Here is a 144,179-nt window from a genome sequence, read left to right as displayed (position 1 = left end):
CTCCGACAAACGTTTAATAACCAGAATCCACAGAGAACTCAAACGCACTAGCAAGAAAAGAGCAAGGGATCCCATCGCAGGCTGGGCAAGGGACTTGAAGAGAAACTTCTATGAAGAAGACAGGCACATGGCCTTCAGACATATGAAAAAATGCTCATCATCTTTGATCATCAGAGAAATGCAAATCAAAACTACTTTGAGATATCACCTAACTCCAGTGAGATTAGCCTACATCACAAAATCCCAAAACCAGAGATGTTGGCATGGATGTGGAGAAAAGGGAACACTGCTGGTGGTAATGCAAATTAATACATTCTTTTTGGAAAGAGATATGGAGAACACTTAGAGATCTAAAAATAGATCTGCCATTCAATCCTGTAATCCCTCTATTGGGCATATACCCAGAAGACCAAAAATCACATCATAACAAAGATATTTGTATCAGAATATTTATTGCAGCCCTATTCATAATTGCTAAGTCATGGAAAAAGCCTAAGTGCCCATCGATCCAGGAATGGATTAATAAATTGTGGTATATGTGCACCATGGAATATTATGCAGCCTTAAAAAAAGATGGAGACTTTACCTCTTTCATGTTTACATGGATGGAGCTGGAACATGTTCTTCTTAGTAAAGTGTCTCAAGAATGGAAGAAAAAGTACCCAATGTACTCACCCTTATTATGAAACTAATGTAGGACCTCCACATGAAAGCTATAACCCAGTTACAACCTAAGATTAGGGAGAAGGGGGAAAAGGGGGGAGAGAGGGGGAGAGAGGTGGAGGGAGGGGGATTAATGGGATTACATCTGCGGTGCATCTTACAAGGGTATATGTGAATCCTAGTAAATGTGGAATGTAAAGGTCTTAGCAAAATAACTAAGAAAATGCCAGGAAAGCTATGTTAACTAGTGTGATGAAAATGTGTCAAACGGTCTATGAACCAAGTGTATGGTGCCCCATGATCATACTAATGTACACAGCTATGATTTAATAAAAAAAAAAAAAATAGTGGGGCATTGTGGCGGGTGCCTGTAGTCCCAGCTAATCAGAAGGCTGAGGTAAGAGAATCACTAAGCCCAAGAGTTAGAGGTTGCTGTGAGCTGTGACGTCACAGCACTCTACTGAGGACAACATAATGAGACTCTGTCTCAAAAAAAAAAAAAAAAAAAGATTATGGTAGATCCATGTATATGTACTGATTTTTCTTTAGCTTTCAATATGCCAGCCAATGTTCTAAGCCTTTTCCATATATTAATTCATTTAATCAGAAGAAAAAAAGTCTGATAACAAGAAGAAGACTTTGTTAATTACAGATTCCCTTTTCAGTAAGGCCAACTTGTTCACATGCAAAATGTTTATAAATTCACCTTTGCGAATATTATGCCTTACATGGACTACATTAGACATACTGAAGCCCTACGTTTGTCCCAAATTCTTCTTAAACCATGACTTACTTTAGGACAAATTTCATTATATTAGGTTTTGTCCTACACAAAATCATTCTCTCTCCTCTTAATGTTCTTCACCACCTGTGTTTCTTCATGTTCATTTTTTCTTCACATCTCTCTCCTACATACTAGTTCCTTCTTGCCTTAATTTTTCTCTTTTGACAGAAAATGTTATCCCACTTAATTCTTTCATTTCTAAAGGCCTAAAACAGGAGGCCTATGGATTTAAAGAATTTAGGTCTCTAACCTAAAATTAAGACTTCATCCAAACAATGGGGTAGGGTAGTTGAAAAGCACTAAAAGGGATAAACAGAAACATCATCAGCCAGTGATGGACTTTAGAGCACACGAGGGGGTTGTATTTTACCTTCTGTTCTTATTACAGACATAGGAGAGGGACACAGAGGCCCTGAGTATCCAGGGAGAGCAGGAGTGGCTCTAATGTTACGAACATCACTTCATTTACTGTGACAGATGCAGACAGCTCCCCCCAAATCAGCCACCCCAGAATCAGAAAGTAGACCTGTACTGAAGCTAGAGCATATCCATCAGACTGAAAGAGCTCCAGATGGTAAATGCTGGTTCAGGGATTTCACAGGGTCTGGAAGAAGAGTGTGATCCCCTGTCTCCAGGAGAGGGCAATGTCACTACCAGTGCATCTCTCTAGTAGTGAGGGCATGGTCCCAGCAGAGTCCCCTTCCTGAGCCATTTTGTGCTCCAGGAATCCACATAGTGAGGGAGGGCTTAGGCCTGGTGTCTTCTCACCTGAGCCTCTAGAGGAACTCTGTCCCTGACAACCTTTTTCCCTAGTGGTGGCAACCATTTCAAAACTTCCTTGTGCTCTTGGAGCCTGCTGCTGGCCTGGCTTTCTCTCACTGACTCTTCTTCCCAATTCTGGTTAACAAGACCTTAAAAATATGGTTGAACATTCTGGTTGTGGAGCCTGAAGCACCTTTTTATGCTTTTGAATATCAGGCCTAAGAGATGGGATGAAGTGCATTGTGGAGATGAAGACAAAAAGAGATGAAGCAGGGGTAGGTAAGGAGCTACATTACCTGGAAAGCAAAGACAGTGTGAGACCTGTAGGTGTAATAAGTCATATGAGCAGACAGAGTGAATTAACAGTGTTTATTGTTCTATTAACTTATCTTGCTGAAGATGTCTATTTTCCTCTCAAATTTTGGCACCAAAATGTCACATGGGGGACTGGAAGTCAGGTATATGTTCCCTGTTTTTTTCGTTCCAGGGGCCAAAGAATGGTTACTGGTACCAAGACAGTGGAATAAATGAGCAGAATAAGGAGATACGTGTATGCAAAAGATCAAAGTTTATTAGAGGACAGTACACTCCACAGAACAAACACATCTTTCAAGTGGAGAAAACTGTGGGTTTAGTAAGATGCTTTGCCTTTACATAGATTTTTCAATTCTATGTTAAGTGGTATGGGAGTAAATATTCATGATTTTTCCTAGACGTAGGGAAAACTTCCAGAATGGAGTGTCTTCCCATTTTCTATCCCTGTAAGGCAATTTCCAGTTGTTATCATTGTATTTGTGTAGTGTGATAGAACTGGTACAAATTGTACTATGTTAATGAAAATAAATCACTTGAACTTACAGTCACATTACTTGAACCCATGACCCAAACATCCCTTTTTGGGGCCTTGGCTGTATGTCCACATTGTGGCCTCTATACCTCTGAGACTCATTTTTGTAGAGCAAACATCAGTTCACTTTTTGGAAACCTTCATAAAATGCAGCTTGTCTTTCGTGGAAGCCCCCTCTGCTCATTTTATTCCTCTTATGATGGACAAAGGATCTTCTAGTATCATCTGACTCTGTCTCTCCTCAGCCCTACCTAACAGACAAACAGAACTTTAAGGCTTTGAGACATGTTTGACATTTGTAGGGTATTTCATTCATATGAATTGTGATTAGAAAAGCATGAGAAACATTTAAAGACATTGTCACATTCTTCAGATATATACAATTTCTTTATGAATTTTGCTATGTACTAAAATGTGTGAGTAGTGATTACAGAATTCAAAACTTTCTTCACATTTGTAGGGGATTTCTCTGTTATAAAGTTTTATTTATACAATGGTTTGAGCACAAGTTAAACATCTGTCAAGTTCTTCACATTTGTAGAGTTTCTCTTCCACGTGAATTCTATTGTGTACAGAAAACTTGAGTACTGGCATTAGGCTTTGCCTCGTCTTCATATTGTTAAACTTTTTGTTTGGGATGACTTCTCTTATGTCTAATAAGGGCTGAAGACCAGCAGAAACTTTTGCCACATTATTCACATCTGTAAGATTTCTCTACAGTATGAATTTTGTTATGTGCAGTAAGGTTTGAATTCCAGTTAAGGGAATTGACACACTGTTCACAGTTGTGGGATTTCTCACCAGTGTGAATTCTTTTATGCCTAGCAAGTTTCAACACCAGGTAAAAGTACTACAACATCTTCATATTCTGAGGATTTCTCTCCTGTATGATTTATTTTATGTGCAGTGAGGTTTGAATGTGAGTTAAAGGGTTTGCCACACTGTTCATATTTATAAGGTTTCTCTCCAGAATGAATTATTTTATGTGCAGAAAGGTTCATATACTGATTAAAGGCTTTGCCACACTGTTATTTATATGGTTTCTCTCAAGAATGAATATTTCATGTACAAGAAAGGCCTGAGTATTGGTTAAAGGCTTTACCACATTCTTGGCATTTGTAGGGTTTGTCTCAAGAAAGAATTACTTCATGTACAGAAAGGTTTGAGTAGGGCGGCGCCTGTGGCTCAGTGAGTAGGACTCTGGCCCCATATGCCGAGGGTGGCGGGTTCAAACCCAGCCCCGGCCAATCTGCAACAAAAAAAGAAAAAAAGAAAGGTTTGAGTACTAGTTAAAGGGTTTGCCACATTGTTGACATTTGTATGGTTTCTCTCCAGAATGAATTCTTTGATGTTCAGAAAGGCACAAGTACTGAGGAAAGAATATGGCACCTTCTTAACCTTTCTAGGGTTTCCCTCCAGAATGAAGTTTTTGATGTCTAGTAAGGGTTGAATTAACATGAAAGGCTTTGCCTCATTGTTGACATACCCAGGGCTTCTCTCCACAATGAACTCTTTTATGTACAGAAAGGCCTGAGTACTGGTTAAAGACTTTGCCACATCATTGACACTTGTAGGGTTTCTCTCCAAAATGATTTCTTTTATGTTTAGTAAAGGCTGAATTATCATTAATGGCTTTGCCACATTGGTGACATTTGTAGGGTTTCTCTCCAGAATGAATTATTTTATGTCCAGAAAGGTGTGAGTATTGCTTGGTAAGTTTGTCACAGTCTTCATAGTTGTAGGGTTTTCCTCCACTATCAATACTCTTTTTATTACAATATTTTGATCTGTGGCTAAGACCTTTGCCCTAATTTTCACACTTGTACAGTTTCTCTCCAGTATGACGTCTTTTATGTTTAGATAGGCTTGAACAAGATCTGAAGATTTTGCTACCTTCTTTACATTTATACTGTTTTTCTTCAATATGAATTATCTCATGTTCAGTAACATGTGAGCATGGGTTAGAGGCTTTTCCATACTTTATACAGGAAACATTTTCCCTACGGTATATATCATCTTATATGTTTTTTATTTGACAATTATATGAAGGCTTTCAAGCATTTACTACACTGGAAGATTTTGGAATGGGTAGCTGTTAAACAGTGGTCAGGTCCACTATTACATACTTTCTGGTGCTTACACTCAGACACCCTTGCCCAGTGTTTTGTTAAGTTTAAATTGTCAGGTACACAGCTTTGATATCTCCTCAGGATTATCTCTAGAAATAAAATATTTGTGTTCAGATCTTGCAAATGGTCTTGCTCAGGATGGTTAGATATGGCTGAAAGAAATTAAAACAATAGCAATTTTAGGCACTGACTTTTTATCAGAATTGAGTAAATACACTTTACACATTTTATCTGCAAATTCATGCCAAGAAAATTAGGAAGATGACATAATACAGTACACAGGCACAAATTATCTTAAAGGTAAATAAATATTGCATGTAGGAACTTGCAGCACAGCAGGTGAACCGAAGTTATAGAGACACCACAGAGCCTGGGGGCATTGGCTCATATTTGTAATCCTAGAATTCTGGGAGACTGAGGTGAGTGGATCAATAGAGCACAGGTTTTCAAGATCAAACTAAGCAAGAGTGGACCCCATTTCTCCCATAAATAGTAGTTAGGCATGGTGGAATATGCCTGTAATCCGAGCAATTCATGAGGCTGAGGCAAGAAGATCTCTTGAGCCCAGAATATTGAGGATACTGTGAGTGATGACAACATAGCACTCTACCCATGGTGACAGAAAGTCAGTTCCAAATAAATGAATAGACAGATAAATAAATTTGTATGTGTGCACATACATAATATAAAATATAAAAAAGAAAAAATTAGTAAATATTAATAATAACATAGCCAGGCATTGTGGTGAGCACCGTAGTTCCAGCTACTCAGGAGACTGAGGCAAGAGAATCACATAAGCCTAGGAGTTGGAAGGTTACCGTGAGCTCTAACACCATGGCAGTCTACCGAGGGGGACAAAGTAAGACTCTGTCTCTAAAAAAAAAATAATAAAATATATATGATATATTATATATATTATATATATAATATATTGTATTATTATATATATAATATGTATAAATAATAACAAAAGAGGCAAAGAGAATAGAAAGAAGTTTGTCATATTTACCCACAACAGATTTTATACCCCTTTGTAACAGAGCATGGTGAAAATGGAAGTAAACTACCAAATCCCAGCTTTATCCTCAAAAGAAAAAGAATGACACCAGTGTTAATCCTTCCTGTTCGCAACGCCTTTGCAGAGAAAATTTGTCATCTCCCATGATCGAGGATGCTGAAAGGAATGGTGCTATAGTCTATAAGAGTAACTGGAGGTACTGAAACCAAAGGTAACATAGTTTTAGAGCAGCAGAGAGACTCCAAGAAAACAGACAGATTTAGGTCTAGCAAGTGATCATAAGCTCTTAAGAGGAAATGTGGAAAAATGCTTCAACTGAACAATAACCAAACACTTCCACAGGCAGAACACTGTCAGAATGTAATGGTCCTTGCTGTCTTAGTACGTGTGTCAGAATCTTGCAGGATAAAACCATATCACAAAGTTTGTGGAAGGTGGCTTTTCTCATCCTCAAAAATCAGTGAAAGACTATAACATGTACAAAATTTTAGGGTGATATAACTCAAGGAAACAAAAGAAATAATCTGGAATCAACCATAAAATATAAAGATGTCAAAATTACCTTAACATTATCTGAATAATGCTAAATGGGCCACATGGGAATGATTCAGACAACCAAGTAACATCACAAAAATGAAGATATCGAAGGAAATAAAAGCATAAATAAAAAGAAATTCTGAAGATGAAGAACACAGTGAAAATGACCGAGCAGTCTCAAATGTAAGAAAAAAGATATAAAATATCACAAAGCTCACCATACTCTAGCTAGGAGAAACAGAGAAAGTCCCCTAACAACACAGATGAAGATCAAGGATTGAAACTCACACACCAGAAGAGAATCTTGAAAGCAGCAAGAGAAAATCCATGTGTCATCTCTAAGCATGCTCCTGTGAGATTACTAGTTGAGTAATCAACACAAACCTTCCCTGTCAAAAAGAACTTGGGTGATAGAGTCAAAGTACTGAAAGAACAAACACTTCAAAGCGCATATACAATATTTGGCAAAACTGCTATTCTAAACAAAGAAAAAATAAATATTTATCATGATAAACAGATGCTAAAAGCTGCCACATGAGAAATGTCAAAGGAATGCCCTTTCATTGACAATGAAATGATGCTAGACAACAATGCTAAATGATGTAAAAACAAATAACTCTGGGAAAGATAACGAAGTACACCTCCGTGAAATTCTGTATTGTTATAATGATGGTCATGAAAGCCTTTAATCATACTTGAGAGTTCAAAGACAAAAACAGAAAGGTAGCACTAAAGCTCTGCTAATGGGTCTACATGTACAATATGACAAGATGTAATTGCTGAGGTCAATAAAATATTTGAGTACAGATGTAAAAAGAATCATTTAAAAATAAAAAGCAGTAACTGTTGTTACCAGTTTAAAACATATTTTGAAAATGTGTAATTGCCATGGTAACTACAATAAAAATACCTGCAATCACACACTCAAATAATAAAAAAACAAAGAATGTTACTACACAAATCAATGACACACAAATGAAGACAAGGGGAAAAACAGATGCAAGAGTCAAAGAAAACTGTTAATAAGTTGTCAAGAGTAAAACCTCTCTTTCAAAAATTATGTAAATATTCATGGAATAAAAGTCACGATCAAATGGCAGACACTAAATAAAGATAGGTATTCAAAACATAGAAAAAAATCAAGATCCATCTATATAGTATCCAAATGATACTCATCTTAAACATAATGATAAAAATGGAATAAAAAATTGTAGAACAGAGACTCAGAACCTGTAGCTCAGCGCCTAGTAAGATGGTTACATACACCAGGGTTGGTGCGTTCAAACCTGGCCCGGGGCTGGCAAACAACAATGACAACTACAACAAAAAAATAGCCCGGAGCTGTGGCAGGTTCCTGTAGTACCAACTAATTGGGAGGCTGAGGCAAGAGAATTGCTTAAGCCCAAGAGTTTGAGGTTGCTGTGAGTTATGATGCCATGGCACTCTACCAAGGGCAACATAGTGAGATTCTGTTTCAAAAGGAAAAAATAATTGCAGCACAGAAAGATATTTAATTGAAATAGTCATCAAATGAGAGCAAGGGAGATTATAATAATAAGATATGTATATGTATTTGTATACGTACATATGTGTGTGTGTGTGTCTGTATGTGTATATACACACACATGTGTTGAGACAGAGTCTCACCCTGTTGCCCAGGCTACAGTGCCATGGCATCAGACTAACTCAAAGCAACCTGAAACTCCTGGGTTCAAGCAATCCTCCTGAATCAGCCTTCTGAGAAGCAGGGACTAATGGTGTCTATAATGATAGTCAGCTAACTCTATCTTCTATTTTTAGTAGAGATGGGGTGTTGCTCTTACTCAGGCTGGTCTCCAACTCCTGAGCTGAAGACATCCTCTCATCTCAGCCTCCAAGATTACTGTCAGTATAGACATATGCCTCTGTGCCCAGCCAGAGCACAATATATTTTGAGGCAAAACCTGTCTTATTTCATAAAATATACTTTAAGTCAAAATTTCCAGGAAAGGCAAAGAATACAAAATAATAATATAAGGGCTTATTTGTTAGAAGCATATAATTCCTTTTTAATATTTTGCATATATATAATACATAATGAAACAAAATGTAGGACAGATTTACAACCCTCATGTACACAGTCAAATGAAGAGCTATTTGCACACATTTATTGCAGCATTATTCACATAGTTCACTAGGTGAAAGAAATCCACATCTGCCTCAAAATGAAAATGGGGAAATATAATTTAGTATATATAAATAATAGAGTATTACTCAGCTTCTAACAATCAGGAAATCTTCTAACATCTCTAATAAAAATAAATCTTCACATTTTGATAAATGAAATAATACAGGTTCTCCCCCAAAACAGATACATTTGAATAAAATTTTATATAAAATAACGAAAGTAAGGCCAGGCTCAGTGGCGTATGCTTCTAATCCTACCACTCTAGGATTAGAAGGAATCTGTGGATTGTGTGACCTCAGGAGTTCACGATCAGCCTAAGCAAGAGTGAGACCGTGTCTCTCAAAATAGCCAGGTGTTCTGATGGGCGCCTAGTTCCAGGTACTTGGGAGGTTGAGAAAGAGGATTGCTTGAGCCCAAGAAACTGAGATTGCTGTGAGCTATGATGCCACAGCAAAATATGAAGGGTGACAAAGTGAAATGCTGTCTCAAAAATAATATAAAATAGGCCATGCCTATGGCTCACTGAGTTGGGTGCCAGCCACATACACCCAGAGTGACAGGTTATAAAAACCAGTATAGAGTGCCCTTATGTAAGAACAAAAGAAAGAAACCCAGGATTCTCAGAAATCATTCCCAATTAATCTGAGCTTCCCTAATCATATTATATAGTGTGTTTTCCTCCTTGAACTTTGGACCTCTGACCACTGTTACCTGCTGCATTCACTCCAACCTACCTGGGGGCTTGACTACTGTCTAGTGTGTCTTCACCTTCCAGGGTTCTTTGCTTTGCTCCAGACAGGTGATGAGGTTGTGCTTAGACAGAGTAAGACTTGTTTTATCAGAAAAAAGAAACATGACTCTTCTTGAAATTCTTCAGTGGTCATCTATTACCATGCTAAAGTAGACAAAAGAACACTTTAGAACATCCTGAAAGAATAATCGCCATATAGACATTCCTTACAGAAATTTTAGAATCTTTAAAAATTTGTTGTTTAAAGTATTTAAAGTTGGAGGATTTTTAACTCCACCACCCAGTACTACTGAAATAAAAATTGGTGCTAGAAATCAGACTTAAAGGTGTGGGTAACAATCTATACCACTAAATTTCTGAAATTACCATTAATCTAGTCAAGAATATAAATTGGCCAGAAAAAGGGTAAGATTAATGTCACTATAAGTCATCTTCAATATTTTCTTTTCTACACCATGACATACTTAAATTTTCCTTAAAAAGAAGAAACTGGGCTTGGTGCCTGTGGCTCAAGCTGCTAAGGCGCCAGTCACATACACTTGACCTGGCAGGTTTGAATCCAGCCCAGGGCCGCCAAACAACAATGATGGCTGCAACCAAAAAATATCCAGGCATTCTGGCGGTAGCCTGTATTCCCAGCTACTTGGGAGGTGGAGGCAGGAGACTCATTTGAGCCCAGGAGTAGGAGGTTGTTATGAGATGTGACGCCAAGGCACTCTACCCTGGGTGAAAGCTTGAGGCTCTGTCTCAAAAAAAAAAGAAAGAAAGAAACTGGGGTGGTGCCTATGGCTCAAGGATTAGGACTCAAGCCCCGTATACCAGGGGTGGCAGGTTCAAGCCTGGCCACGGCCAAAACTGCAAAAAAAAAAAAAAAAAAACTGCATGAAACTGATACTCATGCAGCCAAAGAAAAAACTCAATAAAACCCTTCTACAAAGAGAGAATATGAATTATGTAGTATAGACCAGGAACTGTGCATTTCAGTTATTCTCTCCTAGGAAGACCAGGTGTCTGTAGTTCTCCAACATGACGTCCCAATACAAAGTCTGCTGAGCAGTGTCCAGGCAGGCCCACCCATCCATAGAGAACTCTATAGACATGTTCTTCAATGTCAACAAGTCCTGAAAAACAAACATATTTACCAAGAAGCCAGGGGGAAAACTGAATTACACTTTTAGTTACATGAGTGAAGAGAACTTATTCTGACTTATATGAAAGACTGGAGTCACCTAATAAGGTAAGTATAGAAGAGACATATTCCCTCATGTGTTGTCTAACACGGATGAAGGGGGATGGCATAACACCCACCAAACCAGTGGACACACTACACTTTTTTGGTTGACACAATAGAAATGAAAAGCCACTAAAACTGGCATGTATACTTTTGTGCATTATTTACCTCATACAGTATAAGTTGTGTAAGTTTTGTATGTGAAAATGTCATGGTGAGGCTCGGCACCTGTAGCTCAGCAGCTAGGGCACTGGCCACATACACAGGGGCTGGAGGGTTTGAACCTGGCCCAGGTCTGCCAAACAACAATGACAACTATAAGAAAAATAGCCGGGACTTGATTGCAGCACAATGGTTACGGTGCCATGTACATACACTGAGGCTGGTGGAACCAAGCCCAGGCCAGCTAAACAACCATGATAACTGCAACAAAATAACAGCCAGGCATTGTGGCGGGTACCTGTAGTCTCAGCTACTTGAGAGGCTGAGGCAAGAGAATCACTTGAGCCCAAGAGTTTCAGGTTTCTGTGAGCTGTGATGCCACAGCACCCTACTGGGGTACCATAGTGAGACTGTCTCAAAAAAAAAAAAAGTCATGGTGAGTTAAATGATACCTCTAAAATTTAAACGTGTGCAATAAAGAACTGGAGATCTTGAAGAAATGTAGAAATTTATTCAGAAGATGCGGGGTGAAGATTCAATTTCTAAATTTTCAGCAAGCTCAACAGGAATGCCAATGATTCCGTCCCATGATAATATTTTGGCAAACATGCAATGAACTGTAGACAGTGGATTTATTCCAGTTGATTTCTGAATAAACAAGATGACACACATTCACAAGTGCCAACAATATCATTGCTGTGATAGGGCAGAAAATGTAAATCATAATCTGATAAAAAAACTAGTTTAAAAAACAAAAAACTAGTTTTTGGCAAAGTTCCAGGTACAAATACCTGGCATATTTTCTAGTCTCCAATCGTGACTTTAAATATGTCCTTTTTAGCATTCTGGAAAGCCAGGCTTTTCTAATAATTCTGGTGCCCAGAACATTGAGTTACTTTAGGCAGTTAATGCCGTCTTCTGTACAAGTGCATGTGCTTCATCTTATTCCATGTAGAACTGATGGAACTTCCAGGTGGAAGCTAAACTGCACATTTTCCCCTTCTTTGCTAATATCCAATGACCCAGCCTTATCCACAATGGGAACCTTGGGCATTCACATTTTCCCATTTTCAGCAGACAGAAAGGGAACATGTTCACCATTTCAGGATATAAATTTAAGGTAGAATTTTTTAGAGCGTATGAGAAGCTTGGATGAGGAGAATAGAAAGAAGTCCCTGACATATATGTAGAGGAGAAGAATTTTTGGAATCCCTTGACTATTATAAGAAATAAACTTCTATTTGAAATGAACTCATTAGGCAGGAAGATCACAAGAGACGTAAAGGTTTGCGAATTCTAAGAACAAGATACTGTAGGAGAAAAAGTGGGCACAGCACTAGACCTTGGACACATTTACCCGAGGAGCAATCATTTCTTTCTCTTTCTCCTCCTTGCCTTGACTTCCTTCTCAGGGGAGATTATCTGGACATATTAATCCTGCATCTTGATAATATGCCTTTAAAGGCATCACCCTAAACCCTTCACTACTACCACCTACCATATCCACAGGCAGAGGGACTCTGAAGAAAGAATTTCACCCGTTTCTGTTCTTTATCACAGGAGTCAGGGAGAAGGAGATTCCACATAAAGACCAAAGTATGCATTTCTTATTTCTTGGCCTCCAGTGCCCTCACCTGCCAGCAATTTCTGCTATGGAAATGAAAATATGGGCCCTGTGACCTTTTTCTGGAATAAAATAAATAAACTCCACTCTCTTAAATGTATCTGGAAACCCTCATGCTTGAGACTTGCATAACCTTAGCAGCACATGTGGACACTTAATGAAAACCATAGGATGACACAACCCAGACGCATAGAATGTGTGGGAAGACAGAGTCACAGACGAGGTGCTTCTTCTGGCCATGAAATCCTGACTGGAAGCCTGGGCTGAGGACCACTTAGTTAAGCATCACCTCTCAAGGTTTAATATGCATGCAAGTTATTTCCCATTATGTCCATCCGATTCTGCAACAACAGCACCTACTCTATTTTCAAGCAAATAATCACTTTAACTTTATATACACAATTCCTATTTATGTACTTGCTTACAAATTTCAGGAAGAAGGCAGGGCCCATGGCTCACACCTATCGTCCCAGCACTCTGGAGTTCCCGACCTGCCTGAGCAAGAGTGAGACCCTGTCTCTAAAAATAAGCAGGTGTTTTGGTGGGCACCTCTATTATCAGCTACTCATGAGGCTGAGGCAAGAAGCTGGCTTGAGCCCAGGAGTTTGCTGTGAGCTGTGATGCCACACCATGCTACCAAGGGTAACAAAGTGAGACTCTGTCTCAAAAAATGAAAAATTTCACCAATCATTTTGAGCCACTAACTATAGAACGAAGATTGTAGAATCCCTATAGAAATTTTATTTATTTATTTATTTATTTTTTGAGACAGTCTTACAATGTCACCCTTGGAAGAGTGCCAAGGCATCACAGGTCACAGTAACCTCTAATTCTTGGGCTTAAGCAATGCTCTTGCCTCAGCCTCTCAAGTAGCTGGGACTAAAGGAGACTGCCACAATGCCCGGCTATTTTTTGTTGCAGTTGTGATTGTTGCTTAGCTGGCCCCGGCTGGGTTCAAACCCTCCAGGCTCAGTGAATGTGGCTGGTGCCATGATTACTGTGCTATAGGTGTCAAGCCTCCCACAGGAATTAAGAAAAGAAAATAGTGAACTGTTAACCCCTATTTCAGGTTTGGTCTAACTCAACCAGCCAGATTTCCAGATGGCAAGAGACCATTTCTATGAGACATCTAGACCTACACATAGAAATCTCCCACACATCGTTTCCCAAGCTCCTTTTGCCTTTCACCACCTTCTGCTCAGCTGAGGAACATCAGGTGGTCTTTCCAACATTATTCAGCCATCTCCCCATGTTGCTGTTGAATAAACTGCTTTTCTTCCACCAACTCTTATATTGTGACTTTGACTTTTCAGGAAGAAATAGTCAATCTTGGGTTTAGTTAAAATTTTGCAGGTTTTGAGTGAGTCTATGAAGTGCCTTGTTTAACAATTCCTCCAGTGGCTGCTGTTATTCCTTTTAGACTGTAGCAGCACTCAGTCCCCTCCGCTCAACACTTTCTAACAATACAAATATCTCTGGTGCAAAGAAGACCACCAATCACAATCTTGATGCATGGCATAGTTTGCTGGCACTTTAAATTCTCCAAAGGTGAGAGAAGGCAGCCGTGTCTAAGGACCTGGACTCAGAATTTGGACCTGCAGATTTGGGTCTGGCACATCCAGGGTTGCAGCCAGTGCCCTGTGTACATGTATGAGAATTAAAGAAACAGAAAAACAGGAATGAGGACAGTCTCAGGTATACTCAATGCACATCTGTCACCCAGGTTGAGCTTCTGGCCTCAGACTCTCTGGCACAGTTTTAGGTCTAAAGATATCAGGATAATTGAAAGACAGAGACAGAATGGCTGATTGCTGCCAAATAAAAGTAGTTTCTAAAACTCTACAGGTTATCTCCAAAGTCACCATACACAGGAAAAATGGAAAACTATAGCTAAATATACCTTTGCTAAATGCTCATTACAGACTTTTACAAAGAGATGGCAATGCATAGAGAATAGTTTGTAAATGTTTTATAAGATTTTGTTGGAGGTGGTGCCTGTAGCTCAGTTGGCAAGGGCGCCAGTCACAATACACATAGGGTGGCAGTTTGAATCCAGCCTGGGATCTGCTAAGCAATGATGACAACTGCAACCAAAAAATAGCCTGGTATAGTCCCAGCTACTTGGAAGGCTGAGGCAAGAGAATCACTTTAGCCCAAGAGTTGAAGGTTGCTGTGAGCTGTGATGCTGGGGCACTCTACCCAGGGTGACAGCTTGAGCCTCTGTCTCAATAATAATAATAATTATAATAATAATTTTGTTATAAATAAAAGTACACAGAACTACGATTTCCCTTTTTCCCTGTGTATGGTGACTGTAGGGACACCATGTACTATAACTCCTCATGAAGGGAGATTGGAAATTGGCAGAGACCATTGCAGCTTCATTATTTGGGACAGCATGCACTTTGTTGTGCAATTATGCTTTGTGACTGGAAGGATGAGATGGAAAGCATCCTCTGGAGTCACACTCAGTGGGCATCATCTATCTATCTATCTATCTCTCTATCTATCTATCTATCTATCTATCTATATGTATATATATATATATTTTTTTTTTTTTTTGAGAGACAGTCTCACTTTGTCACCCTCAGTAGAATGTTGTGGCCTCATAACTCACAGCAACCTCACACTCTTGGGCTCAAAGCGATTCTCTTGCCTCTGCCTCCCAAGTAGCTGGGACTACAGGTGCCTGCCACAACACCCAGCTATCTTTTGGTTGTAGTTGTCATTGTTGTTTGGCAGGCCCAGGCTGGGTTCAAACCCTGCAGCTCTGGTGTATGTGGCTGGCACACTAGACACTGAGCTACAGGCGCCGAGCCAAGGGTTGGAACTTTTTGACTGAACTTTTGAGACAGGGGTTCAGAGAGCAGCCTCGAGTGCTGAAGGTGTCAGGTTTTTTAAGGCTTGGTCTGCATCCTGGTTGGCACACAAGATGCCCATGTTATCCAAGTAGGTTACCAAGCGTTGTACAGAAACAGAATTTTACAGTTAGTCAGTCATACTTCTTTGTTTCAGTACTTTCCCCAGCTGGTATTTCTTAAAGGTCAGTCGGGGGACAGTTGGTTCCTCCCGGTTCAACTGTCCTCCTGGAGATAAAAAGGGAAATACAAAACAAGTTGGAGTGCGGCCATTTAAATTCTTCTACGCTGTAAGTGCCTCCAGCTGAAAGACAAGCCTTTTTCTTCTTAAATACAGGGTTTGGGTGCTCTTTCTCTCCATTGGGTCTCATCTTCCTGCAACATTATCAATGGGGAATCTGAACGCAAAGACATTCTGTCAAGGAGTATGTGCCTAGGCAAGATAGAAGGAGCAAAGGCACAAAGATTTTGACCACAGAGTGTCCTGCGATTATTGTCTGCTTTCATTTTATGAGACATGTTCAGAAACTTATAAAAAACAAAAATTTAGAAAGCAATCACCCACTGTTATATAAAGAAACAACAAATAACAAAAATACTGCATCTTTTGAAAAGAGAAGTAAAGAAAAAGAAAACAACTGATAATGTAAGTTGGATGGAAAGTTGGCATTTGGAAAAAAGAGAAAAAAAAACACAAATTTAGGATTTTACTGCAAGACCTTGTTGTGGCCAGGAGTTCCACAAAGACCACACTGCAAAGAAGCTGAATTCACAGCAGAGTGAAGAGCTGGCCTTTACTGAGGAGCATGAAGGCCACTGCCTTGAACCCAACACAGGGGTTCAGAGAGCAGCCCTGAATGAGTAAGGGGTCGGGTTTTTAAGGCTTGGTCTGCATCCTGGTTAGCACACAATCTGCCCAGGTACATTCAGGTAGGTTAGCAAGCATTGTACGAAGCAGAATTTTGTGGTTAGTCATACTTCTTTGTTTCAGTACTTTCCCCACCTGGTATTTCCTTTTCTTTCTTTCTTTCTTTCCTTCCTTCCTTCCTTCCTTCCTTCCTTCCTTCCTTCCTTCCTTCCTTCCTTCCTTCCTTCCTTCCTTCTTTCTTTCTTTTTTTTTTTTTTTGAGACAGAATCTCAAGCTATCATCCTAGATAGAGTGCCATGGCATGACAGCTCACAGCAACCTCCAACTCTTGGACTTAAGGGATTTTCTTGCCTCAGCTTCCCAAGTAGCTGCGACTATAGGTGTTTGCTACAATGTCTGGCTATTTTTTGGTTGTAGCTGTCATTGTTGTTTGGTGGGCCTGGGCTGTATTCAAACCTGCCAGCCAGCTCTAGTGTATGTGGCTGGTGCCCTAGCCACTTAAGCTATGGGCACTGAACCCCCACTGATATTTCTTAAAGGTCAGTCTGGAGACAGTTGGTTCCTCTCGGTCCATTTCTCAGGAAGTTATTCAAGCAAGAAGTCACTGAGTACTTTCCCATCTATCTTGGGAGTTAACTAAACTTACTCCATTTTTTTGAGGGCTTGTGGTTCAGAAATTTTCCAGGAGTTAACTGGTATTTTTCCACCTTAGTCTAGGCCTAACAACCTATAATAAGTTAGGCTGAGGAAAGAAGAGTCATGCATTTAGATTCAGTGTGCCATACTTTTGGAAAATGTGGGGAAAATGAAAGTCTCCCTGTAGAGTGTTAAAATATACAGGAGGCAACTGGGCTAAAGGGTTTTAGAACTTTTAATTCCTAAGTTAGGAGACCAAAATCCAACTCAAATTTATTGTTATAAATTACTAATTGAAGCCTCGGCGCCTGTGGCTCAAGTGGCTAAGGAGCGAGTCACATAAACCTGAGCTGGCGGTTTGGAATCCATTCTGCCTCAGCCAAACAATGACGGTTTCAACCAAAAAATAGCTAGGCATTGTGGCAGGCACCTGTAGTCCCAGCTACTTGGGAAGTGGAGGTAGGAGAATCACTTGAGTCCAGGAGTTGGAGGTTCCTGTGAGCTGTGATGCCACAGCACCCTACCTAGGGGGACACAGTGAGACTCTGTCTCAACAATAACAAAAAAGCTATAATCATGAGGGCTACGTGGTCAGTAACTTACATCACTAACAATTTTAGCTAAAGGCATTTACAATTACTATGGGGAGGGCAAACAAGGGGAACCAGTTTTGAAGGTAAAAGGGAGTAAATAGTTATTCTTCTTACATTTCAATATCATATGTGGATGGTATGAAGACCACCTTAACATAATCATGACGATTGTTGTCATAAGGGTAGTTAGGGACTTTCTACACCAGGGGTCCTCAAACTTTTAAAATAGGGGGCCAGTTCACTGTCCCTCAGACCATTGGAGGGCCGAACTATAGTTTTTTAAAAAAAACGATGAACAAATTCCTATGCACACTGCACATATCTTATTTTGAAGTAAAAAACAAAACAGGGGAGCAGTGTGAAGAAGAGGAGGCGAGAACGACCCCCTGACCGACCAAAGCTCGCGCGTCGCTGCATCCCTGCGTACAGCGCCTACGTCCCCCCGCGGTTGCCACCATGCCCAAGAGAAAGGCTGAAGGATGCTAAAGGAGATAAAGCCAAGGCAAAGGACGAACCACAGAGAAGATCCGCAAGGTTGTCTGCTAAACCTGCTCCTCCAAAGCCAGAGCCCAAGCCTAAAAAGGCCCCTGCAAAGAAGGGAGAGAAGGTACCCAAAGGGAAAAAGGGAAAAGCTGACGCTGGCAAGGAGGGGAATAACCCTGCAGAAAACGGAGATGCCAAAACAGACCAGGCACAGAAAGCTGAAGGTGCTGGAGATGCCAAGTGAAGTGTGTGCATTTTTGATAACTGTGTACTTCTGGTGACTGTACAGTTTGAAATACTATTTTTTATCAAGTTTTATAAAAATGCAGAATTTTGTTTTACTTTTTTTTTTTTTTTTAATCTATGTTGTTAGCACACAGAACACTTCATTGTTTTTTGGGGAAGGGGCATATGTCACTAATAGAATGTCTCCAAAGCTAGATTGATATGAGGGAAAATGTTTTTCCCTCTAGTTTTGAGAGACTTCCTCTTGGCTCCCAAGAGGAGGGATTCCCTGATGTTGACACACAGCTACCTTGGCACAAATGCCTTGTGGTATGGAAAAACTAATTTGTTTTTATGTCCTATTCTCCCTCAGTCTTCAGCATAGTCTTAACTCCCTTAAACCCAGTCACCTCTTGTGACCTGACCCCCAATAATTGGTTACCAGTATATCAAGGAATCTGGTCTTTTTCAATAATACCACTGAGATGGCATCCCTCAAAAGAGCAGCGGTTCCATTTGTAGATTGTTGGATCTTCAGATAAATTCTACCATTTTCATTTCATTTCCTGAAAGTTAGGGTCGGCTTATGAAAAGTTGTTAAACAACATGCTAAATGTGAAATGTCAACCCTCACTCTAAACTTCCCTGTTCAGAGCATCAAATGAAGACTTCATTGGGTTTTATAGTGGCTTTCTGATTTTTGGTAGAACATTGAAGAAGGGAGTTTGAAAGTTGTTGTATACTGTTACCGATCGTCTGCCCATGTCCTGCCTGAAATACCATGATTGTTTATGAAAAGTATCTTTAATAAAGCTGGATACAGTTTGGCTTGGAATACTGCCTTCTGATCTCTTCCCACAAGTCAGGGAACCTGGTTTCTCCAAGTCTCTTGGGACAGGATGTGTTTTGCTTTGAGCTTACCTAGGTTCCATCTATAGTTGAATGATCTTTAATTGATGTATATGCAGTCTCCAAAGCATAGCAATGCTAGGTGGAGTTAGGAAAGATTCCCAGAACAGACTGGCTGGTAGTGTGAGAGACCGAGAGCAGAAGTGATCTCTGTACTTGGTTTTATAGCATTGCCTGAAGTGTTTGTGGGGGGTTATGGGTTTTGTTCTTCTGCTCTACTATGAAGTACATTTTTAAATGCTGATCTTTGATAGATTTAATGTGTTACATTGGGAGCTCCCAGCAAGAGCCTCTCCACTTAATCAGCATTTACAACCCCTGTAAAATTAGCAAATTAATAAATTTGAAGGTAGGCTTGTGTCAGTAAGTGCTCTGTGTTTATAGACAGTTGGCTGTAAGATATGTGAAGCCGATGGCCTAAGTAGACTTGCAAACCACGAGGTAATGGGGGCTTTTCTGATTGCTTTAATTTAGAGATGTTGCAGAGAGCCTATTTCCTCTAGCAAAATACCAAGAAGTTACCTGTTAGAATATAGAACTTGTACCTAATTTGTTTTTGTAGTTTGAATTTGCTTTCACAGATGATCTGGTTGTATTGTTTGAGAGGAATAAAGTAAATTAGAGACTAAAAAAAAAAACAAAACAGGAACAAATGCAATCACACTGTCCCATGTAGCCCATGGGACATAGTTTGAGGACCCCTATAATCTACACAATACTAATAATTCTAACAGTTCTAACCAGAACTCATAATAAAATATCATGCAATGGGCAGGGAGGCAAGTGGAACTGGGTTTTTTTTAAGGCAGTAAAATATAATAAAACGGAATGGAATCAGGCCTGCTTTCCCTGGCTATTTTTCTGTTTCAGTTGTCATTGTTGCTTAGCTGGCCTGGGCCGGATTCAAACCTGCCAGCCTCAGTGTATGTGGCTGGCACTTGGAACTACTGTGCTATGGGTGCCAAACTGTGATGATAGCTTTTTATGATCAGTTCTTTTATAACCCTTACTTATAAGCATTTCCCTTAGGACACTGTGCTTTGTATCTGTTTTGTAAGAAAAAAAAAAATCACTAATCGCTCTCATGATCATAGTATTGTGTAAAATGACTAACCGTCTTATCCTTGTGATCCCCCCTACACCTTTAACTGCTGTTTTCACTTCTGTAATAACATTTACTTGCCCCCTGGAAAAGTTTTGCCTTATAAAAACCAAACCCACAGGCAACCCAGGGCTACTCTTAGAAACTCCATGCTGGGACACTGAGGCAGTCGCTGGCCAGCTCTTTAATAAAAGGGACTCCTCTTTAAATTCGACTTGTCTGGCACTGTGGTCTTTGAGAGGCTCATGGCAAAACACTACAAAGGGGAATTCACCACACAAACACAAACAATGTAAGATCATCATTTCTACCCTCATAGTAGCCTGAAATTTACAACAAAAGTGGAGATGCAAAAATAAAACGATAAGTATTTTTATTGTTTAAATATATATTTTGAAGCCACTGTCTCACTCCATTAACCCAGAATAGAGTGCAGGAATGGCATAGCTCACAGCAACCTCAAACTCCTGGGCTCAAGCAATCCTCATGCTTCAGCCTTCTAACTACAGGCCTCCTACTACAGGCCTGCCCCAACACCACCACAATACCATGTGTCTTATCTATTCTCAGTAGAGACAGGATCTTGCTCTTACTCAGGCTGATCTCCAACTCCTGAGCACAAGCAATCCACCCACCACAGCCTCCCAGAGTGCAGGGGCAGGGATGGTAGACATGAGCCTTGGCACTCAGCCTCTTTGAATGTATATTATCATTTTCAATTCTCCACAAGTGTGTGTACATATATAGACATATATATGCATATAAATTCATAGTTTTTCAGTAAGGACTAAAATCTCTCAGTCTGTCTCCTTTCTCTTGCCTCCATCTCCCTCACCTTGTTGCAGGAAGACGAGGCCCAATAGAGAGAAAGAGCACCCAAGCACCACGTTTATAAAAGGAAGGGCTTTATTCACCAGCCAGAAGCTTATGGCATAGAATTCCAAATGGCTGTGCTCCCTGACTGGCTTGATCTTTCCCTTTTTATCGACAATCAAAAAGTTCCACCCCACAGGTACCCTTCTCATTGGCCAGTTTGAATCAAGCAGGAGATGCTATTCCCGCCACTACAGAACTACAGGATTTCACAGAACTTGGAAATTTCCAAGTTCTAGGATGTTAAGTTTACAAATTCCTAAGAGCTGAGTCACCGTGAAGAGGACCCTGCATGTGTATCCTTGTGGTCTCCTTGAGAAGACCTGTTATTCTAGACCTCACCCTTTTGGGGTATCCTCTCTCATTCCCCTCTTTTGAGACTCCAATATATTTTAATTTGGTGCCAATATTAATTAATTTTCAGCACTGTGGTTTCAGGGACTGTGACTCTTCTTGGGTTCTCTACTCAGGCCTTAATAGTACCATGGTGGCGGGCTAATATACATACGAGTTTTTACTTTTTCCTGTGACATTTCCCCCCTTTTCCCAAAGTTCAAAGTCCAATTAAGACAAGTCCCTCCAGGAGTTTCCTCAGGCTTCAGCCATGCATTGACCAGCCAGCTCCCAGGATGTGGCTGGAGCAGGGCATGTTGATTGTTTTAAAAGTTACCTTTACTTTCCAAGGGGCAGTGAAGCCCTTTTCAGCCAGCTGTGATGACTCCAGGTAAGGATTCTTTCTATCATCACTGCTGCGTTTGGTCAGAATGATGGTGTAAAGTCCTTTCTACCTTGGTTTCAGGGGGACAAGGTTCTGATTCCAGACCTAGACTTGGTCCCCTTGATCTTCCAGAGAGAAAAGATGTACAGACACAAAAGACTAAACAGAACACAGTTAATTACCCCAGTGGAGATTTTCCTTGTTACTCTTTCTAGGGTTTTTATCTATTCAGTTCAGTCTTTCCCAGTTCTTTTAGGAGTTCCTGTTAAATTACAGAGAATTGACAGAGGCCTCTTTGAACAACACCAGTGACAAGGCCTACATCCAGTTAAGCTTTGCTTCCTGGCAGAGTTTACCAGTTTCTGCTCTTATGGTCCTGTTTATGCACTTTACCCTGTCTAAGCTTCGAGGCCTATACATTATTCAAAGCTTTAGCTTATTATTTGCACTAGTTCTGTTATGAAGGCTAGTCCATTGTCAAATTTAAAACAGAGTGGCAACCTAAACCATGGACGCTTTCTCTTGGCAATATTTTTACTATTTTGGGAGTCTTTTTTATCCCGGTGGAGAAGGCTTTTATCTATTTCAAGTCTGATAGACCATCACCAGCCAGTACTTGTTCCCTCTAAACCTGGACATTTTAGTAAAGTCTACCTGGAAGTCCTTGAAGGGCGTTGCTCCATACGACTGGATTCCTGGGGGTACCGCTGGTTCTTGACAGGTGTTGAACTGACTGCCGGTGACACAATGTAGACTGACAATTTTGGCCAGGGCTGCCAGGTGGGAGATGTAGAAGTACTGGCCCAGCAACTTCATCAAATATTCCTGTCACCATGGTGGTTCCTAGAATCTGGGGCACTGCTACTTGTCTGTCTGTCATCTTTATTCATCCTCCCTCTGCTTCTTGGTTTTCTTCCACTGCCAACCATTCCTTCTCCTCCCAAGAGTAGATAGGGGTGAGCTCCAGGAGCCATGGGATGAGGGGAGCCACTTGTTACACCTGCTATGGCTGGGAGGCAGCCCTCTTTGAATCAGTGTCAGCTCTGGTGTTCCCCTTAGTGATGGTGGAAGCATCTCCTTGATGTTCACGACAGTGCATAACTGCCACTTTTCAGGGTTTCCATACTGCCTGTAGTAACTGAAGTTATCTCCTGCTGATACTTAATGTCTTTTCTTCCAGAGTTTAAAAGTCCCTTTTCCTTGTATAATGCCCCATGCACTTGGAGAGTGAGAAAAGCATTTTTTTCCTTGGCTTAATTCTAAGGCTCGGGTCAAGGCAATTAACTCAGCCTTCTGAGCAGATGTGCCTTGAGATAGGGGCTTAGCCTCCACAGTGTCTGTTAAGGTGACCGCTGCATACCCAGCCTGCCACTCACCTTCTGCCATCATGTAACTGCTTCCATCTACATACAAGTCCCAGTCTGCATTTGTCCAGGGCTGGTCACACAAGTCAGGTCTTCTAGAGTACACATTATCTATGACTTCCATACAGTCATGCTCAGTCTCTCTTCCACTGACTGGAAGGAGTGTGGCTTGGTTCAGAGTATTGCATTAGAGAGCCAAAAATGTCCTTTAGTGTCTATTAAATTGACCACAGAGTGCGGGACTTTCACTCTGAGATCCTGCCCTAGTGTCAGCTTATTAGCTTCTTGCACAAGGAGAGCAGTAGTGGCTACAGCCTGTAAGCAGGGTTGCCATCCTTTTGCCATTCCATCCAACTGCTTAGAGGTAAGCCACAGGCCTTGGCCAGGACTCAACCAGCTGGGTTAACACTTCCACAACCATTTTAACTCCCTCTGAGACATACAGAATAAAGGGCTTGGCCAAGTCTGGCAGTCCCAATGCAGGTGCAGCCACCAGCCTCATCTTTAGCTGGGAGAAGGCACGTTCCTGTTCCCCTCCCCACTCCAAGGGCTGTCCCTCCTCTCCTTTAGTTGCCTCATACAAGGGCTTAGTTAAGACAGCAAAGTTGGGGATTCAAAGATGACCGAAACCGACCGGGCCTAAGAATTTCCAAACCTGCTTTTGGCTCATGGGGCTGAGGAGCCAATTAATGACCTACCTCCATTTCATGCCTACCCTGTTTCCCCAAAAATAAGACAGTGTCTTATTTTAAGGTGTGCTCCCAAAGATGCGCTAGGTCTTATTTTCAGGGGACGTCTTATCTTTCCTGTAAGTAGGTCTTATTTTCAGAGGATGTCTTATTTTCGGGGAAACAGGGTAGATACCTCTACGCCTGCTGGATAGTAAATCTTAGATAATGTACTTGCTGCTGGCAAATCTGTGCCTTCCGTTTGGATACTTTATAGCCACATATAGTCATAAAAGGCATAAAAGGCAGTCCATGCCTCGCGTGCAGCCCTCTGGGTAGGTCCATGGAGGTAGGCCATTAATTGCCTGAAAGGGGGTCCTCAACATATTGGAACATCATACATTCTAATTCCTCAGCCGGGAATTTCTGGAGGTCACAAGCCAGCACTTCTCCAAAAATCGTGGGTGTTTTAAACCCCTGTGGCAACCTGGTCCATGTGTAATGTTTCCATGTCTGGTCCCTCCCACTAGAAAGCAAACAGCCTCTGGCTTCCCAGAGCCAGCCTTATACTGAAAAGGCTTCTGCTGGCAGCAGATTCAGCAGAGTAGGATGCAGTGTTATAGTTACACCATTTACTGGGAAATTCTAGATAACATTTAATACTGCACAAGTTTTCAAGTGTAGCCAACAGGTGACCTTTGTGGAGTCTTAAGGCTTTAGAGTAAATATAACTACTGCATATAATTCTATACTCTTTGGCCAGTATCTTAGTCCCATTCAATAGATCAATTTAGTAAAACAGTTATGTCTCATTTTATTAGTTGATAGTACAGACAAGGCTGGGATCTAAATACAGGTGGAACACAGCCTCTTTTTCCTCCTTTTAAACTATTTTTCTCTCTACAATTTCTCTCTTTACAAAAGGCAAATTATAGTAGAACTAACTTATTTGCCAAGGTAAACTGTACCTTCAGTATACGGGGTCTGATTATTTGCATAAAGTGCAGTAAGAATAATTAATTATTAGCCATCTAGGCTCTTCTTTCCTTTAAAATTGGCTTTGCTGGAACCTTTTATAAGAAATCTCAGGCTGGACTTTTTGAAAGGCGTTCAGAGCCCAGGTTTCCTCTGTGCCATTAGATACCTGTATGCATTGGGTAAATCCCTCTCCTCTTGAGGTCCCCAAGCACATTTCGATTCCTGGACCCGTCAGCAAGTGACCTTTGTTACTTACCACAGATCAGGAAATGTTACTGATGGGTATCTGGCCAGTTTTCCAAAGGGCTTTTTTATTGGTCTTATAAAGTTCACCTTAATTCCTTAACGCAGTCTGGACACCTCTGGAAATGCTATTCTAGCCAAATCCTTGGTAAACTAACCAGTGCCTTCATCATGTCCTATAGAACAAAACAGATTCTTATTGAATTTATGCAAATAACTGTATTGTCAGAAATTAAGAATACTTACAAATGGCTTTTAAATTCTGGAGAAATCAAGGAGAGAGAAAAATACATCTTTCAAACTCTGCTCATAAGTACATACATTGCTTGAAAAGCTACAAATAGCTCAAAAGACAGAAAATTATTTTCTTGACTTCTTGAAAACAGAACACAGAAAGAATCAACAATATTTTGAACAAAAAGCCATTACAATACTCATAAACATGTTAACTTTCCAGTGAAAGTTCTAAAAATCTGCTTTTTAGTCCAAAGGTATTTAATTTCCCAAGACATCAGGAATTTGAATTCGAGAGAACTCATGAGCCTCATTTAATATTTCTTTTTCTTTTTTAGGATAAATTTTGGACTTAGCCAGTTACATAAAAAATACTTTCTTTTTTAGATGAATTAAAATTTTTACTGACAATATATGTCAGGACAGACCAATGTTTTATATGTTAGGGCAGACCAATGCTTTATAATATTGGAACATATATATAACCATAACCTACACAAAATTAATCACCATTTCATGACAATGTTTCCTATATATTTTGAATAAATCAAATAAGTTTAATTTGTTTTCCCATGACTTTCCAGTGGTCTTAACATTTCAAGAAGACCAAATTTAGAATTGTGTTTTTTTTTTTTTGTTTTTTTCTGGCCTGGGCCAAGTTTGAACCCGCCAGTGTCAGTGCATATGGCCAGCGTTGCAACCTCCACCCTACAGGCACCAAGCCCCAGATTTAGAGTTTTTATTTTGGAAGGTTTGTCAAATATCAAAGGCCTAAAACATTTGTTTAAACAAAATTACAAGCCAAAAGATTTTAAAGGAGATACATAGTCAACTGGATCACATGTAAATTCTTTCACAAATTCTCTTTTATAAGCTTCATTTAACCTGCACACACCATCTACAAACATCCTAACCTTTCTTTAACTTTTCCCCTGCCTTTCACTTTCTTACACAATCATTCTGTTTCAGGACAAAATTTATCACACAAGATTCTTTCTTTACACAATGCCATTCTCCTTTGTCTACTTTCTCTTACTCTCAAAAACTTAATTTCCACAAAACAGGACCCCAGTTTACCATGAAGTCACCCATTAGAAGGTTTAAAAGGCAAGAATCTTATTTCTTTGACAAAGATTCAGTTTCCCTGACAATTTAAGCAACCAAATTATTACATTTTATAAATGAGAGACATTTTATGAGATGTAACACTGATACAGGATTTTCCCTCTCAGGGCTGGACAGGAAACCCCCATTTCTCTGGCTCAGGTGAGCTCAGACATCAGACTCCCATTTCCAGGCACAAAACCTCTGAGCCCCAGCAAGGTCATGGACAAAGCCGGAAACCATTTGGATGGCTCCACCCTGACTAAGAAGTACACACCCTAATCCCCTCCAGAGACAAAAACTGCAGCAAAGGCCTAATAACCTTGTCCAAGATGAGGCCTGCATTCATTCATTTGTAAAGGTATTTTTACAAATATCTCTCAGGGCCAATTATTTACCCTAGACAAAGGACTTACACAGGAAACCTCCAATCTGGGCCTCCTCCTCCCTTCCAGAGGCTATTTCATCTTGGAGATCTGTTGCTTATATGGATACAGCCTTGTCCAGCATGAGATTTACACTCTCTTCCCCAGATTTTCAAGGGCCATCCAGAGCTCACTGGACTGTCTAAACGGCAACACTTTTCAAGGCACTACCCCTCTGTCAATAGCTCTGGCACTCTCCACTCTTTGTGCATGCCCCTCAATCTAAACAAATGCCATTTTATCACTGATCTATGGCCCGTGGGCTTAATTCTCAAATTCCTGAGACCAAACACTCACTGAAGAAATTCCAGTAGCAAAACTACCCACAACATTCTTTGTAATGTCTTTTTATTTTCTCCCAAGTCCCACATGGCCATGTGGCTGCCACCAAAGACAAAAAGCAGAAAACCTAGAACTTCCAGTTTCTCTCAGAATAGCCAGGGGGCAAAGTTGGAGCAGGGAAGAAGGGCACACTCACACATTCCTTTCACCCAATGAATGGGGGGGCGGGCACCAAACCCCACCCATTGTTACCCATCTCAGTCATTCTCAAAGCACTCACATGCACATAATTCCAACTCACTTCTTAACCCTCGGGGTATGTGGCTGATGCCCTACCCACTGAGCTAATGGGCCGCCTGCTGTGCATTTTTTTATCTAGACATCATGATGTATGCTGAAAACACCTTCACAGCAGAGTCTAACTTCTAACTTAAACAGGAGGTGCCCAAGCCTAGCACAGACTAAACACTCAGTAAAGAGATTTTTCATGGTAGCGCCTGTGGCTCAAAGGAATACTGCACCGACCCCATATTCCAGAGTTTGATGGTTCAAACCCAGCCCTGGCCAAAAACAAACAGAAAAAAAAAAAAAAAAAAACAGAGAGATTTCATTCCTTTAGTTAAAATTTGGGAAACAGGGTACTCAACGGCAAGGAGTGGCCCTGGAATATTGAGAGGAATTAATAAAAAAAAAAAAAAAAGAGTGCTGTGATGAAGAGATGTTAACATTCTGGCCGTATTCAGTCTCTTGTTAGATGGCAGTGCTGTCACTCAAGAACAGAGAGGTGGGGCCTGAGACCCTATCCAGTCAGGGATGATTGGACTGTCCAATCAGATGCACAGCCAGAAAGGAAGAGGTGGCTCCAGGATCCGCCTGGAGTTTGTCTCTTCCCCGAGCTCAACTGATATCCCCTCTTCACCTATTGCAATTCCAGGACGATCCAGATGACTGGGCAACAACCTCTGTCACCCTGTGAGCTGCAGGTACTCAGATCTGTAGGGACAACACCGGGCCCTCCCAGAAGCTGTGAAATGGTGAGTCTAGGAGACTGGGTGTCCTGAGAGGGGGAGGGGCATGGTTGAAGCCAGAAGTGGCTGTGGCAGGACTGGCAATTTCACTTCAATTTTACCATCTTCAGAGTGAAGTTTGCCACTGGCACCTCTTGGCCCTCAGACCCTGTGAGTAAAAGGTGGAGAGGGGCAGGCAGCGGGGACTCTGTTGCTGCGGCCCCTTCCCGGAGCATTAATCAGACCACCGCCCAGAGCTCTATCTGAGCAGCTGTGCCTGGAGCTCCCGGGGTCCCTCCAGGTGATGACAATGGAAAGGTCCTGAGGTAGAATCCCAGCTGGGTGTGTGGGGCTTGTTCACGGGAGGGGCTGTAGTCCCCCCCCCCCAGTCCCTCCATTTTCCTTTTAAACGTGAACTTAGGGCCAGGCGCGGTGGCTCACGGTGTTGGTGAACAGAAAGAGGCTCTGTTGCCTGTTGTAGTTAAACACGGAGACAGGAAGATGATTCTTGAAAAGACTTCATTATCGGAAAGGCCAGCAATTTCGGAGAACAGCGGGAGCAATTTTTTTCTTTTATAGACAAGAGTCTCACTTTGTCCTCTTCGGTAGAGCGCCGTGGCGTCACAGCTCACAGCAACCTCCAACTCCTGGGCTTAGGCGATTCTCTTGCCTCAACCTCCCGAGTAGCTGGGACTACAGGCACCCACCACAATGCCGACTATTTTTTGTTGCAGTTTGGCCGGGCCGGTTCGAACCGCCACCCTCGGTATATGGGCTCCCCGCCCTACTCACTGAGCCACAGGCGCCTCCCCCAGATTAATTTTTTGAATGTTGTTTTGTCTATGTAACAAATTTTTTTTTTTTTTTTTTTTATTTTTGGCCGGGGCTGGGCTTGAACCCGCCACCTCCGGCATATGGGACCGGCGCCCTACCCGTTGAGCCACAGGCGCCGCCCAATATGTAACAAATTTTAATAATTTATATAGTGGATAATTTTAAAAGTATACTAAAAATAGGCGGCGCCTGTGGCTCAGTGAGTAGGGCGCCCGCCCCATATGCCGAGGGTGGCGGGTTCAAACCCAGCCCCGGCCAAACTGCAACAAACAAATAGCCGGGCGTTGTGGCGGGCGCCTGTAGTCCCAGCTACTCGGGAGGCTGAGGCAAGAGAATCGCATAAGCCCAAGAGTTGGAGGTTGCTGTGAGCTGTGTGACGCCACGGCACTCTACCCGAGGGCGGTACAGTGAGACTCTGTCTCCAAAAAAAAAAAAGTATACTAAAAATATATTTTACTTATCTGATTAACAGCATGTAGGCAAGTTAATTACATATAACAATTAAACCTGCGGCGCCTGTGGCTTAAAGGAGTAGGGCACGGGCCCCATATGACACATATGACAGAGGTGGCGGATTCAAGCCCAGCCTTGGCCAAAAACTGCAAAAAAATAAAACAAACAAAAAAAACAATTAAAAAACCAATCACAGGCTTGCCGCCTGTGGCTCAAGTGGCTAAGGCGCCAGCCACATACACCAGAGCTGGCAGGTTCGAATCCCGCCTGAGCCTGCCAAACAATAATGACGGCTCCAACCAAAAAATAGCCCGGCATTGTGGCAAATGCCTGTAGTCCCAGCTACTTGGGAGGCTGAGGCAGGAGAATCCTTGAGTCCAGGATTTGGAGGTTGCTGTGAGCTGTGATGGCACAGCACTCTACCCAGGGTGACAGCTTGAGGCTCTGTCTCAAAAGAAAAAAAAAAAAAGAAAATCACTGAAAATCATCAAAACAACATCATTAAACCTGCTATTAAGTTGTTCTCTAGTGAGTCATTACTTCCTTGTTTTTTTTTTTCAAGATTATTATTTTTATTCTCTATTTCTGGTTTAGCTTGTTTTTACTGACTTACTGTTCCTATGGTTTCAAGTGCATTCTCAGTTCAGGAATAGCTAAGAAAGGTTGTGGGGGTGTCTGCGTCTACCCACATTCTCTACTTTTATTTATTTTATTTTCATATCTATTAAATTGATTTCAAATGGAAATAATTGTATGGTTAAATTGACATGAGGGCTGTACTGATTTTGTTTTCTGAAATTTGTGCAACATGGGTACATTATGAATGGCATATTTGGTATATATATTGGACAATAACTTAAGGTTTGGATTTAGGTAATTATGACAATGCGTTAGGAAGTGTTGGATATTCTGATAAATCTTGTTCGTTGTTTTATTTGGACTATATCTTTTATACATTTAACTTGTTTTTAATGGGTTGGGAACTGGTAGATAAATTGAAGCAGTATATATTTTTTAACTTTTTACATCTGTGATTGTGTTTTAATAATTAATGGCTGCTTGATTTTTTTTTTTGGATAGCTTCTCGAACTTGTTTTAATTGAATGCTCAGTGCGTTTACGGCTTGAGAAGTTGTATTAAGGGTCTTGACGATGGCACGGACAATGGACTAATTTTCAGATTGAGTCCAATAGTTAGTGTTGATATGACACAAATGGCTAAAGTGGTGTATTTATCAGGGTTAAAAACATGTAGTTGGCTATGATAGTTTTCAGGGAGTCTAATATCTTAAATTACTTTAGACCGGATGGAATTACATTTTTGTACCCAGGGTAGAAAAGGGTTTAATCTTGGGCGGCGCCTGTGGCTCAGTGAGTAGGGCGCCGGCCGCATATGCCGAGGGTGGCGGATTCAAACCCAGCCCCGGCCAAACTGCAACAAAAAAATAGCCGGGCGTTGTAGCGGGCGCCTGTAGTCCCAGCTGCTTGGGAGGCTGAGGCAAGAGAACCGCTTAAGCCCAAGAGTTAGAGGTTGCTGTGAGCCCTGTGACGCCACGGAACTCTACCCCAGGGCGGTACAGTGAGACTCTGTGTCTACAAAAAAAAAAAAAAAAAAAAAAGAAAAGAAAACGGTTTAATCTTAGTGAAGAAGTTTTCCCTGTGTTGTAGCAGGGATGTATGAAAAGTCTTGGGTGCCTTATAATAACTATCTTCCGGGTACCTTGGTGTGTCTATTGGCATAAAGTACAAAGGCAGTTAAGTTACATTTAAGTAAGGAATTATTAAGGATGGTGTATCAGAATGGGCACCTTTTAAACTTAATATATTTATGACTCTTAGTTACACTTTTTAGTTATATGGCAAATAATATCCTTTTTTCTTGACAGTAGTGATTGTTTTATAAGTATAAATATCTGAGTGGGGGATAATCTTGTGGATATATGGGAAATGTATGACATTTCTCATAAGTTCTAGCGGGTGCACATCTCCATTAGACATGAAGGAAATGCCTGTTTTACATGACGACTTATAGTAAGACAGAAGTTAGACATATATATTTGAGACAGAGTCTCACTATGTCAACCTTGGTAGGGTGCTGTGGCCTCACAGCTCACAGCAAACTCAAACTCTTGGGCTTAAGCAATTCTCTTGCCTCAGTCTCTCACGTAGCTGGGACTACAGGCACCCGCCACAAAGCCCGGGTCTTTTCTTGTTGCAGTTGTGATTGTTGTTTAGGTGGCCCCTGCAGGCTTGAACCCTCCAGCCTCCGTGCATGTTGCTGGTGCCATAACCACTGTTCTACAGGCAATGAGCCAGAAATCAGACATATTTATGACATTTTGGGCTAAATCAATCTCTACATTTTTATTTCATCAAAATTGGATGAGATCGTGGGTGAGAACACAACCGTGTGTAGTCTCAAGAGAAAGATGACTGGGGATTGTATTTCTTCATTCCATCTTGTTACTGCCTTCAGGAGAGGCCATCTACTGTTTGTGGGCCAAAGCTGCTTCTAGGGTGAGGTACAGCTTGAATGGAGTGTGGTGGGCCCAGGCTTCTAGTCCTGCGAGTTTCACTGCCGTGGTGTCCCCAGCAGAACATCTTCTGGACTAGTCTACTTTTCTTTCAGCTGTTTTTCTCAGGCCTGTCTTTCCAGGGTTTGAGCTGGACTTGATTACTAGGATAAAAGGGATATAAATTTTCTGTAGGGATTGACTGGGGTCTGGGAAGAGAGAACTTGTGAATAGGGGATACCACTTGCTGCATTTGTTGTACATACTTTTTTACTTTATGATTATATTCGGCTTGGCTGGGCATTTGAATTGAGACTGCCTGGAAGGGTTTCTTATAAATAACTTTGTAAACATTTAATTTGAGCCTGCTTTTAGGGGCTACATTTATTCACAACAATTGGAGGGGCAATAATAATCCATTAATGTAAATGGATCTCTTGGCGTAGTTGGGCAATATATTTTTTAGTGTGTGGTTTATTTTCTTTTTATATTTTCCAGATGATTAAAGTCTACAGCCTACATGCAATTTCTATTGAATTTTGAAAAGTTTGCTTACCTGGGGTGTAAGTTCTGCCATAAAAGACAGACTATTATTATAACTTTGAAGGCTTCTGGGGAGCTCATAATAGGGGATAATGCTTTTCAGAAGGACATTTATTACTTCCGTAGTTTTCTTTGTTTGCATGGGAAAAGCTTTTGCTTATCTTTTTTCTTTTCTTTTCTCTTTTTTTTGGGGGGGGCGGGGGGACAGAGCCTCAAGCTGTTGCCCCGGGTATTGTGCTGTGGCATCACAGCTCACAGCAACCTCCAACTCCTGGACTTAAGCGATTCTCTTGCCTCAGCCTCCCAAGTAGCTGGGACTACAGACGTCTGCCATAATGCCTGGCTATTTGTTTGGTTGTAGTTGTCATTGTTGTTTGCCAGGCCTAGGCTGTATTTGAACCCACCAGCTCAGTTGTATGTGGCTGGCACCTTAGCTGCTTGACCTATAGGCCCTGAGCCTGCTTATCCTTTTTTTTTCTTTTTAGAGACAGTCTCAGTTTTTTGCCCTCGGTGGAGTGTGGTGGCAGCACGACTCACAGTAACCTCCAACTCTAGGGCTTATCTTGCCTCAGTCTCCCAAGTAGCTGGGACTACAGGCACCCACCACAATGCTCAGCTATTTTCTTTTTTTTTTTTGTAGAGACAGAGTCTCACATACCACCCTCAGGTAGAGTGCCGTGGCATCACACAGCTCACAGCAACCTCTAACTCTTGGGCTTACGCGATTCTCTTGCCTCAGCCTCCCGAGCAGCTGGGACTACAGGCGCCCGCCACAACGCCCGGCTATTTTTTTGTTGCAATTTGGCTGGGGCTGGGTTTGAACCCGCCACCCTCGGCATATGCGGCCGGCGCCCTACTCACTGAGCCACAGGCGCCGCCCATCAGCTATTTTCTTGTTGTAATTGTCATTGTCGTTTAGCTGGCCCAGGCTGGGCTTGAACCTGCTAGACTCAGTGCATGTGTCTGGTGCCGTAACCACAGTGCTATGGGTGCTAAGCCTTTTTTTCCTATTTTTTAATAGGCTACCTTGTCTAGGCTCTAGCTGAAAAGCAAGAAATTTCACTTTCTGCATACACATTTGATCTTTTTGATACCCAATAACCCCATTTACCTAATGGTTTAGTGTTATGTTATGTTGTTTAGGCATTGCCAAAAGTCCAGACTAGTGATAACAATTCATTTCAAAGCATTTTCAAGGGCATTTTAAGTTCACATATAGCTAAAAAAGATGGGGTGTCTGTCTCTACCACAATGCCTGTAATCCTAGCAACCTGGAAGGCCAAGGTGGGTGGATTTCTTGGGCTCAGAAGTTGGAGACCAGCCTGAGTAAGAGGAAAAACCATCTGTAGTTAAGAATAGTGGGAGGTCATGGAGGACACCTGTAATCCAAACTGTTTGGGAGGCTAAGAGAGGAGAATTGCTTGAACCCAGGAGTTTGAAATTGCTGGGAGCTATGGCACCCATGGCACTCTAACTGGGCAACAGAGTGACACTCTGTCTCCCCCCCAAATAAAAAGAAAATTTGCTACTAAGATTTTCTGTTTTTAGGAGAGACAGGGTCGTGCCTTTGCAAGTTTGAGAACCTCTTCCTGTCTCTGCATACTGGCTAACAGTGACAGTCAGCCAGACCATGTTCCTTCAATAACAGTCTCTCTCACTTAATGCAGAGGCCAAGGGAAAACCTTCCACTTAATTCTTTGAAGGTTTCCTGGATACCAACTCACGCATGGCAAATTAATAAGAGAAAGGCATACAAAATTGTTAATGTACTACATATGAAGGGAAATCATAGGGCGATTATCCCAACCTCCCACTGGGGCTGGTCTCCAACTTGTGAGCTCAATCAGTGTGCTCCCCTCGACCTCCCAGAGTGCTGGGATTACAGGCATGAGCAGCTGAACCTGGCTGATGATTGAAATTTCTAATAAAAATGAACAATAATGATGCAGAAGTCATTTATTTTTCTTCTCTTTCAAACAATACCCATTGATTTTAGAATCACCATTCCAAGTCCATTAAATTCCAGTTAATGAAGATGAAGCAAAGCCTGAATATTAAGTCTCTTAAAACGTCTTGCTCCCCTCACCAAAGGAGTAAAGGTGGACTCTCTAAAATGTCTGTGTAACAAACAAACAGCAATTCATGGATTCTCAGCCATAAGTTGTAGTTTGGAGATTCCAAGGTAGGTTGAGTTGGGGGGTGATTGAAGGAAAAGCTCTCACAAGGTACATAAAAAAGCAAACTTGGCCAGGCATAGTGGCTCAGGCCTATAATCCCAGCATTCTGGAAGGCTGAGTTGGGTGGATCATTTTAGCTCAGGAGTTGGAGACCAGCCTGAACCAAAAAAAAAAAAAAAGAAAGAAAATAGTTGGGCATAGTGGCAGTGGCAGGCGTCTGTAGTCCCATTTACTTGGGAGGCTGAAGCAAGAGGATCCCATGAGCTCAAGAGTTTGAGGTTGCTGTGAACTGTGACACCATGACACTTTATTGAGGGTGACAAAAGTGAAACTCTTTCTCAAAAAAAGAAAAAAAAGGTGACACAAAACCAAATTCAAGAACTGGTTGGTTACAATTATGCATTTACCTTCTTTGGACTATCTAGGTGAAAATCTCCTGGTTTAGTAATCAGAAGAGAATTGGCAGTTTGTGATTGGTTAAGCCTCAACTTTGTTTCCTGCTAAGTTAATGTTGGAGAGCAGAAAATAATTCTTCCAGAAATGGTAGTTTAAGCATTGTGAGTGCTTTTGAAAATGGAAAGATTTTTGGAAATAAGCCTGAATATTAATTAACTCCCTTATAACCTAGTCTTTCTCCCCTCCCCACAAGAGGAGGGATTGAGAGGTTAAGGATCTGAAGATGAAAGATTATGCTTTGGTGTGAGATGAAAGGACAATGGAGGCCCAGTGTATGTGGTCAACATGGCTTTTATTCCACCTGGATGCAGGTGGGGTGAAGTCAGGAAAGGAATTCCACACGTGGTTTGGTGATGGGGATTTAAAGGATCAGGAGGGCAGCAATTGGCAGCATTCCTATTTCCTGGGAGGGACTTGGGTAAGTCACACCTGGCTGGGGCAGGTGTATTTGGGTGGGTACATCTGATTCTATCAGGGATGGACTGTCTAAAATGTCCTTATTTACAAAGAAAGTGTCTTCCCAAAATAAAAACAGTTGCCTTCTATTGTTTTCCTATTACTTCCTTATCTGCTGCAGTTCGAAAATCCACCCGCTCTTGGAGAATGGCTTTTTCCTCAGCATAATTTCTGCCTCAGCTTCATTCAGATTTGTCTTTCAAGAAAATGGTCTGTATTCCCATGTCTTTCTTCTTTTATGAAAAAGTATTTAAGCTTCTGTACTCCAGTGGGAGGTTGGGGTAATCTCTCTATGATTCCCCACATATGTAGTACATTAATAAGTTTGTATGCTTTTCTATTATTAATTTTCCATGTGTGAGTCGGTATCCTGGAAACCTTCAAAGAATTAAGTGGAAGGTTTTCCCTTGGCCTCTGCATTAGTGAGAGAGACTGTTATAGGAGGAAGAGGGTCTGGCTGCCTGTCACTGTTAGCCAGTATGCAGAGATAGGGAGAGGTTCTCAAACTTTGTCAGAAGTCCAGTGATTCTGGAGAACAGTGAGAATAGCCTCTCCAAGACTGTTCTCTTCTAAGATTTCCAAAATTAGAGATTTATGCATAATGGTTCACAGCAGAGGGCACATTAACTAACTTTCAATAATAAACACCACACAACTAGTGACAATCTCTAACATTTCCAATTCAAAGTTAAATCTTTAAATCCTCCCAAAGCAAAGACCACAATAATCCTTATTTAAAATAAGAAACTGCACAACTCAGTGACAATCACCGACATTTTTAATTCAAAAGTTAATTTCCCAAAGATTCAAGATGGGCATCTTCAGGGTGGGAGCTAAATTTACAAAAGAATAAGCATGGGAGACAGGTGGGAAGGTCTTGTAGGACCTAAACCACCAGACCAGCTGTGTCATGTAGGCCCTGGCCTGGCTGACTCCATCGTCTTCTCACTACAGGTGATTTCAAGTGGTGTGGAAAAGCTCAGTTGCTCAGTTCATCCTACACACAGTGTGAGAAAAGACTTTCTTTAGGTCTAGATTAGGCTATAAATGTGTGGGTTTATTTTATATTAGAGAGTGGGTGGAAGCCATGAGAGAGAGCAGGGAGTGAGTAAAGGGAATATAGTGAGAGAGGAGACCCAGGAAGGGTGAGGTCTAGGAGAACAAGTCTTTTCAAGAAGAGGGCAAGGATACACCTGCAGGGTCCTCTCTGTGGTGACTCAGCTCTTAGGAATTTGTAGAGTTACCTTCCTGGAACTTAGAAATTTGCACTTCTGTGAAATCCTGTAGTTCTTTGGGGGCTGGAATAGCATCTCCCATTTGATTCAAACTGGCCAATGAAAAAGGTACCTATGAGTTGCAACTTTTTGACTGTAGATAAAAAGGGAAACACCAAGCCAGTTGGGGAGCACGGCCATTTGGAATTCTTCTATGCCTTAAGCTCCAGGCCCGTGAATGAAGCCCTTCCTCTTATAAACATGGTGTTTGGGTGCTCTTTCTGTCCATTGGGCCTCGTCTTCCTGCAACAATAGCAGTGTGTTTTGTTGCAGTTTGTTTTTTGTTTTTTGTTGCAGTTTGGCCAGGGCCAGACTCGAACCCGGTACCCTTGGTACATGGGGCTGGCGCCCTACTCACTGAGCCACATGTACCGCCCTGATTTGTTGGGTTGTTTAATGGTTCTCGAAAAGAGAAAATCTACTGAGGTGAGGGAGCTGGAGGCAAGAGAAAGGAGGCAGGCTGAGAGATTTTACTGAAATACTATGAATTTATATGCATATATATGTCTATATATATGTACACACACTTGTGGAGAATTGAAAATGATAACATATATTCACAGGGGCCGAGTGCCAAGGCTCATGTCTATGATCCCTGCACTGTGGGAGGCTGAGGTGGATGGATTGCTTGAGCTCAGGAGTTGGAGATCAGCCTGAGTAAGAACAAGATCCTGTCTCTACTGAGAATAGATAAGTTAGCATGGTATTGTGGTGGTGGCGGGCCTGTAGTCCCAGCCATTGGGAGGCTGAGGCATGAGGATTGCTTGAGCCCAGGATTTAGAGGTTGCTGTGAGCTATGACATTCCTGCACTCTGGGTTAATGGAACAAGACACTGGCTGCAAAATATATATTTAAACCCTAAAAATATTTATCATCCTTTTATTTTTGCAACTCCACTTTTTTTGTAAATTTCAGATTAATATGAGTGTAGAAATGATTAGCTAATATTGTTTGTGTTTGTTTGGTGAATCTCCCTTAGGTTCCCTTAGGAGAGCACACCAATCTCTCTCTCAACTCCCCTCTAATTTTTTTTTTTTTTGTAGAGACAGAGTCCCACCTCATGGCCCTCGGTAGAGTGCCGTGGCCTCACACAGCACACAGCAACCTCCAACTCCTGGGCTTAAGGCGATTCTCTTGCCTCAGCCTCCCCAGCAGCTGGGACTACGGGCACCTGCCACAACGCCGGGCTATTTTTTGGTTGCAGTTTGGCCGGGGCCAGGCTTGAACCCACCACCCTTGGTATGTGGGGCCGGCGCCCTACCCACTGAGCCACAGGCGCCGCCCTTTTTTTTTTTTTTTTTCTGAGACAGAGTCTCACTTGTCACCCTGGGTAGATTGCCATGCCATCTTAGGTCACAGCCACCTCAAATTTTTGGGTTCAAGCTATCCTCTTGCCTCAGCCTTCCAAGTAGCTGAGATTACAGGCGCCGGACACAAAGCCCAGTTATTTAGAATTTTTTTTTCACGACAGTGTCTTGCTCCTGCTCAGGCTGGTCTTGAACTCCTAAGTTCAGGCAGCCCACCCGTTTCGGCATCCCAAGTGCTGGTATTATAGGTGTGAGTCACTGCACATGCCCATCCCCTCTAATTTTTGTATTATTTCACTGTAAAGACCAACCATTCTTGCAATTAGTAATTTATAACATAAATTTGAGTTGGATTTTGGTTTTCTAACTTAGGAACTAACTAGAACCCTTTCAGCCTAATTCCATCTTGTATATTTTAATACTCAATAGGGAGACTAGCATTTCCCCCACATTTTCCAAAAGTGTGGCACACTGAGTCTAAATGCACCACTTTTGTTTCCTCGGCCTAACTCTTCTACATTGTTAGGCCTAGACTAAGGTGGATAAATTCCAGTTAATTCCTGACAAATTTCTGGGCCACAGTCCCTCGTCAAAATGGAGTAAGTCTGGTTCACTTCCAAGATAGATGGAAAAATACTTACTGACTTCTTGGTTGACTAAACTACCTAAAAAACGGACTGTGAGGTACCAAATGTCCCTAGACTGACCTTTAAGAAATACCAGGTGGAGGGTCTTGCCCATGACTCAGTGGGTAGGGTGCCAGCCACATGCACCCAGGCTGGTGGTTTTGAACCCTGCCTGGGCCAGCTAAACTACAATGACAACTGCAACAACAAAACCAAAAAAAAGCTGGTCATTGTGGTGGGCACCTGTAAGTCCTAGCTACTAGGGAGGCTGAGGCAAGAAACTCGCTTGAGCCCAGGAGTTCGAGATTGCTGTGAGCTATGAAGGCACTTCACTCTATCAAGGATAACAAAGTGAGACTCTGTCTCAACCAAAAATAAAAGCCCTGCAACACAGTTCACACTTGATATGCATTGAAAGCTAGGGTGCAGTTTCTCCTGGGAGGGTGACCATTGAGCAATTCTGTGAGCAGGCTGAGGGTGAGGGTGGGAGGATGTCTCAAGGGACAGATAGGGTGACCTTACTTGACTGAGGCATGTCTGTATTTCAGTCACCAGTGAACCTTGAAAAGCTTTGTTTCTTTATTTCAGCTTTAATTTTTCATTAAGTGTAAAATGCAATATATCAGGCTCGGCACCTGTAGCTCAAGCAGCAAAGGTGCCAGCCACATACACCAGAACTGGCAAGTTCGAATCCAGCCTGAGTCTTCCAAACAACAATGACAGCTACAACCAAAAAATTGCTGGGTGTTGTGGCAGGCACCTATAGTCCCAGCTACTTGGGAGGCTGAGGCAAGAGAATCACTTAGGCCTAAGAATTTGAGGTTGCTGTGAGCTGTGATGCCACATCACTATACCCAGGGTGACAGCTTGAGGCTCTGTCTCGGAAAAGAAAAAAAAAAAAAAAAAAAAACGAAGAAAGAAAACAAAAATGCAATATATGAATAGAACTTAAAAAAATCAGAAAATTTTCTTGAAAATGCAAGACAGGGGCGGCGCCTGTGGCTCAGTGAGTAGGGCGCTGGCCCCATATGCCGAGGGTGGCGGGTTCAAACCCAGCCCCGGCCAAACTGCAACAAAAAAATAGCCGGGCGTTGTGGCGGGCGCCTGTAGTCCCAGCTGCTCGGGAGGCTGAGGCAAGAGAATCGCGTAAGCCCAAGAGTTAGAGGTTGCTGTGAGCTGTGTGACGCCACGGCACTCTACCCGAGGGCGGTACAGTGAGACTCTGTCTCTACAAAAAAAAAAAAAAAAAGAAAATGCAAGACAGAACTAGAGTTCAGGAAAGGGAATTAAATATGTAGTGATATTATTCCATTTCATTAAAGAAATTGTTTTTATCTTTTTTCTTTGAGTGGGTATACTGAAGGAGCTAAGTAAATTTCACCCCAAAATATGATTCCTTGGTATAAAGAATATTTTCAGGGGTGGTGCCTCTGACTCAATGGAGTAGGGTGCTGGCCCCATACGCTAGAGGTGGTGGGTTCAAACCCAGCCCTGGCCAAAAACTGCAAAAAAATATATATATTTAAATATATAATATATTTATATATATATATATTTTTTTTTTTTTTCAGTCAAAAGGTCATTTTTGATGAGGAAGCACTTGCTTTTTCTCTCTAAAACCTGAGTAACCTGATTTAGAATCAGAAAACGGGGGCGGCGCCTGTGGCTCAGTGAGTAGGGCGCCGGCCCCATATGCCGAGGGTGGCGGGTTCAAACCCGGCCCCGGCCAAACTGCAACAACAACAACAAAAAAAAATAGCCGGGCGTTGTGGCGGGCGCCTGTAGTCCCAGCTACTCGGGAGGCTGAGGCAAGAGAATCGCGTAAGCCCAAGAGCTAGAGGTTGCTGTGAGCCGTCTGACCCCACGGCACTCTACCAAGGGCGGTACAGTGAGACTCTGTCTCTTAAAAAAAAAAAAAAAGAATCAGAAAACGGGCTATTGGAATCCTTCTCACATAGACCTGGCCCTAAGGTCATTTGAAGTTCAAGATGTGTCTTTCAGTCTGTTTCCACCCATCAACACACATTGCCCCTAGCAACCAAATGCTGCACCTATACTTCACCCCACTCTTCCCCTCCCTTCTAAAAGGCATCTTTAACAGCCACCGAGTATCACTGAGACTTTGGCAAGTCATTCTTGTGGTTCCCCCCATGGGTATGGTATTTCGAAATAAACCATTCTCTTATTACTCTATCGTAACTATTAGTTGATCTTTTCAGTGAAGCAACCTAAGGGAAAAGGTTCAGTAGTAAGGTTTTGAGATATGTCACTGTCTGAGCATGATTTCAAATGGAAGCCCAGGGCTTAGTTTTGCAATGATATCAAGAAGAAGAAAACAAAGTGTGGATTGCTTCATGGCTGCATATAAATTTCCACGTGAAAGTGTGGTAGATCAATTGGTGAATTATGAATATATACAAATGTCAGTTCCTCTGTTACACAGACTGGACAATCTGTGACAGTAGGTAACTTTGTTCTGTTTTGTATCATCTGGAAGTTGGAATTTAATGCTAAAGTCTATGGAAGGGGACCTGTAAACTTGCAGAGATGGTCTCAGATGATTGTTTACTAAATGATTTGTTTTCATGGAATTAAAAATTAAATGACATCAGTATTGTCTCACAAATAGGTAATTTTGCTTTTTTTTTTTTTTAAGTTTTGGCTGGGGCCAGGTTTGAACCCACCATCCCTCGTATATGGGGCTGGAGCCCTGTTCCTTGAGCCATAGGCACCACCCAGTAATTTTGCTTTTCATGTTGACATCAGATATGAAAAGTGCCTTACAATTTCCTTCTATCATATAAACATCTACACTGAGTTTGCAGAATTTTGGTGGATTTCTCAAACACTTAATATTTTCTCATCTACAAGTGAACAAACTTCACTGGGAACCAAAGGTCTGAGTCTAGCGACTAACTAAGACAAGGTAGTTCTTGTTGCTCCAAAAGATGATCACTGAGTGCCCAGGAATTCTTCTCTGAAAGTTTTCAGGCTGTTCACTCTGGGTATGGAAGAGCCCTTTGTAGGGACAGATGGGTAGAGCCCTGAAAGCTGGGGACCCACAAGCTGATGTGGTTGATGGAAGTGGAGGGTGATGTTACGTGCTTTCTGAGGTGTAATTGGTATTGTTCTAGTGGTGTTTCTAGACATTGTGCAATAGAATAAAATTGAAATTCCGTCTCATTGTCCAATAAAATGAATTCTTCATTATTGTAGGAAGTATTGCTTGGGGAAAGCATGAAGTATAAATGATCTGCAACCATCACACACAAGGGCTTTCTTTGACAGAGAGGAGCGCACAAGTGTAGAAAGAAGGTGGGAGATGAAGGCGGAATGGAGGGTGGGGAAACAATCTGCCAGGTCAGAAGATGTTTCATCCTTCAGTAAGATACTTCTTAGGAGGAGCATTAAAAGGGGCTAGATATTGAAGTCAGACTTTGAATTGGTCAAAGGTCAACTTCTGGGGGAAGAATAACTTCAGCAAAATTTGAAGAAGTATTTTGTTCTGACTGGTGAAGAAAAGAACTGTTCAGGTAATTGATTATGAGCAAGAAATGGGAATTTGCGGAGCCTGTGCCTGGCCTTGTCATAGGTAAAATAGAGAGTATCACCTAAGTCACCATGGGAAGTTTTGTTTTTTGCAATGAACTGCTCTTGAGAACACAGAGCCTGGAAAATTTTTGTAATCAGAGCTCCTTCCCAGGTTGAATTACTCACCCCAATCTCTCTCACCATTATCTTCAGGTGCCATACTTGTTTTCTTTCTGTTTTTGTCTTTTGTTTTCTTTTATTATTTTTTTCTTTATGAGACAGAGTCTCACTCTGTCACCCTGGGTTTTACTATTTTAAGTTGCACACAAACTTTATGGACACCCTGTATAACCAGTGGTGCTGTCAGGTCTTATTGAGGACTAATTATGGTGATTTAATTCATCTTTGCAATCTCTTAGGTTGTTTGAGATGAGCATCACATTCTGGTTTAATATGACAGTTCTTTTTCTGTCTACAATTATAGTGGGTTCTTCTGGAGTTTGAAATGACTCTGATTTTAATTATATAGTATTTTTGCACACCATCCAGAATTACCAGATATGACAAACATAGATGATGCCGAGGCAGGCGTGGTGACTCACGCCTGTAATCCTACACTTTGGGGGGCTGAGCCAGGTGGATTGCCTGAGCTCATGGGTTCAAGACCAGCCTCAGCCAGAGCGAGGCCCCATCTCTAAAAATAGTTGGGCATTGTGGTGGGTGCCCATAGTCCCAGCTACTTGGGAAGCTGAGGGAAGAGAATTGCTTTGAGCCCAAGTGTTTGAGGTTACTATGAGCTATGAGGACGCAACACCACACTGAGGGCAACAAAGTGAGACTCTGTCTCCTCAAAAAAAAAAAAGGAAGAAAGAAAAGAAAAAGATGATACCCACTGAGTGGGTAATACTCCAGAGGTCATTGTCCATCTCAACTTTCCAGTCACAATGCATGATTGTAGAGCAAATTGCATTTTGTCCCAAATAACGAAGCTATAATGGTTTCTGCCAATTTCCAATCTCCCTTCTTGAGCAGTTATAGTACATAGTGTCCCTAAAATTGGCCCTACAGTCACCATACACAGGGAAAAGGGGAAATCATAGCTCTATGTACTTTTCTTTTTTTTTAAGCAGTACAGTGATACAAAGAAGTTTATTTAATTCATACAAGTAATTTAACAGATCTATACAGTAAAAAGCTAGCCTGACCTAAGAGAAAAAAGAAAAGATCCTTACATTGCTAGCAAATATCTCCTACTTCCCCCAAATCATCTGCAATCACTTGCTAGGTCACACAGATTTTAAAATGCTATTTATATTGACTTTTTTCCAAAATGAGCAAAACAATGCAACCTTTTACTATTTCGTACATTTGAAAATTTCACTTATATTAAAGTTCCTTCTGACCCCAATCCATCCCATTACCAAACAGAAATGAGATAAGGGGTGAGAAATAGATCCTTGATTGCTTCTCATTTTCCTTATTTTTCCTTGGAATAAACCAAGAATTTATTAAAGATTTTTGTAAGTCATAAGCATAACAAAAGCCTCAATTTTTTTCTTCAAATAAAAAAATGAAGTAAATAGGCATTCAAATGTCAGTAACCTAACAGGCTCTGATACACCTTTAAGACAGAGAAGTGTTAGAACAGAAAAGAAGCTTCCCAAGAAGCACTCATTTTGAAAATAAACTATAGGTTAAATAATTACTATATAGATTACAGTGGGCAAAGGCAGAATTAATTTTTCCTCCTCTCATAAACCTTGTAAGGCCAGTGCGCAGTGGCTTACAAATGTCAGATAATGGACTATAAATCATCCACCATATTGATCAATCATGTTTATTCAATTTTTCATTACGTTAGACATTTTTAATAGGAGTAGAAAAATTAGTTAACAACCATTTCATTTTTTTCTCTCCTCGTATTCTAGCCACCTGCGCCAGTTGTAATAGATGATACAGATTTCTGCTGAAATTTGTAAAATATTCTAAGAGCTGCCACAGTCCCAAGCACTAGAGAAAACTGCCATCCACAAATAAAACTACCAAAGTAAATGTAAACACAGTGTGGTTCTAATTTTTTTTCATATAGTCTCAGACAATCCTAAGTAACTTTATAAATACCTTATTTTAAAAAGCAATTTAAAAACCTACCAAAACTATTTAAAATATTTAAATGCAGAGCTCTCAAATGTCCTTCAATCAGGCCAGAAATCATTAAAAAAAAAATATTCTAAGAGCTGCCACAGCCCCAAGTACTAGAGAAAACTGCCATCCACAAATAAAACTACCAAAGTAAATGTAAATACAGTGTGGTTCTGATTTTTTTTTCACACAATCTCAGACAACCCTAAATAACTTTTAAAATGCCTTATTTTAAAAAGCAATTTGAAAACCTACCAAAACTATTTAAAATATTTAAATGCAGAGCTCTCAAGTGGAATGTTTAAGTTTAAGACAACCAAAAAAGCCCCATGTAACTTTTTTTAATATAATCATTTACTCAATGTAAATAGGAATGGTTATAACACAGGAAGCAAAAATAAGCTTGCAAGTGAAATTTCTAGAAGCTCATGAAAACAATACCATCCCATATTGCAGATGCAAAAGGAAAAACAGTTCTAATGGGGGTAAGAGTACTCTGGTCATCTTCATTTGTTTGGTCTTGCAAGGTGTTAACTATTTTCACTTCCAATATCATAAAGTTAATCCACAGGAGGATCTGGTGGGTCTTGCCCATTGTTAGCACTGGTTGGCTTTCCAGATAGGTTGGATCCTCTTAGATTAGGAGGTCTCAGTAAGAGTAAGATCACTGCAATAACCATCCAGGCCATCAAGATCATAGTAACACTGATGCCATTATCACCAGAGGGTCCTGGCAATTCCTGAAGACATTCGGTGTCTGTGCAATAGACTGGGACTGCTGCAACAGATCGATCAGCCTTCTCATTGCATGTTCATGAGAGCAAACACATTCACAGGGATCGTATCCACCTTCTGCCATGATTACCTGGCTTGATTTTACCTGACTGTTTAAATCCGCTCAGACAACAACTGATGGGGCGGGGAGGGTAGGGGCCACGACCAAGTATGGGCAGAAAGACCTCCTGGAGCTCCGGAGCACTGATGCTGCTCCGCAGCTACCTCCACTGCTTCTGGCCGCCGGCTTCCTTCCCCCTCCTCTGTCTTGACTCAATTCTATGTACATTTATTTTCAATGACATTTTTTCTTTTTAGAGACGGAGTATCACTTTGTCGCCCTGGGTAACGTGCCATGGCATCACAGCTCACAGCAACCTCCAGCTGTTTGGCTTAGGTGATTTTCTTGCCTCAGCTTCCCAAGTAGCTGGGAATACAGGCGCCGGCCACAACCCCCGGCTAATTTTTGTTGTAGTTTGGCTGGGGCCGGGTTTGAACCCCCACCCTTGGTATATGGGGCCGGTGCCCTACTCACTGAGCCACAGGCACTGCGCTATTTACAACAAAATTTTATAAAACATTTACTAACTATTCTCTATGCATTGCCATCTCTTTGTAAAAGTTTGTAATGAGCATTTAGTAAAGGTATATTTAGCTACAATTTTCAATTTTTTGTATGTATGGTGACTTTGGGGATAACCTGTAGAGTTTTACAAACTACTTTTACAGGGCAGCAATCAGCCATTACCTGTCTCTGTCTTTTAATTATCATGATATCTTTAGACCTAAAACTGTCCCAGAGACTCTGAGGCCAGAAGCTCAACCTGGGTGACAGATGTGCATCAAGTATACCTGAGACTATCCTCATTCCTATTTTTGTGTTTCCGTAACTCTCATGCATGTACACAGGGCACTGGCTGCACCCCTGGATGTGCCAGACCCAAATCTGCGGGTCCAAATTCTGAGTCCCCAAATCTGCGGGTCCAAATTCTGAGTCCAGGTCCTTAGAGAAGGCTGCCTTCTCTCACCTTTGGAGAATTTAAAGTGCCAGCAAACTATGCCATGCATCAAGATTGTGATCGGTGGTCTTCTTTGCACCAGAGATATTTGTGTTGTAACAAAGTTTGGGCAGAGGGGACTCTGTGCTGTGTTTGCTTTCTCCACCTGAGTGCTGCTATAGTCTAAAAGCAGTAACAGCAGCAACAGGGGGAATTGTTAAACAAGCCACTTCATAGACTCACTCAAAACCTGCAAAATTTTAACTGAACCCGAGATTGACTATTCCTTCATGGAAAGTCATAGTCACAATGCAAGAACTGGTGGACGAAAAAGCAGTTTATTCAACAGCAACATGAGGAGATGGCTGACTAATGTTGGAAAGACCACCTGATGGTCCTCAGCTGACCAGAGATGGTGAAAGGGATAAGGAGCTTAGGAAACTGTGTGTAAGAGCTTTTTAGGTGTAGGTCTAGATGTCTCATTGAAACGGTTTTGGCAGTCTAGCTGATATGAGCTAGAACAAAACTGAAATGGGGATTAACTGCTCCCTATTTTCCGTCCTTACCTTAATTCCTATGGAGGGTTCGACACCAGTAGCACAGTGGTTATGGCGCCAGTTACATGCACTGAGGCTGGCAGTTTGAACTCAGTCCGGGCCAGCAAAACAACAATGACAACTGCAACAAAAAATAGTCGAGCATTCTTGTGGGTGCTTGTAGTCCCAGCTACTTGGGATGCTGAGGCAAGAGAATCACTGTAGCCCCAGAGTTGGAGGTTGCTGTGATCTGTGATGCCATAGCACTCTACCGAGGGCGATATTGTGAAACTCTGTCTGAAAAAAAAAAAAAAATCCTATGGGGATTCTGCAATCATCGTTCTATAGTTAATGGCTCAAAACAATTGGTGAAATTTTTGTTTCTTTTTTTGAGACAGAGTCTCACTTTGTCACCCTCTGTAGCATGGTGTGGCATCACAGCTCACAGCAACTTCAAACTCCTGCGCTCAGGCCACCTTCTTGCCTCAGTCTCATGAGTAGCTGATAATACAGGTGCCCACCAAAACACCTGCTTAGTTTTAGAGACAGGGTCTCAGTCTTGCTCAGGCAGGTCTGGAACCCCTGAGCTCAGGGATCCACGTGCCTTAGCCTCCGACAGTGCTGGGACTATAAGTGTAAGCCATGGGCCCAGCCTTCTTCCCACAATTCTTAAGCAAGGACATAAATAGGCATTGTTCATAGAAAGTGATTATTTGCTTGGAAGTAGAGTCGGTGCTGCTGTTGCAGAATCAGGTACTTAGAGTGGGCATAATGGAAAATAGCTAGTATGCATGTTAAACCTTGAGAGGTGATGCTTAACTAAGTAGTCCTCAGCCCAGGCCTCCAGTTAACATTTCATGGCCAGTATGAAGAAGCACCTCATCTGTGACTCTGCCTTCCCAAAGATTCTATGAGTCTGGGTTGTGTCATCCTGTGGTTTTCATTACGTGTCTGCATGTGATGCTAAGGTTAGGCAAGTATCAACATGAGGGTTTCCAGGTACATTTGAGAGAGTGGAGTTTATTTATTTTTTTCCAGAAAGGTCACAGGGCCCATATTTTCATTTCCATAGCAGAAATTGCTGGCAAGGTAGGGGACTAGAGGGTAGGAAATAAGAAACGTATACTTTGGTCTTTATGTGGAATCTCCTTCTCCCTGACTCCTTTCATAAAGAATAGGAAAGGGTGAAATATTTTCTGTACTTCAAGGTCCCTCTACCTGTGGCTAGGGTAGGTGGTAGTAGTGAAGGGGTTAGGGTGATGCCTTTAAATTCATATTATCAAGCTGCAGGATTAATTTGTCCAGATAATCTCCCCTGAGAAGGAAGTCAAGGCAAGGAGGAGAAAGAGAAAGGAATGATTGCTCCTCGGGTAAATGTGTCCAAGGTCCAGGGCTATGCCCACTTTTTCTCCTGCAGTATCTTGTTCTTAAAATTTGGAAACCTTTACATCTCTTGTGATGTTCCTGCCTAATGAATTTGTTTCACATACAAGTTTACTTCTTACACTAGTCAAGGGGGTCCAAAAAATCCTGCTCCTGTACATGTATGGCAGAGTCTTCTTTCTATTCTCTTCATCCAGGTTTCTCATATGCCCTAAAAAATTCTCACCTTAAGTTAGTATCCTGAAATAGTGAAAATGTTTCCTTTCTGTCTGTTGAAAGTAGAAAAATGTGGATGCCCAAGAGTCCCATTGGGGATGAGGTTGGGTCATTGGATATTAGCAAAGAAGGGGAATGTGTGCAGTTTAGCTTCCATCTGGAAGTTCCATCAGTTCTACATAGAATAAGATGAAGCACATGCACTTGTACAGAAGACGGCATTAACTGCCTAAAGTAACTCAATGTTCTGGGCACCAGAATAATTAGAAAAGCCTGGCTTTCTAGAATGCTAAAAAGGACATATTTAAAGACATGATTAGAGACTAGAAAATGTGCCAGGTATCTGTACCTTGAACTTTGCTAAAAACTAGGTTTTTATTTATTTATTTATTTATTTTTTATTTTTTGGCCGGGGCTGGGTTTGAACCCGCCACCTCCGGCATATGGGACCGGCGCCCTACCTGCTGAGCCACAGGCACCGCCCTAGGTTTTTATTTTTTATATGGTTTTTATCAGATTATGATTGACTTTTTCTGCCCTATCACAGCAGTAATATTGCTTGCACTTGTGAATCGGTGTCATCTTTGTTTATTGGTTCAGAAATCAACTGGGATAAATCCAGTGCTACAGTTCACTGCATGTTTGACAAAATACTGTCATGGGACAGAAGCATTGGCATTCCTGTTGAGCTTGTTGGAAATTTAGTAATTGAGGCTTGGCATCTGTAGCTCAAGCAGCTAAAGCGCCAATCACATACAAAGGGCTTGGCAGGTTGAAATCCATCCCGGGCCTGCTAAACAACAATGACAGCTCCAACCAAAAAATAGCTGGGCCTTGTGGCAGGTGCCTGTAATACCTGCTACTTGGCAGGCTGAGTCAAGAGAATCAAATCGCTTAAGCCCAAGAGTTTGAGGTTGCTGTGAGCTGTGAAGCTACGGCACTACAGGGTGACAGCTTGAGACTCTGACTCAAAAAAAAAAAAAAAAAAAGTTTTAGAAATTAATTTTTCACCCCATATCTTCTGAATAAATTTCTACATTTTTTTTCAAGATCTCCAGTTCTTTACTGTACACATTAAAACTTTAGAGGTACCATTTAACTCACCATGACATTTTTTTTTTTTTTTTTTGGAGACAGAGTCTCACTATGTGGCTCTCAATAGAGTACAGTGGCATCACAGCTCGCAGCAACCTCAAACTCTTAGGCTCAAGTGATTCTCTTCCCAAGTAGCTGAGACTACAGGTACTCACCACAATGCCTGGCTATTTTTTGTTGTACGTGTCATTTTTGTTTAGCTGGCCCTGGTTAGAACCAGCTAGCCTCTGTATATGTGACTGGCACCGTAACCAGGGTGCTATGGGCACCGAGTCCCGGCTTTTTTTATGTTGTAGTTGTTACTGTTGTTTGGCAGGTCCGGGCCAGGTTCTAACCCTCTAGCCCTGGTGTATGTGGCCGGTGTCCTAGCCGCTGAGCTACAGGTGCTGAGCCTCATCGTGACATTGTCATATTAAAAATGTACACGACTTACACTACATGATGTAAATAAGGCACAAAAGTATACATGCCAGTATTAGTGGCCTTTCGTTTCTATTGTGTCAACTAAAACAAGTGTAGTGTGTCCACTCATTTGATGGGTGTTATGCCGTCCCCTTTCATCCGTGTTAGACAACACATGAGGAATATGTCTCTTCTATACTTACCTTATTAGGTGATCCAATCTTTCATTTAAGTCAGAATAAGTTCTCTTCACTCATGTAACTAAAAGTGAAATTCAATCCCCCCCTGGCTTCTTGGTAAACATGTTTGTTTTTCAGGAACTGTTGACATTCAAGGATGTGTCTATAGAGTTCTCTATGGATGAGTGGGCCTACCTGAACCCTGCTCAGCAGACTTTGTATCGGGACGTCATGTTGGAGAACTACGGACACCTGGTCTTCCTAGGTGAGGATAATTGAAATACACAGTTCCTGGTCTACACTACACAATTCATATTCTCTCTTTGTAAAAGGCTTTTATTCAGTTTCTTCTTTGACTGCATGAGTATCAGTTTCTTATTTCTAAGGACAATTTAGGGATATCATGGCATAGAAAAGAAAATACCAGAGAGGGTTTACTTTTGGCGTTAATCTTAGCCTTTTTTGGCTGATTTATATCCTTCACTAGATTAATGTTAATTTCAGAAATTTAGTGGCATAGATTGTTACCCACACCTATAAGTTTGATTTTTAGCACCGAATTTTATTTCAGTACTACTGAGTGGTGGAGTTAAGAATCCTCCAACTTTAAATACTTTTTAAAGATTCTAACCTTTCTGTAAGGAACAGCTATTTGGGGATTATTCTTTCAGGATGTTCTAAAGTGTTCTTTCTCTACGTTAGCAAGATAATAGATGACCACTTGAAGAATTCCAACAAGAGTCAGTTTCCTTTTTTCTAATACAACAGGTCTTACTCTGTCTAAGCCCGAGGTCATTACCTGTCTGGAGCAAAGGAAAGAGCCCTGGAAGGTGAAGACACACCAGACAGTAGTCAAGCCCCCAGGTAGGTTGGAGTGAATGCAACAGGTAACATTGGTCGTTGGTTCAAAGGTCAAGGAGGAAACCACACTATAGAATATGATTAGGGAATCTCAGATTAAATTTGGAAAGATTTCTGAGAATCCTGGGTTTCTTTCTCTTTCTTGTTCTTACACAACAGCACTTCTATACTGTTGTTTTTTTTTTAATTTAGTTTTATTTCCTTATTGAAACAGCGTCTCACTTGCTTGCTCACACTAAAGTGACCTGGCATCAGCCTTGCACAGAGCAACCTGAAGATGCTGGGTTCAAGTGATTTTTCTCTCTCAACGTCCCAAATACCTGGGATTACAGGTTTCTCTACAATGCCTTGCTAATGGACTTTCTATTTTGTAGTAGAGAGGGGGTCTCACAATTCCTCAGGCTGCTCTTGAACTTGTGAGCTGAAGCAATCCTCCCAGGTTGGCTTCCCTGGGTGCTAGGTTTACCGTTGTGAGCCACTATGCCTGTCTAATTAGTACTTAATTTCCAGAAGGACTTTACTGTTCGGTGATACTCCTTCTAGATTATAGTGAGAATAAAAGAACTTTCTATAGCTGGAATGTGACTGCTCTTCTATTGCTTTTAAGGACATAAAATATTTGCGTATTTTTAAGTGTCTCTAAAAAAATGTTTTTAATATTCTTTAGGCTGGGTGTGGTGACTCACATCTGGAATCCTAACACTCTGGGACCCAAGGTAGGATGATGGCTTGAGCTCAGGCATGTGAGACCAGTGTAAACAAGAGTGAGACCCTGTCTCTACTAAAAAATAGAAAAATTAGCTGTGCATTGGAGTGGTGGCTTTGGTTCCCCCAGCTGGGTTTGGGTAGGCGGGGATGAGGCTGAAAAAGTGCTTGAACCCAGGACTTTGAGGTTGCTGTGATGTAGGCTGATCCTATGACACCGTAGCCTGGGCAACAGGTTAGCCTGTGTCTGAAAAAAAAGCTTGTTTTTCTTTAGCATCATATCCAGAATAAGTACATGAAGTGGTGATATTAGTGTTTGGTTCAGAAATTACAGGAACAGCACAAGTTGTATGTTTTCTGCTTTCAGAGAAGGTTCTGCACAAATTATAGTCAGTAATTTTATCAGGACACTAAGAATCTCCCTAAATGTAAGAAAATCTAATGTTATTTAACTTCAAACTTTTCTTTTTATATGGACTGTCATGAATAATTTAATTTCTTTGTGTTTAATTGCCAACCTTAATACAGTTATAGGTATCTATTCCCTATATTTCCTTTTTTGTCTCTTTTTTAGAGACAGAGTCATATGCCATGACAGTATAGCTCAACCAGCCCTAAACTCTTGGGTTCAAGCAATCCTCTTGCTTCAGCATCCCAAGTAGCTGGGACTACAGGCTGCCTCCACTTCCCTTGGCCAGTTTTGCAATTTTCAGTACAGTTGGTACCTCCCTCTTACTTAGTCTGGTCTTGAACTCCTGAGCTCAATCAGTCTACCTGCCTTGGCCTCCCTGGGTGTTAGGTTAGAAGCCCCACATCCAGTAGTTGCATTTCTTAAATATACTATGTCATTAGGGAGTTTAGAGAATTCCTGAGAATATATTAATGTCTCTATTGTTACCTCTGGATTAGGATATGCTTATTCATACAGACACATATACACACATACATGCAGCAGAACCTCTGTAAGTTGACCACTGAAGGGATTGTAACAAACTTGTCAACATACAAAGGTGATTAGCATAAGTAACTAGGTCTGCTGTACCAATGCACATATGTGGTGCATGTCTGGTCTATGAACATCAGGTCAACTTCAGGTGGTCAATGTAGGGAGATGGCCAACTATGGAGTTTCTAGTATGTATATGTATATAAATATACACACATAGTTACATAAACACATACACACACACACAGTACCTAAATCTGCAGGCCTATCTCCATGGTCATGAGTGTGCATCTTCCTCCAGGTCTCTGGATGGGTAGGACCACTCCCAGATCATGGGTAGGAGAAGTTTGAGATGACCATATAGTCACTTCAGAATTCTCGATGGGACCAAGTTGAGTAGGCCATTCTCCAGACAGTAACCATGACCGGGTTTTTTCAGTTTGCAAGTAAATGATGCTCTGCCTCCTCTAAATAACCCCCGTGAGAACAGTAGGAGAATTTCACAGCCTTCTTCCTGGATCCTAAAGCTGTTGTAAAATAACTTTTTGTGGGATGGTGTCTCACTGTATTGCCTAGGCTTGTCAAACTGTTGGACTGATGTGATCCTCTCACCTCAGCTTCTAAGTAGGTGAGATGACAGGTGTGAGTCACTGTGCTCAGGTGTCATTAAAACATTTTTCTCTGTAGATGGCTCCCCCAAATTTGTTACCATGGGGGGCAGACATGAACATGGGACTTCTATTCTACCATCTTGCTGATTTTACTGTCTCTATGTATGTTTTCACATTCCATTTTATTCTGTATCCCCTTTTCTGTAATTTTAGATTTAAATATTCAGAACTATGTGTTAGAATTTCAACTTATGTAACAAATAATTTAGATAATGAGTAGGCATTCCATATGTATTAAGATGCTCACTTGAAAGTTCTAGTTTTTGTAGGGCAAAAAGAAAATCAACCGGTTTTCATCACTTTCCTCCACTTAAATTATATTTTAATATTTCCCAAGTGCTTATTTTATATAGTATGAATTATCATATTTTACAAAGTTCATATTTTTTATTTAGAAATTTAAAGCTTTTGATTGCCTTCAGAGGGTGAATTAAATTTTTTCAGGTTTTGTGAAAATAGCAATATATTGATAACATAATAAAACTATCTTTATTGTTTTGAAACGTGTATATATTAACATTTTCTAAGAAGTACCTCATATTGGTAAATTTTCCATCAAAATTTATTGCCATATACTACATAAAATATTCAATATACCTGTTCTCATTCAATAAAATGTTAACTAATATTAAGAAAAAAGTTTGAGCTTTGGATCAGTCCACAGTCACAGTGGAGCGCTGTAGTTATCTAGAAAAGAGAATTTTTTTTTTTTTTTTTTTTGAGACAGTCTCACTATGTTACCCTCATCAGACTCCCGTGGCGTCATAGATCACAGCAACCTCAAACTCTTGGGCTTAAGTGATTCTCTTGCCTCACCCTCCCAAGTAGCTTGGACTACGGGTGCCCACTACAGTGCTTGGCTATTTTTTTGTTGTAGTTGTCATTGTTGTTTAGCAGGCTTGGGTGGGGTTCAAACCCGCCACGCCCAGTATAGGTGGCTGGCACCCTACCCACTGTGCTACAGGTGCCCAACCTAGAAAAGAGAATTTTTCTTTGAGATGGAGCCTCAGTCTGTTGGCTGGGCTAGAATGCTGTAGCATCGTTCCAGCTTCAAACAACTTCCAAACCTGGGTTGAAGCAATCCTCCTGTCTCAGCCTCTCAAATACTTGGATGTACAGATGCCCAGCACAACTCCGGGATATACTTTTCTTCTTTTAGTGTAGAATGGGGTCTTAGTGTTGCTTGGGCTGGTATCAAACTTCTGAGCTCAAGCAGTCCTCCCACCTTGGCCTCCAAAGGGGTAGGATTACAAGTGTGAGCCACCTCAGGTAACCCAGAAATTTTTAAAAATGGTATAGCAATGTTGTACACAGAATTGAATGTCTAATCTTCTTATTCTTGTTTTGTAATTCCATGTTAGTGTATTTCTTATCGTTGTAGGCTTTTAAACCTCAACTTATTTTGTGTTTGGTTTCACCTGTTTCGAATAATTTTGGATGAAACCTCAACTCTTACATATATTTTAATATGTGATTCACTTTAAAATGAATCAGCTGTATGTCTTCTACTAATGATTGCTGTATGTTTTTTCTATGACTATTACCCCAAGTTTATTTATGGCTTATCTTGAATATTTCTTTTCCTGGGTGATTGTCAGTGGTTGTTGTGTCCCATCTAGGTTAATAGTCATGGGAATAGTCTTAATCTTGGCCTGTGTTTATTGATGAATCTGTATTTTGTTTTGAAGAGGAAAAATCTTGTGTAATTTTCAGGTAATACTTGAGAAACTTTGTAACTATTTTTGTTATCCCATTAAAATTTTAATTTTGGGCAAAACAAAGCTTACCACTTTCAATGTCTGTAGGTGTGTTTCTGTAGTATTTAGTGTATTTACACTTAATATCTCTTGTTATGCACAAGATTTTTATAATCTTTACATCTTGGAAAAGTAAAACTCAGTACCTTTTCCAGAACCTCTGCTCATTTTACCCTCTCTCCAGTCCTTGACAGACTTTGTTCTGCTTTCTGTTTCTGTGAGTTTCACTACTTAAGATCCGTCATACTTACTGTAACCGTGTGCTGTCACATTGTTGTGCCTCATTTTAGTTAACACAATAGTCTTAAGGTTTGTCCTTGTCCTTGGATGTGAGCTGGCTGGGGCCCACCTGACCTGTATCGCTCTCACCACAGCCTACAAAAGTGCTAAGATTGCAGGCGTGAGCCACTGCCTCGGCCACGTCTTGGCTTTTATGAATAATGCTGTGATGGGAGTGAGTGAGAACATGTATCTTCCCTGTTCTGCAGTGGATATTTTGGATATATACCCAGACATGAGATCGCAGGTTCAAATAATAACTTAATTTTAGTCTTCTAAGAAACCGTCTTACATTTTAATAGTGTCTGCAACATTTTTCCTCACCAACATTTCAGAAAGTGTCCGCTTTCTTTTTATTGAGACAGAGTCTGACATAGTCGCCCTGTGCTCAAGTGATTCTCAGCTTCCCTAGTAGCTGGGACAACAGGCTCCCGCCACCACGCCCGGCTGTTTTTTAGTAGTGGGGTCTCGCTGTAGCTCAGGCTGGTCTCCAACTCATGAGATCCGGCATCCGCCCACATCAGCCTCCCAGTGTGCTGGGATTACAGGCGTGAGCCACCGGGCCCGGCCCCCAAAGCGTCCACATTTTGTATAACCTTGATAAACTTTTTTTAGTGTTCATTGTGAGTATAATGTAACACTTCATTGTGATTTTGCTTTGCATTTCTCCAATAATTAGTAATTTAAGCATCTTTTCAAATTTTTGTGGGCCATTTATTTATATTTCTTATTTGAAAAATATCAGTGAGCTCCTGCCATCCACCTGGTTTTGCCTCCCAGAAAGTTAGGATTACAGACATGAACCACTGCTCCCCGTCTCTTTTTAACTTTTTGAAATAGGTCACCTTATGTCAGAGAAATTTGTTTGTAGTTTTTATCTATACAGGGTGTCCCCAAATTTGCCAGACATGCGTGCATAGGGGAAATGGGAAATTGTAGCTAAATGTACCATTACTTACAAAATATTCATACCATAATTTTCCATCATGTTTTTCTATGTGTTAAAATAAAAATATTAAAAATGTAAAATATACCCTCAGATTCCTATGTATAAGTTACTTGGGACACTTTGTACATTGTAATGTTGTATGGTAGTATGAATACAATAGTACTCAACTCCGTATACTTTAAGACATTAAGAACAAACGATAAATATAAATCAACCGTGTGTGTACAGGCAATTTCATTTTCTTTTTGTTTGTTTACCTATATGTTACTTACTTTTTGTTTACATATAGAACATTTTGTCTTGGTTGCTTGCCAATGTTTATTTTAACCTGTAGGTGAATACTTATTAAAGCTCTCTTAATTTTAACATATTTATTGGTGACTATATAGTGTTTGTATGAATCATTCGTGGAATATGAAGATGATTTTTGAAAGGCTATATAACTACCTATTTTGGAGATATAACTCCAAAATAGGTAGTTGTTTTTTTTTTTTTTTTTGTAAAAAACACATAACATTTGGGAGAGCTAGCTGGGTTTATTCCTCTCAAAATATAAATAAGTAAAAATCACGTAAAATAGACAATTTAATATTTTTAATTACATAGTTGTGTTAAGCATATTGACATTACTGTGCAAAAATGCATCTCTAGGGCCTGTCGTGGTGGCTCACACCTGTAATCCCAGTATTTTGGGAGGCCCCATTGGGCAGATTGCCCGGGCTCACGGGTTCCAGACCAGTCTGAGCTAGAGCAAGGCCCTGTGTCTAAAAATAGGCTTATGCCTATAATCCTAGCACTGTGGGAGGCCAAGGTGGCTGGGTTTTCTGAGCTTGCAAGTTTGAGATCAGCCTGAGCAACAGCGAGACCCCATCTCCAAAAATAGCCGGGCGTTGTGGTGGGCACCTAATAGTCCCAGCCACCTGGGAGGCTGAGGCAAGAGAATCATTTGGGCACAGGGTGACAGAGTGAGACTCTCTCCAAAAAAAAAGAAAAAAAAATACATCTCTAGAACGTTTTTATTTTGCACAATTGAAATTCAATATAGGCAAAACTACTATTCATTTTCCCCACTGTCTGGTCCTTTATAAACACTACTCTATTTTTCTTCTGTTTCTACAAATGTAACTAATTTCATTATTTCATTTTATTTTATTTTTGAGACAGCATTTCACTTTGCCACCCTTGGTAGGGTGCCGTGGCATCATAGCTCACAGCAACCTCAGTTTCTTGGGGTCAAGCAATCCTCTTTCTCAGCCTCCCAAGTATAGCTGGGACTAGGCACCCATTACAACACCTGGCTATTCTTAGTGACAGGGTCTCACTCTTGCTTAGGCTGGTCTTGAACTCCTGAGCTCCCACAGTCCACCAGATTCAGCCTCTTAGAGTGGTAGGATTAGAAGCAGGAGCCACTGTGCCTGGCCTTACTTTCATTATTTTATATAATTTTATTCAAATGTATCTGTTTTTTGGGAGAACCTGTATTATTTCATTTATGATAATGTTAGGATTTATCTTTATTAGAGATGTTAGAAGATTTCCTGATTGTTAGAAGCTGAGTAATACTTTCTTATTTATATATCTTAAATTATATTTCCCCATTTATATTTTGAGGCAGATGTGGATTTCTTTCACCTATGAATTATGTGAATGATGCTGCAATAAATATGTGTGCAAATAGCTCTTCATTTGACTGTGTACATGAGGGCTGTAAATCTGTCCTACATTTTGTTTCATGTATTTTATATATATGCAAAATAATAAAAAGGAATTATATGCTTCTAACAAACAAGCCCTTATATTATTATTTTGTATTCTTTACCTTTTCTGGAAATTTTGACTTAAGGTATATTTTATGAAATAAGACAGTTTTTTTTTTTCAGTTTTTGCCAGGGCCAGGTTTGAACCTGCCACCTCTGGTATATGGGGCTGGCGCCCTACTCCTTGAGCCACAGGCACCGCCCCATAAGAGAGTTTTTGCCTTAAAATATTTTGTGCCCTGGCTGGGCATAGGGGCATATATTTATACGGCTAGTAATCTGGGAGGCTGAGATGAGAGGATGTCTTGAGCTCAGCAGTTGGAGACCAGCCTGAGTAAGAGCAACACCCCATCTCCTAAAAATAGAAGATAAAATTACCTTACTATCATTATAGACACCATTAGTCCCTGCTTCTCAGAAGGCTGATTCAGGAGGATTGCTTGAACCCAGGAGTTTCAGGTTGCTGTGAGCTAGGCTGATACCATGGCACTGTATCCTGGGCAACAGGGTGAGACTCTGTCTCAACACGTGTGTGTATTTACATATACGTATTTATTATTATAATCTCCTTTGCTCTCATTTGATGAATTTCAATTAAATATCTTTCTCTCTGGCAATTTTTTTGTTTTGTTTTGCCTTTTTTAGACAATGTGGCATCATACCTCACAGCAACCTCAAACTCTTGGGTTTAAGCGATTATTTTGCCTCAGCCTCCAAAGTAGCTGAGACTAGAGGTGACCGCCACACTCCTGGCTATCCTTTTGGTTGTAGTTGTCATTATTGTTTGGCAGGCCCCTGGCCAGGTTGAAACCCGCCAGTCCCGGTTTGTGTGGCTGGTGTCCTCGTCTCTAAGCTATAGGCGCTGAGACTCTGTCCTGTAGTGTTTTATTCCATTTTATCATTACCTGTAAGATAAGTATCATTTAGATAGTATATAGATGGATCTTGATTTTTTTTATTTTTTAAATCCGTATCTTTATTTAGTGTCTGTCATTTGATTGTGACATTTAGTCCATGAATATTTACATAATTTTTGAAAGAGAGGACTTACTGTTGACAACTTATTACCCGTTTCCTTAGATTCTTGCATCTGTTTTCCCTTTCCTATCTTCATTTCTGTCTCATTGATTTGTGTAGTAACATGCTTTGCTTTTTTTATTATTTGTGTAATTATAGGTATTTTTATTGTAGCTACCATAGCAATTACACATTTTCAAAATATATTTTAAACTGATAACAACAGCTGTTATTAGTTTTTATTTTTAACATCTGTTCTCAATTATCTTATTGAAGTTAGCAATTACATCTTGTTATATTGTACGTGTATACCCATCATTATACATGTAGACCCAAAGTTTAGTGCTAACTTTCTGTTTTTGTCTTTGATCTCTCACGTATGATTTAAAGTGTTTCGTGCACCATTACAACAATGTAGCATTTCATGTAGGTGTACTTAGTTATCTTTCCCAGAGTTATTTATTTTTACATTATTTATTTATTTACTTATTTATTTTTGAGTCAGAGTCTTACTATGTCATCCTAGGTAGAGTGCTGTGGCATCACAGCTCACAGCAACCTCCAACTCCTGGGCTTAGGCAATTCTCTTGCCACAGCCTCCGGAGCAGCTGGGACTACAGGTGCCTGCCACAACGCCCAGTTGCAGTTTTTGTTGCAGTTTGGCCAGGGCCAGGTTCAAACCCGCCACCCTTGGTATTTGGGGCCTGTGCCCAGCAACTGAGCCATAGGCACCGCCGTTTTTAATTTTTTAATGGTTGTTTTTTTACATCTGTTCTCAATTATTTTATTGACATCAGCAATTACATCTTCTTATATTGTACATGTAGACCCATTAGAGGGTTAGTGCTAACTTTCTGTTTTTGTCTTTGAACTCTCAAGTATGATGAAGAGTGTTTTGTGCACTATACTTATAACAATACAGAATTTCATGGAAGTGTACTTAATTATCTTTCCCGGAGTTATTTATTGTTGCATTATTTATTTATTTTTGATACAGAGTCTTACTATGTCACACTGGGTAGAGTGCCATGGCATAACTGTTCACAGCAACCTCCAACTCTTGGGCTTAAGTGATTCTCTTCCCTCAGCCTCCCACGTGGCTGGAACTATGGGCACACACCACAACTCCTGGCTATTGTTTTTCTTTTTTTTTTTTGTAGTTGTTGTTGCAGTTGTCCGTGTTTTTTGGCCAGCCCAGGCTGGGTTTGAACCCACCAGCCCCATTGTATGTGGCCAGCACATTACCCTCTGAGCTACAGGTGCTGAGTCATATTTTTACATAATTTAGTGTTGTCTAGCATCATTTCATTGTCAATGACAGGGCCTTCCTTTGACATTTCATATGTGGCAGGTTTTTAGCACCTGTTTATCGTGATAAATATTTGTTTTTTCTTCATTTAGAATGGCAGTTTTGCCAAATATTGTATATGTGCTTTGGAGTTTTTGTTCTTTCACCACTTTGACTATATCACCCAACCTTTTTTTTTTATTTGGAAGTTTGTGTTGATTAAACCACTAGTAATCTGACAGGAGCATGCTTAGAGATGACATGTCTATTTTCTCTCGCTGCTTTCAAAATTCTCTTCTTGTGTGTGACTTTGAATCCTTGATCTTTATCAGTCTTGTTATGGGACTCTTTGTGTTTGTCCTTGCTAGAGTATGGTGAGCGTCCTGATATTTTATATCTTTTTTCTTACATTTGAGACTGCTCAGTCATTTTCATTGTGTTCTTCAACTTCAGAATTTATTTATGCTTCTGTTTTCTTTGAAATCTTCATTTTTGTGATGTTACTTAGTTGTCTGTATCATTCCCATTTGACCCATTTAGCATTATTCAGATAATGTTAAGGTAATTTTGACATCTTTATATTTTATGCTTGATTCCAGATTATTTCTTTTGTTTCTTTGAGTTATATCACCCTAGATTTTGTACATGTTAGGGTTTTTCATTGATTTTTGAGGACGAGGAAAGCCACTTTTCACAAACTTTGTGATATGGTTTCATCCTCTAAGATTCTGACACACATCGTACTAAGACAGCAAGGACCATTGCATTCTGACAGTGTTCTGCCTGTGTAAGCGTGTGGTTATTTTTTTAGTTGAAGCATTTTTCTACATTTCCTCTTAAGACCTTGTCATCACTTGTTATACCTGAATCTGTCTGTCATCTTGGAGTCTCTCTGCTGCTGTAACAATATTTTACCTTTGGTTTCAGTACCTCCAGTCTGTATTATAGACTACAGCACCATTCCTTTCAGCACCCTTGATTGTGGGAGACAGCAACTTTTCTCTGGAAAGGCCCCGAAAACAAGAAGAATAAACACTGGTGTCACTCTTTTTCTTTTGAGGACAAAGCTGGGATTTGGGAGTTTACTTCCATTTTCACAATGGTCTATTACAATGGGATAAAGTCTGTGGTGGGTAAATATGACAAACTTCCTTCTGTTCTATTTGTCTGTTTTTGTTATTATTAACATTTACTAAGTTTTTCTTTTTTATATTTCATATCATATATATATGCACACACACAAATTTATGTATCTGTCTATTTATTTATTTGTAACTGAGTTTCTGTCACTCTGGGAGAAGTGCTGTGTTGTCATAGCTCATAGCATCCTCGATATTCTGAACTAAAGACATCTTCTTGCTTCAGCCTCATGAATTGCTGGGACTACACTCATCCTTGACTACTATTTGTGGTAGAAATGGGGTCCACCCTTGCTCAGGTTGATCTCAACCACCTGTGCTAAGCGATCCATTCACCTGAGTCTTCAGAGTTGTAAGATTACGAAAGTGAGCCAGTGCACCCAGGATCTTGTTGTCTCTACAGCTTCCACTCATTTGCTATGCTGCAAATTCCTACCTGGTTCTTAGAATTCCTCAAAATGCAGTGTATATGTGCAATATTTATTTACCTTCAAGATAAGTAGTGCCTGTGTACTGTATTATGCCATTTTCCTAATGTTCTTGGCATGATTTTGTAGATAAAATGTGTAATGTGTATTTACTCAATTCTGACAAAAAGTCAGTGGCTAAAATTGCTTTTTTTTTTTTTATTATTGGGGACTCATTGAAGGTACAATAAGCCAGGTTACACTGATTGCATTTGTTAGGTAAAGTCCCTCTTGCAATCGTGTCTTGCCCCCAGAAGGTGTGGTACACACCAAGGCCCCACCCACCTCCCTCCTTCCCTCTTTCTGCTTTTCCTTCCTCCCCCATAACCTTTATTGTCATTAATTGTCCTAATATCAAAATTGAGTACATAGGATTCATGCTTCTCCATTCTTGTGATGCTTTACTAAGAATAATTTCTTCCACTTCCATCCAGGTTAATATAAAGAATGTAAAGTCTCCATTTTTTTAAAATAGCTGAATAGTATTCCATGGTATGCATATACCACAGCTTGTTAATCCATTCCTGGGTTGGTGGGCATTTAGGCTGTTCCCACATTTTGGCAATTGCAAATTGAGCTGCAATAAACAGTCTGGTACAAGTGTCCTTATGATAAAAGGATTTTTTTCCTTCTGTGTAGATGCCCAGTATTGGGATTGCAGGATCAAACGGGAGGTCTAGCTTGAGTTCTTCGCGGTTTCTCCATACTTCCTTCCAGAAACGTTGTACTAGTTTGCAGTCCCACCAGCAGTGTAAAAGTGTTCCCTTCTCTCCACATCCACGCCAGCATCTGCAGTTTTGAGATTTTGTGATGTGGGCCATTCTCACTGGGGTTACATGGTATTTCAGGGTGGTTTTGATTTGCATTTCTCCAATATATAGGGATGCTGAACATTTTTTCATAAGTTTCTTAGCCATTCTTCTGTCTTCTTGAGAGAAGGTTCTATTCATGTCTCTTGCCCATTGATATATGAGATTGTTGGCTTTTTTCATGTGGATTAATTTGAGTTCTCTCTATAGATCCTAGTTATCAAGCTTTTGTCTGATTCAAATTATGCAAATATACTTTCCCATTGTGTAGGTTATCTATTTGCTTTGGTTGTTGTCTCCTTAGCTGTACAGAAGCTTTTCAGTATAACGAAGTCCCATTTGTTTATTTTTGTTGTTGTTGCAGTTGCCATGGCAGTCTTCTTCATGATGCCTTTCCCCAGGCCAATATCTTACAGTGTTTTTCCTATGCTTTCTTTGAGGATTTTTATTGTTTCATGCCTTAAATTTAAGTCCTGTATCCATCTTGAATCAATTTTTGTGAGTGGGGAAAGGTGTGGGTCCAGTTTCAGTCTTTTACATGTGGATATCCAGTTCTCCCAATACCATTTATTGAATAGGGAGTCTTTCCCCAAAGGTATGTTCTTGTTTGGTTTATCAAAGTTTAGGTGTTTGTAAGATGTTAGTTTCATTTCTTGGTTTTCTATTCAATTCCAAGTGTCTATGCCTCTATTTTTGTGCCAGTACCATGCTGTCTTGACCACTATGGCTTTGTAGTACAGCCTAAAATCTCGTGTGGTTATGCCCCCAGCTTTATTTTTATTACTAAAACCTGCCTTTGCTATACCGGTTTTTTTCTGGGTCCATACAAAATGCAGAATTATTTTTTCCAAATCTTGAAAGTACGGTGTTGGTATTTTAATGGGAATGGAATTGAATAGGTAGATTGCTTTGTGAAGTATAGTTATTTTAACAATGTTGAATCTTCCCATCCATGGTATGTTCTTCCATTTGTTAATATCCTCTGCTATTTCCATTCTGAGGATTTTATACTTTTCTTTATAGAGGTCCTTCACCTCCTTTGTTAGGTATATTCCTAGGTATTTCATTTTATTTTTTGAATTTCCTTTTGGTTATTTTTCACTTTATTAGCAGTTTCCTTCATTGTTTCTATCATTTCCTTCATTGTTTTCATCATGTGTATTCCAAATTCCCTCTGTCATTAGTAACATTTCTTTATAGGTGGGATCCTCTGCTGTAGCTAACTCTTGGTCCCTTGGAGGGGTTGCTCTGGACTGGTTCTTCATGTTGCCAGGCATTTTCTGCTGATTCTTCCTCATCAGTGATTTCTTTTATCTGTTTCCTTGCCATAATTTTCCTTTCACTTCCTTTTGCTCTTTAAGTTCCCGTGCCTGTGGACTAAGGTTTTGATGAGTCCTTTTGGTACAGGACCAGGAGGATGAGAAGTTTCAATAGCAAAAAGGGATAAAAGAAAGAAAAGAAAATAGAGAAAGGAGGGGAGTGGGTAAAAGGGAATATTGACAAAAAGAAGAGAGGGACAGAAAGAGGGAGGCAGAGCAATATATGTGTACAGTGGGGTACTTTGACACAACCTTAAAAATCCCCAATCTCTGGGGGTTCCTGGTTGGGTGGTTCCCTTGAGGTCAGCAGCTCTTTCCTAACCTTTTCAGACACAGTACCCCATCTCCACCAAGTAGAGAGGAAAGACAAAAATGCTATAAATCAAACCAAAACAAGCTAACAGAGTACTTTGCAGGATAAAATTGGGGGAAAAAACAAATAATAGGGGTAGAAACACTAGCAAAAATGAAGTTCTAATTATTGAAAAGGCAGCAATGGGAAATTGTATTTAAAGTAGAAAAGTAGAGAAAGAAAAGAAAGGAAAAAAATCTGTAGGGAAAAGGTTTAAATTAAACAAACAAAACAACAATAAAAAGAAAGAAAAAACAAACAAAAACCACAACCAAAAACAAAGCAGTATATGTATCTTGGTGAATATTGTCTGGGCAACAAGTGGTCTTCTGGGGTATCAGATGTTAGTCACAATGCTGATACGACTGAATACCTCCACTGATTTCTCAAACCCCACAGAGTGGACACCCTAAATCTCTCTTTAGCCCTCTTAAAAGGCACTTCAAACTTTAAATTTGGCTAAGCAGAAGCTTTCCTAGGAAAGTGCTTGTCTCTGGGATCACTGCTGAAGTGGCTATCCACTTACCCAGTTTTCCAAAACCTATCTCACTCTGCTTCTGAGGGTTAAGGCTGTAAGTTGGCTCAGTCTACACCTTTTGGCTGCTCAGTCACTAGGTTACTAGCTCCCGCCCAATCCTTGCTCTGGGACCCTTAGGGCAGAGTTTGTTGGGGCAGTTCTCTCATAATGGCTCCCTCTAGTCCACAGCTGAACACTTAGCTCTGTCTGGCTCAGCAGCTCAGTCTGTGGCCCTAGACAATGCCCAAACTTCTCTGCACTCTTGCCCAAGCTCTCCCAAAGGCAGTTGAACTGAGTGCCAAGTCCAAAAATACCAAAACAGTTCACAGGTAAAGCCTTTCCACTTTTTTTGTCCTCCTTTTGGGGTCCAGAACTGTCTCGCTGACTTCCTGTATCCTCAGAGGGATGATTATAGACAGATCCCACCATCCAGAGATGACCAGAGTATCATCTCTCCAGACTTACGGTGCCCAGTTGCAGGGAAGCTGTTACTTGGCCAACATCTTGCTCTAACTCAGTCTAAAATTGCTTTTGTTTAAATGTCTTTCAGCTATATCTAACCATCCTGACCAAGACCATTTGCAAGATTTGGACACAAATACTTTATTTCCAGAGATAATTCTGAGAAGATATCGAAGTTGTGTCCCTGATAATTTAAACTTAACAAAAGACTGGGCAAGTGTGTCTGAGTGTAAGCAGCAGAAAGTATTGGACAGTGGACTTGACCAATGTTTAACGGCTACCCATACCAAAATCTTCCAGTGTAGTAAATGTTTGAAAGTCTTCACAAAATTGTCAAATGTAAGTAGACATAAAATGATACATACAAGAGGGAAAACATTTCACTTTATAACGTATGGGAAAGCCTCTAATCCATGCTCACATGTTACTAAACATAAGATAATCCATATTGGAGAAAAACAGTACAAATGTAGCAAAGTCTTCAAATCTGACTCAAGCCTATCTAAGCATAAGAGACATCATAATGGAGAGAAACTCTACAAGTGTGAAAATGATGGCAAATGTCTTAATCTCAGATCGAAATATTGTAACGATGAGAGTATTGATAGTGGAAGAAAACACTACAACTATGAAGACTGTGACAAACTTACCAAGGAGTACTCACACCTTTCTGGAGATAAAAGAATTTGTTCTGGAGAGAAACCCTATACATGTCAAGAATGTGGCAAAGCCTTTACTTTTAGGTCATCCCTTACTAAACATGAAAAAATTCATTCTAAAGAGAAACTCTACAAATGTCAAGAATGTGGCAAAGCCTTCAATAATAATTCAGCCCTTACTAAACATAAAAGAATTCATTCTGGAGAGAAACCCTACAAGTGTCAACAATGTGACAAAGGATTTAACTGGTACTCCCAACTTTCTCGGCATCAAAGAATTCATTCTGGAGAGAAACCCTACAAATGTCAACAATGTGGCAAAGCCTTTAGTTACAATTCATCCCTTACTAAACATAAAAGAATTCATTCTGGAGAGAAACCCTACAAGTGTCAACAATGTGGCAAAGCCTTTCACCATCACTCAAGCCTTTCTGTACATCAAGTAATTCATTCTGGAGAGAAACCCTACAAATGTCAACAGTGTGACAAAGCCTTTGCTTTGAAATCATACCTTACTAATCATGAAAGAATTCATTCTGGAGAGAAACCATACAAATGTCCAAAATGTGGCAAAGCCTTTGCTTTTAGTTCATCCCTTACTCTTCATGAAAGAAAACACTCTGCAGAGAAACCCTACAAATGTCAAGAATGTGGCAAAGCCTTTAAACAGTATGCACACTTTTCTGTACATCAAAGAATTCATTCTGGAGAGAATCCCTACAAGTGTCAACAATGTGGTAAAGCCTTTAATGTTAGTTCAACCCTCACTAAACATCAAAGTATTCATTCTGGAGAGAAATCCTACAAATGTCAACAATGTGGCAAAGCCTTCAATAATAATTCAGCCCTTACTAAACATAAAAGATTTCATTCTGGAGAGAAACCCTACAAATGTCAACAATGTGACAAAAGATTTATCTGGTACTCCCACCTTTCTGAGCATCAAATAATTCATTCTGGAGAGAAACCCTACAAATGTCAACAATGTGACAAAGGATTTAACTGGTACTCCCACTTTTCTCAGCATCAAAGAATTCATTCTGGAGAGAAACCCTACAAATGTCAACAATGTGGCAAAGCCTTTACTAATAATTCATCCCTTACTAAACATGAAAGAATTCATTCTGGAGAGAAACCCTACAAGTGTCAACAATGTGGCAAAGCCTTTCACCATCACTCAAGCCTTTCTGTACATAAAATAATTCATTCTGGAGAGAAACCCTACAAATGTCAACAGTGTGACAAAGCCTTTGCTTTGAAATCATACCTTACTAATCATGAAAGAATGCATTCTGGAGAGAAACCATACAAATGTCAACAATGTGGCAAAGCCTTTGCTTTTAGTTCATCCCTTACTCTTCATGAAAGAAATCACTCTGCAGAGAAACCCTACAAATGTCAAGAATGTGGCAAAGCCTTTAACCGGTATGAACACTTTTCTGTACATCAAAGAATTCATTCTGGAGAGAAGCCCTACAAGTGTCAACAATGTGGTAAAGCCTTTAATGTTAGTTCAACCCTCACTGACCATCAAAAAATTCATTCTGGAGAGAAATCCTACAAATGTCAACAATGTGGCAAAGCCTTTAGGTGGTACTCAAACCTGTATGTACATCAAAGAATTCATTCTGGAGAGAAACCCTACAAATGTCAACAATGTGGCAAAGACTTTACTTGTAAGTCATACCTTACTAAACATGAAAGAATTCATTCTGGAGAGAAATCCTAAAATGTCAACAATGTGGCCAAACCTTTAGGCAGTACTCACACCTTTCTAAACATCAAAAAATTTATTCTGGAGAGAAACCCTACAAATGTCAACAATGTGGCAAAGCCTTTACTAATAATTCATCCCTTACAAAACATAAAAGAATTCATTCTGGAGAGAAACCTTACAAATGTCAACAATGTGGCGAAGCCTTTACTTTTAGTTCATCCCTTACTCATCATGAAAAAAATCACTGTAGAGAGAAACCCTACAAATGTCAACAATGTGGCAAAGCCTTTACTAATAATTCATCCCTTACAAAACATAAAAGAATTCATTCTGGAGAGAAACCTTACAAATGTCAACAATGTGGCCAAGCCTTTACTTTTATTTCATCCCTTACTCATCATGAAAGAAATCACTCTGGAGAGAAACCCTACAAATGTCAGCAATGTGACAAAGCCTTTTGCCATTACTCAGGCCTTTCTGTACATCAAAGAATTCATTCTGGAGAGAAACACTACAAATGTCAACAATGTGGCAAAGCCTTTAGGTGGTACTCAAACCTGTCTGTACATCAAAGAATTCATTCTGGAGAGAAACCCTACAAATGTCAACAATGTGGCAAAGCCTTTACTAATAATTCATCCCTTACAAAACATAAAAGAATTCATTCTGGAGAGAAGCCCTATAAATGTCAACAATTTGGCAAAGCCTTTAATGTTAGTTCAACCCTCACTAAACATCAAAGAATTCATTCTGGTGATAAACCCTACAAGTGTCAACAATGTGGCAAATTCTTTAGGTACAACTCAAACCTGTATGTACATCAAAGAATTCATTTTGGAGAGAAACCCTACTAATGTTAATAATGTGGCAAAGCCTTTAATCAGTATGTAAAACTTTTTGTGCATAAAAGAATTCATTCTGGAGAGAAACCTTATGAACAGTGTGGGAAACCCATTATCTCATGTTCAAACCTCACTGTACATAAAATAAATCATACTGAAGAGGAACCCTCAAAATATGAAAAATATTGTAGTACCATTAACTGGTGTTGATAACTTGCTAAGCATGAAAGAATTCACCCTGGTGATAAATGCCCCAACTGTGAACAGTGCGGCAATTCCTGTAACCAGAACACAAACCTTTCTATACATAACAAAATTCATATTGGAGAAAATCTTACAGATGTGAATAATGTGGCAAAGATTTTTACTGGTCTTCATTCAGCACTTAGTAAACATAAGAGAAATTATCCCAGAGAAATAATGTAACAATATGAAGATGTGGCAAAGCTTAATGCCAGTAGTCACAGTGTTCTGTACACAATAGAATTCATGTTGAAGAGAAACACTATAAATATGAAGAACTTGACAAATGTTTAACTTGTGCCCAAACCATTGTATAAATGAAAAATGTATAACAGAGAAATCTCTGACAAATGTGAAGAAAGTTTTGAATCATATAAGCAAGATTCTCTACACTTCACACATTTCAGTACATAACAGAATTCAGAGAAACGGTATAGATGTGAAGAATGTTACAATGTCTTTAAATATTTCTCATGCTTTTCTAATCATAATTCATATGAAAGAAATACTCTACAAATGTCTATCTTGTCTCAGAGCCTTAAAGTTGTGTTTGTCCTAGTAGGTAGGGCTATGAAGAGACAGAGTCAGATGATACTAGGAGATCCTTTGTCCATCAGAAGAATAAAATGAGCAGAGGGGGCTTTCACCAAAGACAAGTTGGCATTTCAAGAAGGCTTCTGAAAAGGGAATTGATGTTTGCTCTACAAAAATGAGTCTCAGAGGTAGAGATACAGCCAAGGCCACAAAAAGGGATGTTTGGAGCATGCATTCAAGTAATGTGACTGTAAGCTCAAGTGACCTATTTTCATTAACACAGTGCAATTTACACCAGTTTACCTTGTTTCCCCAAAAATAAGACTGTCTTATATTAATTTTTGCTCCCAAAGATGTGCTAGGTCTATTTTCAGGGGATTTCTTATTTTTCCATGAAGAAGAATACAGTACACATTTATTGTTAAAGGAAATTTATTACCTGTATACAGTATGGTAGTATGGTAGTTGTCAACACAAACCAGACAAACTGTGAATCCTACCTTCAGTCATCATGAGGGCGGCCACGAGCATCAGGCAGTGTCACCAGAGACAGACCAGCACTCACCGTTGCCGTGTCCCATTCGCTCTGATCCTCCTGTTCTTCTACACGCATCTGCGAAAGTCTCCTCCTCCCACCCCTTGCTCACCACTCACTCCGACCTCCGCTCAGCCTCCACACAGCAGTGACGTCAGGACTCCGCTTAATGTCACTGGTTGCTAGATGCCAGTCGGGCGGCCCTAGCAACCAGTTCACAGTAAATTTTCATTCCGAGACAGAGCCTGGGGGGGGCTTATTTTCGGGGGGATGCCTTATATTTCACCCAGAAGGAAACCTGTAAGTAGGTCTTATTTTCGGAGGATGTTTTATTTTCGGGGAAACGGTATCGCACTACACAAATACAATGATAACTTCTGGAAATTGCCTTACAGGGATAGAAAATGGGAAGATACTCCTTTCTGGAAGTTTTCCCTCTTTCCAGGAAAAATCATGAATATTTACCCCCACACCACTTACCATAGAATTGGAAAATCTATGTAAAGACAAAGCATCTTACTAAAAACCCAGCATCTTCGCCACTTGAAGGATGTTCTCTGGAGTATACTGTTCTCAAATAAGCTTTGATCTTTTGCATACATGTATCTACTTATTCTGCTCATTTGTTCCCCTGTCTTGATACCAGTAACCATTCTTTGGCACCTGGAACAAATAAACAGGAAACATATACCTGAAATCTGGTTTCCATATGTAACATTTTGGTGCTAAAATCTGGGAGGAAACTACACATCTTTGGCAAGATACGTTAATAAAACAATAAACATTGTTAATTTACGCTGCCTGCTCATATTACTTAATACAAATACAGTTCTCATGCTGTCTTTGCTTTCCTTATCTACCTCTGCTTCATCTACTTTTTTCTTCATCTCTGCAATGCACTTTATCCTGGGGACTCTGGCCACGCTGAACTATTTGTAGTTGTGGGACAAACTGGGCACTCCATGCCTTTCTTGCTCTTCCCTTTCTAAGTTGTGACCTGCTCAAGTCAAAGAAACTGTTCCCACTTGAGTTTTCACCTGCTGCATCGCTGGCTCATCTTTTATATACCTATGGCCTTGCTCTGCTCCTGGCTTTAAGAGCTCTAGTTAGCCACCCCTCAAATGGAGGCCAGTGCTCTGTGTTAAACCTCTTCACAGACTCCTTGAAAAAGATCCCAGAAGAGACTCCAGACTCCTCTCAGGCTGAATCAATGTGAAGCTCTTTCACTGTGGTCATTGGTAATAATCAGGGCAGATAGTGAGGTCATCTGAGCAAGAGCACTTGATGAGACCAAGGCTGAAAAGAGGTATCCAAACACATGTAAGCCTGGAACCTAGGAAATGATGGTGCAAGGTCAGTACATGCTTCCTAAGGGATCAACCTGGCCCTAGAATGTCACCTTGTAATTCTAGGGGGGAAAATGCAAAGCCCAGAGAACTCTGGCCACCTGAGGATACACACAGCTTTGTTTGTAGGTGACAATTAGTCTGATAATGATGCCTTTCTGGATAGCAACTATTTGGCCCAATGTCTGTAGAAATGCCTAGTCCAATGAGTAGTAAACACTCTTCTCTACCTACAGAAAGCTGTACACCAAGACTTTCTAATAAATCCCGTGGCTACATGTTTAGAGCTTAATACTCCATTCTCTCCTATTACTGAACATCTGGTTGTCTAGCAGGAGTAACAGGACAGCTAGAATACAAATTCTTTCTTAAACCTCTTACATGCTGGATTGGGAAAAGAGATAACTCATTGGTTTCTTTAGATGCCTGATTTCCTCGTTCTCTTACTGGATAGAGACATGTCTAAATTATATACTGAGATTACCTTTCTCCACAAAACAATGGCATTCCAAAGAAGGTACTGCAAGAACATGCCTGGTAGGTGTTACTCCAGCTTGAGTTACTCCACTTCCAGGATGAGGACAAATGACCAGCAGAAATCAACATCCAGGTAAACTTCTCTATCTGGGAAGAAGGTCCCTCTAGGAAGGCCCTCAGGACCACGCTGAGGTCCATTTCAAACCAGAAGCTCAACCACCAGAACAGATTATGTACATCTTAAACATGAAGCATTAGTAGACATCACTCTTTTGATCAACAAATTTATGAGATTGAGCCAACAAGGCCCTGATGGTACCTAACCCTTATATTCTTTGGATTATTGTACATTTAATGGACAATTACTTTGTGTAGTAGTCTGTGTCTCTCTGCCTGTGTCCCAGGGATACATGTTCCATTCTGAGTCCATTTTCCACTTGATTGGAAACTTGTACAAATAGGAACTTGGGTGAGGAGAGAAGTTAATACTTGTAAGGTGGTAAATTTCCTAAAGTGAACTGGAGCAGTGGTGGGTTCCGACTAGTTTTCACCAATTACTTTTCTTACCTTGTAAAGATAATCATTTCACATTTAGTGGCAGTGATTTTTTTGCGTTCCTTTTTTCTCTTGGCTTACAAGGAATTTGTGCTGTGAAATAATAAATGCTACAAATACACATGAAAGTCAATTTATTAACCAAATACAAAACAAAACTTTTTAACCTTTTTCTAATTATAAAGAAATTTATTTGAGATCTTAGAATTAAGTTTGTGAACTTATCTCCATGTACTTGCAGTGGCTGCACTGTACAAACAACTCAGCAAAGTTTTCGAACTTTGGTTTATCAGTTTCTCACAGTGGTGTTTTGATTGGCATGTGTTTTTGTTTTGCTGTGTGCTGTTTTTTGTGTGTGATTTTGTGTGTTGTAAGAATATCATGGCTTAAATTAGAGTAATGAACAAACTTTCAGAAATTTCTTGTTTAACTTCACAAGAGCAGAAGTGAAATCAGGGACAAGTTGGTCCAAGATTATAGTCATAAAGCCATAAAGAAAATGGCAGTTTATAAATGGATTGAACATTTTTCTGAGAGGAGAGAAAGCATCACTGATGAAGATAGGTTAGGACAGCCAATAATGAGCAAAACTAATGAAAACATTATAAAAATTCCCATAAGAGGCTGTCAAAATCTGGCTGACTATGAGACGTGTAGCAGAACATGGAAATATCAATAGGGAAAGAGGACAATTTTGACTAAAAATCCTGGCCGCCACCTCACGGGTCTAGCATCATGACAAAGCACCAGTTTATGTAACAATGTATGTGAGGGAGTATTTAGCCAGTGGACACATTATTGGAACATCCTTCTTACCCCTATGACATTTTTGTTCCCTGAAGACAAAGGAAATATTGAAAAAGAAAATTTTTACTGACATTCAGATTGTCAAGGTTAATAAAACAACACCTTCGATGGACATTCAGAGAAAAGAAAAGAGTTCCAAAATTTCCTTGAAGGGTACATTAGTCATTGGCATCAGTACATAGCTTCCCAAGGGGTCTACTTTGAGTGTGACCGTAGTGATATTCAGGAATGAGTATCAAGAAAAAGTGAAGTTCTATAGAAAATATCCCCTTTTCTCCAGTGTCACTTGATTTATAGAAGAAAGTATTAACAGTGTTTATTCTTCTGGAGTGCACACATTTCTGATGAACTTACAAATACTTTTTTTTTTTTTTTGAGACAGCGTCTCACTTAGTTGCCCTTGGTAGAGTGCTGTGGCGTTACAACTCACAGCAACCTCCAGTTCTTGGGCTTAGGTGATTCTCTTGCCTCAGCCTCCTGAGTAGCTGTGACTACAGGTGCCTGCCAGAATGCCCAGCTACTTTTTTGTTGCAGTTTGGCCGGGCCGGATTTAAACCTGCCACCCTGGGTATATGGGGCCGACACCCTACTCACTGAGATACAGGCACCACCCAATACACACATTTTTAAAAAAGAATAGATTATATCGCTCTCCATTGTTCTTTTACTTACTGTTTTCCAAGCTGCAGTTAACTGATGTCTATATCAGTTTCAGATTAGTACTGAGGCCTATTTCATAAAACGTCACTCTTGGTCTATATTATAGCTGAATAATTCTTACTCTTAAACTTCTTGTCCAAAGACAACAGTAACATGTAAATTAAAAATTTAAGTGGACATGTAGGCATCGTTCTGCTTTCAAACTTATTTCCGGTTTATCATTATTGAATTTTTCTCACTGAGATGATAAAATGCTATCTTACAACTACAATGACAGCTGTGGGTTTGGCAAGCTCAAGGTGGGGATGAAGAAGTAGTAAAGAGAACTCAGACCTGTAACCCACACATGCAGTTAAATTGAATTTTATTGGATAAAATTCACAATTATCTAAAATTGAAAATGCTGAAAACCGGGCGGCGCCTGTGGCTCAGTTGGTAAGGCGCCTGCCCCATATACCGATGGTGGCGGGTTCAGACCCGGCCCCGGCCAAACTGCAACCAAAAAATAGCTGGGCGTTGTGGCGGGCGCCTGTAGTCCCAGCTACTCTGGAGGTTGAGGCAAGAGAATCGCTTAAGCCCAGAAGTTGGAGGTTGCTGTGAGCTGTGTGAGGCCATGGCACTCTACCAAGGGTGATAAAGTGAGACTCTGTCTCTTCAAAAAAAAAAAAAAGAAAAGAAAATGCTGAAAACCGTTAATGTTTATCTTATGGTCTGTAATATGAAAATAATATATGAAAAGAAAGCCAAGTACTATTATTTTTCCTACATAAAAATTCAGTACATGTATATGATGAAATATTGCATAATCCCAGTGTAAAATGTCAAGAAAAATATGTAAATGAAAGAAAACTAATGTGGCCACTCATGGTGGCTTGTCCCTTAGCACTCTGGGAGCCTGAGGCCGGTGGATTGCTTGAGCTCAGGAGTTCAAGACCAGCTAGATCAAGAGCGAGACTTTGTCTCTACTAAAAACAGAAAAACTACCCAAGGGTGATGGTGCTCCCCTGTCGTCACAGATACTCAGGAGGCTGAGGCAAGAGGATTGCTCTAGCTCAACTGTTTGACCTTGCTGAGAGCTATGATGCCATAGCATTCTAGCCAGGGTGACAGAGTGAGGCTCTATCTCCAAAAAATGTATATGACAAATGTCTCACAGATAGCAATACTTATATTAGATTTAATATCCTACAATAAAATGAGATCAATCAATATAAATAGAAGAAATCTGAAAATTAGTCAAAAATATTAACCAGGAGAGAATTCTTTTTTTCTTTTTGTTAGTGAACAATATTAAAAGTATAGAGGGAATAGATATTATCAATAAGCATTTAATATACTTTGAGATTTTACATAAAGAAAATGTAAATGACAGTAACATTATTTCACCATGAATTCTTAAGACAGAAAAAGAATGTAAACATTTCTCCCAAGAAAGTGCTACCAAAGGTTAGTGGATAATGGTCCTCCATGTACTGAAACTAGAAAAGTCAAACGCTCTATCATTTTCTGAAATAAAGAACAAGGTTAACAACATGCATTTACTTTGTTGCTTCTAATAATATGTAGAAACGCATGAATAATAAAACCCTTGTATGTTTGTAATTAGAAAGGATGGCATGAGTGTCATAAAACAGCCAAAAGACATAAACTGTGTTACATGAATATAAAATTTGTCACTATCATAGCCTTCAAGGAAACTCAGTGTTCAACTTTGTGATGACATTGTTCCAATTCTTTTACTAAGATCTCCACTACTTCTGTCATTCTTAAATATTGCCCCAAATTGTGCCGCTGATCATCTGGAAAAATGTGAGAAGAAGGTCTTTGACTTTGCACCCAGAACTGCATCCTCTGCTGAAGAGGGCCTGGGAGCCCCCAGGTCAAGTCTCATCTGATCCAGTGACAGGCTGTGACCTCCTGTGCAGGGATATAGTGTGCCCATGTCCTTCCTAGGAGGAGCTGGGTAGGGGAACAGCCCTCAGCAGAGAAGGGAAAGTCCACGCTGGTGGCCATGGCATAGGTCTGCACTGCTGTGCTCACAGGCCCCTGCAACCAGGTGAGCTCAGAGAGCTGCTCCTAGATTAGGAGAAAATGTATCTTCTGTGACCATACCCAGGCTATGTCTTGATAAATTGCCTCAGACATAGCATTGAGGGGGTCACTAGGCTTTTTTGTGTTCATAGCAGGTGACCTTTTGGGAAATGCACCCGGGCCTTTTGGAACTGAAATCCGGGCCACTTGCTGAACCCAGTGTGGGTCCATAGGGACCCTGCCACAGGTGTCTCGGCCTTTCTTCATGTCACCTCTGTGTATAATGTTTTAGAGACCTTTGGTTTCTTTTCCACAGTTAAGCTGTGCTCCTCTTATAGATGATACTCTGTGCAGGAATCCTGAGAGTGAGAGACTCACCAGAACAGTTTCCAAGGTTGCTCATTCTGGAACCTTCCCATGCATCTTCAGGTGAACCTCACTTGTCTGTCTTTCTCCTCCCTGACCCCCTCATTCTCTAGAAGGCTGATCCCCCCACCAATGCTCCCCTCCAAATCCTCTCACCACTGAGAAAAACACTTTCTGCCAAAGCCCTGTGTCAGCTATTTGTCTGTTTTTGAAGCCAAAGAAGCAAAATTCTACCTGCTGTTTTATCTTGGAAGCTGCCCATGGAAATGATTTTCTTTTTTTCTGGAATTCCCCCATCTAAGCTGAAATCAGATGCTCCGGATAAAATGAGTGTTTGAGTGAGGACCTCTAAGTGAGCACCTGAGAAGTCCTAGTCCATCCTGGATAATCAGGAGCTGCAGTTTTCAACGAAAGGTGATTCTTCCTTTTCCAGAGTCCAGAGTCTGAGAGATCCTGGCTGTCAAAGAGGTCCCAGTTCCCTTGCCAGGGTTTACTGTGTTAATCCCTCCCTGTGACCTCTTGCATGTAGAATGAAATTTTATGATGGAGTCTAGCAGTGCTGGTTTTGACTTTGGGCTTATATTTTTTAATTTTATTTTTCATGTGCATTGTGCTCTGACCCTGGTGCAAAAAAAGCAAGATTAGAAGATTCCCCTGTCATGAAGCCCCAAGCCCCATAGTTTATCTTGGGGACATATTTGTGGGTTATTCTCTCAACTAAATATGTTCAGCTGTATCAAAGTAAACAGGAAGAATACTCATGCAGGGGATCACTGCTGCATTCCTCAAAGCCCCCTGATGACTATAAGCCATTTCCCATTCCCAATCTCAAAATGAAACACTATGAAAGACACTCACCCAGTATCCCTGACTCCCACCCTCCTTCCAGGCTCCATATGACGAGTCCAAGCCCTTATCTTGCCTTTGGATGTGGTTCTTACTGGAATAATAATAGTTGTCATGGACCAGCCACAGCACGCATTGCTGTTATTTCGTAGTGGCCTGGTGGAGTGAGGAGACCAGAGAATTATTAGAAGGAGTTATAGAATATTAATATAGAGAAATAATAAAAACAGACAAAGAGATAGTTTTAAGAGAAGTGGATCCCAGAAGGCAGCACACACTTCTTGGTGAGGCTTCCAGTATGCTGCCCCAAGTATCAGGCTAGCTCTGTATTTATTTCATATATCAGTGTTACAGTCACAAATCTCAGGAAAGCAAGGCAAACAATCCTGCCAAGGTTCTTGCTGCCCTTGCATTCCTACTAACTAGACTAACTCTATAGCTGATGATGTTAATTGCATGGATTTACGTGTGGCTTTTTACTGCTTCAAAGTATAGTGGTCTTAATGTAAACAAAGTCTTGATAAGGAAGCCAATCACAGGCTGACTCAAGGACCAAATCCTAGCTGACCCACAGTCACACACCATAGATGTGATATTTTTTTTGAGACAGAGTCTCACTCGGCCCTCGGTAGAGTGCCGTGGCATCACACCTCATAGCAAACTCAAACTCTTGGGCTCAAGCGATTCTCTTGCCTCAGCCTCCCAAGTAGCTGGGACTTCAGGCGCCTGCCACACGCCCAGCTATTTTTTGTTGCAGTTGTCATTGTTGTTTAGCTGGCCTGGTCCAGGCTTGAACCTGCCATTTTCACTGTATGTGGCTGGTGCGGCAACCACTGTGCTATGGACGCTGAGCCTAGATGTAATGTTTTAATACCCTTGACAGCCTTGTGTGCAAACAGACTCCTCTGGCCCAAACAAGGTGACAGAAGAGAAGAAATCTTTCTTCTTATCTGGTCCGGAGCAAGTCTTCCAGAGTTGGAGAAAGTTTAAAGAATTCACATTCTTAACTCCCCAAAACCACTCCCTCAGAGCACACAGCCTTGCCCTGGCAGAAAGCCTCTTCAAATCCTCCAGCCAGCTGCTGTGCCGCAGCTGCAAGGGGAGGAGGGACATACAACACGCAGGCTGCAGAAATATTAAAGTGATAGGATCTCACACTTCGTGCTCAGAGCCAGAAAAAATAGTCTGAATTGAAGTTACCATAACTGTCTCCCTTTGTCTAGACTTTGTTCCCTATTCCCAATAATATTTCTAATCTACTAACAATTAATAATTGAGTATTAGTTTCAAACTTATAAAACCATTACTAGCAATGCAAGCACATCAAAATATGACTCCTCCCTTAGGTCTTCACACATGCACCCTTCAATGGTGTCTTACTGATTGATTGATTGATTGTGTTTATCTGGGCCTTCTTCTGTAAACTAGGTCTGCTAAAAAGCGGCCTGGTCAGTGGGGCATTGCATACAGCGGCAGCAGGGATCTGGGTTTTCACCTCCCAATTTCATGTAGAAGCTCAAGTGAAATGTCCTCACTTTTATACATACAGATTGAGGGTGTGTTCAGCTCTCCTAATTTGGTCTTTAATAATCAGATCTTGGGTGGCACTCGTAGTTCAGTGAGTAGGACACCAGACACATACACCAAGGCTGGAGGTTTCAAATCCGTACCAGGCCAGCTAAAAAACAACAATGGCAACAACAACAAAATAGCCAGATGTTGTGGCACATGCCTATAGTCCCAGCTACTTGGGAGGCTGAGGCAAGAGAATTGCTTAAGCCCAAGAGTTTGAGGTTGCTGTGAGCTGTGATGCCACAGCACTCTACCAAGGGTGACATACGGAGATTCTGTCTCAAAAACAAAAACAAAAACAGAAACAAAAAAAGGAGGTCTGTTTGAGACCTTTTTCCTTGACTCACCACAACTCAATAAAAACAATTAAAAAATGTTTCTGACTGTGATTGCACTGGGGACTTAAAAATACAAAGGGGAGGTTTTTTGTGGGGTCTTGTTACAGTATTGTAAATCAGGGCATGAAAGCCATGAGACACAGGAGGGAAAAAATCTGTGGACTTGGCTAGGCGCCTGTGGCTCAGTGGCTAGAGCGCCAGCCACATACACCTGAGCTGGCAGGTTTGAATAGAGCCCAGGCCTGCCAAACAACAGTGACAACTACAACAAAAATATGGCCGGTCATTTGGGTGGGCTTATGTAGTCCCAGCTACTTGGGAGGCTGAGGCAAGATAATTGCTTAAGCACAAGAGTTGGAGGTTGCTGTGAGCTGTGATGTCATAGCACTCTAGCGAGGGCAAAACAGTGAGACTCTGACTCAAAAAAAAAAAAAAATGTGGACCCATTCCCATCTGATACCTGGTTCAGTTCTCGCATAGAAGCATTTAAGAACTTGCCCAGATTTCAAGATGCAGAATTAAGCAGTCTATTGATACACACATATATATTGTATCCACAATCATAAATTCATCTGGTTTATTATCATTCTTTCACCATTTGATAATTTTTTCTTGTATTTTCATTTAAAATGTATTTTGGATAAAAGTATTCACCATGAGTTTCCAGTCAGCTGATGAGCCACTTGCCTGTGTCTTGCCAAATCATCATCATCATCATCAAAATACTAAATTTAAAACGCAACCTGTCCTACCATGAATCTTCTGAAGCTGCCAGTGATTGATACAGATTCACTGACCTTCCTTTGAACTCAGAAGAAATATGGAGGAATGGTAAGGTGAAGATCAGAAGGTGCCCACTCAAGTGTTTGGAGAACCCTGTCCCACAGGTGGGCTCAAATAATGGGAAGAAACAGAATATGCAATCAAAGAAGTCCTGACGGCTTCTGACTCCAGGGCCTTATTAAAAAACTGAAAGAAGAAGCAAAGGTAAAGGTGACAGATCTCAAGGGTTGAAGCCTTGATTGGACATTAAAATTTCAGCATCTCCCATTTTCTCCATATCTACAGCCTTCTCTAAGCATAGATGGAGGAACCAAATGGAAGTACAGAGGGCATAGTAGACATCAGAGTTCCTCACTCAGGGGCTCATGCTACTCCTGCAGGATGATTTTGGGCAGGTGTGTGGGGTTATCTTGAAACTGTAAATGGCAGGTAGAGTAACAATGAAGCCTAAGTGAAAGTATATCTTGATTGTACATTAGAAACTGAAGAGCTACATACGGTTGGAAGGTGGATACCGCAGGAGGGTATGAGAAGCCTTGGAAAAGTTGCAAGATTTTCAATGCCTTCTTCATTCTAAAATATAATCCATGACTCTCCTTGTTTCCCATCCCCCAAGTGAAACAGCAAGTTGAGGCAAGTCTAGATATTTAACATACATTGTTCTTCAGGCAGAAAGAGCTGCAGAGAAAGATGCTACTGCAGAAGATTTCCAAGGGACCTCAACTGTGGCACCAACAGATGGAAGGAAAGTGGAATCTTGATCTTTATGGGTTCCCTGATTTGTTTTTATTTCTCAGACCTTCTTGTGTGTGTGTGGGGGGGATTATCCTAAAAACACAAGATGACCAAAAATATTTCTCACATATACATGCATGTGTTTTGTTCTTCTGCTGCTTCTTCCTTTTGTTCACCCTCTTTCTCTTCTTCCCCTTCTCCTTCCCCTTCCTCCTCCTCTACCTTCTCCTTCCCCTTCTTCTCCTTCTTTGCTGTTGTTCACATATCCACCAAAAATATGCCAGTGTGGGCATTTCACTTCAAGTGTTCTTATCACATGCCTTTTAAAAGGTAGAATCCTATATACAAGAGCAAGCAACTTTCAAGTCTTGATATATATTTCTCAATTGTTCTTTAAGTGTTCATTGGCCATTTACACTCTGTGCAAGCATGTACAAACTAGTGACCATAAAAAGTGCAAAGAGCTGGGCAGCACCTGTGACTCAAGGAGTAGGGCACTGGCCCCATATGCCAAGGGTGGTGGGTTCAAATCCAGCGCTGGCTAAAAAACTGAAAAAAAAAAAAAAAAGTTTCCTGTGAGTGGTGCCTATGGCTCAAAAAAGTAGGACACTGGCCTCATATACCAGAGGTGGCAGGTTCAAACCTGGCCCCAGCCAAAAACTGCAACAACAACAACAACAACAACAAAAAAGTGAAAAGATTAGGCAGCATTCAATTTTCAACATATATAATATATCTAACCTGTGTTTGTGAGTACATACAGATATTGTAGATCCTGTGTAGATGGACCCTTTTATCGTTATATAATTTCAGTCTTTTTCTACTGGCTATCTTGATCTAAAGTATATTTTGTGTAATATAATATGGCTACTTTACTCACTTTTACTTACTTTTTCCATGATATATAGATTTTTTGCCTTTTTACTTTAAGCCTATTTAAGTTCTTAAAGCTACAAGCAGTCTTCTGTAGACCTACTATTGTAGAAACTCACTCCTTTAAATTGATCCAGCCATATTATCTCTTTAGATTAAGGATTTTAACTCATTTATGTTTAATTTAATTAAGTTACTATTACTTTATTTCTTCTTAGATATGTTATCCCTCATTGCTTCTGTTGTTGCCTCCATTTCTGTTCTATAGATTTTTGTAGTTACTTCATTTGATTACTTCCTTAGTTTCTTTCACATAGATTGGATAGATATTGTCTCCCTGAACACCTTGAAAAATGGAAATTATAAAAACATCTTGGCTCAGCACCTGTAGCTCAAAAAGCTAAAGTGCCAGCGACATACACCAGAGCTGGTGGGTTCTAACCCAGCCCGGGCCTGCCAAACAACAATCATAACTACAACCAAAAAAGCTCTATCCAGGGTGACAGCTTGAGGCTCTGTCTCAAAAAAAAAAAAAAAAAAAAATCTTAAAGAGGGCAATGCCTGTGGCTCAGTGAGTAGGGCACTGCCCCATATGCCAAGGGTGGTGAGTTCAAACCCAGCCCCAGCCAAACTGCAACAAAAAAATAGCTGGGCGTTGTGGCAGGTGCCTGTAGTCCCAGCTACTTGGGAGGCTGAGGCAAGAGAATCACCTAAACCCAGGAGCTGGAGGTTGCTGTGAGCTGTGATGCCATGGCACTCTACAAAGGGTGATAAAGTGAGAATCTGTCTCTACAAAAAACAAAACAAAACAAAACAAAACAAAAAACAACTTAAAGATATAACAGTAGAATTCACTCTCATAACCAGCAAACTTCAATTGTATGCAAAACCCATAACTCTACATTTCCCATTTTGTTATTAACATGATAAATTACATCACTTTATATTGTGCATGTATTCATAGAGACATTTCAGAAGTTCTAAAGTAACATGCTTGAATGTATATATTTTATAAAAGTTGAATTAGATAATTAGTGTGTACTCCACATTTATTAAAATGATTGGTTTTGTATGTTTTAGCTTATTGCAAGCAAACAGTAGCATTCCCATTCACTATTATCAACCTTTAACTGCATTAGAATGTAATTTATTTCTAATTGTTCATTTTATGTATCAATTTCACAGAACCTATTACAATATCCATATCTTGCTATATTTAGAAATTAAAGCTTTTCTTTGCTTCTGAAAGCTGAATTACAGACTTTCTCTTTGGTATAAGGAGATCACCAATATATCAATAACATTAACACAAAAATTTTCTAGTGTCATTTAAGTCTAGTCCTTATTTTCTTATCAAAGCTTTTCATAGGATTTTCATATTTTTGTAAAGTGTTATTGCCCTAACCATATACTAAAGATTCAGAATTTGTTCTTCTCATGGATGTACAGTTATCCTTTAAAATGGTAGTTACGGGTTGGGTGTGGTGGCTCATGACTGTAATCCTAGCACTCTGGAAGCCGAGGTGTGTGGATAGCATGAGTTCAGGAATTCCAGACCAGCATAAGCAAGAGTGAGACGTAGCTGGGTAAATCTGGGTGTCATAACACATGCCTGTAGTTCCAGCTACTTGGGATGCCTGGGGAAAAGGATCTCCTGAGCTCAGCATTTTAAGTTTATTGTGAGCTATAATGGTACAGTACTCTATCCTGGGCCAACAGAGTGAGACTATGTCTCCAAAAAGAAAAGAAAAGAAAAGAAAAACATGAGTGTTATCTAGATTATATTAGCAATGTACTATGTTTTTCCAGAATTTTATAGGTGAAATTTTTTTAAATTTTATTTTGTAATTTTAGATAATTCTTTTTACATTTTAAAAGTAGGTTAATTTTGTTTTTAGTTTTTACCTATGCAGGGTTTCCTAAAATTTGCCATACCTACATATCTATTGAAAATGGAAAATTCTAGCTAAATGTACATTATATACGAAATATTCCTTGCATAATTTTACAAAATATTTATCTGTGTATTGATATAAAAATATTAAAAATATAAAATATGAGAGGCCAGAACAAGATAGCAGCCAAGTAATGGCTTCTTTGCAACTGGGCGCAGCAAGACTGGGGAGGGCAGCACCTGTGACTCAAAGGGGTAGGGCGCCTGCCCCATATGCCAGAGGTGGTGGGTTCAAACCCAAACTGGCCAAAAAAAAAAAAAAGTCTGGGAGAAAAGAATTCAGGCTCAGGCATCTCTGGCTTGTGGGCTCTGCCCAGAAACATTCCCTTTGGGGATTCAGGAAGACAGTGAGAGACTTCTGGACCCCAGGAGGAGGACAAAAGCAGTAGAGAAAGGGCAAATGGTTACCTTTAGGCCTCTGCTGTATGAACAACAGCAGTGAGATTGCAAACAGGAAAGGCTTTTCCTATGGGTTGTTTTGTTTTTTATGGACTTGGACACTCACTTGAACTACCTTGGGAGAATTTGGGTGAGAGTGCAGATGACTTTAAGAGTTGTCTAGGTCCCCAGACTGAGTCACTGAGCCTGAACAGACCTAACATTGTTTGGCTTTGGGCCTCGCAGCAGTTGTGGAAGATTTGCCCCTACAGACTCTGCCCCCAGGGTTGCAGAGCCTGAGCAGCCATTGTGGGAGATCTGCCCCTACAGGCTCCACCCTCAGGGTTGCAGAGCTAGGCTCTGGCTGAGAGACCTTGGAGAGTGATCTTGTGACTGAGCAGCCCAAAGGCCGGGACTGAGATGCTGTCCAAGAGCAGAGCATTCAGGGTTTGGCAGTAGAAAGGCTGCCTTGCAATGTTGTTCATCAGGGGCATAGAGTGAGACCCGTTTTGGCACCCTGGATAAGCGGGAAGCCACTTTAGGAGAGATCCCAGAGACAAGTGCTTTCCTGGGAAAGCTTCAGCTTAGTCAAGGTTAACAGTTTAAAGTGTCTTTTAAGCAGGCTGAGTTGAGATTTAAGTTCTCAACTGGATGGAGTTTGAGAAATCAGCAGAGGCCACCAGTCCCTGTCTCATACAGCTGTATCAGCATTGTGATTAACATCTCATACCCTGGAAGATCACCTGTTGCCCAGACACCCAACAATATTCAGGAATTTGTTTGTCATGCCCAGACGCCCAACAATATTCAGGAATTTGTTTGTCATGTCAAAGCATGACAATATTCATGTTTTTTTTTTTTATTTCAACATTTTCCCTCTTAGATTTTTCTGTTTTTTTTTCTTCTTTTCTTTCTTCATTTTTCTAGTTTAAATATAAATTCCCATTGTTGCCATGTTTAATAATAACTTCATTTTTGCTAGTGTTTCTGCTCCTATTATTTGGTTTCCCAAATTTTATCCTGTAAGGTTTTCCATTTGTTTGTTTTGGTTTGATTTTTAGTAGTTTTGTCTTTCCTCTCTATTTGGTGGAGGTGGGGTACTGTGCCCACTCAGGCTGTCAAAGAGCTGCTGACCTCAAGGGAACCACCCAACCCAGCACCTCCAGAGGTTGAGGATTTTTAAAGGTTGAGTCAAAGTACCCTCCTGTACACCTTTATTATACCTTTGTCCCTTCTTCTGTGCCTTTCTTCTTTTTGTCAATATTCCCTTTTACTCACCCTCTCTCCTCTTTTTTTTTTTTCTTTCTTTCTTTCTTTCTTTTCTTTTCTTTTTTTTTTTTTTTTGAGACAGAGTCTTACTATGTCATCCTCAGTAAAGTGCTGTGGTTTTACAGCTCACAGCAACCTCAAACTCTTGGGCTTCAGCAATTCTTTTGCCTTGGCCTCCCAAGCAACTGGAACTACAGGCACCTAACACAACACCCAGATATTTTTTGTTGCAGTTGTTATTGTTTAGCTGGCCCAGGCTGGGCTCAAACCCCCCACCTTTGGTGTACATGGTTGGCACTGTAACCACTGTGCTATGGGCGCCAAGCCATTTTTTCTTTTCTTTTTTTAATCTTTTTTCTCTCCTTGCTCTTCAGTCTTCTCATCCTTTTGGTCCTGTACCAAAAGGAAATATTGAGACCTTTGACCAGAGCCACAGTAACTTAAAGAGTAAGAGGAAGTGAAAGGAAAATTAGTGCAAGGAAACAGATATTAAAAAAAAAAAAAAACCCAAAACACTCATAAGGAAGAATCAGCAGAAAATCATGGCAACATGAAAAAACAGTCCAGAGCCACCCCTGCCCCCTGCTTCCAGGGACCATGGAGTAGCTACTGTAGAGGATTCCACCTATAAAGAAATGTTAGAAATGACAGAAAGGGAATTTAAAATACAGATGATACCTATAAAGAAATGTTAGAAATGACAGAAAGGGAATTTAAAATACAGATGATGAAAACACTGAAGGAATGAAGGAAATTGCTGGTAAACTGGAAAATAACCAAAATGAAATCTAAAACCAGAATCAAATAAGAGCAAATCCATCAGGGTGCCTGCAGACTTCTCTAATGAAACTTTTCAAGCAACAGTATGAAGAATATAGATAGGATATAGCAGAGCCGAAGGAATTGAAGCAGTCAATTAGGGAACTTAAAGATGCAATAGAAAGTGTCAACAAAGGATTAGACCATGCAGAAGAGGTAGACCATGTCCTCAGAGGTAGAGGACAAAGCTTTTGAGATAACTCAGATAGTTAAACAGGCAGAAAAGAAGAAAGACAAAGCAGAATGTTCACCGACAGAACTATGAGACTTTATGAAGCATTCAAAAATACAAATTATAGGTATCCCAGAGGGGTAAGAAGAATGCCCCAGAGGAATGGAAGCCATACTAGAGAATATTATAAATGGAAATTTCTCAAATATCACCAAAGATTCTGACACACTGCTTTCAGAGGGATATTGGACCCCAGGTCACCTCAACTCTAACAGAGCTTCTCCAAGACACATTGTGATGAACCTGTCCAAATTCAAGACAAAAGAAAAGATTCTGTAAGCTGCCAGGAATAAGTGCCAATTGACCTACAGGAGCAAATCCATCAGGGTGCCTGCAGACTTCTCTAATGAAACTTTTCAAGCAAAAAGACAATGGTTATCTACCTTTAATCTACTTAAACAGAACAATTTCCAGCCCAGAATTCTATATCCTGCTAAGCTAAGCTTTAAAATTGTTGGAGAAATCAAATCTTTTACTGATATGCAAACATTGAGGAAATTCGCCACAATGAGACCACCTCTACAAGAAATACTAAAACCCGTTCTACATACTGACCATCACAATGGACCAACAGCAAAGTAAGCACTCAGAAATGAAAGGACACATCCTAGCTTCCACAATGATGAAGAAGATAAAACTAAGCAATGGAGTTTCACAAAATAAGATGAATAGAATACTACCACACTTATCAATTATCTCAATAAATGTTAATGGCTTGAATTCCCCACTGAAGAGGCATGGACTGACTGAATGGATTAAAAAACATAAGCCATCAATTTATTGTCTGCAGGAAACACACCTACCCTCAAAAGACTGATTAAAACTCACAGTTAAGGCTTGGCGCCTGTGGCTCAAGCGGCTAAGGTGCCAACCACATACACCCGAGCTGGTGGGCTCAAATCCAGCCCAGGCCCACCAAACAACAATGATGGCTGCAACCAAAAATTAACCAGGTATTGTGGTGGGCACCTGTAGTACCAGCTAGTAGGAAGGTGGAGGCAGGAGAATCCCTTGAGCCCAGGAGTTGGAGATTGCTGTGAGCTGTGATGCCATGCCATGACACTCTACCCAGGGTGACAGCTTGAGACTCTGTCTCAAAAAACAAACAAACAAAAAAACCTCACAGTTAAGGGTTATAAGACAAGTTTTCAGGGAAATGGAATTTGAAAGAAAAGAGGGGTTGCAATCTTATTTTCAGATACATGTGGATTTAAAGCAATTAAAGTCAGAAAAGACAAAGATGGTCACTTCATACTGATCACAGGAAAAGTACAACAAGTAGACATTTCAATTTGGAATATTTATGCACCCAACTTAAATGCTCCCTGATTCTTGAAACAGACCTTAATTAGTCTGAACAATATGATATCCCATAACACCATAATAACAGAGGACTTTAACACTCCTCTTACAGAGCTGGACAGATCCTTTAAATAGAAATTAAACAAAGATATAAGGGACTTAAACAAGACCCTAGAACAACTGTGCTTGATAAATGTATATAGAACATTCCATCTTGGGTGGCACCTGTGGCTCAGTGAGTAGGGCACCAGCCCCATATACCGAGGGTGGCAGGATCAAACCCAGCCCCAGCCAAACTGCAACAACAACAACAAAAATAGCTGGGCATTGTGGTGTGTGCCTGTGGTCCCAGGTACTCAGGAGGCTGAAGCAAGAGAACCATCTAAGTCTGAGAGCTGGAGATTGCTGTGACTCCACAGCGCTCTACCAAGGGTGACAAAGTGAGACACTGTCTCAAAAAAAAAAAAAAAAAAATTACAACACTCCATCCCAAAGCTAAATAAAATACATTCTTTTCATCAGCCCAGGGAACATTTTCCAAAATTGATCATATCCTAGGACACAAAACAAAACTCAACAGAATCAAAAGACTTGAAGTTTTACCTTGTATCTTCTCAGACCACAAGGCATTAAAGGTGAAACTCAACTCCAACAAAAACATTCAACCCCACACAAATGCATGGAAATTAAACAACCTTCTGTTGAATGACAGTGGGGCGCAGGAAGAAATAAAACAGGAAATCATTAACTTCCTAGAGCATAACAACAATGAAGACATAAGCTACCAAAATCTGGGATACTGCAAAAGCAGTTCTAAGAGGAAAATTTATCACTTTAGATGCCTACATTTGAAAAACAGAAAGAGAGCGCATCAACAAACTCACAAGCCATCTTATGGAATTAGAAGAAGAAGAACAATCTAAGCCTAAACTAAGCACAGGAAAAGAAATATCCAAAATTAACAGAGATTAATGAAAATGAAAACAAAAGAATCAGCCAGAAAATTAATGAAACAAGATTTTGGGTTTTTGAAAAAGTAAATAAAATAGATAAATCTTTGGCCAGACTAACAAGGAACAGAAAAGTAAAATCTCTAGTATCCTCAATCAGAAATGATAAAGGGCAAATAACAACAGATGCCACAGAGATACAAAGATTACTAGATTTCTGAATACTACCAGAAAGTACTACCAGATACAAAGATTATCTCTGAAATACTACCAATTTCTTTCTTTCTTTCTTTCTTTTTTTTTTTTTTTGAAGAGACAGAGTTTTACTCTATTACTCTCGGTAGAGTGCTGTGGCATCACACTGCTCATAGCAACCTCCAACTCCTGGGCCTAAGTGATTCTCTTGCCTCAGCCTCCGGAGCAGCTGGGACTACAGGCACCTGCCACAACGCCCGGCTTTTTTTTGTTGTTGTGGTTCGGCTGGGGACGAGTTTGAACCTGCCACCCTCAGCATATAGGGCCAGAGCCCTACCCACTGAACCACAGGCACTGCCCAAAATACTACCAATTCCTATGCCCAGAAATTTGACAATGTGAAGGAATGGATCAATATTTGGAATCACACCTCCTCCCTAGACTTAGCCAGGAAGAAATAGATCTCCTGAACAGACCAATTTCAAGCACAGATCAAAGAATCGATAAAAAATCTTCCAACAAAAGAATGTCCTATTCCAGATGGCTTCACACCTGAATTCTATCAAACCTTCAAAGAAGAGCTTATTCTGGGCAGCACCTGTGGCTCAAAGGAGTAGGACTCGGGCCCCATATGCCAGAGGTGGTGGGTTCAAACCCAGCCCCGGCCAAGAACTGAAAAAAAAAAAAAAAAAAAGAGCTTATTTCCATACTGCCAAAATTATTCCAAAAAATTGATGAGGAAGGAATCTTCCCCAACATGTTCTATGAAGCAAACATCACCTTGATACCAAAACCAGGAAAAGGCCCAACTAAAAAGAAGAACTTCAGACCAATTTCATTCATGAATATACACGCAAAAATTTTCAACAAAACCCAAGCTAATAGACTACAGCTTATCATGAAAAAAGTCATACATCATGATCAAGTAGGTTTTATCCCCAGGATGCCAGGCTGGTTTAACATATGCAAGTCCATAAACATTATTCACCTTATCAACAGAAGCAAAAGCAAAAACCATATGATCCTCTCAATCGATGCAGAAAAAGCACTTGATAAAATGGAGCATCCTTTTCTAATTAGAACACTGAAGAGTATAGGCATAGGTGGCACATTCCTTAAACTGATTGAAGCTATCTATGACAAACCTACAGCTATCCTAGAAAAAAAAAAAAACTGCAACAATCAGGTGAGAGAAGGAAATAAAGGGAATCCAAATGGGAACAAAGGAGGTCAAACTCTCCCTCTTTGCTGACAATATGATCTTATTACTAGAGAACCCCAAAGACTCAACCACAAGATTCCTGGAAGTCATCAAAAAGTACAGTAATGTCTGATGATATAAAATCAATGTCCACAAGTCAGTTGCCTTTGTATACACCAATAACACCTGAGATGAGAGGCTAATTAAGAACAGAACTCTCTTCACCCTAGCTTTGAAGAAAACAAAATACCTAGAACTATACCTAAGAAAAGAGGTAAAGGACCTATATAAAGAAAATTATGAAACCCTAAGAAGGGAAATATCAGAGGATATTAACAAATGGAAGAACATACCATGCTCATGGCTGGGAAGAATCAACATTGTTATAATGTTTATACTTCCCAAAGCAATCTACTGATTCAATGCCATCACTATTAAAATACCAACATTGTACTTTCAAGACTTGGAAAAAATAATCCTTCATTTTGTATGGAGCCAGAAAAAGTCCTGTATTGCTAAGGTAGTTCTTAGCAATAAAAACAAAGCCAGGGGCATCAGCCTACCGACTTTAGGCTTTCTACAAGGCCATAATGGTCAAAACAGCAAGGTACGCACACAAAAATCGAGAAATAGACATTTAGAATCGAATAGAAAACCAAGAAATGAAACTAACATCTTATAGCCACCTAATCTTCCATAAACCAAACAAGAACATACACTGGGGGAATGAATCCCTATTCAATAAATGGTGCTGGGAGAACTGGACACCCACATGTAAAAGACTGAAACCGAACCTGCACCTCTCACCACTCATTTTAAAATTGATTCAAGATGGATAAAAGACTTAAATTTAAGGTATGAAACAATAAAAATCCTCAAAGAAAGCATATGAAAAACACTGCAAGATATCGGCCTGGGGAAAGACTTCATGAAAATTTCCAGCTCAGCACCCATAGCACAGTGGTTATGGCACTAGCCACATACAGCCAGGGTAACACATTTGAACCCAGCCCGGGTCTGCTAAACAACAATGACAACTGCAACAAAAAATAGCCAGGCATTGTGGCAGGCATCTGTAGTCCCAGCTACTTGGGAGGCTGAGGCAAGAGAATCACTTAAGCCCAAGAGTTTGAGGTTGCTGTGAGCTGTAACACTACGGCACTCAATCAAGGGCCACATAGTGAAATATGTGGCACTCTGTCATATTTTGTCAACAAAAATAAACAAATGGGACTTAATTAAACTGAAAAGCTTTAATACAGCTAAGGAGACAATAACCAAAGCAAATAGACGATCAACACAACGGGAAAGGATATTTGCATATTTTGAATCAGATAAAAGCTTGATAACTAGGATTTATAGAGAACTCAAATTAATCCACATGAAAAAAGCCAACCATCCCATGTATCAATGGTCAGGAGACATGAATAGAACCTTCTCTAAAGAAGACAGAAGAATGGCTAGCAAACATATGAAAAAATGCCCATTGTCCCTAATTATTAGAGAAATGCAAATCAAAACCACGCTGAGATATCATCTAACCCCAGTGAGAATGGCCCACATCACACAGTCTCAGAACTGCAGATGCCGGCATGGATGTGCTGAGAAAGGAACACTTTTACACTGCTGGTGGGACTGTAAACTAATACAACCTTTTTGGAAGGAAATATGGAGAACCTTCAAAGAACTCAAGGTAGACCTCCCATTTGATCCTGCAATCCCATTACTGGGCACCTATCCAGAAGGTAAAAAATCCTTCTACCATAAAGACATTTGCACTAGACTGTTTAACGAAGCTCAATTTACAATCACCAAAATGTGGGAACATCCTAAACGCCCACCAACCCAGAAATAGATTAACAAGCTGTGGTATATGTATACCATGGAATACTATTCAACCATTAAAAAAATGGAGATAAAGTGTCTCAAGAATGGAAGAAAAAGTACCCAATGTACTCACCCCTACTATGAAACTAATTTAGGACCTTCACATGAAAGGTATAACCCAGCTACAACCTAAGAATAGGGGGAAGGGGGAAAGGGTGGGGAGGGAGGGGGGAGGTGGGTAGAGGGAGGGGGATTGATAGGATCACACCTGCGGTGCATCTTACAAGGATATATGTGAAACTTAGTAAATGTGGAATGTAAATGTCTTAGCAAAATAACAAAGAAAATGCCAGGAAGGCTATGTTAACTAGTGTGATGAAATGGCCTATGAACCAAGTGTATGGTGACCCATGATCAAATTAATGTACACAGCTATGATTTAATAAAAATAAATAAATAAATAAATAAAAATAAAAAAATAAAAAAAGGGAGACTTCACATCCTTTGTATTAACCTGGATGGAAGTGGAAGACATTATTCTTAGTAAAGCATGACAAGAATGGAGAAGCATGAATCCTATGTACTCAATTTTGTTATGAGGACAATTAATGACCTAGTACATGATAGGGGATGGGGAGAGCAGAGAGAGGGAAGGAGGGAGGGGAGTGGGGTCGCAGTGTGTGACACACCTTTTGGTTCAAGACACAATTATAGGAGGGACTTTACCAAACAAATGCAAAAAGTGTAACCTGGTATCTTGTACCCTCAATGAATCCTCAACAATAAAAAATAATAATAAAATAAAATAAATATATAAAATATGAGTTTCCATTCTGTGTGTAATTATGGGACACTTTATATATTGTAGTTTTGTAGGATAATATTCAACTCTGTATACTTGAAGACACTGAGAACAGAAAAATATAAATCAACCATATATTTATTGGTAATTTAATTTTTTGTGTTTGTTTAGCTATATATTAATTATATTTGTTTTTATTTTTTTAAACACAGTCTCACTTTGTGAGCAGACTCAAATTCTTGGGCTCGAGCAATTAATTCTCTTGTCTCAGCCTCCCAAGTAGCTGGGACTACAGGCACCCACTACAACACTCGGTTATTTAGAGACGAGGTCTTGCTCTGGCTCAGATCACTCTAGAACCTCTGAGTTCAAGCAATCTATCCACTTCAACCTCCCAAAGTGCTAGGATTATAGGCATGAGCCACCGAGCTCTGCCTTATATTTGGGTTATGAACAGTATATTTTCTCTTGGGTGCTAGCCAATGGTTATTTTTTGTTCTGTAGGTGAATATTAATAAAAACTGTCAGGCTGGGTGTGGTAGCTCACACCTGTAATCCCAGTGCTCTGGGAGGCCAAGGTGGGTAGCTTGAGCTCAGGAGTTGAAGACCAGCATGAGCAAGAGACACCATCTCTAAAAAAATATATAGCCTGCATTGTGGTGGGTGCCTGCAGTCTAGCTACTCAGGAGGCTGAGGCAAGAGAATCTCTGGAGCCCAAGAGTTTGAGGTTGCTATGAGCTATGACACCACAGCAGTATACCCAGGGAGATTAAGTGAGACTGCCTTAAAAACAAAAAAAGAAAAGAAAAAAGAACAGGACGGCGCCTGTGGCTCAAAGGAGTAGGGCACTAGCCCCATGTACCAGAGGTGGCGGGTTCAGACCCCATATACCAGAGGTGGCGGGTTCAGACCCAGCCCCAGCCAAAAGCTGCAAAAAAGAAAAAAAAAAAAGAAAAGAAAAGAAAAAAGAACTGTCTTAATCTTTTTTTTTTTTTTTTTTCAGTTTCTGGGCAGGGCTGGGTTTGAACCCACCACCTCCGGCATATGGGGCTGATGCCTTACTCCTTTGAGCCACAGGCACCACCCCTAGAACTGTCTTAATCTTAAGACATACTTATTAGTGAATATATACTATTTGTGGGAAACATTGGTGTGAATATAATGTTTAAACAGCCATGTAACTCTAGTTAACTATTTTTTATTATTCTTTACTTTTGGGGAAAAGCACATGTAAGTTGCAATTTTTAATCTTTTAATCATACAATTTAGTTGTGTTAAGTATATTGACATTGTATTGCAATATATATCTCTAGAACTTTTTTTTTTTGAGACAGAGCCTCAAGCTGTCACCGTAGGTAGAGTGATGTGGCATTGCAGCTCACAGTAACCTCAAACTTTGGAATTTAAGTGATTCTCTTGCCTCAGCTTCCCAAGTAGCTGGGACTACAGGAGTCTGCCACAATGCCTGGCTGTTTTTTGCTTATCATTGTTGTTTGGCAGGTGTATGTGGCTGGTGTATGTGGCTGGTACCTTAGCCACTTGAGCTACAGGGACAGAGCCATTTTTTAATTTAATTTTTATTTTTTAATTGTTTTTGCAGTTTTGGGCCAGGGCCAGGTTTGAACCCACCTCCTTTGGTATATGGGGCTGGTGCCTCTAGAATATTTTTATCTTGCAAAACAGAATCTTTTTTTTTTGAGAAAGTCTTTTTTTTTTTTTTTGAGACAGAGTCTCATGTGGCCTTACAGTTCACAGCAACCTCAAGCTCTTGGGCTTAGGTGATTCTCTTGCCTCAGTCTCACCAACAGCTGGGACTACAGGTGCCTGCCACAAAGTCCAGCTATTCTTAGTTCTAGTTTGGCTGGGGCTGGGTTTGAACCCACAACCTTTGGTATATGGGGCCGGTGCCCTACCCACTGAGCCACAGGCGCTGCCCATGTCATGTAGAATTTTAACTATGGATAAATGATAGTTTCCTTCTGCCATATTAACTATTGTTTGCATTGTTGTTCTTTCTGGTTATAAAGGAAGCAAAGCATCAATTCTGGAATTCTTACTGTCTTCATTCCAAAATATTCATTAAATTCACATATCTACTATGTTGTAGGGAATAGAAGCCTCTTCTTAGAGAATGAGTAATGGCTTGCTTTTCTTGCTATCTTGTTTATACCAGGGCTTCCGTGTAATACTAAAGTAATTGTTTTGGAATGTGACTATGGTGAAGTTGATATTAAGCCTACCAAAGAATAGAAGTCTAGGTCCCAAGACTACTTTATAACTGTTGGACATGTATGGTAGCATAACTCTTTGTGAGAGCTAGAAAGGAATAGGTCGAACCTCTTAATTGTACATTATTTGATGACACTTCTTCCTAAATGTTAGAATCAGGCCGGGGGCGGTGGCTCATGCCTGTAATCCTAGCACTCTGGGAGGCTGAGGTGAGTGGATAGCTTGAGCTCACAAGTTCAAGACCAACCTGAGCAAAAGTGACAGCCCCATCCCTACTAAAAATCGAAAAACAACAACAGCTGAGTTTGAACCTGCCCCCTCAGGTATATGGGGCTGACGCCCTACTCCTTTGAGCCACAGGCACAGCTGCCCCTTGTCATTTTTTTTTTTTCTTTTTTTTAGGGAGTTTCTAAGGCTAGCCATAACACTGGTGTTTTTCTTTCAATTCTCTTGCCTAAGCCTCCCGAGTAGCTGGGACTACAGGCGCCCACCACAATACCCCACTATTTTTTTGTTGCAGTTTGGCAGGGGTGGGGTTGGAACCCGCTACCCTTGGTATATGGTGCCAGTGCCCTGCCCACTGAGCCACAGGCACTACCCCAATTTGATCTTTCTATAAGTATAAATAAGGAAATTCCTTAAGATAAGAACTCTCTAAAATTTTCTTTAGATTAAGGAGTTTTTCTAGTTTAAAGAATCTATCTTTTGGGTCAGTGCCTGTGGCTCAGTAAGTAGGGCGCTGGCCCCGTACATCGAGAGTGGCGGGTTCGAACCCAGCCCCAGCGGAACTGCAACAAAAAGATAACCGGGCGTTGTGGGGGGTGCCCATAGTCCCAGCTACTCTGGAGGCTGGGGCAAGAGGATGCCTTGAGCCCAAGAGCTGGAGGTTGCTGTGAGCTGCGACACCACAGCACTCTACCCAGGGCAACCAAGTGAGACTCTGTCTCTAAAAACATTAAAAAAATAAAATAAAAAAAAGGGGCCTCCTCGGAAGAGACCCAACTACCCCGACGGCGGGTCCGGGGGCTCCCTAGGCCGGGCCGATCACGGGGACCCCCCAGACTGGCTCCAAGAGTGACGTGGGGAAGGAGACCTTAGCCCGCCGCCGCCTCCGAGCAGGCCGCCAGGACGCCAGCTGCTGGAGATGGGCGCCCGGTCCTAGCGGCGGCGGCTGCGGGCAGACCCGCCCATGGCCCTGGACACGCTGCCCCAAGAGCTGCTCGTGCAGGTGCTGAGCCATGTGCCGCCGCGCGGGCTAGTAACGCAGTGCAGCCTAGTGTGCAGCGCCTGGCGCGACGTAGTGGACGGGCCCACCACTTGGCTGCTGCAGCTGGCCGGCTACCGCAGCGCGGAGGGCCGAGCACTCTGCGCCCTGGCTCTGCGCTGCCTGCCCAACAGCGAGGAAGACTGGGAGTTCCCGTTCTGTGCCCTGGCGCGCTACTGCCTGCGTGCGCCCTTGGGCCGCAATCTCATCTTCAACTCCTGCGGAGAGCATGATGCTTCAAGAGACAGCTTGTGGACCTGGTAATGGAGGGGATATGGCAGCAACTGCTTGACAGCGCCCAGATTGAGATCTGTGTGGCAGACTGGTGGGGAGCCCGAGAAAACTGCGGCTGCGTCTACTGACCCCGGGTCCGCCTCCTGGACGTGTATGAAGATGAAGTGGTCAAGTTCTCGGCGTCACCAAACCCAGTCCTTCAGTGGACTGAGAGGGGCTGCCGACACGTCTCCCACGTCCTCACCAACTTTGGCAAGGGCATCCGCTACGTATCTTTTGAGCAGTACCGGAGAGACACACATTCTTGGGTGGGGCACTATGGTGCCCTTGTGACCCACTCCGGTGTGAAGGTCAGGATCCGTCTGTCTTAACAACTGCCAGATTGGACCTTCCAGGACACACCGCCATCTGCTGGACATTGTCATTCAAGCGTGGTTTTGCAGCCAGGAATTAAGAGGATGCCCAGGTACAGTGGCCATCCCATATGGTCTGTTCCCAGCACACCTCCCATGAACCCCACTTTCTGCTGCTTACGAGGTGGTGCTCGTGCTGTGTGACAAACCAGGAATCCAACCCGGCTGCTCACAGTCCCCAGGTCCCCAGATGGGGAGTGGTGTTGGAAAATGAGAGACGTGTAGTTAGTTTGTAGCCTACAAATTGTTTCCGCCGATCTGGATGTGAGTCAGTAGAAAGAATGACCCAGATTTACAGCAAAGCAGAAGGGACAGCTGCCGACAGGGAGCCACTGACTCTTGCTGGGTTAGCCTGATAGCTGGCAAGGAGCAGAAGTCAGTTGGAGCACTCTGTCCTTGAGATCAACAAGGGCTTGAAAGGAAACCTTTTCTGTTGTTTTGGGGAATCTGGGATTTTCCTGCTGGGGTAAGTGGCCAACCCTGTGCAACAGCACCTGCCCTGCCCATCAGCTCCTCCTCTTTGGACCAGGCTGGTGCAACTTCTGTCAGAATTCCTCAGAGCCAGCTGGGCATGGTCGCTCATGCCTGTAATCCCAGCACTTGGGAAGCCAAGGCCTGATTGGATTGCCTGAGCTCACAGGTTCCAGACCAGCCTGAGCAAGAGTGAGACCCCCAACTCTAAAAATAGGGCATTGTGGCAGGCCTGTAGTCCCAGCTACTTGGGAAGCTGAGGCAAGAGAATCACTCAAGCCCAGGAGTTGGACTTTGCTGTGAGCTGTGATGCTACGGCACTCCACCCAGGGTGACAGCTTGAGGCTCTAAAAAAAAAAAAAAAAAAAAAAAGACTAAATACATAGGAATGTGGAACATTATATGGAAAACAGACAGACACACAGGAGGGACACAAGGCTGTTTTACTCTAGCCCTTACTATAAAGTGAAAAAGTATCAGAGGGTGACAAAGTAAGACTTCTTCTTAAGAAATTAAAAAGAATTCCTCAGAGCCTCCCACCTTCTGCCCCTGTTTTGGGGTCAGCTCACTTCCTGCACTCACTGCCTTTTCTCCAGAATGCTCTAGTGCAAGGTGTGCCATGAAGGAAAGCTCTCCTGTCCCCCATCCAACAGTACCACCACCCCTTGCCCTCTTCTCCTTAGCTACCTCTCCACATTGCTCTCAGTTTCCCAGCCGGGCATAGCAAACAAACTAGTTCAATAAAATTGGTGCCAAATGTGAAAAAAAAAAAGATCTATCTTTTGGCCGCTTAATTACAACAGTGTATTTGTAAAAGCGACTCAATTCATTGCCTTTTTATAAGGTCCAATGCCTCTTCATAGAAGAGCCCATTTCCAAAATTCCCCAAATTTCACTCTCAGAAATAGACTTGACAATGGCAAAAGACTCACTCCTCAGAGCTTGATACGTTTGGTACACACTGCGTGCTGCCTAGAATCTTACTGTCTCCGACTCCCAGTCTTTCCAGACCAGCCACCTGATGTTTTCCTAACAAAACACGCCCTCCGGATGGTGGAGACTGAGGAGAGAATTCCCACTCAGTCACAAAGTCGAGTTCGGAGACATAGAACAGGACAAGAGGGAAACCTCATACGATTTTTGTTTCAGGGACCCGCAACAAAGGTCACCTTAAAAGACATTGGACCAGCAGGAACCATCTAACCGCTGGTATACAGGCGGATCTGGATGTGTGGCTGGAGGGTGGCTAGGTAAGGGGCAGGCAACGGCGACTCTGTTGCTGCGGCCCCTTCCCGGAGCTTAAATCAGAACACGGCCCAGAGCTCTATTTGAGCAGCTGTGTCTGGAGCGCCCGGCGTCCCTCCCAGGTGATGACAATGGAAAGGTCCTGAGGAAGAATCCCAACTGGGTGTGTGGGGCTGGTTCACGGGAGGGGCTGTAGTCCCTGGGCCCCCAGTCCCTCCATTCTCCTGTTAAACGTAAACTTAGGGCCAGGCGCGGTGGCTCACGGTGTTAGTGAACAGAAAGAGGCTCTGTTGCCTGTCCTTGTAGTTAAACACGGAGACAGGGAGATGATTCGTGAAAAGACTTTATTATCGGAAAAGCCAGCAATTCTGAAGAATATTGAGAGTAATTTTTTAAATGTTGTTTTGTCTATGTAACACATTTTAATAATTGATATAGAGGATAATTTCAAAAGTATACTAAAAGTATATTTTATCTGATTAACAACATGCAGGCAAGTTAATGACTTATGACAATTAAAAAGCAATCACTGAAAATCATCAAAACAATATCATTAAACCTGCTATTAATTTGTTCAATCGTGCCTCATTACTTCCTTAGTTTTTTTTTCAAGGTTATTATTTTTATCCCCTATTTCTAGTTTGGCCTGTTTGAAGGACTTACTGCTCCTATGTTTTCAAGTGCATTCTCAGTTCACCAATAGCTAAGAAAGGTTGTGAGGGTGTCTACTTTATTTTATTTTCATATCTATGAAATTGATTTCAAATGGAAATGATTGCATTGGTTAAATTGACATGAGGGCTGTGCTGTTTGATTTTGTTTTCTGAAACTTGTGAAACAGCAAGTACATGATGAATGGTATACATTGTATTTTGTAACGTTAAGAAGCTTAAAATACACGGTTCGCGGTGGCTCATGCCTGTACTCTCAGCCCTGTGGGAGGCTGAGGAGGGAGGATTGCTCCAGCTCAGGAGTTCCAAGGTTGTCTGAGAGAGAGTGAGACCCCGACTCTTGAAAAAAATGGAAAAACCCAGCCGGGCGCCACAGCAAGAACCTGTAATCCCAGCAGCCTTGGAAGCTGAGGCAGCAGGATGCCCACAGCCAAAGATTGCAGTGAGCCAGGAGGCCATTGCACTCTGCTCAGGTCACAGGGTAGAACTCTGTCTCAACAACAACAACAAAAACGAAGCTTATAATAGCTTATAATACATGAGAATAACTATTTAGGTTTGGATTTAGATAATTATGACAATGTGTTAGGAAGTGTTGGATTTTCTGAGAATTCTTGTTCGTTTTTTTATTTGGACTATATCTTTTATACATTTAACTTGTTTTTAATGGGTTGGGAACTGTTAGATAAATTGAAGCAGTATATATATTAACCATTTACATCTATAATAATTAATGGCTGCTTGATTTTTTTAGGGTAGCTTCTTGTACTTGTTTTAATTCAATGCTCAGAGCGTTTATGGCTTGACAAGTTGTAGTAAGGGCCTTGATGATGGCACAGGACAATGGACTAATTTTCAGATTGAGTTCAATAGCTAGTGTTGATATGACACAAATGGCTAAAGTGATGTATTTAGGGTTAAAAAGGTGTAGTTGACTATGATAGTTTTCAGGGAGTGTAATATCTTAAGTTACTTTAGACCGGTTGGACTTACAGTTTTGTAACCAGGGTAGAAAAGGGGTTAATCTTAGCAAACGAGTTTTCCCTGTGTTGTAGCAGGGATATATGAAAAGGCCTGGGTGCCTTATAATAACTGTTTTCCGGGTAGCTTAGTGTGTCTATTGGCATAAGGTACAAAAGCTGTTCAAAGTTACATTGAAGTAAGGAATTATTAAGGTTAATGTATCAGAATGGGCACCTTTTAAACTTAATATATTTATGAGTAGTAGTTACACTTTTCAGTTGTATAGCAAATAAATCCTTTTTTCTTGACAGTAGTGGTTGTTTTATAAATATCTGAGTGTGGGATAATCTTGTGGATATATGAGAAAAGTATGAAGTTTCTCGTTAGTTCTAGTGAGTGCACATCTCCATTAGACAGGAAGTAAATGCCTTTTCTACATGAGAACTTCTGGTAAGACAGAAGACACACACACATATATGTGTGTGTGTGTGTGTGTATGTATATATATTTGAGACAGAGTCTCACTATGTCGCCGTTGGTAGAGTGCTGTGGAGTCACAGCTCATAGCAAGCTCAAACTCTTGGGCTTAAGCAATTCTCTTGTCTCACCCTCTGGAGTAGCTGGAACTATAGGCGCCTGCCACAATGCCCAGCTATTTTCTTGTTGCAGTTGTCATTGTTTAGCTCGCCATGGGCTGGATTCAAATCCATCATCCTCCGTGTATGTGGCTGGCTCCATAACCACTGTGCTACTGGCGCTGAACCTATTAGTTAGATTTCAAATGGCATTATTTTATGGTCTTGTCAGAGTGGTTTTTTAGACCTGTTATCCATTTGGGGATTGGTTCTTGTACAAAGCCAACACAGAATATTTATTTTTTATGATATGGGTGAGATGTGAAGGAGCTAGGGAAATTTCACCCCTAAATGTGATTCCTTGGTTTAAAAAATATTTTGAATTAAAAGGTTATTCATGATCAGAAAGACTGGCCTCTCCTCTATAAAACCTGAATAGCTTGATTTAGAATCAGGAAAGGCTCAGGTTAATTTACAAATCAGTCTGTTTCCAACAGTCTACACTTCCCCCAGCCCCAGCAACTACTTGCTACACGTCTACTTTCTAGTTTCTGCTCCCCTGAGGAATCTTTCAAAGTCACTGACCATCACTGAGTCTTTGGGAAATCATTCTTGTGGTTCCCTCCATCTGCATGGTATTTGGAATTAAACATCTCTTATTAATCTATCATAATTGTGAATTGATCTTTCAGCAAACCAACCTAAGGGAAAAGGGCATATTTTGCCGTGATCCCTACAGTTGCCTGTTCACAACTTATGGTGGAAGAAACACAGTTCAGACTTTTTTGCAGGGATGTGTCCTCTGATGAAGTCATTTAATTACCTGATGTGTTAGACTTCTGGATAGCATGATCCATCCTTAGCTGTAGATGAGTCAACTTTTTCTTTATCATGGAATTTTTCTATTTTTTTTTTTTTTTAGAAACAGAGTCTTACTTTATGGCCCTTGGTAGAGTGCTGTGGTGTCACAGCTCACAGCAACCTTCAACTCCTGGGCTTAGGCGCTTCTCTTACCTCACCCTCTGGAGTAGCTGGGACTATAGGCGCCTGCCATAACTTCCGGCTATGTTTTGTTGCAGTTTGGACAGGGCCAAGTTTGAACCGGCCACCCTACACACTGAGCCACAGGTGCCGTCTTGTTTTTTTTTTTTTTAATTTTTTAGAGGTGGGATTGAAATCAGATAGGTTTAGAGTGTTGCAGCTTGCTTTGCTGCATTGTCCCCTCTGGTTTTATGTTGGGACAGGACTGTGTCTTTTCCAGTGTCCTGGACAGTGCATGACTGTCACCTTCCAGCAAAGCAAGACAGCTTCTAATAATTGTAAAACTTCTGAACCGTTTTTAGTATCTTTTTTTTCCTGCTGCTAGTAATCTCTCTTTTTTATTATTTGGCATTTGCATTATAAAGAATTAGATAAGAAACTTTGGAGTCCATATAAATGTTTACTGTTTTTCTTTTTGACAATGCTAATGTCATGGGTAGGACAATTAGTTCAGTTTTGGGGCCAAAGTCCCTGGTGGAAGGGCTTTCCTTTCTGCAGTCACTACTGTATAACTCGTGAAGGAGCTAAGGAAATTTCAACCTAAAATTCCTTGGTACAAAGGGTATTTTTAATTAAAGGTCAGTCATGATCCAAAGGCATTGGAAGAGTCCTTTCCTCTATGTACATAAAACCTGAGTAAGGGCCTGGCGCAGTGGCTGACACCTGTAATCCTGGACTCTGGGAGGCCAAAGTGGGTCCATTGCTTGAGATCCCGAGTTGGAGACCAGCCTGAGCAATAGCAAGACTCTGTCTCTACTAAAAATAGAAAAACTGAGGCAAGAGTATTGCTTGAGCCCAAGAGCTGGAGGTTGCTGTGAGCTATGACGCCATAGCTCTCTACTCAGGGCAAGAGATTGAGAGTCTGTCTCAAAAAAAAAAACAAAAAAAACTAAGTAACCTGATTGGGAATCAAAAGGGACTGCTGACTTGCTAATTGACCTGGCCCCAAGGTCATTTGAAGCACAATACCTGTCTCTCAGGTTAATCTATGAATTAGTCTGTTTTCACCCATCTACACATTCTCCCTAGCAACCACCTACTGCACCTGTACCTTCCACATTCTACCCCCTACCTTCCAAAAAGCATCTCTGAAGGTCTCTGACCATCACTGAGACTTTGGCTGATGATTCTTGTGATTCCCCCCAGGGGCATGAGATTTGGAAATAAGCTTTCTCTTATTAATCTACCATAATTGTGAGTTGATCTTTCAGCAAACCAGATCAGGAGAAAAGGCGGGTTCTGCCCTGATCCCCACATTTGCCCTTTGCATTCCTTTTTTAATGTAACTGCTTCCATCTATACATGGAGTCTGGTCTACCTCTTTGCAAGGGTTGTCTGACAGGTCTCCTTGGTTAGAAAAGACTTGTTCAATTACCCCTAGATATTGCTGGGCTTAGGTGATTCTCTTGACTCAGCCTCCCTAGTACCTGGGACTACCGGCGCCCGCCACATGCCTGGCTATTTTTTTGTTGCGGTTTGGCTGGGGCCAGGTTTGAACCCACCACCCTCTATATATGGGGCAGGCACTCTACTCACTGAGCCACAGGTGCCGCCCAACTAGAAGTTTCTTTTTTCTGAAGTAGGGACAAGACATGATGAGAGATATAAATAGTAGATGGTTGTCCCAAGGTGAATTTTTTGGTTTCCTTTAGAAGATCTCAAGTTACTACTCTGTAGCTGTAAAGTCTAATGGTTTAGGCAAATATGTGACTGATCTGAGAATAGTGCCAAGTTTTTGTATCAGTAAGGGAAGGCCACACCCATATCCTCTGTCTTTCATGCACATATAGACATAAACTAGGCAGGCCAAGAGTAGAGGCCTTAGGGAGGCTTTGTTTAAGCCTCTGCAGGGCTTTGTCACACCCCTTAGTTTAATACAAGGGTGCATTTTTCTATCTTTTCAAGGCCTCATACAAGGGTTTAAGAAATAAGCCATAGTTAGAGATCCATACATGGCAGAAACTTGCCATATTTAGAAATCCCCAAAGCTGTTGTATTGTAGGAAGATGAGGCCCAACAGAGAGAAAGAGCACCCAAACACCATGATTATAAGAGGAAAGGGTTTTATTCACCGGCCGGGAGCTTAAGGCATAGAAGAATTCCAAATGGCTGCGCTTCCTGAATGGCTTGGTCTTTCCCTTTTTATCTCCAGTCAAATAGTTCCACCCCATAGGTACCTTTTTCACTGGCCAGTTTGAATCAAGCGGGAGATGCTATTCCAGCCCCAACAGAACTACAGGATTTCACAGAAGTGGAAATTTGCAAGTTAAGTTTATAAATTCCCAAGAGCCGAGTCACCATGGAGAGGACCCTGCAGGTGTATCCTTGTGGTCTCCTTGAGAAGACCTGTTCTCCTAAACCTCACCCTTCTTGGGTATCTTCTCTAATTCCCACCTTTTGAGACTCCAATATATTTTAATTTGGGGTCTCAATATCGGCTTGCTTCTACAGGTGCTGAGATTAATTACTTTTCAGCACTTAGATTTTAGGAACTGATTTCTCTTGGGTTCTCTGTGGGGTGGGCTAATACATACAGTGTTTTACTTTCCCCTGTGTGACATCCCTCCCCAGCTTTCTCCAAAGTCCACTTAAGACAAGTCCCTCAAGGAGTTTCCTCAGGCTTCAGCCGTGCATGACCAGCCAGCTCCCAGTATGTGGCTGGAGCAGGGAATGTTGACTGTCTTAAAAGTTACCTTTACTTCCCAAGGGGCAGTGAAGCTCTATTCAGCCAGCTGTGATGACTTCAGATGAGGATTCTTTCCACCTTGGCTGCTGTGTGAGTCGTCAGGATGGTGATGTAAAGTCCTTTTTACCTTGGTTTGAGAGCGACCAGGTTCTGATCCTGGATGTAGACTTGGTCCCCTTGATTCTCCAGAGAGAAAGGATGTACGGACACAAAAGACTAAATAGAACATGGTTAATTATCCAAGTGGAGATCTTCCTTGCTACTCTTTCTAGGGTTTTTTGACTATTCAATTCAGTGTTTCCCAGTTCCTTTAGGAGTCTCTGCTGAATTGCAGAGGATTGACGGAGGCCTCTTTGAACATTAGTGGCAAGGCCTGTATCCAATTAAGTTTTGTTCCCTGGCAGAGTTTACCGATGCCTGTTCATATGGCCCTATTCATGCACTTTACCCTGTTCAAGCTTTGAGGCTTACAAGTTACATATAATTTCCAGGTGATACCCAAAGCTTTAGCTGTTATTTGTACAATTTCTGTTGTGAAGGCTAGCTCATTTTCAAATTTAAACCAGAATGGCAACCTAAACCGTGGGATGACTTTTCTGGGAAACATTTTTACTACATTAGGAGTTCCTTTTATTCTGGTGGGGAAGGCTTTTACCTATTCCAAGTATGTGCAGACCATCACCAGCAAGTACTTGTTTCCTTCACATCTGGGCATTTCAGTAAGGTCTACCTGGAAGTCCTCGAAGGGCGTTGCTCCATACGACTGGATTCCTGGGGATATCGTCGGTCCTTTGCACTTGTGTCATACTGGCTGAGGTGATAAAGTGTCAACTGATAGTTTTGGCCAGGGCTGCCACATGGGAGATGCAGAGGTATCGGCCCAGCAACTTCACCAGAGACTCCTGTCACCACGGTGGTTCCTAGAAGCTGGGGGACTGCTACTCATCCTTCTGGCATCTTTATCCATTCTCCCTTCATTTCCTGGCTCCTTTTCACTGCCAACTATTCCTTTTCTGCCTGGGAGTAGATAGATGAGAGCTCCAGAACCCACGGAATGAGGGGAGCCATTCAAGATACCTGGTACTGATTGGATGCAGCCCTTTTTGCCTCAGTACTGACCCTAGTGTTCCTTTTAGTGATGGTGGAAGCATCTTGTTGATATCCTCAACAGTGCATCTCTGCTACTTTTGGGGGTTTCCATACTGCCTCTAGCAATTGAAGTATCTCCTGCTGATACTTAATGTCCTTTTCCTCAGAATTTAATAATCCTTTCTCCTTGTACAATGCCTCGTGCACTTGGAGAGTCAGAAAAGCATCCTTGGAGTCTGTGTAGATATTCACTCTTTTTCCTTGACTTAGTTAGTTCTAAGGCAATTAAGTCAGCCTTCTAAGCAGAAGGGCTTAGCCTCTACAGTATCTGTTAAGGTGACCACTGCATACCCAGCCCTCTGCTCACCTTGTAACGTCACGTAACTGCTTCTGTCTACATACAGATCCCAGTCTGCATCTGTCCAAGGCTGGTCATTCAAGTCAGGTCTGCTAGAGTAAACATTATGACTTCCATACAGTCATGCTCAGTCTCTCTTCCACTGACTGGAAGTAATGAGGCTGGGTTCAGGGTGTTATATACTTTCACACTTATGTGTGGATTGCCACATATTAAACTTTGGTACTTAGTTAATCTTGTATTAGAGAGCCAGAAATGTCTTTTTGTATTCATTAAAGTGACCACAGAAGTGGGATACTTTCACTCAGAGATCCTGCACTAGCGTCAGCTTCTCAGCTTCTTGCACAAGGAGAGCAGTAGCGGCTGGAGTCTGTAAGCATGGTGGCCATCCTTTTGCTATTCCATCCCACTGCTTACAGAGGTAAGCTACAGGTCTTGGCCAGGACCCAAACAGCTGGGTTATCACACTCACAGTCAATCTTTTCTCTCTATGAGACATACAGAGTGAAGGCCTTGGCCAAGTCTGGTAGCTCCAGTACAGCCCTATCTTTAGCTGAGAGAAGGCACGTTCCTGTTTTTCTCATCCTAAGGCTTCTCCTTCGTCTCCTTTAGTTGCCTCATACAAGGCCTTAGCCAAGATGGCCAAGATGGCAAAGTTGGGAATCCAAAGGCAACAGAAGCCAACCGGGCCTAAAAATTCCTGAACTTACTTTCGGCTCGTGGGGGTGGGGAGGAGAGATTAATTATCTGCTTTTGTTCCATGCCTAGGTTCCTCCTTCTATGGTGGATAGTAAATCCTAGATAAAGTACTTGCCACTGGAAGACCTGGGCCTTCCACTGAGACACTTTATAGCCACAGACCTCTAGATGTTGTAGAAGACAGTCTGTGCCTCAGGCGCAGCCCTCCTGGATGCCCTAAGAGGAAGTCATCAACATCTTGGAGCAGTGTACACCCTAATTCCTTAGCCAGGAATTTCTGGGAGTCACAAGCTAGAGCATCTCCAAAAATCATGAGTGAGTTTTTGAACTCCTGCGGCAACCTAGTCCATGTGTACTGGATCGCAGTTTCCGTGTCTGGTCCGTGCCCCCCCACCCCCCACCCCCGGAAAGCAAACAGCCTCTGGTTTTCCAGAGCCAGCCTTATACTGAAAAAGGGATCTTTTACGTCCAGGCAAGTGAACTACTTGACTTCTGCTGGCAGCAGATTCAGCAGAGTGTACAGATTAGACACAGTAGGTTCATTTTTCATTTCATTTATGTTCTAATTTTTCCTGAGGTATCTATATAGACACAGCGGATAACATTTTATTTTTTAAAAGACAGAGTCTGACCCTGTTGCCCTCAGTAGAGTGCTGTGATGTCACAGCTCACAGCAACCTCCATCTCCTGGGCCCAGGTGATTCTCTTGCCTCAGCCTCCGGAGCAGCTGGGACAGACTACAGGCACCTACCACAAGGCCCGGCTATTTTTTGTTGCAGGGTTCAAACCCACCACTCTCGGTATATGGAGCCAGTGCCCTACCCACTGAAGCACAGGTGCTGTCCAATATAGATTTAAGTTTTTGTTTTTTTTTTTGGGACAGAGTTTCAAGCTGTTGCCCTGGTAGAGTGTCATGGTGTCACAGCTCATAGCAACCTCAAACTCTTGGGCTTAAGCGATTCTCTTGCCTCAGCCTCCCATAGGTAGGACTACAGGTGCCTGCCACTATGCCCAGCTTCTTTTTTGGTTGTAGTTATCATTGTTGTTTGGCAGTTCCAGGTTGGATTTGATCCCAGAAGCTCCGTTGTATGTGGCTGGTGTACTAGCCACTGAGCTACAGATGTCGAGTTGGCAATATAGATTGAGACAGACCAAAGTCTTATATGTTAGGATAGACCAATATCTTATAATATTGGAACATACATACTGTTTATAATCCATATAAAATTAATTACCATTTCATATTTCACAATGTTTCCTACACATTTTTTTTTTTTTTTTTGTAGAGACAGAGTTTCACTTCATGGCCCTGGGTAGAGTGCCGTGGCCTCACACAGCTCACAGCAACCTCCAACTCCTGGGCTTTAAGCAATTCTCTTGCCTCAGCCTCCCAAGCAGCTGGGACCACAGGCGCCGGTCCCAACGCCCAGCTATTTTGTTGTTGTTGTTGCAGTTCGGCCGGGGGCCGGGTTTGAACACGCCACCCTCGGCATATGGGGCCGGCACCCTACCGACTGAGCCACAGGTGCCGCCCCTGTTTCCTATACATTTTTAACAAACTAAATAAGTCTAATTTGTTTTCCTCAGACTTTCAGTGGTCTTAATATTTCAAAAAGACCAAATTTACAGTTTTTTTGTTGTTGTTGTTGGCCCTACCTGGGCTCAAACCTGCCACCCTCAGTGCATGGGCCGGCGCCACAATGAGTGAGCTACAGGCACTGAGCCCCAAATTTAGAGTTTTGATTTTGGAAGTTTTTTCAAATATTAAAGGCTTAAAACATTTGTTCAAACAAGATTACAAGGCAAAGATTTTAGAGGAAATAGTCAACTGGATCACATGTAAACTCCTTCACAAATTCCCTTTTATGAACCTCATTTAACCTGCACAGACAACCTACAAACATTCTAAACTTTCTTTAACTTTTGCCCTGCCTTCCACTTTCTTATACAACCATTGTTTCAGGGCAAAATTTATCACACAAGATTTTTTTCTTACACAATGCCATTTTCCTTTCTGTCTAATTTCTTTTGCCCTCAAAAACCCACTTCCCACAAAACAGGATCATAGTTCACTATGAAGTCAACCATTTACTCAGCCAAACTCATAATTAGAAGGTTTAAAAGGCAAGTATCTTTTTCTTTGACAAGGACTCAATTTAAACAACCCAATTATTACATTGTACAAATGAGAGATATTTTATGAAATATAATATTGATACAGGATTTTCCCACTCAGGGCTGGATGGGGAGCCCCCACTTTTCAGGCTCAGATGGGCTTAGACATCAGACTCCTATCTCCAGGCACAAACATGTTGCAGGCCATACCCTCTGAGACCCAGCAAGGTCATGAAAAAAATAGTCCCAAATTGTCTTTCTTTTCTTTTTTTATATATTTTTATTTATTTATTTATTTTTTATTGTTAAATCATAGCTGTGTACATTAGTGCAATCAAGGGGTACAATGTGCTGGTTTCATATACAATCTGAAATATTCTCATCAAACTGTTCAACGTAGCCTTCATGACATTTTCTTAGTTATTGTATGTAGACATTTGTATTCTGCCTTTAGTAAGTTTTGCCTGTACCCATTCTAAGATGCACCGTAGGTGTGGCCCCACCCATTAGCCTCCCTCCACCCTAACCTCCCCGCTCCGTTCCCCTTCCTTGGCCCTTTCCCCATAGTCATGTGCTATAGTTGGGTTATAGCCTTCATGTGAAAGCTATAAATTAGCTTCATAGTAGGGCTGAGTACATTGGATACTTTGTCTTCCATTCCTGAGATACTTTGCTAAGAAGAATATATTCCAGCTCCATCCATGTAAACATGAAAGAGGTAAAGTCTCCATCTTTCTTTAAGGCTGCATAATATTCCATGGTATATATGTACCACAATTTGCTAGTCCATTCATGTGTTGATGGGCACTTGGGCTTCTTCCATGACTTAGCAATTATGAATTGGGCTGCAATAAACATTCTGGTACAGATGTCTTTGTTATGTTGTGATTTTTGGTCTTCTGGGTATAAACCTAGTAAAGAAATTATAGGATCGAATGGCAGGTCGATTTTTATGTCTCTAAGTATTCTCCAAACATCTTTCCAGAAGGAATGTATTAGTGTGCATTCCCACTAGAAGTGTGTCCTTTCCTCCACATCCACGCCAACATCTCTGGTTTTGGGATTTTGTTATGTGGGCTACTCTTACTGGGGTTAGGTGATATCTCAAAGTAGTTTTGATTTGCATTTCTCTGATGATTAAGGATGATGAGCTTTTTTTCATGTGTTTGTAGATCGTGCATCTGTCTTCTTTAGAGAAGTTTCTCTTCAAGTGCCTTGTCCACCCTGAGATGGGATCACGTGTTCTTTTCTTGCTAATACATTTGAGTTCTCTGTGGATTCTTGTTATTAAATCTTTATTGGAGGTATAACCTGCAAATATTTTCTCCCATTCTGAGGGCTGTCTGCTTGCTTTAATTACTATGTTCTTAGCTGTGCAGAAGCTTTCTAGTTTGATCAGGTCCCAGTAGTGTATTTTTGATACTGCTTCAATTGCCTGGGGAGTCCTTCTCATAAAATATTCACCCAGGCCAAGTCCTTCAAGAGTTTTCCCTGCACTTTCTTCAAGTATTTTTATAGTTTCATGTCTTAAGGTTAAATCTTTTATCCAGTGAGAGTCTATCTTAGTTAATGGTGAAAGGTGTGGGTCCAGTTTCAATCTTCTACAGGTTGCCAGCCAGTTTACCCAGCACCATTTGTTAAATAGGGAGTCTTTTCCCACTGAATGTTTTAATTGGCTTGTCAAAGATCAAATAACGGTAAGTAGCTGGATGCATCTCTTGGTTCTCTATTCTGTTCCAGGCATCTACTTCTCTGTTTTTGTGCCAGTACCATGCTGTTTTAATCACTGTGGATTTATAGTACAGTCTGAGGCCTGGTAGCGTGATTCCTCTTGCTTTGTTTTTATTGCTGAGTAATGTTTTGGCTATTCGAGGTTTTTTCTAATTCCATATAAAATGAAGTATTACTTTTTTAAGATCTTTAAAGTATGACAATGGAGCTTTAATGGGAATTGCATTAAAATTATATGTTGCTTTGGGTAGTATAGAAATTTTAACCATGTTGATTCTTTCTAGCCATGAGCATGGTATGTTTTTCCATTTGTTAACATCTTCAGCTATTTCTTTTCTTAAAGTTTCATAGTTCTCTTTGTAGAGATCTTTCACGTCCTTTGTTAGGTATACTCCCAAATATTTCATCTTCTTTGGCACTACTATGAAGGGAATAGAGTCCTTGACTATTTTTTTGGCTTGATTATTTTTGGTATATATAAAGGCTACAGATTTATGGGTGTTGATTTTGTAGCCTGAGACATTGCTGTATTCCTTGATCACTTCTAAAAGTTTTGTACTAGAATCCATAGTGTTTTCCAGATATATGATCATATCATCTGTGAAGAGTGAAAGTTTGATCTCTTCTGACCCTATGTGGATACCCTTTTCTTCCCTAATTGCAATGGCTAAAACTTCTATTGCAATGTTAAAGAGCAATGGAGACAATGGGCAACCTTGCCTGGTTCCTGATCTAAGTGGAAATGATTTCAATTTAACTCCATTCAAAATGATATTGGCTGTGGGTTTGCTGTGGATGACCTCTATTAGTTTAAGGAATGTCCCTTCTATACCAGTTTACTTAAGTGTTCTGATCATGAAGGGATGCTGGACATTATCAAAAGCTTTTTCTACCTCAATTGAAAGAATCATATGGTCCTTGTTTTTTAGTTTGTTTATGTGCTGAATTATATTTATAGATTTACGTATGTTGAACCAGCCTTGAGACCCTGGGAAAAATCCCACTTGGTCATGGTGTATGATTTTTTTGATGTGTTGTTGGATTCTGTTTGTTAGGATCTTATTGAGTATTTTAGCATCAATATTCATCAGTGATATTGGTCTATAATTTTCTTTTCTTGTTTGGTCTTTCCCTGGTTTGGGGATCAAGGTGATGTTTGCTTCGTGGAATGTGTTGGGTGATATTCCTTCTTTTTCTATATTTTGGAAGAGGTTTTTCAATATAGGTACTAGTTCTTCTTTAAAGGTTTGGTAGAATTCTGACGTAAAGCCACCTGGTCCTGGGCTTTTCTTTTTAGGGAGATTTTGTATAGTTGATGTTATTTCAGAACTTGATATACGCCTGTTCAACATTTCTACTTCATTCTGGCTAAGTCTTGGTAGGTGGCGTACTTCCAGGTATTGGTCGATTTCTTTCAAATTTTCATATTTCTGAGAGTAGAGTTTCTTGTAGTATTCGTTAAGGATTTTTTGAATTTCTGAGGGGTCTGTTGTTATTTCATCGTTACCAGTTCTGATTGATGAAATTAGAGATTTTACTATTTTTTTCCTTTGTTAGGTTGGCCAAAGGTTTATCTATTTTATTGATCTTTTCAAAAAACCAACTTTTAGATTTATTTATCTGTTGTATAATTCTTTTGTTTTCAATTTCATTTAATTCTGCTCTGATTTTTGTTATTTCTTTTCTTCTGCTGGGTTTGGGGTTGGAGTGTTCTTCCTTCTCCAGTTGCTTGAGATGTCCCATTAAGTTATTAACTTCCTCTCTTTCCGTTCTCTTGAGGAAGGCTTGCAGTGCTATAAATTTTTCTCTTAGGACTGCATTTGCAGTATCCCAGAGGTTCTGATAATTCATGTCTTGATTGTTGTTTTGTTCCAAAAATTTGGTGATTTCTTTCTGAATCTCGTCTATAACCCATCTATCCTTCAGCATAGGGTTATTTAGCTTCCATGTTCTTGTATGGGTATGCAGATTCCTGTTGTCATTGAGTCCAACTTTTATTCCATGATTGTCTGAGAAGATGCAAGGAATAATTTCTATTTTTTAAAATTTGCCGAGCTTAGATTTGTGGCCTATGATGTGGTCGATTTTAGAGTATGTTCCGTGGGCTGATGAGAAGAATGTTTATTCAATTTTGTTGTGATGATATGTTCTGTAGATGTCTGTTAAGTCCATATGTTGAATGGTTAAGTTTAAATCTAAAATTTCTTTTCTTAGCTTCTTTTTGGAGGATCTATCCAGCACTGCTAAAAGGGTTTTAATATCTCCAACTACTATGGAACTGGAGGAAATCTAGTTGCTAATACCTGTTAGAGTTTCTCTTATAAATTGAGGTATGTTCTGGTTGGGTTCATAAATATTAATAATTGAGATCTCATATTGAGTATTACCTTTAACAAATATGAAGTGTCCATTCTTATCCTTCCTTATTTTGTTTGGTTTAAAGCCTATTGCATCTGCGAATAGGATAGCAATGCCTGCTTTTTTCTGCTTTCCATTTGCCTGGAGTATCGATGACCATCTCTTCACCTTGAGTCTATATTTGTCTTTTTATGTAAGATGAGATTCTTGTATGCAGCAGATATCTGGCTTGAGTTTTTGTATCCCGTCAGCCAACCTGTGCCTCTTTATAGGACAATTTAAACCATTCACATTAATTGAGAATGTTGATAAGTCTTTCGAGAGTCTGGTGGACATTTTTAATCCTTTTGCGACTGTGGAATTTGGTATTTGATCACAATTGTCTGGGTGGGTTTACTTTTGTGGTGGAGGATTACGCTGGTCTTTATGGAGGATAGGACTGAGAATATCCTGGAGAACTGTTTTAGTTATGGCAAATTTCTTCAACATTTGAAAGTCATTGAAGAATTTAATTTTTCAGTCATAAATGAAACTCACTTTAGCTAGGTACAGGATTCTGGGTTGAAAGTTATTTTGTATTAGGAGATTAAATTTTGATGACCATCCTCTTCTAGGTTGAAAGGTTTCAGCAGAGAGATCTGTAGTTATTCTAATATTCTTGCCCTTGTAGGTGATGGTTTTCTTTCGTCTGGCTGCTTTCAGAATTTTCTCCTTCATATTAAGTTTCATGAAATTGATTATCATGTGTCTGGGGGATGTCTTATTCGGGTTGAGTTGTGCTGGAGTTCTGAAACTGTCTGCTATCTGAATTTCAGAATCTCTTGGCATGTCTGGAAAGTTCTCCTTCATAATCTAATGGAGAAGAGACTCTTTGCCTTGTGAAGTCACTTTGTCGCTTTCAGGGATCCCTATAAAATGAATATTTTTTTTTTTACTAATTATCCCAGAGGTCTCTGAGAGAGTGATCTGTTTTTGCTCTCCATTTCTCTTCCTCTTTGAGAGTTTGGGAGAATTTGAAAGCTTTGTCTTCAATGTCAGAAACCCTTTCTTTTGCTTGCTCCATTCTCTTACTGAGGGATTCTACTGTGTTTCTCAGATCTTTGAGGGCTGTAACTTCTTGTCTCAATGCGTCAAAATCTTTGGTCATTTGGTCTTTGAATTCATTGAATTCTTGAGATATCTTTTGGGTTACTGCTTGGCATTCTAATTTGATCTTATTTGCTATCCAGATTCTGAATTCATTTTCTGACATCTCAGCTTTTTTCTGTGTATGGGATCTTTTGCTGTGTCTGCCTTATTGATCTTTGGGGGAGTTGATCTACTCTGATTATTCATATTGCCAGAGTTTTTCTGTTGATTTCGCCTCATGATTGTTTTTCACCAGTGCCTCTGGCTGTCCTCAGAGTTAGGGAGGTGTCTTTCCAAGATTAGACCCCAGCGGGATCACTCTATTGTTGCTGGATCTTTGTAGGAAGTGACCCTGTGTAGTTTGTCTGGGGCTTCTCCAGCTCCGAAGTTCTGGTTATGGAAGCATCTCTGGAGTGTGACATACCTGGATCCAGCAACAGGGCAGGAGGTGGTGTGCATGGTTCTGGGAGTGCCTGGCACCCATTGAGTTTGGCACAGAGAGCCCAAGGCTCCAGCAGTCTCTGGCCAGGAGAAGGGCTCTGCACAGAGGCAGGGAGGGCTCCGGAGGGTACACGGCTACCAGTGTCCCTGACCAGACGAACGGGCCGGTGTGGAGGCAGGGAGGGTACAGGAGGGAGGATGCCAGGTTGTGCAGTTCCTGCAGTTCCTGGTCAGGGCATGCAGAGGCCTAGCGGGCACAGCTCTAATGGAGGACCGGGCGGTGCAAGCCCAGGAGTTTGAGGTTGCTATGAGCTGTGACACCATGGCACTCTACTCAGGGCAACAGCCCGAGGCTCCAGTGTGCCAAAACCGGTCTCACTCTGCCCCTGAGGTTTAATGCTCTAAGGCAGCTCAGTCCCTGACTTTAGGCTGCTCAGTCCCTAGGTTACTAGCTCCCACCCGATCCTTGATCTGCAACCCTGAGGGCAGAGCTTGCTGGGGAAGTTCTCTCACAGTGGCTCCCTGCGGCCCACAGCCAAATACTATTAGCTCCTTCTGGCTCAGCGGCTCAGTCTGGGGACCTACACAACACCCAAAGTTCTCCACACTCCTGCTCAAGCTCTCCCCAAGGCAGTTCAACTGAGTGCCAAGTCCAGTATCACTGAAACAGTTCACAGGTAAGGCCTTTCTGGTTTGCATTCTCACTGCTGCTTGTACTTATGGTTGCCAGTGGGATTAGGTTGATCGAACACATGCAATCACTTGCCAGTTTCCCACTCTTTTTGTCCTCCTCTTGGGGTCCAGAAGTCACTTACTGACTCCCTGTATCCTCAAAGGGATGATTATAGGCAGATCCCACCAGCCAGAGATACCTGGAGTCTTATCTCCCCAGACTCACTATGCTCAGTTGCAGGGAAGCTGTTACTCAGCCACCATCTTGCTCCACCCACTGTCTTTTTTTTTTTTTAAGTGAGACAGAGTCTCACTTTATCACCCTCAGTAGAGTGCCATGGCTTCGCAGCTAACAGCAACCTCCAGCTCTTGGGGTTAGGCAATTTTCTTGCCTTAGCCTCCCAAGTAGCTGGCTGTGGCACCCACACAACGCCTGGCTTTTTTTTTTTTTGTACCTAAATATGCCTTTATTTACAGAATGTTCATAACTATGTTTTACAGAGAAGTGGGCAACACATAGAGAATAGTTTGTAAATACTTTGTTAAATTTATGGAGTGGTTTTTAAGTGAGAGGTACTCTGCTTTGAATAAAGAATAACTTGAATCCAGAGTTTTGTTCTGTTTTGTTTTGTTTGATTCTCACTCTGTTGCACTAGGCCAGAGTGCCATGGCATCATTGCTCACAACAACCTAACATCCTGGACTCAAGAAATCTTGTCTCAGCCTCTCCAGTAGCTGGAATTATAGGCATTCACCACCACACCTGGGTAGTATTTCTATTTTTGGTAGAGATGGGATCTCACTCTTGCTCCGGCTCATCTCCAACTTCTAAGCTCAAGCACTCCACCTGCCTTGGCATCCCAGAATGCTAAGATTACAGGCTTGAGCCACCATGCCTGGCCTTGAGTCCAGTGTTGTTTGCTACTGAACTATCATTGCAGAAATCAAGAGCAATTAAGACAGTAAGAATTTGATGTATATGTCTTAGGTAATCTCAGTTACTTTGGAGACTAAGAGAGGAGTATTCCCTGAAGCCAAAAGTTTGTAATTGCTGGGAGCTATGACACCCCTGGCATGCTAGCCTAGGCCTACAGAGTGAGACTCTTGTCTCCAAAAATAAAAATGAAAATAAACTTAGGTACTATTAAAAGTTTAAGGAGTGTAATTTATTGGAAATAACTGTAAAAATTAATAAATGTAAAAACAAGTTGTAGCTTAGGTATGCTGAGTGCTTTTGAAAATGGAAAGCGTTTTGGAAATAATAGTCCAGAACAAATCACAATTAAACCAGAAATCTTTTTACAGCTCTTAGCATGTACTGAGGAAAATCATGATTTCTTTTCTGTTAGTAATTCTTCATATATTATGGGAAATGTTGAAAAAACAAGTGATGATGCTTGAAATTTCTTTTTTTCTTTTTTCTTTTCTTTTTATTTTTTTGAGAGAGTCTCAAGCTGTTGACCTTGGTAGAGTGCTATGGTGTCACAGCTCACAGCAACCTCCAGTGCTTGGACTTAGGTGATTCTCTTGTCTAAGCCCCAAGTAGCTGGGACTACAGTTCAACTTCACCCTTGGAGTTTTCTCAGTCCCACCACATTCACACACTCTCATACACCTCTCAACAGATATGCCAGCGATCTAACTCCCAAAGAGTTGATCAGGCTCCTTCTTCCACTAAAACTGTACTAGGCCCCAAAACGTCTTCACACACCTCCCACCTGCCAGCGCCCAAGGAGTTGATCAAGCTTCTTCTTCCACTAAAACTGCAGTGGGACCTCCAGATTGAGCATACCTTGCCTTAGATGTCTCCCTGTGTGAGTACCTGTTCCTGCATACCAGGTCCTCCTGGTGTTTGACTCCTTGAAGACCCACTGAGGAGTTCCTTTCTCCACCCAGTCGAGGCATCCACAGAGGGAGGGCAAACTGCCTCCTTGGCACGCTCAGTGGTTCACGTCACCCAGGCCCATTAGGGGCCCCCATGTGGGTGTCCAGAGGGCGGCAATTACCAGGTGCCTGTTCTCTCCAACGGTGATCTTGCTTCCTGGTCAGGGAACCAAAACTATTGCAGGAAGACAGGCCCAATGGAGAGAAAGAGCACCCAAACACCATGTTTATAAGAGGAAGGGCCCAGAGTTTATGGCACAGAATTCTAAATGGTCGTGCTCCTGGACAGGCTTTGTCTTTCCCTTTTTATCTCCAATCAAAAAGTCACCTGCCATAATGCCTAGCTATTTTTTTGTTGCAGTTTGGCTGGGGCTGGATTCAAACCTGCCACCCTCAGTATATGGGGCCAGTCACTGAGCCACAGGTGCTGCCCCCTTTATTATTATTATTATTATTATTATTTTATTTATTTATTTATTTTTTGGTTGCAGTCATCACTGTTGTTTGGTGGACCCAACCTGAATTTGAACCTGCCAGCTCAGGTGTATGTGGCTGGCACCTTAGCTGCTTGAGCTGCTTGAGCTGCCAAGCCTGCTTTTCATGTAACCATAAAAAATGAAAAGTATCTTATAATTTCCTTCTATCATATAAACATCTACATTGAATTTGCAGAATTTTGGTGGATTTCTTAAACACTTGATATTTTTTCATCTACAAGTAAGAAAAGAAACTTGACTGGGAACCAGAGGTCTGAGTCTAGTGACTAAGACAAGGTCAATCTTGGTGCTCCACAAGATGATCATTGAGGGTCCAGGAATTCTTCCCTGCAGGTTTTCAGCCTGTTCACAGCAGCTATAGAAGAACTCTTTATAGGGACAGATGTGTAGAGCCCTGAAAGCCGGGGACTCACAAGCAGATGTGGTTGATGGAAGTGGAGGGTGATGATACACGCTTCCTGAGGTATAGGTGGTATAGTTCTAGTGGTGTTTCTAGACATTGTCCAATAGAATAAAATTGAAATTTTGTCTTATTGTCCAATAAAATGAATTCTTCATTATTTTAGGAAGTATTGCTTGGGGAAAACATGAAGTATAAGATCTGCAAGTATCACACACAAGGGCTTTTGACAGAGAGGAGCACACAAGTGTAGAAAGAAGGTGGGAGATGAGGGCAGAATGGAGGGTGAAGAAATAATCTGCCAGGTCAGGAGATGTTTCATCCTGCAGTCAGACAGTTCTTAGGAGGGGAATAAATAGGGGTTAGATATTGAAGTCAGACTTAGAATTGGCCAATGGTCAGGGTCCCAGGGAAAGAAGAGTAACTTCAGCAGAATTTGATGAAGAAGTACTTTGTTCTAATTGGTGAAAAAAGAACTGTTCAGGTAATTGATTATGAGCAAGAAATGTGAATTTGCAGAGCCTGTGCCTGGCCTTGTCATAGGTAAAATAGGGAGTTTCCTGAGTCAACATGGGAAGTTTTGTTTGTTGTAGTGAGCTGCTCTTGAGAACACAGAGCCTGGAAAATTTTTGTAATCAGAGCTCCTTCCCAGGTGGAATTATACAACCCAGTCTCTCTCAACATTATCCCCTGACCCTATACAGGTCTTCTTTCCATTTTTTCTTTTTTTTTTTTTTGTTTTGTTTATTATTTTTTCTTTGTGTGACAATCTCACTCTATCACCCTTGGTTTTACTATTTTAAGTTGCACACAAACTTTATGGACACCCTGTATAACCAATGGTGCTGTCAGGTCTTACTGAGGACTATTTATGGTGATTTAATTCATGTTTGCAATCTCTTAGGTTGTTTGAGATGAACTCACATTTTGGTTTAATATGACAGTTCTTTTTCTGTCTACAATTATGGTGGGTTCTTCTGGAGTTTGAAATGACTCTGTTGTTAATTATATAGTATTTTTGCACACCATCCAGAATTACCAGATATGACATAGATGATGCCGAGGCAGGCACGGTGGCTCATGCCTATAATCCTACACTTTGGGAGGGTGAGCCATGTAGATTGCCTGAGCTCATGGGTTCAAGACCAGCCTCACCCAGAGCAAGGCCCCATCTCCAAAAATAGTCAAACATTGTGGCAGGCACCTATAGTCCCAGCTACTTGGGAGGCAGAGGCAAGAGAATTGCTTTGAGCCCAAAAGTTTGAGGTTGCTGTGAACTATGAGGTGACAAAGTGAGACTCTGTCTCTCAAAAAAAAAAATTATATATATATATATATATATATAGATGATTCCCACTGAGTGTGACTCTGGAGCAGGGGTCCTCAAACTTTTTAAACATGGGGCCAGTTCACTGTCCCTCAGACCATTGGAGGGCCAGACTATAGTTTACAAAAAAAAAAACCAAAAAACAAAACTATGAACAAACTCCTATGCACACTGCACATATCTTATTTTGAAGTAAAAAAAACAAAATGGGAACAGATACAATATTTAAAATGAAGAACAAGTAAAGTTAAATCAACAAACTTACCAGTTTTTCAATGGGAAATATGGGCCTGCTTTTGGCTAATGAGATGGTCAATGTTCGGTTCCATATTTGTCACTGCTAGTCATGACAAGTGATGCAAGTGTGCATCAGTTAGTCTAGATCTGGTTGGAGATTTCAGATGTTTCATTCTGGAAAAAGTCTGTTCACAGACATAAGTGCTACCAAAGATGGTTGCCATTTTGAGTGCATGGTTCCTGAGATTAGAATATGTCTCAGAGGGGAGAGATGCACAGAAATTAGGAAGGCTGCTTGACTTGAATGCATCTTTCAGAGAGTCACAATTCTACAGTTCAGCCAGTACCATTTGGTAAACCGTATCCACATTTTCAATGTCAATAGAAAATGGGTTACAGAAAAGCTGTATGTCATGTTCATGGAGATGAAGCTCTTTAAATCTAAATTGTAACTCCTTTTGCAACTTTTCCAGTGAATCCACACATGTTTTATTTGGGAATGCAGCTAATGGATCTTCCACTAACAGATTTTGAGTTGTGGGGAGACGGCAGAAATTTTCCTCTTTCACTTGTTTGATGAGGAGGCCTAATTTTACTTCAAATGCTTTCACATGTGATTGCATATCACAGATGAGCGTCCCCTTTCCTTGAAGTTGCACATTGAAACTGTTGAGTAGCTCTGTTACATCTATCAGAAAGGCAAGGTGCCATTTCCGTTCTGCATCATTGAGCTCTGATACTTGTTTTTTGAAAACAGAAAAGCTGTAATCTGTGGAAGTAGGTCACAGAAATGTTTCAAAATTCTCCCTTGACTCAGCCAATGGACTTCTGTGTGGCACGGAATATCTTCACAGGCAACATTTAGCTCAGATAGAAATTCCGGAAATTGTCTGTGGTTTAGTGCATTACCTGTAATGAAGTTAACACAAGATACCACAGTTTTCATAACAAAGTCCCACTTCAGTGATTTACTACACAGCGCTTGTTGGTGGATGAGGCAGTGTATGGCTATTGAATGAGAATGGTTATGTTTGTCCATCTCTTGGTTAATGCGAGCAATTACTTCTTTCTTAGACCCCATCATGCTAAGAGCACCATCAGTTGTCACACTGGCTAGTTTTGCCCTGTTCGGTTCCAAACTATTCACAGTTTGGCAAACCTTTTCATAGATATCCTCTCCTGTAGTTGTTCCTTTGATGTTTTGCAGTGCAGCAAGCTCTTCTGTGACTTCGAAATAGTCATTCGTACCATGAATAAAAATTAGAAGTTATGCAGAATCACGAACATCGTTACTTTTTGTCAAGTGCCAAGGAAAAATAGGAAAGGTTTTTTGTGGAGTTTTGCAAATGCTGATGCAGATTGTCTCCCATTTCTTCAATCCTTCGTTAAATTGTAGTTCCTGAAAGACTCACTGTACTAAATAAATCGTCCTTCTCTGTACACATCTCTTTGGCAACAGAAAGAAGGCATTCTTTAACAAATTCTCCCTCCATGAATGGTCTGCCAGTGCACACTATTATCTTGGCAACTTGAAAACTTGCTCACAGTGATGAAGTATTTAGCTATTTCTGCTTCACAAAAGTATTTTGCTCAGTTGTCAGTTTTAATATTTTATCTTTTCTTACTTCTCTGACCAAACTATCATATTTATCTTTATGTTGAGTTTGATAATGTCGACCCAAATTGTATTCTTTGAAAACAGATGCTATATTCTGGCATATCAAACACACAGCTCTTTCCTTGTACTGCATGGAAAAGTAATCATAAGTCCACTGTTCTTTGAATATCCTACACTCCGAGTCAATTTTTCTTTTTCTTGATATCATTGTTTCCTAGGGATTCCAAATTGCTATTAGTAAAATACATATATATATATATATATATATCTCCAAAAACAATATGCCAGCAATAACTTTGCCCACACAGAAACATACAGACTGCACTGCCCATCAATGCAGTCTGATCAGTTCCATCAGTGCAGCCTTGTCAGTCCACATCACTTCAGCCTCACCAATGCCCATATGGTGGAAGTCTGCTTTTACCTCAGGCACACACTGGTGTGGTGCAGGAACAGGCATGATTACAGAGCTGGTTCCTCCACCACCTTTCCAGTTCACACTACCCTGTGTGAACTGCACTGCGATCTGTAAACTTGCACAGGAATCTGATCGCATGTGTGAGAAGACCCATGAGATCAGATGCCACTGCAGAAAAAAAGAAGGCTCATATGCCTTTTTTGTTCCAAATCTAATGCAACAGAGATCTCTACTGCTCAGAGATCGCAACAGTGTGAATCGGAGCTTACACAGCACACAACATACAGCATCATACACAGCTGAATAGCAATCAGAATATAAATGCACTTCCTGGCAATTAAATTGGGTTTTCTATTCCTTGGCTGTCTGCAGAGCTGAATTAAGTTCTGAATTAAATGGAGCCCTAGGCAGATTACCAGTTTGGGGCCCCCATGTGATAATACCGAGCACTGATCATTTGCAATAACACTGACTGCTGACAGTTTGCATTAATACTGAGCACTTACAATTATCATAACCACTGAGCACTATTTGCGTTATCACTGTGATGCAACCCCCCCCCCAGAAACTACAACCAACCAACTAACCAACTTAAAAAAAAGGTTTTCCTGACTTTAAAAAAAGGCTCTTCTAACTTCAAAAAAAGGTGCCCCCTGTCTGCAAAAGAAAAAAAAAAAGACCTCCTAACTTCAGGAAAAAAAGGCCCCCCCTTAACTGCAAGAAAAAGGCCCTACTAACTGTAAAATTAAAAAAAAAAATCTCCTAACTTCAAAAAAAAAAAAAAAAAAAACAATCCTAACTTGTTCTTACCTCAGTCCTTAGGCAGCAGCAGGCTCTGCACAGGCAACCTGGTACTTCTCTGATTACACTAGAGACTGAGATGAGGAGTTGAGAGACAGAGAGAAGGAGGGGCAGGAAGAGACATAGAGTAGGAGGGGTATTGGAGAGTGTGGGGCACATTCCAGACATGTGCACTGCATCCTGGACAGTGGGTTGCTAAGTAGGACAGCAATAACACCCGGTGGGGAGAGACAGAGAAGGAACGGAGTTGGAGAGTTGGTGCACATTCCACACATGAGCACTGCGGCCTGGGACAAGTCGGCTACTAAGCAGGACAGGCAGCTGTGGCAAAAACACCCACTGGACTAGATACATTTCCTCGGCAGGCCGCATGTGGCCCACGGGCCGTAACTTGAGGACTCCTGCTCCAGAGGACGCTTTCCATCTCAACTTTCCAGTCACAAAGCATAATTGCATGGCAAAGTGCATGCTGTCCCAAATAATGAAGCTACAATGGTCTCTGTCAATTTCAAATCCTTCATGAGTAGTTACAGTACATGGTGTCCTACGGTCACCATACACAGGGAAAAAGGGAAATCGTAGCTCTGTGTACTTTTATTTACAACAAAATTATTATTATGATGATTATTTTTTAGACAGAGTCTCAAGCTATCACACTGGGTAGAGTGCAATGGCATCACAGCTCACAGCAACCTTCAACTCCTGGGCTTAAGCGATTCTCTTGTCTTACCCTCCCAAGTAGCTGGGACTACAGGCACCCACCCCAATGCCCTGCTATTTTTTGGATGCAGTTGTCATTGTTGCTCAGCAGAACCCGGGCTGGGTTCAAACTGCCACCCTAGGTGTATTGTGACCTGTGCCCTTGCCAACCAAGCTACAGGCGCCACCTGCAAAAAAATCTTATAAAATATTTACAAACTATTCTCTGTATTGCCATCTCTTTGTAAAAGTTTGTAATGAGTGGGCGGCGCCTGTGGCTCAGTGACAGGGCGCCGGCCCCATATACCGAGGGTGGCGGGTTCAAACCCAGCCCCGGCTGAACTGCAACCAAAACATAGCGAGGCATTGTGGCGGGCGCCTGTAGTCCCAGCTACTCGGGAGGCTGAGGCAAGAGAATCGCTTAAGCCCAGGAGTTGGAGGTTGCTGTGAGCTGTGTGACGCCACAGCACTCTACCGAGGGCCATAAAGTGAGACCCTGTCTCTACAAAAAAAAAAAAAAAAGTTTGTAATGAGCATTTTGTAAAGGTATATTTAGCTACAGTTTTCAATTTTTCCTATATATGGTGACTTTGGGGATAACCTGTAGAGTTTTAGAAACTACTTTTACAGGGCAGCAATCAGCCTTTACCTGTCTCTGTCTTTCAGTTATCCTGATATCTTGAGACCTAAAACTGTCCCAGAGACTGTGAGGCCAGAAGCTCAACCTGGGTGACAGATGTGCATTGAGTATACCTGAGACTGTCCTCATTCCTATTTTTCTGTTTCCGTAATTCTCATGAATGTACACAGGGCACTGGCTGCACCCGTGGATGTGCCAGACCCAAATCTGCAGGTCCAAATTCTGAGTCCAGGTCCTTAGACACAGCTGCCTTCTCTCACCTTTGGAGAATTTAAAGTGGCAGCAAACTATGCCGTGCATCAAGATTGTGATTGGTGGTCTTCTTTGCACCAGAGATGTTTGTGTTGTTACAAAGTGTTGAGTAGAGGGCACTCTGTGCTGTGTTTGCTTTCTCCACCTGAGTGCTGCTATAGTCTAAAAGGAGGAACAGCAGCAACAGGGGGAATTGTTAAACAAGCCACTTCATAGACTCACTCAAAACCTGCAAAATTTTAACTGAAACCAAGATTGACTATTCCTTCCTGAAAAGTTATAGTCACAAGGCAAGAGTTGGTGTAAGAAAAAGCAGTTTATTCAAGAGAAACATGAGGAGATGGCTGACTAATGTTGGAAAGACCACCTGATGTTCCTCAGCTGAACAAAAGGTGGTGAAAGGGGAAAGGAGCTTGGGAAACAATGTGTGGGAGCTTTGTATGTGTAGTTCTAGATGTCTCATAGAAACGGTTTCTTGCCATCTGGCAGTCTGGCTGGTTGAGTTAGACCACTACTGAAATAGGGGTTAACTATTCACTATTTTCCTTCCTTAATTCCTATGGCAGGGTGGGGCAGCTCAGTGCCTGTAACACAGTGGTTATAGCATCGGCCACATGTACTGAGGCTGGGGGGGTTGAACCTGGCCAGGGCCAGCTAAGCAACAATAATAACTACAACAAAAAATAGCCGGGCATTGTGGCAGTCATGGGTAGTCCCAGCTACTGGGGAGACTGAGGAAAGAGTATCGCTTAAGTAGATGAGTTGGAGGTTACTGTGACCTGTGATGCCATGGGACTTTTCCAAGGGCAACATTGTGAGACTCTGTCTCAAAAAAAATAAATAAATAAATTCCTATGGGGATTCTACAATCTTTGTTCTTTAGTTAATGGCTCAAAACAATTGGTGAAATTTTTGTTTCTTTTTTTGAGTCTCACTTTGTCACGCTCCATAGCATGGTGTGGCATCACAGCTCACACCAACTTCAAACTCCTGGGCTCAAGCCAACTTCTTGCCTCAGCCTCATGAGTAGCTGATAATAGAGGTGCCCACCAAAGCACCTGCTTAGTTTTAGAGACAGGGTCTCACTCTTAGGCAGGTCTGGAACTCCTGAGTGCTGGTGTGAGCCATGGGCCCAACCTTTTTCCTGAAATTCATAACCAAGGACATAAACAAGCATTGTTCATATAAAGTGATTATTTGTTTGGAAGTAGAGTTGGTGCTGCTGTTGCAGAATCAGATACTTGGAATGGGCATAATGGGAAATAACTTGTATGCATATTAAACCTTGAGAGGTGATGCTTAACTAAGTGGTCCTCAGCCCAGGCTTCCGGGTAGGATTTCATGGCCAGTTTGAAGAAGCACCTCATCTGTGACTCTGCCTTTCCACAGATTCTGTGAGTCTGGGTTGTGTAATCCTGTGGTTTTCATGAAGTGTCTGCGTGTGATGCTAAGTTTAGGCAAGTATCAAGCATGAGGGTTTCCGGATACATTTAAGTCCATGGCGTTTATTTATTTTTTTTCCAGAAAGAGGTCACAGGGCCCATATTTTCATTCCCATAGCAGAAATTGCTGGCAGGGGAGGGCACTGGAGGCCAAGAAATAAGAAACATATACGTTGGTCTTTATGTGGAATCTCCTTCTCCCTGACTCCTGTGATAAAGAACAGGAATAAGTGAAATTCTTTCTGTACTTCAGGGTTCTTCTGCCTGTGGATATGGTAGGTGGTAGTAGTGGAGGGGGTAGGATGATGCCTGTAAAGGCATATCATCAAGATGCAGGAGTAATATGTCCAGATAATCTCCCCTGGGAAGGAAGTCAAGGCAAGGAGGAGAACGAGAAAGAAATGATTGCTCCTTGGGTAAATGTGTCCAAGGTCAAGTGCTGTGCCCGCTTTTTCTCCTACAGTATCTTGTTCTTAGAATTTGGAAACCTTTACGTCTCTTGTGATGTTTCTGCCTAATGAGTTTGTTTCAAATGCAACTTTATTTCTTATAATAGCCAAGGGGTTCCAAAAATCCTTCACCTCTACATATATGGAAGAGTCTTCTTTCTATTCTCTTCATCCAAGTTTCTCATATGTTCTTAAAAATTCTACCTTAAATTTATGTCCTGAAATGGTGAACATGTTCCCTTTCTGTCTGCTGAAAATGGGAAAATGTGGATGCCCAAGATTCCCATTGTGGATGAGGCTGGGTCATTGGATATTAGCAAAGAAGGGGAATATGTGCAGTTTAGCTTCCACCTGGAAGTTCCATCAGTTCTACATAGAATAAGATGAAGCACATGCACTTGTACAGAAGACGGCATTAACTGCCTAAAGTAACTCAATGTTCTGGACACCAGAATAATTAGAAAAGCCTGGCTTTCCAGAATGCTAAAAAGGACATATTTAAAGACATGATTGGAGACTAGAAAATATGCCAGGTATCTGTACCTTGAACTTTGTCAAAAACTACTTTTTTGTTTTTTTTAACCTACCTTTTTTTTTTCTTTTTTCTTTATCAGATTATGATTTACTTTTTCTGCCCTATCACAGCAGTGATATTTTTAGCACTTGTGTATGTGTGTCATCTTTGTTTATTCAGAAATCAACTGGAATAAATCCAGTGTCTACAGTTCACTGCATGTTTGACAAAATATTATCATGGAACAGAATCATTGGCATTCCTTTTGAGCTTGTTGGAAATTTAGAAATTGAATATTCACCCCATATCTTCTGAATAAATTCTACATTTTTTCAAGGTCTCCAGTTCTTTATTGCACACGTTTAAACTTTAGAGGTATCATTTAACTCCTTTCTTTCTTTCTTTCTTTCTTTCTTTCTTTTTTTTTTGGAGTCAGATTGTCACTATATCACCCTCCATAGAGTGCAGTGGCATCACAGCTCACAGCAACCTCAAACTCTTGGGCTCAAGCAATTCTTTTGCCTCAGCCTCCCAAGTAGCTGAGACTACAGGTACCTGCCATAATGCCCGGCTGTTTTTTGTTGCAGTTATTATTGTTGTTTAGCTGGCCTGGGCCTGGTTTGAACCCACCAGCCTCAGTGTATGTACCTGGTGCCGTAACCACTGTGCTACGGTCGAATCCCAGCTATTTTTTTTTTTTTTTTTGTAGAGACAGAGTCTCACTTTATGTCCCTCAGTAGAGTGCCATGGCATCACACAGCTCACAGCAACCTCCAACTCCTGGGCTTAAGCGATTCTCTTGCCTCAGCCTCCCGAGTAGCTGGGACTACAGGCACCCGCCACAATGCCTCGCTATGTTTTGGTTGCAGTTCAGCCGGGGCTGGGTTTGAACCCGCCACCCTCGGCATATGGGGCCAGCGCCTTACCGACTGAGCCACAGGCGCCGCCCGAATCCCAGCTATTTTTCTTGTAGTTGACATTGTTGTTTGGCAGACCTGGGCCAGGTTCGAGCCCTCCAGCCCCTGTGTATATGTGGCTGGCGCCCTAGCCGCTGAGCTACAGGTGCCGAGCCTCACCATGATTTTTTCATATACAAACATACACAACTTATACTGTATGATGTAAATAAGGCACAAAAGTATACATGCCACTATTGGTGGCCTTTCATTTCTATAGTGTTTCAACCAAAAAAGTGTTGTGTGTCCACTGGTTTGATGGGTGTTATGCCGTCCCCTTTCTTCTGTGTTACACAACACATGAGGGAATATGTCTCTTCTATACTTACATTATTAGGTGACTCCAGTCTTTCAGATAAGTCAGAATAAGCTCTCTTCACTCACGTAACTAAAAGTGAAATTCATTCCCCCCCTGGCTTCTTGGTAAAAATGTTTCTTCTTCAGGAACTGTTAACATTCAAAGACGTATGTATAGAGTTCTCTGTGGATGAGTGGGCCTGCCTGAACCCAGCTCAACAGACTTTGTATCGGGATGTCATGTTGGAGAACTACAGAAACCTGGTCTTCCTAGGTGAGGATAACTGAAATACACAGTTCCTGGTCTATACTATGCAATTCATATTCTCTCTTTGTAGAACGGTTTTTATTGAGTTTCTTCTTTGGCTGCATGAGTATCAGTTTCTTGGTTGTTTTTTTTTTGTAGTTTTGGCCGTGGCCAGGCTTGAACCTGCCACCCTTGGTATATGGAGCTTGCATCCTACTCTTTGAGCCATAGGCGCCACCCCAGTTTCTTGTTTTGTTTTTGAGACAGAGCCTCAAGCTGTCATCCTGGGTAGAGTGCCTTGGCATCACAGCTCACAGCAACCTCCAACTCCTGGGCTTAAGCAATTCTCCTGCCTCCACCTCCCAAGTAGCTGGGACTACAGGCGCCCGCCACAACGCCTGGCTATTTTGTGGTTGCAGCCGTCATTGCTGTTTGGCAGTCCAGGGCTAGATTAGAACCCATCAGCTCAGGTATATGTGGCTGGCTCCTTAGCCACTGGAGCCACAAGCACCAAGCCCAGTTTCTTGTTTTTAAGGAAAATTTAGGTATATCATGGTATAGAAAAAAAAATATCGAAGATGAATTATACTGACATTAATCTTACCCTTTTTCTGGCCGATTTATATCCTTTACTAGGTTAATGGTAATTTCAGAAATTTAGTGGCATAGATTGTTACCCACACCTTTAAGTCTGATTTCTAGCACTAAATTTTATTTCAGTAGTACTGGGTGGTGGATTTAAAAATCTTCCAACTTTAAATACTTTTTAAAGATTCTAAAATTTCTGTAAGGAATGTGTATTTGGCGATTATTCTTTCAGGATGTTCTAAAGTGTTCTTTTCTCAACTTTGGCAAGGTAATAGATGACCACTTGAAGAATTTCAACAAGTCATGTTCCTTTTTCCTGATAAAACAGGTCTTACTCTGTCTAAGCCCATCCTTTTCACCTGTCTAGAGCAAAGCAAAGAATCCTGGAAGGTGAAGACACACCAGATAGTAGTCAAGCCCCCAGGTAGGTTGGAGTGAATGAGGCAGATAAAGTGATTGGAGGTCCAAATTTCAAGGAGGAAAACACACTATATAATATGATTAGAGAAGCTCAGATTAATTGGGAATGATTTCTGAGAATCCTGGGTTTCTTTCTCTTGTTCTTATATAAGGGCACTCTATACTGGTTTTTATAACCTGTCACTCTGGGTGTATGTAGCTGGCACCCTACTCAGTGAGCCATAGGCATGGCCTATTTTATTTTATTTTTGAGACAGCATTTCACTTTGCCACCCTTCGTCTTTTCCTGTGGCATCATAGCTCACAGCAACCTCAGTTTCTTGGGCTCAAGCAATCCTCTTCCTCAGCCTCCCAAGTAGCTGGGACTAGGCACCCATCACAACACCTGGCTATTTTTAGAGACGGCGTCTCACTCTTGCTTAGGCTGGTCTTGAACTCCTGAGGTCACACAATCCACCAGATTCAGCCTCCTAGAATGGTAGGATTAGAAGCATGAATCACTGTGCCTGGCCTTTTATTATTTTATATAGTTTTATTCAAATGTATCTGTTTTGGGGGAGAACCTGTATTATTTCATTTATCATAATGTGAAGATTTATCTTTATTAGAGATGTTAGATTTCCTGATTGTTAGAAGCTGAGTAATACTCTGTTATTTATATATCCTAAGTTGTATTTCCCCATTTATATTTTGAGTCAGATGTGGATTTCTTTCACCTAATGAATTCTGTAAATAATGCTGCAATAATTATGTGTGCAAATAGCTCTTCATTTGACTGTGTACGTGAGGGTTGTAAATCTGTCCTACATTTTGTTTCATTATGTATTATATATATATATGTATATGCAAAATATTAAAAAGGAATTACATGCTTCTAACAAATAAGTCCTTATATTATTATGTTGTATTCTTTACCTTTCCTGGAAATTTTGAGTTAAAGTATATTTTATGAAATAAGACAGGTTTTGCCTTAAAATATATTGTGCCCTGGCTGGGCACAGGGGCATATGTCTATACTGACAGCAATCTGGGAGGCTGAGATGAGAGGATGTCTTGAGCTCAGCTGTTGGAGACCAGCCTGAATAAGCAACACCCCATCTCTTCTAAAAATAGGAGATAAAGTTAGCTGACTATCATTACAGACACCCTTAGTCCCTGCTTCTCAGAAGGCTGATTCGAGAGGATTGCTTGAACCCAGGAGTTTCAGGTTGCTGTGAGCTAGGCTGATGCCATGGCACTGTAGCCTGGGCAACTGCGTGAGACTCTGTCTCAACACATGTGTGTGTATATACACATACAGGCACACATACACATAAGTACACATACAACATATACATATCTTATTATTATAATCTCCCTTGCTTTCATTTGATGAATATTTCAATTAAATATCTTTCTGTCCTGCAATTTTTTTTCTTTTGAAACAGAGTCTCAGTATGTTTCCCTCGGTAGTGTGCTGTGACATCACAGTTCACAGCAACCTCAAACTCTTGGGCTTAAGTGATTCTCTTGTCTCAGCCTCACAATTAGTTGGGACTACAGGCGCCTGTCACAGCTCCTGCCTATCTTCTTGTTGTAGTTGTCATTGTTGTTTGTCAGGCCCCGGGCCAGGGTTGAACCCACCAGCCCTCATGTATGTGACCATCTCCCTAGTTGCTAAGCCTGTCCTGCAATTTTCTATTCCATTTTTATCATTACGTTTAAGATGATTATCATTTAGATACTATATAGATGGATCTTGATTATTTTCTATTTTTTTAATCCTTATCTTTATTTAGTGTCTGCCATTTGATTGTGATGTTTAGTCCATGAATATTTTCATAATTTTTGAAAGAGAGGACTTACTGTTGATGACTTTTAACTGTTTTTTTGATTCTTGCATCTGTTTTCCCTCTTCTGTCTTCATTTGTGTCTCACTGATTTGTGTAGTAACATGCTTTGCTTTTTTTATTATTTGAGTGTGTGATTGTAGGTATTTTTTATTGTAGTTACCATGGCAATTACACATTTTCAAAATATGTTTTAAACTGGTAACAACAGTTACTAGTTTTTATTTTTAAATGTTTTTTTTACGTCTGTACTGAAATATTTTATTGACCTCAGCAATTACATCTTGTCATATTGTCCATGTAGACCCATTAGCAGACTTTTAGTGCTACCTTTCTGTTTTTGTCTTTGAACTCTTAAGTATGATTAAAGTCTTTTATGCCCCATCATTATAACAATACAGAATTTCATGGAGGTGTACTTAATTATCTTTCCCAGAGTTACTTGTTTTTAAATAATTTAGTATTGTTGTCTAGAATCATTTTATTGTCAATGAAAGGGCTTTCCATTGACATTTTTTATGTGGCAGCTTTTAGCATCTGTTTATCATGATAAATATTTATTTTTTCTTCATTTAGAAGGGCAGTTTTGCTGAATATTGTATATGTGCTTTGAAGTTTTTGTTCTTTCAGTACTTTGACTATATCACCCCACTTCTTTTTGACATGGAAGGTTTGTGTTGATTACTCCACTAGTAATCTCACAGGAGCATGCTTAGAGATGACACATCGATTTTCTCTTGCTGCTTTCAAGATTCTCTTCTTGTGTGTGACATTCAATCCTTGATCTTCATCTGTCTGTTACAGGACTCTCTCTGTTTCTCCTAGCTAGAGTATGATGAGCTTCGTGATATTTTGTATCTTTTTCTTACATTTGAGACTGCTGGGTCATTTTCATTGTGTTCTTCATCTTTAGAATTTCTTTTTTATTTATGCTTTTATTTCCTTTGACATCTTCATTTTTGTGATGTTACTTAGTTGTGTGTATCATTCCCATTTGACCCAGTTAGTATTATTCAGATAATGTGAAGGTAATTTTGACATCTTTATATTTTATGCTTGATTCTCAATTGTTTCTTTTGTTTCCTTGAGTTATATCACCCTAAAATTTTGTACATGTTAGAGTATTTCACTGATTTTTGATGATGAGAAAAGCCACCTGTCACAAACTTTGTGATATGGTTTTATCCTGCAAGATTCTGACACACGTTTAAGTAAGACGGCTTGCCTGTGGAAATCTGTGGTTATTTTTCAGTTGAAGCATTTTTCCACATTTCCTCTTAAGAGCTTATGATCACTTGCTAGACCTAAATCTGTCTGTTGTCTACGTTTCTCTCTGCTGCTGTAACAATAAATAATATGTTTATTGTTAAAATAATAAACAGTACCTCCAGTTACTCTTATAGAATATAGCACCACTCCTTTCAGCACCCTCGAGCATGAGAGACAGTAATTTTTCTCTGGAAAGGCCCAGAAAACAAGAAGGATTAACACTGGTGTCACTCTTTTTTAATTGAGGATAAAGCTGGTATTTGGGAGTTTACTTCCATTTTCATCATGCTCTATTATGATGGGGTATAAAGTCTGTGGTGGGTAAATATGACAAACTTCTTTGTAGTCTCTTTGTCTCTTTGTTATTATTTATATATATTATATTGCTCACAGCAACCTCCAACTCCTAGGCTTAGGTGATTCTCTTGCCTCAGCCTCCTGAGTAGCTGGAACTACAGGTGCCCACCACTACACCTGGCTATGTTCTTATTAATATTTGCAATCTTTTTCTTTTTTATACTTTATATTATATATGTGCACTCACACAATTTTTTTTATCAGTTTATTTATTTATTTGGAACTGAGTTTCTGTCTCCCTGGGTGGAGTGCTGTGTTGTCATCAAACACAGCATCCTCAATATTCTGGGCTCAAGCATTCTTCTTGCCTCAGCCTCATGAATTGCTGGGATTACAGGCATGTTCCACCATGCCTGACTACTATTTATGGGAGAAATGGGGTCCATTCTTGGTCAGGTTGATCTTGAAGAACCTGTGCTCTATTGATCCATTCAGCTCAGTCTCCCAGAGTTCTAGGATTACAAACATGAGCCAATGAAGCCAGGCTCTGTGGTGTCTCTACAATATCTGTTCACCTGCTGTGCTTCAAGTTCCTACATGCAATATTTATTTACCTTTAAGATAATTCGTGCCTATGTACTGTATTATGGTATCTTCCTAATGTTCTTGGCATGATTTTGTAGATAAAATGTGTATTCACTCAATTCTGATAAAAAGTCAGTGGCTAAAATTGGTATTGTTTAAATTTCTTTCAGCCGTATCGAATCATCCTGATCAAGACCATTTGCAAGATCTGGACACAAATATTTCATTCCCAGAGATAATCCTGAGGAGATATCGAAGCTGTGTTCCTGACAATTTAAACTTAACACAAGACTGGGCAACTGTGTCTGAGTGTAAGCAGCAGAAAGTATGTGACAGTGCACTTGACCACTGTTTAATGTCTAGCCATACCAAAATCTTCCAATGTAGTAAATGTTTGAAAGTCTTCACACAATTGTCAAATCTAAGTAGACATAAGATGATATATACCATAGAGAAAATGCTTCACTGTATAAAGTATGAGAAAGCCTCTAACCCATGCTCACATTTTACTAAACATAAGATAATTCATATTGGAGAAAAACAGTACAAATTTAAAGAAGGTAGCAAAGTCTTCAGATCTTCCTCAAGCCTGTCTGAGCATAATAGATGTCATACTGGGGAGAAACTGTGCAAGAGTGAAAATGAGGGCAAATATCTTAGCTACAGATCAAAATATCATACCCATAAGAGTATTGATAGTGGAGGAAAACCCTACAACTATGAAGACTGTGACAAACTTACCAAGCAGTACATACACCTTTCTGGACATAAAATAATTCAATCTGGAGAAAAGCGCTGCAAATGTCAAGAATGTGCAAAAGGCTTTAACAGTTTTTTAACCCCTTCTGGATATCAAAGAATTCATTCTGGAGAGAAACACTACAAATGTCAACAATGTGGCAAAGCCTTTAGGTGGTACTCAACCCTGTCTGTACATTAAAGAATTCATTCTGGAAAGAAACCCTTCAAATGTCAAGAATGTGGCAAAGACTTTAATCAGAATTCAGCCCTTACTAAACATCAAAGAATTCATTCTGGAGAGAAATCCTACAAATGTCAACAATGTGGCAAAGCCTTTAATGATAATTCAGCCCTTACTAAACATCAAAGAATTCATTCTGGTGAGAAACCCTACAAATGTCAACAATGTGGCAAAGTCTTTAATCGGTACTCATAGCTTCCTAGACATGAAAGAACCCTACAAATGTCAACAATGTGGCAAAGTGTTTAGGTGGGACTCAACCCGGTCTGTACATCAAAGAATTCATTCTGGAGAGAAACCCTACAAATGTCAAGAATGTAGCAAAGCCTTTAATGATAAATCAGCCCTTAGTAAACATCAAAGAGTTCATTCTGATGAGAAACACTACAAATGTCAACAATGTGGCAGTGCCTTTAATCGGTACTCACAGCTTTCTAGACATCAAATAATTCATTCTGGAGAGAAACCCTTCAAATGTCAAGAATGTGGCAAAGCCTTTAACCAATATGCAGGCCTTTCTGTACATAAAAGAATTCATTGTGGAGAGAAGCCCTCCATGTGTCAACAATGAGGCAAAGCCTTTCATGTTACTTCAACCCTTACTAGACATCAAAAAATTCATTCTGGAGGGAAACCCTAGAAATGTCAAGAATGTGCCAAATCTTTTCACCAATACTCATGCCTTTCTAAACATCAAAGAATTCACTCTGGAGAGAAAGCATACAAATGTGAACAATGTGAAAACCTTTTAACTAGTACTCAAACCTTTCTGTACATGAAGTAATTGTTTTCTGAGACAAACCCTACAAACGCCAAGAATGTGGCAAAGACTTTAACTAATACTCAGGCCTTTCTTGTACATGAAATTTTCATTCTGGAGAGAAATCATACAAATAATGTGCCAAAGCCATTAATCTTAATGGCCATATAATCTTAATTATATGAAGCTTTCTGTACATAAAATGATTCATTCTGGAGAAAAACCTTATAAAAAGGAACAGTGTGGCAAACCCTTTAACTCAAATTCAAACATAACTGTACATAAAATAAAACATACAGGAGAGAAATCCTCAAAATATGAAGAATGTTGTAATACCTTTACCTGGTGTTGATAACTTGCTAGGCCTAAAAGAATTCACACTGGTGAGAAATCCCACAACTGTGAACTCCCTTAACTGGAACTCAAACATTACTACACATAAGAAAATTCATACTGTAGAGAAATCTTACAAATGTGAATAATGTGGCAAAGGTTTCTCCTGGTCTTCAGCCCTTATTAAACATAAGAGAAATCATCCCAGAGAAATAGTGTAACCATGAAGACATGGAAAAGCCTAATGCCACTACTCAAGTTTTTTGTACACAATAGAATTCATGTGGAAGAGAAACTCTACAAATGTGAAGAATTTGACAAATGTTTAACTTGTGCTGAAACCATTGTATAAATGAAAACTTTATAACAGAAATCCCCTACAAATGTGAAGAAAGTTTTGAATCATATAACCACTACTCACACATGTCAGTACATAGCAGAATTCATAGAGAAATTGTATATATGTGTAGAATGTGACAATGTCTTTAAATGTTCCTTATGATTTTCTAATCACAATCCATATGAAAGAAATACTCTACAAATGCCAATCATATCTCAAATCATTAAATTTATGTTTGTCTTTTTAGGTAGGGCTGAGGAGAGACAGAGTAAGATGATAATATGAGATCCTTTGTCCATCATAAGAGGAGCAAAATAAGCAGAGGGGGCTTTCACAAAAGACAAGCTGGCATTTTAAGAAGGCTTCCAAAAAGTGAACTGATGTTTGCTGTACAAAAATGAATCTCAGGGAGGTGGAGCATGATGGCAGACGGGACAAACGTGTAGCCCACCTCCCCCAAGTCATCAGGTGAGGGGGAGGTGGGTCTGGACCTTTTTCCCATGTGGATTATTGGTGTGGACAGACAGCTGGAGATGAGCAGCGAATTGGTGGATTGCTGAATATGAGGTGTAATTTAAAACTATGCGGGCGGCGCCTGTGGCTCAGTTGGTAAGGCACCGGCCCCATATACCGAGGGTGGCGGGTTCAAGCCCGGCCCCAACCAAACTGTAACAAAAAAATAGCCGGGCATTGTGGCAGGTGCCTGTAGTCCCAGCTACTTGGGAGGCTGAGGCAAGAGAATCTCTTGAGCCCAGGAGTTGGAGGTTGCTGTGAGCTGTGTGAGGCCATGGCACTCTACCGAGGGCCATAAAGTGAGACTCTGTCTCAACAAAAAAACAAACAAACAAAAAAAAACTATGCACTCTGTTGTAGAGAGTTTTCCTGTCTGGCCATGCTGGCTGGCAGGGTTCTCCCTCACAGAGGACAGCAGTTTGCAATTCTGGTCAAAACCTAATTGATGAAAATTTATTCCTGAGCTGAGTTTGGAGACCAGAAAGGGGTTCCACTCAGAGCCACAAGGGACTAAGCAGCCCAATGGAAAATTGAAGGGAAGGGATCCCGCCTGACAAACAGACAGTTTGAATTCTCCGAAATGGCAGACACCTTCTCCCAGAGCAACAGGAGTGATGAAATAGACTGGACCATTCCTGGTGGAGAATATTGGTGTGGGCTGGCAATTCAGGTTGTGGGGTGAACTGACGGGTGACTGGACTCAAAAGTCCAGATTCAAAAGTGAGTCTGTGAGTCACAAAAACTGAGGGAAAGGTCTCCATGTGCCGCAGCCATGGGAGATGGCGGCAGCCAGCCCCTCCCCCACAGCCGATTGCAGTTGCCAGTTTGCGGGAGATGTGGGAGCAGAATGGAAAGATTTGTGAAGCGTGGACTCCTGCACCAATTTGGGAGGTCAGATAGGAGTGCTGTATGGAACAGAGCAGTCGAGGTTGGACAACAATTAGGAAATAAACTTTTATAGAAACTCCAAAGTGGCGATTGGCCAGGTAGGGTGGTTACCATGGTAACAATGTAAAGTGTGAATCAGGTATAAGCCTGGGAACCACTCACAGCGCCACCTGTTGTCCAGAAACTATATTGCGTTATAAATATATTCCTGTGAAAGTTGATCCCTCCATCATACAAATAGATGTATTTTCCACATATATACAAGAATAATATTTTTGTGGTTGGTGCCTTTGTTTTCTCTTTTTTGTTCTCATCATTTTCTAGGAGGAACTATTGTTAATCTTTTTATTTTTATTTTTATTTTTTCTATTTTTAATTTTTTCTTTCTTCTTTTTTAACTTTTATGAACACCACTTTTTTTCCCTTCTCTCTTCCTCTTCTTCCCTTCTTATGGTTTCTGAGAGTGCTTACATCAGATTTTTACAGTTTTTTGTTTGTTCTTTACCGTTTTTACAATTATTATTTTCATTGTAGTTTTTTTGTTGTCTGTATTTTTATGTGTTTGTTTGTGCATCTGTGGGCTGTGTGTCTGGTAGCCTTATCTGTTTATTTGCTCATTTGGTCTCATTGTGTTTGGTGTTTTGCTAAATGCTCGGGTTGGCTATTTTCCCTAACTCCAATTTTCACATTCAACAAGAACAAGGGGGAACAAAGGGCAGCGACTAATTGGAGCCAGCTCTCAATAGAAGCTCCAGTCCAGAGGGAGAGATAATGACCAGAAAGAACTCAACAAAGCTGAAGGAGGGGAGCTGAGCTGAGAGATGAGACAGATAATTGCTCATTTTCCCTGCTGAGGCAAGCTTCAACTCCAAAGAAATTATTTTCAGGTACAGATCCCATTCCAAAGAGGTTGTGTGGCCATCCCCTCCCCTAAAAGAGTTGCTTGCTTACTGTGGGATCTCTACTGGTGAGCAATAAACTGAGGCTCTCTTTCCTTAACCCACCAAAAGGAATTGCTGGAAGTTGGGACTCCTTCTCAAGAGAGCCCCTGCGGTGAGTCTAGGAATTCCCTTGTCTGGCAGGAAATTTGAACAAATATTTTCCTTGCCACCTTTATCCTTCAGTCTACCCACAACCACCCCCCTCCCAGCCTGGCAGTCTAGAAGTCCAACTCCTCCAGAATACAGAATGTCTGCATTTCTTGGCTAGGTTCAGGCATTGCATAGACGGTGGCAGTACAGCTGTGCTGTACCTGTGAATCCAGTAACTGCACAGAAATACATAGAGGAAAAGATAACTAACCTGGCCCAAAAAAGCGTATCTCAGCAGCAGATGGAGGCTTGGTTTCCTGCACTGTAAGTGGAGTCTCAGAAACTGCTGAGGTGCACAAACCCAAGAGAAGGCATCTCCCACCCATCTTCAGCATTTATAGAGTGATCCTGCTGGGGTCTAACTCTGGAGAGTCATCTCCCCAACTCTGTGGCCTGCTAGAGGGAACCAGACCTCACCTTATAGGGATTCCAGAGCTCCAGAACAGCGGCAACAATGGTGCAGTGGCTGAGGGAGAAATTCTTTTGCTGTCTAGATATCCTCAGGTTTGGCCTGAGCTCAGGTGGAACTTTTTTCACCTTCCCTTGAGCTCCTGAGGCAGGCAGACCTCAACTTCCCCTGCTGGATGGTGGTAGACTGTGGTAAACGTGAGGAGGAGGCAACGACCTCACTTTGACTCTGGCAGGCAGATAGCCCTGGAACATTTGCTTATTGGAGAGAACAGGGCCACAGAGACTGGGTTAACAGAGACTTCCGGGGGAAATACTAGAGACTGCGGTGACCAAAGTCTGGTGGTGAAGGACGACCAAGGTGGGGTAAAAGGCATCACCCCCTGGCTCTAAACCTTCCACTGGACGGACCTCTCTAACCCCTCAGAGCACCAGAGGTGCTCAAATCACATTTGAGCTGCCAATAGACCCCTAACATCTAATTGCTGGAGTCCTCTTGAACTCTCCAGCTAGAGAGTGGGGGCTGTCTGGGACAATTGGTCTGGAACTCTTGAACTGGACAAATTACCCAAGGAACCTCCAAGGTGAGACCCTGGTCTTACTGTAGTGGAAAGGTTTGGTTGTCCTCTTCCAGATATTACCGGGGGGTGGGGAGGAAGGGATGTCCTAGTTGCTTGTATTACACCAAAGCTGAGACTGTAACCTAGAATTACTGATTCACTAGGATTGGACAGAGATCAGCTGAATACAAACAGGCCTCTAGAGTCACAGACTGTAGTACTGTACCGGTCCTTTGCAAAATTGTACAAGAAAAGCTGCAGTCACCAGTCACAGTTCCTAGGTGAAGGGCTGGTCAACCACAACCATAGAAGTTTCCAGTCCAATTTCACCTTACCTGCTCATCTAGCTAAACACTGAAAAACAATCATGGGGTGGAATCAGCAAAAAAACTTTGGCAACATAAATAAACAAAACAGTTTACTCTGCAAGGAATGACAAAACAGCCAATCCAGAGGATCCCATTTATAAACAGATAGCTGAGATGTCTGAAATCGAATTTAGAATTTGGATTGCAAACAAGATCAACAGAATGGAAGTAAAGATGGAGGTAGAAATTGTAGGATTAATTCAGAAGATGTCTCAAGAATTCAATGAATTCAAAGACAAAATCATCAAAGATTTAGCACATTGAGAAAAGAAGTTGCAGCCTTACATGATATGAGAAATATAGTAGAATCCCTCAGTAACAGAATGGAACAGGCAGAAGAAAGGATTTCTGACATCGAAGACAAAGCTTTTGAATGATCCCAAACGTTCAAAGAGGAAGAGAAATAGACAGCAAAAACAGATCATTCTCTCAGAGAGCTCTGGGATAACTTGAAGAAAACCAATATTCACCTCATAGGAATTCCTGAAGGTGATGAAGTAGCTTCACAAGGCACAGAGGCCCTTCTTCATGAGATTAGGAAAAAACTTGCCAGACATGCCAAGAGATCCTGAAATTCAGATAGCAGATAGTTTCAGAACCCCAGCACAACTCAACTGTAATAAGACATCCCCCAGGCACATCACAATTAACTTTACTAAAGTTAACATGAAGGACAAAATGCTGAAAGCAGACAGATGTAAAAAAACCCATAACTTACAAGTGGAAGACTATTAGAATGACTGCAGATCTCTCTGCTGAAACCTTTCAAGTCAGAATAGGGTGGTCATTGACTTTTAATATCCTAAAACAAAATAATATTCAACCCAGGATCCTCCACCCAGCTAAACTGAGTTTCATTTATGATGGATAAATTAAATACTTTAATGACATCCATATGTTGAAGAAATTTGCTGTAAGTAAACCAGCTCTCCAGTATATCCTCAGACCTATTCTCCATAATGACCAGCGCAACTCTCCACCACAAAAGTAAACTCATTCTGAAACTTTTGATCAAATTCCAAATTCCACAGTGACAAAATGATTAAAAATGTCCACTGGTCTTTCGAAAAACTTGATACCCAAAATGATACCAGGTCTATCAATACTCTCAACTAATGTGAATGGCTTAAATTATCCTCTAAAGAGGCACAGGCTGGCTGACTGGATACAAAAACTCAGACCAGATATCTGCTGCATACAAGAATCTCATCTTACCTTAAGAGATAAATATAGACTCAGGGTGAAGAAATGGTCATCTATATTCCAGGGAAATGGAAAACAGAAAAAACAGGTGTTGCAAGTTTATTTGCAGATACAATAGGCTTTGAACCAACAAAAGTAAGGAAAGGTAAGGAGGGTCACTACATATTTGTTAAGGGCAAGACTCAATATGATGAGATTTCAATTATTAATATTTATGCACTCAACCAAAATGCACCTCATTTATAAGAGAAACTCTAATGGACATGAGCAACTTGATTTCCTCCAGGTCCATAGTAGTCGGATATTTTAACACCCCTTTAGCGGTGTTGGATAGAGCCTCCAAAAAGAAGCTAAACAAAGAAATTTTAGATTTAAACTTAACCATTCAACAATTGGATTTAACAGATATTTACAGAACATTTTTATCCTAACATAACTGAATACACATTCTTCTCATCAGCTCATGGAACATACTCCAAAATTGATAACATCTTAGGTCACAAATCTAACCTCAGCAATTTTAAAAGAATAGAAATTATTCCTTGCATCTTCTCAGACCATCATGGAATAAAAGTGGAACTCAGTAACAACAAGAACCTGCGTACTCCTACAAAAACATGGAAACTGAATAATCTCATGCTGAACGATAGCTGGGTCATAGATAAGATTAAGAAGGAAATAAATTTGGAACAAAATGACAATGAAGACACGAATTATCAGAAACTCTGGGATACCACACAGGCAGTATTAAGAGGGAAATTTATAGCACTGCAAGCCTTCCTCAAGAGAACAGAGAGAGGAAGTTAACAACTAAATGGAACATCTCAAGCAACTGGAAAAGGAAGAACATTCCAATCCAAAACTCAGCAGAAGAAAAGAAATAACCAAAATTTAAGCAGAATTAAATAAAATTGAAAACAAAAGAATTATACAACATATCAATAAATCAAAAGGTTAGTTTTTTGAAAAGGTCAATAAAATAGATAACCTTTAGGTAACCTAACCAGGAAAAAAAGAGTAAAATCTCTAATTTTATCAGTCAGAAATGGTAAAAACGAAATAACAACAGACTCCTCAGAAATTCAAAAACTCCTCAATGTATACTACAAGAAACTTTATTCTCAGAAATGTGAAAACCTGAAGGAAATTGACAAATACTGGGAAGCACGCCACCTCCCAAGATGTAGCCAGAATGAGGTGGAAATGTTGAACTGGCCTATATTAAGTTCTGAAATAGCATGAACTATACAAAATCTTCCTAAAAAGAAGAGCCCAGGTCCAGATGGCTTCACATCAGAATTATACCAAACTTTTAAAGAGGAATTAGTACCTATATTACTCAACCTTTTCCAAAATATAGAAAAAGAAGGAACACAACCCAACACATTCTATGAAGCAAACATCACCTTGATCCCCAAACCAGGAAAAGACCCAACAAGAAAAGTTTATAGACCAATATCACTAATGAATATTGATGCAAAAATATTCAACAAGATCCTAGCAAACAGAATCCAGCAACACATCAAACAAATTATACACCAAGACCAAGTGGGTTTTATCCAAGGGTTTCCAGGCTGGTTTGATATACTAAATCTATAAATATAATTCAGCACATAAATAAATTTAAAAAAGACCATATGATTCTCTCAATTGATGCAGAAAAAGCTTTTGATACCATCCAGCATCCCTTCATGATCAGAACACTTAAGAAAATGGGTATAGAAGGAACATTTCTTAAACTAATAAAGACCATCTACAACAAACCTACAGACAATATCATATTGAATGGAGTTAAATCGAAACCATTTCCACTCAGATCAGGAACAGTGTAAGGGAAGTTTTAGCCATCGCCAATAGGGAAGAAAACACGATTAAGGGTATGCATGTAGGGTCAAAAGAGATCAAACTTTCACTCTTTGCAGATGATATAATTGTATATTTGGAAAACACCAGGGATTCTACTACAAAACTCATAGAAGTGATTAAGGAATACAGCAATGTCTCAGGATACAAAATCAACATCCATAAATCTGTAGCCTTTATATATACCAACAATAGCCAAGCTGAAAAAACAATCAAGGACGCTATTCCATTTACAGTAGCGCCAAAGAAGATGAAATATTTGGGAGTCTATCTGACAAAGAACATGAAAGATCTCTATAAAGAGAACCATGAAACTCTAAGAAAAGAAATAGCTGAAAATGTTAACAAATGGAAAAAAAATACCATGCTTAAAAGCTCCATTGTCATACTTTAAAGATCTTGAAAAAATAATATGTCGTTTTATATGGAATCAGAAAAAAACTCAAATAGCCAAGACATTGCTCAGAAATAAAAACAAAGCAGGAGGAATTATGCTACCAGACCTCAGACTATATTATAAATCAATAGTGATCAAAAAGGCATGGCACTGGCACAAAAACAGAGAGTTAGATATATGGAACAGAATAGAGAACCAAGAAATGAACCCAGCTACTTACAGTTATTTGATATTTGACAAGCCAATTAAAAACATTCAATCGGGAAAAGATTCCCTATTTAACAAATGGTGCTGGGTGAACTGGCTGGCAACATGTAGAAGACTGAAACTAGACCCACACCTTTCACCTTTAACTAAGATAGACTCTCATTGGATTAAAGAGTTAAACTTAAGACATGAAACTATAAAAATACTAGAAGAAAGCGCAGGGAAAACTCTTGAAGGAATCAGCCTGGGAGAATATTTTTTGAGGAGGACCCCCAGGCAATTGAAGCGGCATCAAAATTACACTACTGGAACTTGATCAAACTAAAAAGTTTCTGCATAGCCAAGAACACAGTAAGTAGAGCAAGCAGACAGCCCTCAGAATGGGAGAAGGTATTTGCACGATATGTCTCCGACAAAGGTTTAATAACCAGAATCCACAGTGAACTCAAACGTATTAGCAAGAAAAGAACAAGTGATCCCATCTCAGGCTGGGCAAGGGATTTGAAGAGAAACTTCTCTGAAGAAGACTGGCTCACGGCCTACAGACACTAGAAAAAATGTTCATCATCCTTAACCATCAGAGAAATGCAAATCAAAATTACTTTGATATATCATCTAGCTCCAGTAAGATTAGCCCACATCACAAAATTCCAAAACCAGAGATGTTGGCACAGATGTAGAGAAAAGGGAACACTTCTGCACTGCTGGTGGGAATGCAAACTAATATGGTCCTTTTGGAAAAATGTTTGGAGATACTTAGAGATCTAAAAATAGATTTGCCATTCGATCCTATAATTCCTCTACTAGGTATATATCCAGAAGACCAACGATCACACTATAACCAAGATATTTGTACCAGAATGTTTATTGCAGCATAATTCATAATTGCTAAGTCATGGAAAAAACCCAAGTGCCATCAACTCATAAATGGATTAATAAATTTTGGTATTTGTACACCATGAAATATTATTCAGCCATAAAAAAAGATGGAGATTATACCTACTTCTTGTTTACATGGATGGAGCTGGAAAATATTCTTCTTAGCAAGGTATCAAAGAATGGAAGAAAAAGTACCCAATGTACTCAGCCCTAATATGAAACTAATTTATAGCTTTCATACAAAGGCTACAACCCAATCTCAGTACAAGAATATGGGGAAGGGGGCAAGGGAATGAAAGGGAGGGGGAGGTAGGGTGGAGAGGGTGATTGGTGGACCACACCGAGGGTGCATCTTGGAAGGGTGCAGGTGAAGTTTACTAAGTGTAGAGTATAAAGGTTTGAACACAATAATTAAGAAAATGCCATGAAGCCTATGTTAACCAGTTCGGTGAAAATATTTCAGACTGTATATGGAACCAGCACATTGTACCTCATGATTGCATTATTGTGCACAGCTATGATTTAATTAAAAAAAAAAATGAATCTCAGAGGTAGAGAGGCCACAATGTGGACAAACAGCCAAGGCTTGACATACAGCCAAGGCCACAAAAAGGGACGTTTGGATCATGGGTTCAAGTAATGTGACTGTAAGTTCAAGCCACCTATTTTCATTAACATAGTACAATTAGCACCAGTTCTATCACACTACACAAATACAATGATAACTTCTGGAAATTGCCTTACAGGGATAGAAAATGGGAAAAACCATGAATATTTACCCCCACACCCCTTAACATAGAATTGGAAAATCTATGTAAAAGCAAAGCATCTTACTAAACCCAGGGTATCCTCCACTTGAAAGATGTGTTCGTTCTCTGGAGTGTACTGTTCTCTAATAAACTTTGATCTTTTGCGTACATGTATCTCTTTATTCTGCTCATTTGTTCCACTGTCTTGGTACCAGTAACCATTCTTTGGCCCCTGGAACAAAAAAACAGGTAACATATACCTGACATCTGGTCCCATATGTGATATTTTGGTGTGAAAATTTGGGAG

General features: G+C 40.8%; 1 protein-coding gene and 3 pseudogenes across 3 annotated transcripts; 3 read left to right on the top strand and 1 right to left on the bottom strand.

Moving 5' to 3' along the window:
* The first annotated feature begins 18,086 nt into the window (after window positions 1-18,086).
* Window positions 18,087-19,173, top strand: LOC128572827 (non-histone chromosomal protein HMG-17-like; annotated as a pseudogene). Its single transcript, XR_008376258.1, has one exon. The product of XR_008376258.1 is annotated as a non-histone chromosomal protein HMG-17-like (transcript).
* Window positions 19,174-28,128: 8,955 nt separating this feature from the next.
* LOC128572813 (zinc finger protein 724-like) lies at window positions 28,129-67,961 on the top strand. Of its 2 annotated transcripts, none has more exons than XM_053572923.1 (4): window positions 28,129-28,272; window positions 50,279-50,405; window positions 50,909-51,004; window positions 65,523-67,961. In XM_053572923.1, exons 1-4 carry the CDS (start codon window positions 28,183-28,185, stop codon window positions 67,820-67,822), a joined length of 2,613 nt encoding a protein of 870 aa, XP_053428898.1. In that variant the 5' UTR covers window positions 28,129-28,182; the 3' UTR covers window positions 67,823-67,961. The 2 variants fall into 2 exon arrangements, with proteins under 2 accessions (XP_053428898.1, XP_053428899.1); XM_053572924.1 differs by having other exon boundaries at window positions 28,135-28,221.
* Window positions 44,961-45,416, bottom strand: LOC128572824 (small integral membrane protein 14-like; annotated as a pseudogene).
* Window positions 67,962-95,652: 27,691 nt separating the features above from the next.
* Window positions 95,653-97,115, top strand: LOC128572828 (F-box only protein 17-like; annotated as a pseudogene).
* The last annotated feature ends 47,064 nt before the right edge of the window (window positions 97,116-144,179 follow it).

The sequence above is a fragment of the Nycticebus coucang genome, chromosome 20, assembly GCF_027406575.1.
Source record: "Nycticebus coucang isolate mNycCou1 chromosome 20, mNycCou1.pri, whole genome shotgun sequence".
Classification (NCBI taxonomy): domain Eukaryota; kingdom Metazoa; phylum Chordata; class Mammalia; order Primates; family Lorisidae; genus Nycticebus; species Nycticebus coucang.
The sequence above is the reverse complement of the archived record's forward strand: the minus strand, read 5'-3'. Positions and strand labels throughout refer to the sequence as shown.

Excerpts from the sequence above, each read along its gene's own strand:
- LOC128572813 (XM_053572923.1), top strand. The coding sequence starts at position 28,183 with ATGACTGGGCAACAACCTCTGTCACCCTGTGAGCTGCAGGTACTCAGA. Across the intron at positions 50,406-50,908 it reads CGGACACCTGGTCTTCCTAG|GTCTTACTCTGTCTAAGCCC; the intron begins GTGAGGATAATT and ends CTAATACAACAG. Across the intron at positions 51,005-65,522 it reads GACAGTAGTCAAGCCCCCAG|CTATATCTAACCATCCTGAC; the intron begins GTAGGTTGGAGT and ends AATGTCTTTCAG.